The sequence below is a fragment of the Cyrtonyx montezumae genome, unplaced genomic scaffold (genome assembly GCF_038088225.1).
Source record: "Cyrtonyx montezumae isolate F1298 unplaced genomic scaffold, pur_monq_1.0 scaffold_0, whole genome shotgun sequence".
Classification (NCBI taxonomy): Eukaryota; Metazoa; Chordata; class Aves; order Galliformes; family Odontophoridae; genus Cyrtonyx; species Cyrtonyx montezumae.
The window spans coordinates 2239444-2378513 of NW_027071824.1; the positions used below are offsets into that span (position 1 = coordinate 2239444).

Sequence of the window (139070 nt, forward strand, 5' to 3'; positions counted from 1 at the left end):
TGACTGGGTGACCAGACAGGTAGATGAGGGAAAGGCTGTTGATGTAGTCTACCTGGACTTCAGCAAGGCCTTCGACACGGTCTCCCACAGTATTCTCCTGGGGAAACTGGCAGCCCGTGGTGTGGACAGGTTCACTCTTCTCTGGGTGGAGAACTGGCTGGAGGGCCGTGCCCAGAGGGTAGTGGTTAATGGAGTTAAGTCCAGCTGGCGTCCTGTTACGAGTGGTGTCCCCCAAGGGTCAGTATTGGGGCCCATCTTGTTTAATATCTTTATTGATGACCTAGATGAGGGGATTGAGTGTACCCTCAGTAAGTTTGCAGATGACACCAAGTTGGGAGGATGTGTCAAACTGCCTGAGGGTAGGGAGGCCCTTCAGAGGGATTTGGATAGGCTGAACAGCTGGGCTGAGCAAAATGGGATGAGGTTCAATAAGACCAAGTGCCGGGTCCTGCACTTTGGCCACAATAACCCCATGCAATGCTATAGGCTTGGGGCAGAATGGCTTGAAGAATGTAGAGAGGAAAAGGACCTGGGGGTGTTGGTTGATGCTCGGCTCAACATGAGCCGGCAGTGTGCCCAGGTGGCCAAGAAGGCCAACGGCATCCTGGCCTGTATTAGAAATAGTGTAGCCAGCAGGAGCAGGGAGGTGATCATCCCCCTGTACTCAGCTCTGGTACGGCCGCACCTCGAGTACTGTGTTCAGTTTTGGGCCCCTCGCTACAAGAAGGACATTGAGGCCCTGGAGCGTTTCAGAGAAGGGCAACAAAACTGGTGAGGGGTCTGGAGCACAAGTCTTATGAGGAGCGGCTGAGGGAGCTGGGATTGTTTAGTCTGGAGAAGAGGAGGCTCAGAGGAGACCTTATTGCACTCTACCACTTCCTGAAGGGGGGTTGTGGTGAGGAGGGGGTGGGCCTCTTCTCCCTGATAAATAATGACAGGACGAGAGGGAATGGCCACAAGTTGCGCCGGGGAAGATTTAGATAAGACCTGAGGAAACACTTTTTCTCTGAAAGAGTGGTCAGGCACTGGAATGGCCTGCCTAGGGAGGTGGTTGAGGCACCGTCCCTAGCGCTGTTCAAGAAGCGTTTAGATGAGGTGCTAAGGGATTTGATTTAGTAGTTGGGTAGGGATAGTGATAGGAGGATGGTTGGACTAGATGATCTTGTAGGTCCTTTCCAACCTTCTGAACCTATGAACCTATAAAGATGTACCTGTTCACAGTCTTTTGTATTCTCCGCCTGTTTGACTTTTAATACCTACAGGAGAGTAATTTCACAGCCAACTGCATCCTGACTCATCTGTGCTGGCAGCTTCCAAAAGCTGTTCTGCCTCTGATTAACTTGACATAAAGAAAGAACTTACTGAGTTGGAAAGAGCAAACATTTCAGGGCAGCAACCTGATGTCCAAGCTTCCAAACGACAGGTGAATACGTTGCATAAATAGGTGTTACTTTTGCTCTGTGTCACTCATGTCACACGTTGCTAAATCTTAGGGAATGCAGTATACAAAGACCAACAGGCACTCAGCTAGCATTGTTTGTTTAATAAAGTCTTTTCTGTTTTTAAAAAAGTTTACAAGACAGATGTGTTTTGCATGATAAACAACTAGTGACTGATCTTTCCATTTAATAACTTAATCCATGCAGAAAGACTAGACTGCCTAACTTGGTGTTTCACAGCAGTTGAACAATATAGCAAAATATACACAGACCTTCATGCTGACGTGGAAACAGGTAGCACATGACATCACAGAGTGAGAATCGAAGTACAAGCTTGCTTGAACAATTTTTAGAATTCAAGTGTAAGTTTAAGGAAAAACCCTGATTTATTTTTGAAATGTTGCTTATGTACCAAGAGTGGATGCTCTGCTACAATCTGCCTACGGCCATCCTTTTATTCAGCAGTCATGTGAAAACATATACACAGAAATGTTACAAGTCCTTTTTACTACTGGTACTACACATTAAACTGAGTCTGATAGCACTGCTTTGGTTGTTTCAATGCAGAATGATGTAAGTTTCTATTGTCTTAGCTCTGCTTTTCCTCTTTCCATTTTTATCCCAAGTCCTCAAAGAGTGATGCTGAGGTGAATGTCTGTTAGGTGTCTCTTCAAGAATCCAGTGCAGCTCCTGGATGAGAAACTGTGAAAGGCAAACAAACAGAAACATTACTGGAGATGCAGGAGAAGAGTACAGGATTCCTTTAACTTGTATAGAGAAAAGAATCTTGAATTACTGTTATGGCACATAAATATAATGCTATGTTATAAGATTTTAGGAATGTTCAGCAATCTGGATTTTCAAATGCTATTGGAAAGCTCAGTCAGATTACAGCACTCTAGAATGCAAATTCCTGCCCTCTAATATGTCCTTGTATCATCAAAAAAATCCAGAAACAGTGGGGGAAAGCTTATATTCCTGTAGCATAGCAGTAAGGTCAACAGTTGTTGCTGAGAAACAGTACATTTTTGCTTCATTTCTTAAGAAAAATTTCTCCTTTCCAACATAACTACTCATCTAAAATATCAAAGCAGGTACACTGAGCATGAAGCTCAAGAGCAGAACTCATGCGATTTCAGTTACTGGATCACATGACAATCCAGTTTTATCTGCAATCTAATGAACAGAACCATTTCACACCACTCTTTGAGCAGTTCTCCGTAAGGCCAGAGGGAAAAAAAAAACACAACTCTGTGGACTTGAAAGTTTCTCTGATTCTTTTTCCAGGTCAGCCCAAATCAATGAAGCATATTTCCAGAAATCTACTCACTGGGGGGCTTCATTGTGCAGATGAGGGAAATAATACCTTCCTGGGTTCTTGGAAGCTCAAAATAAGCAACGTAGCACATTTCTTTTATTTTATTTTTAAAAAGGAAAGCTGCAGCTTCCAGTTCTGGCCTATCTCCAATTTCCAGAAGTACTTTCCATTTCCATTACTGGAGATTATTTATTAATTTGGATATCACAAATAGTGGGGGCTGTTCCACAGTGACCAGGCTGCTAGCTAAAGACGAGAAACGATGCATGTCAGCTCTGAAGAACACAAAGCAGGATTCTAAGTTAAGTGACTGCTGTGCTCTAAGACCAACACTTTAGAATTCCAGTCTCAGCCTAAAAACAGACATGGCTGGGCCAGACTCAAGATGCACACTTCCAACCAAACACACAACTGGGAAGAGGTTCTCAACCACATCTCCATTCTGGCATGCCACCAACTGCAGATTGAAAAGGTTACCCACCAGTAACATTATCGGAATTCCACCTTTCAACACTTTTAATGCAGTTCTTGGCAGCGTCCAGGTGCTGCTTTAGTAAAGCACCCAGGGTTTGAGACTGCCAAATAGGAAGACACGATTTCACAGGAGTGAAAAAGCCATACCTGAGACCTGCTTTGGATGAGCTATGGCTCTCTTTCCGAAGACACATCTCCTTCTGCTCCACTGCTTGCACTGGGGTCATCTTTGTTACGGGGGGCATTTCTTTCTCTACTTGATTCAGAGGGTACCTTGGTTCTGGTCTTCTCCTTTCTTTGTTGCTGCTTTTCAAGTTTTGTCAGCTACTCACAAACCAAGGACAGGGAAGAAACACTTTTTGGAATAAGCTAATTTCAGAAGACAGTGTTTCTAAAAAATTGTAAATGAGCATTTGCAGCAAACTTGTATCTCAATTCCTAACACCCACGCATGGATCAGTAAGACAGAAAAAAGAAAAATAATAATTAAAAACAAGAAACAAACAAAAGAAACAACAGGGCTTGGATTTTCAGACATCTGGAGAAGACAGTGAATCATCATACACCAACACGATCGCCTCCCTCAGTGTAAAAGTGCACACATTCAGGTGACTTCCTTCTGCTTTTCAGAGTTCCTCTCCTGATCACTATAAATCTGCCAACACGAGAAAGAATAAATCACAAGGACCAAAAGGGGGAGCTAAATTCCACCAAGCTCCTGTTCTGTTTGGGAGCCAGTTTTCTAACAGCCACCCGTATGAAAGAATATTTTTATTTTTGCAGAAACAGAGAGTTCCCTGAACCTTAGCACCACACGGGATACAGAATAACCATTTTAAATCAGCTTGGACAAAACCTTCAGCTAACAATGCCCTGCCACCTCCCTAAGAAATGTTTTCTGTGCTCCTAGAAGAGTCAAACTAAGCTGGTATTATTGTTACATCTCTTTCCCATTTTTCAGAGAAGCAGGCTACAGTAGGTTTTGGGAACATTACAAACTGAGAGTTACTTAAATCACTTTCTGTAATTCATCACTTTTCTGATTTTCTCAAGTGCTTGCATGACAGTTCCCCCAAGATAAAGCATAATAGTCACAGAATCAAGTTAGGGTATGTGTGCTGATTATGAATTAGACTGGCTTGTGGAAGATGCATAAGATGTAAATAAGATGTAAATCTGAGCTGTGAGTCAGTGTGAGCTTTGAGGACAGAATCCAGAGCCTTGGAAGGATATACAGCATGCCCTTCTATCTTATTCTACATACACACCATCCTTACACACTTTAATACATGGACTCCTAAGCTGACATAGAATATTCTTTAATTAGTCTAATCAGTAATTACAGAGTACCCTCACCATGAAGTCAAGCCAGTCAAACCTGCTGCATCAAACCTAGAAACAGCTGCTGCAGTGTGTACCCGTTACGGCCGAGTAGCGTGTTGGTCTGTGACTTGTCTCTACATTAAACTTCATAGCTTCTGCCAACTATATGATTACTAAATGACACAGAAATCCACTCTTCCCTAAATAGTATCCTTCTCTTTCTTATTACTTGAAAGGAAAAACAAAAAGCCTTGCATTACGGGACACAGAATCCCCATACATAACATATGCAATCTGTTCATACATATTACAGAGAGGCAGAAAGGGCTCAGTATATGATAGCTTCACCAATAGCATGCCAATATGGATAGCATGTATTATCAACCCAAACGTGCCTAAACTGGCCATCTTCCAAGATGGTCTTGAGGGCAAATAGCACGCTACGACTTCTGAAATATATGCAGTTATGTATGTACATAATTTGTTTTGCATGAAGTGACTGTACACTCTTTAAATCTCTGCAGTATATTCTAGAGTAAAGAGTATGCAACAGATGGTCTCTAAAGTTACTACAAAGGACCTCAGAAATGCCCTAGTTCTGTAACTAGTTAGAGAAGAATGCAGTGCAGAAGCATGGATAGCAAACAGAATAGCAGATATTCAGAGATAAATCCAGATCCATTTCATATCTAGCTCTGTAGCATCCCCAAGGCTCTAGGCATGAGTCCTGAATCTCTCCCACAGAGGGCAACATCTTTAACAGAGGAAGAGAAAAATAGCAGCAGTAATAACCTTGAATATTTACAACAACAGCCACGTGGACATGAGCTGACCCAGTTCAAAGAGAAATGACACATTTAAATGAGAGGAGAAGATAATCTGATAAGCTGTATTAATCCTTGTCTTATTACAAATGGAATTTAATGCTTCCTGTTAAAATGTAACAAGATTCATAAGTGGTTTCATCCACCTGAAACTCAAATAATACTGAAATGAGTAAAGATGTGTGCATCTCCATGCATGTTCTCCCACCTGTCCATGCACCACAGTCTATGAACTAGAGTTCAGACACAAAGATTAAAAATACATTTCTTTGCGCTCACAAAAAACAGATTCATCTTTATTATGCAGACAATAAAAGAACTACACATCTTTTTTTTTCCCTCTATTTCCTTGCTTATAGAGAGCTGGTGAAGGGAGTAAAAACTTGAGGGATGAGGACACATGAGGAGAGGCTGAGGGAACTACTTAGTTTAAAGAAGAAGAGGCTGAAGGGAGAGCTCATCTCTTTCTCAACTACCTGTAAGGAGGCTGCAGTGAGGAGGGTGTTGGTCTCTGTTCTCAGGTGACGAGTTATAGGATGTGAGGAAATAGCCTCAAGTTGTGCCAGAGGAGGTTTAGAATGAATATCTGGAAGAATTTCTTCAGGGAAAAAGTGGGTAAGTATTGAATAGGCTGTGCAGAGGGGCAGTGGAGTACCCATCCCAGGGGATACTTCAGGAATGTGTGGATGTGGCACTTACAGACATGGTTTAGTGATGAGATTTCATAGTGTTAGGGGGTGGTTGAGCTTGATGATCTCTACTGCCTTTCCCAATCTAAGTGACCCTGTGATTCTATGTGCAGTATAGCTACATCTGCACAAGCAGATGTAAGTTCAAAATTATAACACAAGATCAGATCATCCTCTATCTTGAGCTTTGACATACAGTTACACTACAGACAAAAATACATGCACAGGATTAGAATCAGCAGCTCTCGACCTCTTAAGACGGCCGTAATTGCAGACTTAACAGGACTAACAGGGAAAATAATTTCATATGTAATCTGCAAACATTGGTCCTTTTATCTAAAAAACATCAACCAAGATCAGCTGCTGAGAAACTGTGGGCCCCTTGCCAGCAGTCAGTACCTGTGCTATCCTTCTCTGGGGATCACTATCTCACCTGACCCAACTTCTGAATTTCTGAAGCATGGAAGAAGTCAGAAATGACTTGAAATATTTCAAGTGTTTCAGATCATATTCCTTGTGACAACAGGTAACAATGCAAAAGTCCTCAGCCCGCAGAAAGCAATTTTTCTTTCCTGCTATTGTAACATGGGTATTTTACATCACTGAGACACCACTGATAAAAAGAAATAAATTTCTAACTATGGGGATGTTGCTTAGTTCTGAATGAATTGCACAAAACATAGAATAATAGTTTTAAAAAAGGTCAAAATTTACATTTGAGTTGACAGCTTCTTTGGCAAGAAGTGTGATTGTAAATATAAGCAGGAAAATGTGCTAGTGAGGGAACATTTCCTTTCCTGCTGAAGTGGCAAAAGCAGAGGGTTAATGCTGCCTCAAGTAACAACTAAAACAGCCCTAACAAGTCTACACTATAAACACAACACCTGAAAATGATGGGATGTAACTCTCTTGAGGGCTGATGAACAGCTCAAAGTGGAGCTTTCTTCTCTGCCATCCAGATTTCTAAATGCTACTTCTTGGGCAAATCAGCAGCAGCTCAATTCCTCTGAGAGGGGCATGTGAGTGCTTACATCTACAAGCAGCCGTTAATCCACACAGAGCTGCTGCTGCTAATTATGTACAGCTTGTGCTGATAACAGCATGTGCTAAACTGTGAGACTGCACACAGACAGGGAACAAGTGAGTTCCTCTTCTGGGTAAAACAACACAAAACAACGCAGAATAGAATTTGAAGGTAAAACAAAGCCAACTCCAAACCGAGATACCTCAACTACACAGTTATTTTACTTTGCAGAGGCTGCATGGAAAGCATAAAATCCTCACACCCAAGGGAAGCTGTGCTGCTTCTTAACGGGAACACTTCCCTGGGATGATGAAATGCTCTTAGACATCTGTGCCACATAAAGGCACATGAACACCTTTGCAGTGAAGGCATAATCTGGACATCTATTCCTTCCAGGCAGTCTCTCTGGCTTGCTTACCTGCTTAGGGTCAACAGCAGCAGCTGGGGACTCCAACTCTATTGTCACAGGACCATCATTCTGGATGTGTACCTGCATGTAGGCACCAAACTTGCCATCTGAAAAGGGAAGAGACAGAAGTGGTGAAAGAGTGACGTGTACCAAAATCTTTCCCAGATATGCTACTGAAAGAAATAAGGAGGAAATAACAGCCAACTAACAAACTGCAAAAAACCACTTAAAAGAAGTCTACATGCACTTAGCTCTGTGCTCTGATTCAGTGACAATAAATGCACAGCTAAGTGCAAAGATGTCCACAAAACAGAACTAGTCTACAAATAATCGTGGTGCTCACAGTTTAGGATAGTCAGGATAGTTCTCTGAGGCTAAAATTGTAAAGGATGTGGCAGCTAAGCCTAGGGGTCCAGTCCAGCTAGCTGAGCTGATGGCCTGCAGAAATCGTATATATGGACAAAGGATGAAAAAAGAAAGAAGCCTTTTGAAACATTGACTACTCTAGAACAGGGAACACTGATTTGCAGGTTGATCCCAATCTGACAAAGTAACTCCTGTGTTCCTGTCTGCAACCTAGGCTTGGTCAGAATTTGGTAAAATGGGGATATGTTCCACACCCAAGCACATCCCATAAGTCTGTCAGAATCTTACTAGAGCAAATCTTATTCCCACTGACTTCTCAGGGAAGTTTAAAAAAATCAAAAAGCACTTCATCTAATGAATTCAAGAGTGTAAGTTTTATGTTGTGAACCAAAAGGGATCCCCAGAAGGGGTATGAAAAGTACACTGCTTATCACCAACAGAGGTTGACTATCACTTATCAAAATGTGAAAATAAAGTGCCAGATTGAGATGCACTTTTCATCACACGCTGGTGATGCCTTCAAGCCTGACTAACCACCTGTCTCAGAAGAAATATTCTGGGTTACTGTAGCACAAAGACATCCAGCCTTTGAGCAAGTCTGACATCACAGCTTATTCCCATAGCTACAGCCTCTCTGGTTACGTCATCACTCACGCTGAACAACTGCTGACAACATCAGAACACCTAAATGTCAAGGAGTTCCAGAGGAATGCCAGGAAATAGCATGGCTAGAGGAAAGTTGGATGGATCAACTAACATGCCCTCACTTACTGCTGCATAAGGACAGCTCCTTCACAGCACAGATAGAAACTCACACGTGAAAGCATCAATCACAGAAGAACACATACATACAAAGTCCACATCAAGAACCTTACCAATCTTTTGCTCTTACCTTTAATAAGCTCTGGTTTGTAGGCTTTTCTTAGCTGCTCTAGGAAGTTGTTATAAAAACTCTCCGCCTGCTCTGTGGGCATTGCCATGTGATAGTCAGGTTTGTTTCCTTTCAGAATGCACTGGAGAGTAAACTGACTCACACACAACACTTCATACTGCTTATCCATCACGCTTTTGGACCAGTGCTTCCCACTTTCATCTTCAAACACTCTCAAGTTCAAGATCTTTCGAACCCTAGGAAAAGAAAAAGATTTCTAAGGCTTCTCAGTTGTCCCATTCAGGATCAACAGGTGCAGGTAATAGCTGCCACACTGAAGAGATAAAAGGGATGGCAGATGCACATTCATTCTGACACCACATAATAGATTTCCTTTGTCTCTTCCTTCCTAAATCAGAGATCTCCTCACATTAGGCAGAGCCATAACTAAGGAAGCCCTTGGTTGTACTTCATCTTTTTATAGAGCACAAGATCAGGACAGAACAACTGCACGTTACAGACTGTCACAAAGATGGTGTAGTAAGGAAAACACCTTACTCTTTATTCTCTGATTTTATATGTCACAACATTATTTAATATGCGTGGATTTGGAAATTTTAATCCTCCTACTACACTGGGAAATCACACTCAGCATGACTGAAATGAAATCATCTTAAATTATATTTGTTTCAAACATGATTCACAGCTCCTCCTCCAGCTCTTCCTCGCATGCTTCCCAGACCAACCCCACAAGCCAGATGATGACAGCCCATTCTCATCATGATGAAGGAGAACGTCTTAATAAAAGTGTCTTGAGCTTTGCTGTCATTTTCTACAAGTCTCACATGAAAGATCCCTACACCATCACTCTTTACTTTCTCAACCACATCCACTAAGAGATTTTTCACCTTCATTTACATTCTTCTCTATTCTCTGCTTGAAGGAGCCTCTCCTCACCTTGAATATCTCTATTACTTGTTTTTTCTTTGCCTTCATAAGAAGTGAGATCAACCCCTGAACAATAAAAAGGCTGAAGGAATAGAATAACTGCCTGGAGAGCTCTCCCCTGCACATGTTTGGTGGTTGAATCACTATACTTTGTGGCCACAGAAGGGATGACAGAGCCAGACCTCTGTGCTGCCAAAATTAATTCATCTTCACAAAAAAATAGCTGATGAGATTACCCAGTCTTTTGGAAGAACAAAACTTCTCACATGCAAACTAAAATGAGTCTGAGGTTTCTGATACATCCCAAATTTGAGGAGTGGAAACCTTTAGGGTAAACTTCTACAGAAAAAGGGCAGTCATTCAAATAATGGAGATTAGAAATAAAAACAATGTGCTGATTCTTCCTCATTGAGTCATTTTGTGATAAAAACCATTCAGACTGGAAAGAGGAAACTGCTTTTCTCAATGGGACATCAAAAGCAAACTCTAAATACCAGCATTCCAAATAAAATCTGAATAGGAACTAACACAGACAAACCTGCATAATCCAGGCGAAGGAGAGCTTCACTTTCTTAGCTACAGAATAGGTATCACTGAATCAAAAACATACAAGGACACAAAGTAAAAGGAAATAAATGACTTACATGTGCTCCAGCTCTCTTTGTGTATCTTCTAAAGAAATGCCCAGCAGCACACAGAGGCCTCGACCTATTGAACTTATTTGTTCACCACCCACTGGGAAAGGGGGGAAAAAAACAAGTAAGACGAAACCATAGAATCACAGCCAGATCAGCTTGCTCCGAGCCCTGTCCAGCCTGACCTTGAACATCTCCAAGGACTGGTCATCCACCACCTCTCTGGCCAACTTGTGCCAATGCCTCACCACTCTTATTAGAAAAACTTCATTACAATCACACCTCGCTTATAGTTTGAAACTATTTCCTCTTGTCCTATCACAACAGACCCAGATAAAGAGTTGGTTCCTTTCTTTCGTACAGCCTTCCTTTGGATACTGAAAGGCTGCTCTCAGATCCCTCTGGAGCCTTTTCTTCCCCAGCCTGAACAGCCCCAGCTCCTTCAGCCCGTCCTTGTGCTCCATCCCTTGGATCATTTTTGTGACCCTCCTCTGGACACATTCCAACAGGTCTACATCTCTCCTGTACTAAGGATTCCACATCTGGACGCAGTACTCTAGGTGAGACCTCAGAGAAGAGTGGCGGGATCACCACCCTCACCCTGCTGCCCACACTTCTGATCCAGCTGAGGATACCATTGGCTTTCTGGGCTGCGAGGGCACATTGCTGGCTTGTGTACAGCATGCCACCCACCAGTACCACCAGATTCTTTTCAGCAGGGCTGCACTCCATTCTTACACTCCTATTTGTATTGACTGTTGCCACGACCCAGGTGCAAGATCTTGTGCCTGAATTCACTGAACCTCATGAGGTTCACCCGGGCCCACTGCTGGTGCCTAGGTCCCTCTGGATGGCATCTCATTCCTTGGGTGTGGCAACCACACCACACAGCTTGGTGTCATCTGCAAACTTGCAGTAAGGGCACTCGATCCCACTGTTGATGTCTGATAAAGGTATTTCAGAGCACCGATCACAGCAGTGACCCCTGAGGGACACCACTAGCCACTGATCTGCACCGGGACATTGAGCCATTGACCACCACTCTCTGCATACAGCACGAAGTTTTTTGCCTACAACAGGATCAGCAGCGGCACAACACTCTCCAGCCTTAGGAAAAATGGCCTGACTGAATTCAGTGAGCACACCCCATTCTCCCTGCCGCGCCACTCCGAGAAAGCCATGCCTATTCAGGCCTCCTACTCCTCATATAAAATAAGACTTCGACCAACCCACAGCTCCGACCCTCCCGCTGGGAACAGAGCCCCTCAAGGGCGCTGAAACCAGAAGGCAAGCGGCTGCAGGCAGCACAGAAAGGCGACTCGGGCTGCGCTGGCAGCACACGGCAGCAGAACCGGAGCAAGTGAAAGCCACGCGCGAATGAGGGCGAAGCGATGAGGCCGCTGAGAGACCGCGCAGAGCGGAGCGCGGAAGGGGTCTGGCCGCGGGGCGTGGGGAAGGAGGCGGGGGCGGGCGGAGCAACGCTTCATCGACGCCCCGCCCGCACCCACCTCCACTCCCCCCGCCCCTCCGGCTCCGGTGTCCCTCCCGGTGCCGCGCACTGACCTGTGACACTGGCCTGGGCCACCCGCTGGACGATGGCCTTCATGGCGGCGCGGCGCAGGCCTGGCGCGGGGAGGCGGCGGCGCTAGGCAACGGCGGCCGCCCCCTGCCGGCCCGCTCCGCTCACAGCGCCCCCCGGCGGACGGGAGGTACTGCCGCAGTGATGAGCGGCGGAGCCACGCACGTATGGGCGGTGCCCGCAGGGAGGCAGCCCCAGAGAAGCCCTTCTTAGAAACGGAGCTGCTAAGGGAGGGGCTCCTTTCCTCTGAAGGTGGGGCTTTTTGATTTTTTGTAATTATTTTTTCAGCGGTGCCTATAGAAAGCACAGCTGGAGGTACCAGCGCAGCCATGCCGCTCTCTTCTACAGCAATGAGGTGGCCCAGGGAAAACGGCAGCTTCCTTAGGAAGGGAGGCAGCACCTGTAGGGACGGGGGAAGCCCCTGAAGAAAGGAAGTACATCCACCAGGACTGGGGGAAAATAGAAGAGGAAACCCTACAGAAAGGAAGGTTATAGTCACAACGGGGACAGCACCCTACAAAGGGAGGCAGCATGTATAAAAATCCTATAAAGCAACAGCAGCTCTAAGAGGAGCTACAGAGGTTTGGCAAACTGAGGGAAAATGGGTGCGCGAAGAGGGACAGGCAAGGCTGTTACACCTTCACTGCTGCTTTTTGAAGGATGGCAACAACTCTTACACCCCAAAGATTAAACGGCATTCCTTCCCACTTATTCATTCTTTTATCATTCTATTTTGGACCCAGGCAGTTGAGAGCAGGTCATACACAGCAGCCCCTACAAAAAAAGCTGCTGTAACACCTGGCCAGCCCTCTGGACAGTGCCCCAGCTCACCACCATTACACAAGACTCAGCTGAACCTAGTTCATATTTAATAATTTGAGTACATGTGCAAAGAACAGCATTGATGTGAAGAGGCAAGAAAGCCTCTGAGTTTTGCAAAGGAATTTCAGACAGGGATCTGTTGTTTCAATAACGCAACAGAACGTCTCCAACCAGCAGGGTGGTTCCAGACAACAGGACAAGGCTCTCCTCCACAGCATCATGTCCCATGTCCCTACCCGCTCAGCTCTCAGACGGGGGAGGACTGCTGCTGGGAGTAAAGAAGGTTGATATACGGCGGAGCAGCCGCGTCAGAGGAGGCAATTCCTTGTGGTACGTCGTTACCGAGGTGATCCGTAACCCTATGGGTGTATCTGCAACCACCACTTTTCTAGAGAGATCTTCGTTCGTCTCGTTCTCTAACGAACAGGGAGAGAGAAAACAATACAAAACACAAAGAGCTTCACGTTAAAAGACACCACCCTTCCCTAAGCAGCACTAACACTCAAGAACACCACACCCCGCGCCGTCTCCTCCAAGGGCGCATGCCCCGCCCAAGCCCCGCCCCCGCCGGCCCCTCAGCGCGGTCCGCCTCTCCCGTGCTCGGGCCTAGGGGGGCCCTGCCATTCCCATACCGTGCTCGCCGCCGCTTTCTGCTCCGCCGCTGCTCGTGCGGCTGTAGTGCAGCATGCCCCCCAGCACGGTCCAGCAGCCTACCGAGTACAGCAGCGCCGAGCGCGTGTTCCACAGCACCGCCCGCATCGCCTTCAGCAACTGCCGCGCGCGGGGCTGCCGCTGAGCGCACGCGCCCTGCCTGGGGGGGGGCGGAAAGATGGCGGCGGGCAGAGCGCGGGACTGCGCATGCGCCAAAGCTGAGGGGTGGGAGGTGAAGATGGCGCGCTCGCTTTTCTTCATACCCCTCTTTGAGTGTCGAACGTACGGCTCAGCGTGGGACAGCACTCCGTGTTAATGCTTTTCTTATCCAGTTTTATTTTCCTTTAATTCAGCCCCTGGTTTCCTAAAGTCACCACTTCAGACCACAGATTAAGCTAAAGGCTGCTAAGATCTACACCGGATAAAACATACTTTGGCTCCACCTACAGTATGAGAAAAGTAGTGTAAGCAATAGAGATTAAAAGGAATACAAATAAATTAGCATCTAGAAGGGCAAAGTACAAAGCTCTCCCCACATATTTATTTCATGTAATACTTAAAAACCCTAGTCTAAAAGGAAATGTAAATAAATCGTTCCACTTCTGTGATCAGCATGATATATGTAACTCTCCTCTTTGTGCTTCTGGGTTTGATCAAATCATGCTGCACTGGAGACTGCTAGCTTCTTGAGGTGGTCCATGAACACCTGCAGACTGACATCATCCGTCAGGATTGGAGCTCCCGATTCCTGCAGACAAAAAAAAATAACGAGCCTGAAATAGTCCAGCGGACTAACCAAAAGCAAATCAGATGTCACCACTCAACTAATTGCCAGCTAAACCTTTTCCCCTGTAAGGGCTACCTGTGGAAAAGATGCTAATTTGTGACAAAAGCACTGTCTGTATCTTTCAGCACCACCTACACTGTTGCAGAAAAAGTCTCTTCTTTCTAATGCATTAGGAAGGCTTCTGCTCAAGGTTCTACACAAAAAAAGGAAGAAGACATTAAAATTATTATTCACAGAAAATCAGATCTGTACATATCCACTTGCTAGTGTATTTAGTTTTCTGTAACTAACTGTGGACTGTGGGTTTTACATCACATTTGTAACAAAAGATAAAAATCAATTTTTACATCAGGCCATCTAAAACCTGTAAGAGTTTCTCTATCAGTGTAGCTGCTTCCATCAGTAGCAGCCACAAAATACATTCTCCTTGTCTGTCTGTGCCCTACATAGGTAACTCTGTGACAGGAAGCATCGAAGGGACAAAAGCACTGCTGCTGGAAACCACTCATCTCCTGCTGTCATTGGGTTGCTGAGGTACTGGGCTGTTCTGCATCACCTCTACTAGGACAGCCACCTTTAAAAAGCCAACAAATTCACAACATGCTGAAAATTTGAGGGGAATTCCATCCAAGACCAGAAGCAGGAGTTTCATCATATCCAGGCTTAAAAACTTAATTCTGAACGTGGTGTAATCTAGTGCTCACCACCAGTACTGTTTATGTGAACAGTTTATGTGAACAACCATCGACTTCAGTAATCAGGATGAAGAAAAAAATCTAAGCTGCCTGTGACAAACCTATTAACTCAGTTGTCTTTTAAAATGCTATAGCTGTTACAGTCTCAGACAGTAATTTCATCACAGATTACTTGGTGCACAGAAATAATTTTGTTTCCTTGTATTCCAAAGATTCTCAAAGCCAACCACAAATGTCTTGCAAAAAGCTGTTAGATAAGAAGAGTAGGAAAAATACAACCCACCCCCAGTCTGAGGCTAAATACTATGTGATGAAATAGGACAGCTACTGTGCAGTTATGTGAATGTACATTTTACAGCATTCCCAAACATGAGTGGCTCTTTCATTGCTTACCTGTCCCCATGCATAGAGGTTATTGTGGGTCTGAGAAGGATTCACTTTAGACAACAGGAATCGGGCCTATAAAGACAAAACATGGGGAAAACATTTAACATTTTTGCAGTACGACAGAAACGTCAGCTCCCCTAAGACTTATCTCCTTAGATATACGACTGGTGTTCTCCTGCTTTTACAAGGAAGGTACTTGTTTGACTGAAACAAGCTTCTAAGTTCAGAAATAGCTTTGTTTCACAAACAATTTCACTGGACTTAAAGATTAGAATCTGCTTACTCTTAATGGTAGTGCTCTGAAAGGATAAATGTTTGGAAAGATTTTACCAAGCAACTGTGACTCCCACGGGACAGACAACAGTACTGCTACAATGCCTTACAGTTTTACAAATTGTTTTGAAAGAAATAACATTAAGGAACATCACAGAACAGAGTAAGATTGAGGAAGAAACCTAAGGGGAAGGAAAAATCAAGTAAAAAGACAGGGTACCCTGCTGTTATCTCAAAAAGAGAAAGCATCTGATCAGTTAGTTTAGATATGCAGCAAAACCATTCATTTCTCACCGTATAAGGAATAAAAAGATATTTACACTGTTTTTCCTCCTTCCATCCTCAGAATTCAAAAACATACCCAGAGACCAACTGGCTTATTAAAAGATACAGATGCATTAAGAGCTCATAAGAAAATATACAAACTCTATACTTTTAAGAGCTAACCTACCATTGTGTTTAACCTACAGAATCGTTTACTTCATAAAGCAAGAAAAGACAGATATTTGCTTTGTTCAGCAGGGAGGGTTCTTGGATAAACCTCCTTACCTGACTGCCCCCATGTTCAGTGTGGACATAACGTGGCATTGGGAATCTGGTCTGCAGGATTTCCTGGGCATCGTCCAGTGGAGCTTGCAGTAGGTGCTTGAAGTTTTCATATTCAGGCATGTCTTGGTAACCAGCTTTCTGCCACTGTGCAATAGTCTGTTCACAGGGACAAGGAGGAAATGGAGAGACAGCAGAGATGTCTACAGGCCTCCCTTTTTTAACCAGCACATCTCAAGGTAACAGAACATTACACGCACTTCTGCTTACACAGTGCAGGACAAACTCATGCTTTTACTATTCTGTCAATAGTATTGTTTAATTTCTGCCTGTTCCTTAAGTTACGAACATGCACTCAGCACAGAACTGGGTAGCAGTCTGTGCAGCACAAGAACAATTTGCTCTGAGTACACTTCAAGCCACAATGCTTTTGCCCACCTCAACATAAAAGCGCAAAGCATGTATAGATCAGTGGTGTTCCAAATCTGACTTGGTCTTAAGTGGGACAGCCATTGCCTTGTATTATTTTCAAGGTGCACAGTTAATAATTCCTCTATACACTTGCAGTTCACACATTTAACATTCCTTTCATCTAATTTTACCCAGTTGATGAGACTCCTGCTTCCCAATAGTAGAGGTAGGTAGGCACTGTTTAAAGTAACCTGGGAAAGTTTACTGTCACTATTGACTCCATCATTCAACTCTTGCTCATGTGGACTGAGTATCAGTTTTCAGAGAGGACAAATACTACATGGAAGAATGTGGGGAGATAACAGCACAGCCGCAGGCTACCACGCCAAACTTTAAGTATTCTAATAAGAGTAATTAAAAGTCAGTAGTTCAGTTCAAAAACGAAGTTAAAACAGGTCTCCAAAACATTCACTAATAGGAAGGTCTGACCATAAGCCAAGCTGAGCTCATTTAAATTCCAATTTGATGTCATGCTTAAGTAGAAAAAAACTGCATGAAAGGTACTCCCCAAACAAGAGTGAAAAGAATATGAGAGGGGAAAAAAGCATCAAATACAAGGAACGTTTCTAAAGAAAGAAGAAGCAAGACAGCTTCACCCTCTACATCATAACTTCTTTTAGGGTGCGAGACATTTCTATCATGCAGCTACAGTAGCACAGTGGTCCCATACAAAACCTGACAGGATTCCAACACAGATCTACAGGTCTTCACACTGCAAAGGCACTGGAAAGCCAAAGCCTTAGATAATGATCTAAAATCTGGAGGTTCAGAAGGAGCCTACACCTCAGTACAAGAGCAGCTGTGAAGAACATCCAGTATTTAAAAGCAGAGCTGGCAAAATTCATAACCCATTTCTTTCAGAATAGCAGTATTTAAGCATCAAAACCCAGCAACCAAATATATCACATATCTGACAAATCAAGCTGCAGGTCTCTCTGCTCTACTTAGCTTCAAGTTTCTCTCACCCTTCCTAGGCACAGCAAGGAAAGTTCATCTTTGTTTCCAAGCTAACTTGATGGCTGTTTCTCACAGCAGAACGTATACTTAACTACTCCAGTAGGACTATTATGAATTACAATTGGCAACAGTCATATGATGTCATTAGGCCAGGGGTAAGCTTTGCAAGCAATTCATTTTGTACTAACAGTACCATTGTTTGCATGTGTGGTAGGAGGAAGAGAGTTCAGAGAGAGAACAAATCTTACCATACCTCACCAAGGTAGATAACTATCTGGAAGAAAGTGTCCATCAGTAGGATTCTGTCAGGAAGAATGCTGCTGCTGTCCAAAAGCACTGGCTATGGAAAATAAAGGTCAGTCGTTATTAAAATCTCAAAACCATATTAACCTTACAGTTCAGGGGAACAATCTGCTCAGCCTCACATGTATACAGGAGTCTGTCAAGGGCTGCTGCTCATGTGCATGTCTCAAAGAACAGCATCAGCCCCTCGTGGGACCACTGAGAAGCAGGTCCTCAGCTACTGTATGAAATGCAGCCTGTGAGAAAGCAATTTCTATGCCTATCAATCTTAATGATCTTGAGAAGCCAAGGAAAATAAGAGATTTAATAGATTTGCTCTGGAAAATGCTGCCAGAAAGGTTTTAAAATGTTTCTGCAGCAGCTTCTGCATTTCTTTCCTGCCAGACATACTCCGTTCAAGTTAGCAGTCAACACGGATTAATAACGTCTGTTCAGCAGCTGAATGTTGCTGCTTAAACAGCTGAAAACAAGCAGCTGGACTCAGTCTCTAGAGGTCCCTTCCAACCCCTACAATTGTATGATCATGACCTGGAAGGGCAGAGGCTTGCTGACTCACATGGTGGAGATGGCAGTCTCTGGCAGAGAAGCAGAAGCACTGCTGAGCTGCCAGACGCTAGATGTGGTGTTAGCTTGTTGGGGCTGCTTCTTTTGGATGTGTATGTGTACTTTAAAAGCCTACTGAAAGTATAATTTACATACTAAGAGTAAGCCTACTGAAATTAGAACTTGTATTGTACACTGCCCTGTCTCATCCTTCAGTAATCACTTTAACTAAGAGAAAAAAAAAAAGATAAGGACTTTTTTGATGCACTAATGTTATCCTGACTGAATGCTCTGTATTTCGGATTGACTCACCTCTCTCTGTTAAGACTTACCTCAGGAGGCCCATGGAAAGAATAAGCATAAAGGATGGGCTGAATCATAATGAGAGACTGAGTCAGATCTTGCCTAACAAAGTGGTGACGGTAATAAGAAGATTCATCTGGACTGTTATTGAAGACCTGCAGGAACGGGGAGCGTCGCAAATGGAACATGAACTGCACGAGAAAGATGAGTGAGAAGTGTCAGTGAGTTGACAGAACTTCTGCACCATAAACAGCAAATCCCCTGACAAAAATCTCCTCCGAGTTCTTCACTAATCAGTTATTTGTAGCACTGAACTACAAAAACCACCCCAACAAATTCAAAAAAGCATCCGTTCCTTCCCTCACAGCTCTGATTAACGGTACAAGATGCTTTACCATCACTCCCCCTTGCAAACCTTACCCATAGCTACAAGAAGGTTCTTACCTGAGGATACAAAGAAAATGATTCTGACAATCTGAAGGAGTTGGGATCATCTTTGTTGTACTGACCAAATTTCTGACACTGTTGGAAGCAAAATGCATACTTTGTATATATCTCTATCAGAATCAACATTTTTTTGAATGTGTTTCTCCATGTTTTTAAACAGAGCAAACAACTCAGGAACATGGCAGCAAGCACTTAAGAGGCTATTCTTATTTAAGTGAGTAGCTTCCATATGACAACGATGCTTCAATCATCTATTTCTTTTTATATGTATATAAAAATCTTGAATTTTGAATCTAGATTTGAAGTTACTTAAGAATGAAATAAATAATGCTTCTAGTACTCATTTTTTCCATGGGATCATCATCATACTTCATCAGCTTTGTACACTATGAAACGCTTCTGCATCTCCTCCCTTCTAAAGCAACAGCAAAGTAAAATTTCACCAAGTACTACACTGAAAACAAGTAGTTCTTCATCGATTACTTTATAAATTCAAAAATTCTTTATCATGCACAAATGTCTCCACAATCGTTTCAGCGTGCAGTATACCCATGTGTGTCACAGTGCTCAAATCTGTATTTGATACTGTCTCTTTTTTCCAGCATCTGATGTGCCGTAACTGTCAGCGTGAAATTCACATGAGCATTCATCTGAAGTCAGAACTGATTGGGATTCTGGCAATTCAGGCCTGTGAAATGTGAAGAAAGAGACAGTCTGAAGGTGGAAAATAATGCCACTAGCTGGGAAGTGATAACTCTCCTGAAGTTCACCACAGTGAGATCCTGTCTGAATGCTGCATTCAGTTTGAGGCTTCCTAGCTCAAGACAGACATGGATATACTGAAGCAAGGTCAGCACGCGTCAGCAAGCTGGCCAAGGAACAGGGGCCCAAAAAGCTGGGTTTGTTCAGTCTGGAATCTGGTGTCATGCTGTGTACAGCTAGGTAACAGGTAACTGAAGAAACTGGAATTCTGATTGGATATAAGAAATAATAATAGTAAATGTTGGAACAGGCTATCAAGAAGCAAGAGAAATTCCATCCTTGGAGATCATAAAAACTCACCTGAACAAAACCCACAGTATCTGACTGTAACATGAAACCGGCCCTGCTTAAGCAGAGTGTTAAGACCTGAGAGGTCCCTTCCCACCTATATTATCATTTCACTATTACTTCTTCAGTGCCAAGGTTTAACTCTTTCAACATGATGGGATGCTTACCTATCCCATCACCAATTTATTGATCATACTGCCTACTGAGTTATCACATGACCACGATCAGAACACAAACGATGCAAGTCAGTCTGGAAAAAGAACAGTGTTTTCATGCCAAGAGATCATTTTAACTGAAATTAAGACTGCTGCTGAGTGCACTCCATCAGTCTTACCAGTCTGATCAGCTGTCTGTCCAGCCACCGCAGGACATCAGGCCCCTCCTCAGACTCAGCTCTGTACACTCCCAGCCGTGCCATCAGCACAGCAGCTGCTTCCTGGTCAAAGGCAGCTTCTATGTGCTGGAGCTGACTTTGTGCATCTGCCCAGCTAAGGAATTAGTAAAGGGTTAATCCAAAATCTGTCATCAGCAAGACCTGATACACATTTTTTCCCCCGAAGAATGTGACAAAAGGCTAAAACAATACCAGCACAGACAGTGGCTTACATTTCTGCATTTAGGCCGAAGAAACAGCATGAGGTACTTACTTTCTGGCTATGGTGGTGACACGAATGCGTTTCTGTGTGCTGGAGTGTTGATACTGAGTGACAAACTGCACTACCCCTCGGCCTCCCTGAGGTATTGGTGCATTGTGCTGCAAATTAAACAAGGAAAGCTCTCAACACAGGCTGGCTTTGCCATAGCTTTGCATACTACAGAGACAAATCCAGGGCACCTGCTGAATAGAGTTAAGTTCAAACTTGAGATGGACCAGAGAAGAGACACACATCTGGGCCCTATTCCTAACAACAGGGAACCCACACAGCAGAGGTGGTATGAAAAAGAATTCCTTTAGTACTCCTAGCTACCACGTGCTCAGAAGCTTCCCCAGCCTCAAGTTCCTTCTGAGCCACCTCATATAACAAACTGGAGGATCAACTCTCCAAGAAGTGAGGCAGTTGTACTTTTAGTTTCCACAGCACCTAATAGGAAAAAGAAAATTGCCTCTTTATGAAATAAATGCCATCAGAAGACAAGAAGAAAGAATGCAGTTTTTGTACAAAGTAAAAAAATGATGCGATTTGCAAATACAGAGACAACCTCCATGAATACTACTCTGGCACAGAACACTTGTGTTGTAGGTGGATGGTTGCAAGGTGGACAAGAGGTGCCAGTGGACTTCTCGGTCCTGTTACAAACACGTGACATGTAAAAATGAAGACAAAAAAAAAGAAAAGCCAGGGCTGACCTGATTTACCACTTCAAAGTAAATGGCCAGAGTAGTACTGGGATCCAGACCACAAATTTTCCACTGAGATGTTCCTCCAATTCCAAATTCCTGCACAGAATTGAAAAGAAAACAGCCTTTCAGTATTTGGCAGCAGTTAAGGTCAGCTCATGTTAAGTTCTGATCAGAGACACAAGGCAATCCTTCTGCATTTCCTATCTTCGGGACTAAGTTACTGAGGGTAATACAAGGCAGCTTTATGGGACAAGAAATCAGTCTAGCAGACACTGCCTTTTCTCACTATCTAAGCTGTAGGTTTAGACAAATTTTGCACCCTTTGTTTCCTACTTGAATGTAGTTGATTTTTTTCTCGTGTTGGAAACTTACATTTTCAGAAACACATGGTCCTTTCACGTTCAGGGATACACATGGGCCAATAGCTCCTGCAATTTTCAGCTCCCTGGAGGTCTAGAACAAGAGTTAAAAAGATCTTAAAAAAAGTCACGTTAGTCAAATAGAACACACACAGACTAAATCAGGTGCTCAGCTTTGATCAGAAGGTGAATATACAAGGCTGCCAAGGAAAGCATCCTCAAGTACTCTTCCCAGGTCACATACAGCCACAGCTGGTGAATGTAAACTTACATTTTATTTTTTTTTAAACCACAAGTTTAATACTTTCAAATAAAAAATGCCTTCACTCATTCCAGTATGGTGCTTTTTCCAAAGAAGGCACTACAGCTGACCTCAAAGACTTATAACTTTCCACACGCAAACAACTTTTTCAATCACCAGCACTTGCACTTCTAAGTTAATGTCAGCCAAATAAACTAATCTCTCACCTTCACTTCCAAATTTGCACCAAAAGCCATCCGAAATTCCCCACTGAGCCCTTTGTTGAACACCCGCTGGAAGGTCTGCTTGAAGAGAGAAGTGTTGAAGGAATCTCCCATCACCATTTGTCCTCTGAGAAGAAAAAAAAAATATGCAAGGGAATTGAAACAATTGTGAACTAGAGGCATATCACCAAAGATACAACCCCTTCAACTCTCATGCATGCAAACACGGGCAGAAACTGTTTTAAAGCATGCCTTTGCATTGGTAGAATTCGCATCAGTGAATGCAGATTCATGGATGCCTTCAAAGCCAGACAAGTTAGTGCTCCATCTTTGCCAGCTTCCTTTCTCAACTAAATTTCTTGTCATCCCTTCAGCTGCCTTAAAAATGCTCCTGCTTCCACTGGTTACAAACACCTCTACCCAGAAGAGAGCTCTGCTCAGTCTACTTCCCCTAAGAAAGCAAAACAAGCTGTTAAGCATGAGAAAATCTGGCTAACACAATGAAATCATCTACCCACCATGCCTGAAGCTTTGCTATTCTGATGGCACTTCAGTCATGCATGCACCACAACTCAGGGGATCTACCCCCTATCAGTTCTGCAGAGGATACTTGCTACCTCCTAAGGCATTTGAAGGAGACAGAAGGCATTTGCAAGACATGTTGCATCATGCTTTAGAATACCTTTCTCCAAAGCAGGACACTGAGTTTCCTACCAGCAGTGTTAACTCTTACGCTACTTTGAGGCTTCAGAAATGTGGACTGGGATCAGGGGAGGTTTGCCATGTAACTCCTGGCAAATTCAAAACAAAATTTAGAACTAAATGACAAAAATCTCACCCTTTTGCTCTGATAGAAAACTATCTGCTTTCTGAACTGTTCTCCCCCACAAAAAATAAACAAATAAAAGTGCCACCTTTGTGTTTCCTGTTGTGGACATACCCAGTGAGGTTTGCACAACACTTCATCTCCAGCAGCCCGGTCTGATCCAGGGCGCAGGCATAGATGTCAATGCAGTGCCCGTTGGTGGCAGCGCGGTTGGTCAGAGTCTCGTAGTGCTGGGCAGAACAGACAACACACACCACATTTAGGAAGCTGTGTCAGGCAGTTTTTCCTCTGCTCTCAACACATTAATACACAAAGCACAAATGAAGCCATTGCCAGTGCTGTAAAAGCAAAGAGCTGTCTGCTGAACACAGTTCTTCCTCCTAGGATGTCTGCCCTTGGATAAACTTGAGTTGCAAGTGAAGAGAAGACACAGATTGCTACCATTATACAAGCACAGGCTCTTTGTGATAATAAACCTAAAGGTTTCTAGGTGATAGTCAGGAGGACAGGTATCATGCTACTTCCTCTAAGCTGGCAGGCACATCTCATACCTAGCATTTTAATTATTTCTTCACACGTCAAGAGAAAAAGGAGCTTCTTTGGAAATGACCAGCTCTTGGAGTACAGGCTTTTTTTTCACCCCCCTCTCCTGACAGGAGATAAAAGGATCTCCACTCACCATCAGCTAGACAAGAATACCATAATACTTCTCTCTTTGAGAAGGTTTTAAGACCATACCTGGAGAAGTAATTAACAGTAAAGCTCTTTCACCTGTCTCCTGACCAGTCTCATAGCTCAACACACAGAAAGGCTCATGCATCCCATGATCAGCCATGCAAACATCTGGACATATTAATTACATACCAAGAAAATAAGACATTTGTTACCTACAGAAGGATACTGGACAGCAGTTTGGGTCATCTCCTTCCTCCCAACACTCACAACATCTGTTTTTTGCCTTCAAACACCCCCTGCCAGGCAACAAGCCTAAGCTGCTGTGTGTGCTCCTGCCCCCAGCTGACAGCAGCACCTACCTTGGTGGCCTTCTTCACGAACCTGGCGTTGTCCTTCTCTATGTCATGCCAAGAACGAATGGGTGTTTTTAATTCATCTCCCACCACCATGCCTGGCCCTTGTGTTGGTGGACCACCTGTAAACAGCATGATTCTGGCTCCTGTGTTTGGAAATGTGCCCTAAAATAAAAATAAGGTCTTACATCTCAGGGAGAAGACATTTAAAGGGACAACGTTTTCTTTGGAGAAGAATCTGTATATTATTCTGAAATATCATCAGGGACCTCTCTTTGTTACTGGCAGCCCAGAAAAACAGCAACACATTTCCTGGTATGTGCCCTCTAGCTTAGACTCAGCTACAAGAATCTCCACAACAGGAAGCAGGCAGTTTCTACTCTTTTTACTTCTCCCTTAGATGACCCTTGCAGACATACAAACAACAAAAAGAACCACAGTACATACAATCACCTACACATGGCAATATACACAAGAATCAGAAGCTTTTAAACATCTGCATCTTTTACATAGTTTACACTTAAACATAAATTCCAATCTGCTGTACAGCAGCTGGTGCTAACTGATGGCAAGCATCAGCAAAGACAAATGCACCACTGCATCTCAATGTATCTTGTCTGGAAACCAACCCGCACTGAAACCTGTACATGTCTCAGCAAAGGCTGCAAAGTGCTTACTTTGACCAGCTCATCCCTAACACACAGCTGCTGTAAAAGTACCTCTAGCAAGCCAACAGCAATTGAAAGAGCCACTCCAGTGGAACGTAATGGCCTCTTTCCCTGGGTCACTGGCCACGGGTCCCTCTGAAGTTCTCCAAGGAGATCTGTTAAATTCATGTCGATCTTATGTACTGGCTGCAGAAACCTGAAAAATCAAAATGAAATGTTTTCCCATTTTGAGTGTGCCTCTGTTCCCAGCACACTTCAATTGCACTGGAAGAGTTATCAGAATCAAAATGTTATGTAGCACATTCCTTTATGTTCAAACTTTCCATGCTAACAGGCTTGTGCAAAGTAACAAAATTGATCAGAGCAAGCCATCAGGAACTGACATGAAGGCAAATACACTCAAAGCACAGAAAAGGACTTCAGTGGCTATTTAGTCTACCAAAAGGTACATGAGTTGCCACAGAAAAAGAGGAGCTGAGAAAAAAAACAAACTGTATTCAACAGAAGCAAATATGGCATCGTTGTTCAGGGGTCACTGCCTGCCTGCCAATCACCTTCCAGACTCATTCAAGCTTGAAGGATTGTTAACAAGGCCCCCATTAGCTGGTAACAAAAAGACCCTTGCTCTGAACACATTAATTCCCTGAACAATACACTTACCAAAGACAGTTATGCTATACTTTCCAAGGACAAACCCAGTCTGAACGGCAATTATGTTCTTGGAACTGCTAAAATTAAAACACTACAGAAGTCTAAAAAATTGCTCTAGTAAATCTCACCTGTTTATGTCACTTGATGCAGGGAAATAACTGTGACAAGACAACACCATTTAAAGTTTTCTTACAAAAACTCCTCTTGGAAAACCTAGATTTAGAAGTGTGATCCCAAAGGGTATAAAACACCCATCCTACTCTTCTGTTGGTTGTACTTATTGTGCACTCACCTGCTTGAAATAGCAGGCTGCTCCGGAGCTTGAAGAGGCCTTCCTTGTTGAATGGGGACTGCTGGCCTTGAAAGACCAAGCATATCCTAAAGAATATGGAGGCAGAGGAGACTTCATATTCAAACACTAGACAATGCTTTCAAGCAATATAGCCTAAAGCCTGCAACACTGTAGCATTAAAGAAATTAAGAACTCTGAAATAATTAATATCCACAATGTCATTAGAAAGACAGCAACGGTTCTATGTGAGATATAAAAAACTATCTTGGGCGTGTTTTCAAAGAACTTACAGCAACAAAAAGACAGGAGAGGTGTTTGGAGGGAAATAGCATAAAAATAATTAAGAGCACTGAACCTTCCTTCCTCCCCAGAAGCCTAATGCTTGAAAGATCAGCAGTGGTGGCAACGGAGCAAACAGGGACAAGCCACTGGCCTAAGAGATGGCAGGACATACCTGTATTTGCTTAGCTGTCAGGTCTTTTGTGCCCCTAAACACGTAGCTCTTAGAAATTCCTTCACAGCTCAGCTCATGAACCTGGACCATTCTGCCAAAGGTGATAAGCCCCACAAGAGCATCAACAGGCAGCAGACTTAGGGACATTTGGAGGGACTCCTTCAGTGCCTGTAAGTCCTCCTCGTCCAAGCACGTGTCAACAACATACAGGAAGATCAATGGTGTCTGCGGGCCTCGCTAATGAGGAGAGATGGATTTATGAGACATGTATTCATGCTAGGTGACACTGTGTACAATGACTCTGGACAAAGAACAAAATAAGCCCTTATCTAAAGCATCTTACTTGAGTGTTACTATCTTGAGTACAACAAATACATGCAAGAGATATCACAGAATACGGTTCTAGAGAATGCAAACTTCCCTATGAATCATTACCTGCACTATATATTCAATTGTTGAAAACTGAGGCATAAGTTCAGCTGGTTGGTTGACTTCAGATATGCCTGCATATGCCGGAGGGAACTGAAAAACAGAACCAAAAATTAGGACATGCAAGCTGCACAGCAGAAATGTAGGGCCCTTCTCTGCAATACAGAGGCCAGTCTGCTTATGATATGCTTATCCACCTCTTTTATTCACTACCAACTGCACCAACCTGGTTAACTCATCACAGCCCTGTACCACTGCTTTGCTAAGCACAGTTGACAGCAGCCACCACTACAGGCAGTTATTCATCCCAGTGTAAGCTAAGGGTAGGACTAAAGCAGCCACCACATTAGCCAAAACTTGTTTTGACATGTGACTGTTTCTGATAGTACAAGTCCATCCAAACCTAATGAATTTCATACTCAGCAAGTAAACATCAAGTACAAAAAAAAAAACCCACACTGGAAGCAAATGACAAAATGTCTTATCATCTAATTTTTATGTTCTCTGTGCTGTTAAAATCACTGGTAAAACAACTAAAAACAGGCAATACATCATGTAAAACAGACTCATCAACAAGTACTCTGGCCTGGGTTCAACAAGAGAAAAGGCCAAAAGATGGAATCTAAAGAGGTGGAACTTTTTAACATCTTTCTCCAGGTGAGGTCATCGGTAAAATGCTCAGTGAAAAGATGAAAACGCTGACCATTCTTTCAACATACCTGGTTTCTCTGAAAACAGAAATTACAAGCCCAGAGCTTGGCCCGATAGTCAACCTGGCTGCAAGGGAAACGTGAGGTGTTAGTACAAGTAGGGGAACAATTGCACAACCCAGCTTCCCAGTTGTCTACTGTTAGCTCAGGCAGCCCTGCTGCCTCCTGCCTTGTTAGTGTGAGGGACCAACAAACAGATCTTCAAAGCTTACAATGCAGCAGGTCCTTCCCCTCTACTCCGCCCTGGTGAGGCCTCATCTGGAGTACTGTGTCCAGTTCTGGGCTCCCCAGTATAAAAAAGACAGGGATCTCTTGGAAAGAGTCCAGTGCAGGGCCACAAAGATGGTGAAGGGCCTCAAGGATCTCCCCTATAAACAAAGGCTAAGTGAACTGGGTCTCTTTAGCCTTGAGAAAAGAAGGTTGAGAGGGGACCTGATCCAGGTTTTTAAGTATCTGAGGTGTGGGGGACAAAGCGGCGAGGCCAGACTCTTTTCAGAAGTGTGTGGAGACAGGACAAGGGGGAACGGACAGAAACTGCAGCACAGGAGGTTCTGCACGAATGTGCGTAAGAACTTCTTTACGGTGAGGGTGACAGAGCACTGGCACAGGCCGCACAGGGGGGTGGTGGGGTCTCCTTCTCTGGAGATATTCAAGACCCGCCTGGACGCCTACCTGTGTGACCTGGTGTAGGGAGCCTGCTTTGGCAGGGGGCTGGACTTGATGATCTCTTGAGGTCCCTTCCAACCCCTACAATTCTGTGATAGCTTAGGATGCAGCAGGCAAAGGTTTGCATCTCATCACTGCTCCACTATGCTGAGGCTTATCTCAGTCACCTTACTGTTTGTACAGCTGCAGCACGCAAGTACTCCACTCACAGAGCAGCAGAAGCCATTCACTCACATCCTGTACAAACACAGAACAAATTAGCTGTTCTCTGCCCCAAGGAGCTTCCTCTCCTCAACCCTTTACGACATACTACATACTACGTTGGCTGCTAGTGCAGCGAAGCCTGACATTATTCTTCCTCTTCCTCCTTCCTCTTGCTGCTCTGTTCTGTTCCCTAAAAAGAGGCTACCAAGCACTGCGCTGCGAAAAAGGGGAGTGAGGAATAAATTTTCAAATTAAGTTTGAAAAAGACCTCCACAGTCATCACGTCCAACCAGCACCGCCATGCCCACACTGACCACGTCCTGTGCCACCCTCCCCACGGCTTTCGTACCAGAGCGGGTTGAGCACGGCCTTGCAGGCGTTCCTGCTGCAGAGCACGGGCTCGTACTGCGCGGGCGGCAGGTCCGGCCGCTCCCGCAGCGGGGTGAGCAGGCAGCCCAGCGGCACGACCATCCGCGCAGCCTCCAGCCTGCTGCACGGCCACACGTTCCAGCTGAAGCGCACGCCGTCGCGCTCCTCGTTCTGCTGAATGAACTCCAGGTAGGTCGCCATGGGGCTGCAGCCTCGGAGCGGAACGCGCGCTACGAACCACAGCCCGCCCGCCTCACACCGCCGCCGCTCTCTCCCGGCAGGCACCGCGCGGCCGGCAGCGCCAGCTCAGCGGTAGCGGGCTGCCCTCACACAAGATGGCGGCGGCAGCGGCTCCGCCGCCATCTTGGTTAAGGGCATCCCTGCGTGACCCTAACAAACGCGGCGGCGGCCATCTTAGCTGAGGGCACCGCGGTTGGAGATCGAAAGGCTGCCCCAACCAAACATGGCGGGGGGATGTCGGCTCGCACGTGTCCGCCATTGCGGCTGCGTGTAATGGCGCGCTCACGCACGATGGCGAGCTCAGGTTACGTCACGGAGTGTGCTCCTTGTGCTACGTCAGCTATACGCACGGACTTCCAAAAAAGTACCAGTTTCTCGGTCTATTTCTGACGCATCACCTGTGAACTTTCAAATGGAACATACTGAGTTACCATCAGACATCCAACCCAAAAATCTGCGCGTGCACCTCTACCAGACCTTCATAACCTCTCTTAGCAGGGAGAAATCCTAGAATAGCATCACTGAGGTTGGAAGACACCTTCCAGCCCACCCAGTCCAACCACCCACCAATCACCAGTGCTGGTGGGAAGGCTCAACCTCTGCCACCACACCACCATCTGCCCCCACGCTGCGTGCCAACATCAAACAGGAGGCATTACTTCCAGAGCAGCCCTCATCTTTTATATGTGGCCCAAGAAAACTCCACGAGGCCCAGGCAAGCTAAATGGTTGGACACTCGTGGCTTAAGAGCTCTCTTTTCCTAATCTCAGGTCAGCTGTACCCGGGTGAAGCAGAAGATGGCACTCAGCACCAGCTGAACAAGCACTGCTCCACAGGTCTGACAGAGCTGAGAGGTGCAAGCTGACTAAACTAAAAAAGAAAAGAAAAAAGGGAAATCCAGATAGCCAATCAATCGCAGTTCTCACTGTGAAAGCTTTAAGTTTGTCATTAACATCTTAAACTTTGGACTGCAGAGGCTAGGCACGTTAAACAGTACCCACGTGCTGTACTTGCTCCCCATTCACAGTACAACCTGACACTGCAGTTAATGCTTCTGGAAACATTAAACATTACATTTCATACCACACTGTAAAGGGGACGGCTCCGCCAGGTAGAAGAGAAAACTGAAGGAAGTCAGGAAGGAAAAAAGACTGAAATATTAATGTTACGTTTTCATATTTATTCCGTTTTTGAACAGGCTGATAGGCCAGCCAGGTTCATGGAAGATCCAGAACGAGAGAAAGATCATCCCTCTCAAACAGATCAGACAAGCTCCTATTTCACAAATAGTACAGAGAAGTTGCTTTACTATGTGTGCTTGAGTGGGTTTTTTTTGTTTTCTTCCAATTTTGAGAAGTCCTGCTACAACTGCAACACTGTGAACCTTCATGGACCACAAAGATAAGGCCATCTAAACTAGAAAGACCCAGTATAAATGAACCAGAATTAAGAGGGTTGAATAGATCAGCTCTCCACTCCCTGCAGCTATTCACTAAGAACGGGCTCTGTATCCTTTTTCTCACTGCCAATAAATATGGTCATTCCGCATGAAATGACATATTTCCATGATGTGTCATTTCCCTGAATGCCATCTTTTAGCTGAAGTGGAGCACAAGCAATTTGTGTTATCTCCACAGCAGCAGGATGCAGGCTCTATTGCATTAGGTTGCCTTCAAAAGAGGCAATCTCAGTCTCACACCTCAGTGAAATTATCTTTGGCCACATAAAAGATGCCTGAAGCTGAGGTTAAGACCAGTGCAGCAAGCAGCATTTTTTCTCAGGCTTTGGTGTGCTGCGTGGTAAAAGGCAGCAGAGAAAGAAAAAACATCTCATAATTTAACTCCCATATCTCTTTCATGACAACACTTCTTCCTCTGTAGAGAGATATATCCTTGTCACCTCCAGAGACAATGCTATAACAAAAGAAAGAACCAGCTGTGGGTGCACACACTAGCTAACGCCATCAAACTTGTTCCCTTTCCATTCTAGAATCTGTCTATACTAGCCAACTGCTTACTACTTGTAGTCAGAATTCCTTGCTTGCTGAAAATTCAGCTGCAGAAGTGCTTAACCATCACACTCCCAAAAACACGTCCTTGGAGGGCTTATTTTCAGACCAAGAGTTCTGAAAATAGCTATATGCAACAGGTCCACTATTGTGGACCCCACTGGTGGTTTCCCAGTGCTGGGAGGCTATCACAAAGATAAAGTAGTTGTGCAGATGTCCTGCAAAGCTAAGCCAAAGGTAGCAAGTTGTACTGAGACCTGATTCTTGTAACCCAGCCTATAAATTTTCACTGTACCTGTATTATCAGGACAGAGCTGTTTCTCATCTGGAAAACACATTTTCACAGAACACTTACATTCCAAATTTCAGCTGACATATTTGAGTGCATGATGCAGCTGCCAGAACACAGAAACACAGATTAGATGACCCTGTAGCTGTCAAACAACAAATGCAACAGAAACATCACCAGAACCTGACAGCAGTGGAGAAAATGAAGCACAAAAATAGATTTAAAAAATCAAATGCAGTTTTAATCATAGATTAGCAGGTAAAAATGATGGTAAAGAATAATTGATTCCTATTTGACATAGCTATCATAGGGAAAAAAAGTGTCAGCTTTAGGACTTAACCACCTCTCACCACCAGCAAGTTTTTATCAGCTGATGACTCATTTTCTTTCAAAGTGCCTGCTGAATACTGAACACAATCCTTGAATGTGATGTGCCACACAGCTGTTCTGTGGCACTTTTCAAGTCACACACCCACATTCTGTACAAGATGGGATCTATGTTTTCACTTCAACCTCCATCTTCAGTGCTGGTTTGATTTTCAGTCCACTTACACAACAAACGTGTTGCAGCTTTATGTTTATGTAAAAAAAAATGCAGAGGAACTTCTAAATTTGTGAGCAACAAAGAAAGAATTGAGCTTCCAATTTTCTTTCACCTTAAAACTCCAGCCATTCTGTCATATATATACAGTTAGATGGAGAAATATCACCACCTTCATGGCAATCATCAAAAACCTGGGAAAGAAAGACAGTAGAAAGTCAGTAGAGTAACTACAAGCCTGAGTTAACCAAAAGTAGCACAGCCTTGTGTTTCCTTCTCTTTTCCAAGTAGAAAAGCAGTACTCTAGCTGAGAACAAAGTCTAGGAAGTTCAGTGTCAGTTTTGAGGAAGAGCAATGTGAGCACAACAAAGCAAAACAGATCCCACTGCAGTAAATGATGCGACAGACATGTCTGGCAAGTTTTAGCCATGTATCAGCTCACAATCCTTGCAGAAGAGGCCAAACGCCAGGCAGATGTGAGTCAGCTTTTAAAAGAAGACATAAATAGGCAAACAACCCAAGGTCAGCTAATAACAAGTTATATTTCAGAACAGGCTTGCACCACCTATCCATGTACAGAATTTGTTACTTACCGGACAGAGTCCGCAGGGCGTCCTGACTAATCCAGTGGGCTGTATCAGAGGACTAACAGCTCTGTACAACTTCATCTGTCCATCCACACTGCCTACTGTCCCTTCCTTTGCAGCAATAATAGTCATCTCCACTTTCCCATCGTATATTAGTGTATTCAAAATCGTTTCGATGTCTTCCATTGACAATTCTACCTAAGAAACAATTAGTAAAATAGATATAGGAAAGACATATGCCACTAAATCCTGCAATGGGGAAACAAGAGCAAACCCTATGAGTAACAAATGCTTGGAGTTCCAACTTGTCCCAGATACAGCTCTTACTGGGTAGCTGATAGGGTTGTGCAGATACAAGAAGAAAAGCAAACAAATGCCTTTCCTCCCAAGAATTTCTGGACGATGTTAGCCTCAACTAGCCCAGAAGAATTTTCCACCTATATTACCTTAGTGTGATACATTTCCAGTCCTACAACAAAACAGCTGTGGAAGAAAAAGACAAGAGCACTGAAGCCTGCTGGTGGTGACCAGGAACAGCATCAGGCTGTGAATGTTTTTACATGTCTTTGAAAACCCACATATATGGATATCCTGGAATCCAACACAGCACCTCTGGCAATCCTCAAAAAGTGACAAAATAGCAAAGTCCACCTCCACTGCAGGACCTGCTGGGTACTAAAGCACCAAACTTGCAAGACCTTACTCCTGCAGCTAGTCGTGTACTGACAGTTCAGAGCAGTAAGATTAATGTATGCTGACCTTACTGATACCCAGCTCACAGATGTATTTCCACACCTCATGGGAGGAGGCAAATGAGCTGTTCCTCTGTATTATGGGGCTCTGTTTGCTCTCTCGAGCTGCTTCTGCCTGAGGAAAAAAGCACAAGGACAAGTTGTAGTCAGCACTCACTGCCAAGAGCTTCCTTCACAGCTCAGCTTCAGGGAGAGTGCAAAGAGGTTTGCAAAACAACATTTCTAAGACATGTTTTGGTTTGTTGTTTTTTTTTAATCATTTGAAGCTCCATCCTCAGGACTGATGTATGTAAGATAACAAGGTGCACATCCAAACATAATTTTACTCTGAATATGACATAAAATTTACATAGTAATTTATATTGATACGGAGGAATGTCTGCATTTTTGTTTTGTTGACAAAAAACAAAAAACAAAAAAAGTTTCTGCTGAAACTAGTGCTGCTTATAGTATTTTTAATGGAACAGGAAGAAGCTGCAATCTGCCTAGGACTTGTTCAGTGCAGAACAGGCTTCTCCCTCAGTCAGACTACAGGAAATTGTCTTCTAGGCAGAAATGACTGCCTGGTGCCTTTCGCCCTCTCAGAAATGAGAGCTTTGAGAAAAAAAAAAAAAATAGTGACTTTTGCTGGTTTTTTTTTTTTTTGTTTATTTGCTCCTGTGTCCTTTGCTGCCTAGCTTGCCAATAGAGTTTGGAGAAGGAAGGTTCTACTCACTGAAAAGGGTACAAAAAGGTGCATTATTAAAACACAATATCATCAAACTTGCTGTGACAAATAAAATTCCAGTACAGACTGGCTGATCCAGTTAAAGAAATGGGTAACACAGAAAACTTAAGCCTCATATGTCCCTGGTTTTAGAAATAGAAGAATTACTTGCAAATAGAAATAGAGGATTGATTTAGTAGTGACACTTACTTTACTCTGTAGAAATTTAAAACACTGTTGATTTAACACCTCCACAAATTCAGACTCAAAGTCCTGGTCACTGTACCAGGCCCCACCGGTCACGGACCTGTCAGGCTGCAGGTTGTACAGCATATACACCTTCTTCTTTGATGCCTGGTAGAGAAAGCACACACCACTGAATAGATGAAAGTAAATAGTACAGAAAAAAACAAAAAGGAAGATTTAGGAAAATATCTGCAAAAGACACAGTTCATTACTCCTAAAACCTATGGCACAGCAATCCAGCTGACTCAGGCTATCATTAATGTGTTCAACTCTCAGATAAGATGGACTTTTTGGGAAGATTTATACATTGTTATTAGACAAAAGGCCCTGCAACAAGACAGGACCTGAGCTAGAAACCAGGACAGTGCCCAAACCACATTCCCATGCCAATGATCTGCAATTAAGCAGGAAAGAGAGAACAAGATGCTGCATAATTATAAATATATTAATAGTGATGTATTTATTACTTATATTATTAATTATTATATTATGAATTAGTTTGGTAGAAGTATGTTTATTTGTTATTAAACATTATGGTCCCTTGGATCTGGAACACCTCAAACATACATTATAAAGGTTAGGAGTGAAGTGTTGGTACATATGCATAAGCTGGAGGCAGAACGAGGTTTCTCTGCTCCCCGTTCCATGTTCAAACATGCACAGTACCTAGCAATCATTTGAAAATGTTACAAAAAACAGTCACCAACTACTCACTGCCACAGATTTAACTGCTTTAATTAGTTTCTTGCTTTCCAAGTTTTTCAGTATCTTGTTGATCTCCGTTAAAGGCAAATTACTTTTGTATCTAATGTCCCTGCTCCAAATACCTGTTAAAAAGCACAGAAATGAACAGAAATTAATTACAAGAAGCAGGCATTTGTTTTCTCTAAGGACTCACAAACCAAAAGTCACAATGTTGTGCCAAAGGATGCACCCGTGATCCTACTGCTCCCAACAAAAGGGAGGGGAAGAGGAGGAGGAAATAAAAATCAAAGAAAGAACTCATATCACAGTAACCTTGTCCATCTCTGGGAGCTCTTCTACATACACCCCATTTGGCTGCTAACACAAATCCATCACAGAGTTTTCTTGCACATTCAGGTAACTAGTGTTTGCTTTAACAAGTACGTTACAGCCAGTTCTACCTGCTCTCCCTCAACCATTGTGCAAAGATTCCTAAGAAAGCCTAGTTGCTAGCAGTGGTTTCTGCTGTTAGTACAGTTGCTAAAGCCACTATAGATATTACACTTTCTTTTAAGTAGTGAGTGTTCTGCATAGATTCCTCAGTCCCATAGACAGTCAGAGTTCACATTCTGAAAGTTCATATTTTGAAAGAGGTCCCAAAATGTCAGACTGGAGAATATATTATTTTCATAGCAAAATATATCTTCCTTTGTTTTTAATATGCGGACACGTGGAACGTCAGATACAGACTTGTTAAGTGTACTCTGTATTTTATATCTGTATTCCCTAGACAAGAATTTAAATGTTTGGATAGGAAAGTTCCATAAACAAAGTTATCACCATTCACCATTACGATTTATTTAAACTACCTTTGTTGCCTGCATCTTCTATAATTTGGTAAACCAACTTCTCTTGATTGTCAGAGCCTTTCATTTTACTGTGAAGAAGAACAGACAACAGCATTATTTTTTTTCTTTAATTTTGAAAGAGGGCAGATTTATTTTAAACTGAAAATAAATACTATGAAAAAAAAAACCCACGATGCACAAAGGAAAAAAAAGAAACCCTACACAATAAACCAGCCACTGGCAAATAAATACGTGACACCAAATCTCTCTGGATCATTCTGAGCTTGCCAGTGAGAAGCCACAGTAAAAAGAAAACAGCAGAGTTAAATAATAATAATAACAACAATAACAACAACAACAGTAATTAAAAAAAGAAGGTAAGCAGGAATCACTCAGTTTTTCTTAACAATAGGAAGTTAGGAGTCATATACTAACACAGCTACGTAAGGTCAGGCACTCAGAGAACATAATTCGGGATCAACTGTCTCAACAAAGGGACAGTAGAGTGCTTCAGGCCCTACAAAATGCCTTTCACTGGCCTGAGAAAGCCTGAACTTAGTGACTTTTTTCTAATATATTGGAAAGAGAAGTTGAGATGCCTGCATGGAAGATAATCTTGAAGGATGTTTCTAGAAGTAAACCCAGGCACCTCCTACTCAGGTTTACACAGGCATCACTAAACATGGTTTTTTGGAAGGTACGTTTTGATAAATCAAATAAGAAGCACGAGCAGCAGATCAAGTGGTCTTCTGGAACTGCTGAGGAAGACTACAGAACTACAGCTGTAGAACATGTGATCAAACTTCACCTGTGTTTCACCTGAGCATACACATCTGCTCACACACATCACTTTGCCAGATCAGGAACTCTGCCAGCAAGTCATAGCTGGAGCCCCACTGTAGACTCCGTGCAGCAGAAATCACAGAACAGTTTTCAGGATTGGCTCAGGAGGAGTGAGGTGTATCAAGCAATTAAATTCTGCAATGCTCTTGATACATCCATATTAAATTCTTTAGTGCATTTCCAGCAACGCCGCATGTCACTTGCAGAACTGTGTTCAGATATTTGTTCAATAAGCACAAGGCTTACCTTGCATTCTGAGACTCTTTGATCCTATACAGGAGACCTGCATTGCTCCTGAGAAGGTCCAGTTGTCCCTGTGGGAAATAGAAGGAAAGTTAACGTGCTGTGCCTAACAGCTTGTTTCAGAACGAGGCAAAAAATCTCAACTTGTAAAGAAAATAAACTGACTTCATATCAGCTGAATAAAGGAAAGGGAAAAACAACACTTCTAACTTGAAGACACAACAATATCCTTGAGGATATTTTTTTTCCCCATGAGTATCAGAAATAACAAATACAGCTCCAGCCTCTTCCCACAACATCGGTGCACTTCCCATTGTGTCTCCTAACTTTCACCTTGTACAAGGGACATTAAGCGCTCGTATACTCCCCACCAAAGTGCTCATTTGTGTGGGCATCCAGATATCAAGTGAGAGCTCTATGGGACAAGAGCATTAAACAACTCTGATTTCCAGTGGAAGAGATGAGGGTTCTTGTTTTGCTGGTTGTGTTTTCAGTCTTGTAGAGACCACTGGAGAACTGTCAGCCAGGTTTCAGAATACCTCACAGAGGCCAATTACTCATGCAGCAGATGTTAACTTTGCATTACAGAGCGGAAACAGTACGGCAAGATCAAGCTTCCCAGCTACCACACAGCACAATTATACGGAGAGAGCCTCGGGCTGAAGCAAGGAGAAGGAGCGGGGAGCACCCTACCATGGAGAGCAACCTGTTGATGGCCATGGCTCGCTGCTGGGCCTCCATGTGGGGCATGTCATTTTGGATCACCTGGTCTGTGATGCCGTGAGGGAACTGGTGACACAGCTCGATGATCCTGGGGGAAGAGAGGAGCAGGTTGGGAAATGAAGGCCGCTGCATCCAAAACCAAAACCCTGAGAGCTGACGGAAGAGTCTGAGAAAAACAGCTCGGGAAAAAGTACAGACGAAGCACTTCTGTGGCACTGAGGAGACACAGCGCCCGGCCCCGCGTCCTACAAAGCTGCTTCTGCGCCTCCTGGGAAAACGGCCTCTACTCTTCCTGACGGCGCTGCCGCCCCGTTTAGTTCTTAGGCCGCTCTCGACAGCAACACACCGAGCCCCGCCGCTCCCCGCCTCCCCAGCACCACCAAGCCTCTCCCGGGTACAAAGCCGCGGCCCCGCCCAGCGCACCTGCTTTCTATATCCACGGGGTCGTGCACCTCAGCCTTCACCTTCACCTCCGCCATGGCGGCGGGCCCGGCTGCGCGCCGTGTGACGTCATCGGGGCGCGCCGGGGCCGGTTGCCGAGCAGCGGGACGCGCGTGCTGGGGAGCCGCGCTTCTGCAGAGAAAATACATCGCCTGCTCCTTCGTTGTTGTTCTGCTTTAGAGATCGCTGCTGAGAAGGATGGCGGCGGGCTCCGTCTCTGTGCCGCAGGTCATACCCCTTCGGATCCCTCTTCCAGGGAAGGCCAAGCACCGGATAGACACCAGCACTCGGGTGGAAATAAAGTCAGGTACTGCAGCTTTCGCTCTCTAAAACCTTTCCTCACGTGATCGTCTGAACCTTTTAGCCTCTATCCTGTTGTTTGCAGGTAATTATGGTCTTTAACCTCATGATCTTCGTGATCTCCCTTAAGTAACCTCGAAAATATATTTGGATACACCAAATATATTTGCACTGGCGTTTATTTTTTGCATTCAGAACAATATTCATAGGTACATTAGGTTGAAAAGGACCTATGAGATCATCTAGTCCAACCATCCTCCTATCACCATCCCTACCCACTGAACTACTAAATCAAATATTGAGACACCAGTTGCAACTGCTCCCACGGTCAAGCTCTTTGAGTGACTCCATTTTGCCCTGACCACAAAGGCAGTTTTTGAAAGCACCTTGTGCCTCAGAGGAGGAAATATTTTTTCTGTTAGAACAGACAAGTTGTTGCAATGTTTTCCTGAAAAACCACCGTACGGGTACTTTATGAAGAGAAATATTGCTAATCATGAAATTGCAGTCGTTCAGTGAACAGTTTTTCATGGGAGAAACAGTTTTGGTTCTGAACTTTCATTTATGCTATTGCTTCATTGTGTTTATGTGAGAAAATCAAACATGGTACTGAGTATTTCCAGAGCTGTAGAGATGTCTTTTTTCCAGCTCCTACGTAGTATGGCTAATTACTTTCTCTGTGTTGTTCAGATACACCTGAGGTCTCTATTTATTACACTTTAGATGGAAGTAAACCAGAACTTTTTAGGAAACCTGGCTATGGAGAACATAACACTTTTAAGTATAAGAATCCTATCTTGTTACCAGTTGGGAAAATAACAGTCAAGGCACTGGCAGTTACCAAGTAAGTATCCTGGTTTAATTTAGTTCTGTTTTTGCAAGGGACAGAAAGCAGCAGTGGCTTGGAGCTGTGTTGTTTAATGCTGCCTGTACTTAGCAGACAAGAGGCAGCAATCTCCCCAGGCAGTTTTTAATCTAAGTGATCTTTCTGGACTGCCATCTCATAACACTTTTTATTCATTAATAGTTTATGGGCATGGATTATCTCTAGGATGTTTTATCTTCTGCGTCATGGATGTAGGCCAATGATCCATTGAGGCTATGGATGGGAGACTAATAATATACACTGTGTGTTGTGGTCAGAACTGCCAGAACTAGTGTGTGTGTGTGAGGGGGGGGGGGGGGAGGGGGTCAGGAAGCACCCAGTGATTCAGCAGGTTTACAAACACTGGTCTTCCCTGGAAATATCATAACTTCTGTGGGAGGAGCATACAGTGCCAGACCTCACATTGTAAGTACAGTGCTGCATGCACAAGAGTACAGTAAAAATAAAACAGTCCAGAGAACTGGATTTTGCTGCACAACCTCTGACTTTCTCCTAAATTCATGGTTAGGGACATGCAAGGAATACATGTATCCTCTGTTGTATTTATATCCTTTTTTTCCCAGTCCAGCTGGGAATCTGGGCTTGCTGTTCCCCATTATTAGCACCTGCAGGTAGCCTTTGCTTATATCTACTTCGGAATATAACAACATTATATTCCCTGTGCAGGACATGCAAAACCTACGACTGCATGTATCTTCACATATCACTATCTGAATTAACAATTCTGTCCAGTGTTTTATTAAGACATTTTCAGGTGCACCAAATAGATATTCTGGAATGAAAGCAAATCCTAAATTAATGGCTTGTATGTTTACAGGCATTTTAATGTTACTGCTGTAATTTAACAAGTGAGAAGGTAGAGATGGACTTGTTAAATCAAATGAATAGAATGCTATCTGCTGCTTGACTGGGAAAATGAATATGGTATTCTGAATGGAAGAAGTCCTTGTCCTTTGTTGCCTGCAATACTGGCAAACAGTAGTTACTCCAGAAAGCAGACAGAGCAGCATCAGACCTTTCACAGGTTAAAAGGTGTTGGGGAATTAAAGTATCCGTATGTTTTATTGTTAACTTCTCAGTGGGCACATTATCTTGAAAAATAAAAATAAAAATAGAAGTTTTTGAAAGTACTGCCCAGGATTGTGCTTACTAACTAACTGAAGTAATGACTTGCAAGCTTGGAAGAGATATTCCAGAAGATCAACCGCGTTCAGCAGTGGTTTGATTTTTGCTGCACTTGGTTTTATGGCACATATGTTCACTTTGTGAACACTGACTTTCAGGGACTACAGGGAGAGTGCTGTTGTAACAAAGGTGTTTCTAGTAGAGTACAAGGAGCCAAACACCCCCTTCTCTACAGAAGACAATGACAAGAAGTTCCGAAAAGATGTCACAACACAGGCAAGTTTTAGCAGTTGTAACCTCTTGTTGAACATAGAAGGTTGTATGTATGATAGTACTTAGAGATTAAACCTTGATTTCCTGTATTTTTACATATTTTACTTTCCCTGTTGCTCACTGTTGCAGCCTCAGTCCTTTTTATAAGATAAAATTTCAAGGGGACGCTATTTTTTTCTTTTCATGCTATTCTGTCATGACCAATTCAGGCCAAATATATTTACAATGCATTTATCAGCTAAGCTATTCAAATGCTTACACTAAAAATAAATACCTTAATGATATGCCCTTAAAATCGTAGCAAATAACTATAGCAAGAGAGGATTAGAGAAAAAAATAAATCCTAAATAATTCAAATGAAATCACATTTTAGGAGAAGGAAGATGGAACGTCTACTACAAACCCAAAGAGAAATGGAATGAACATGGAAATCAAGCCTGCCTGGAGTGAAACACCCCAAGAATTTCAAGGTATGGTACTCCTTCAGGACATCAGAATCTGCTATTTTTTCTCTTAGCTGAAAATCTAGTGCAAGTTTTCATCTTATGTCACCAAAAAAAATAGAGATAATTCTTAAAAAAACATCTCAGGAGGCAGAACATCTTCTGAGAAGTCCAATTTCCATTTCTCAACACTGCAAATATAGAACAAAATTGCCTTCTTGCATACCAGATTGCTTCTTAAAAACAAAAAAAAATGTGATTCCTTTCTAAGCAACATAACAAGGCCCAGTCTGTATCTCCATTTGTGCTAGAAAATGATATTAATTTGATGAGATTGCAAATTTATTTGCAGCAAGATTTAAAATAAATCCTCAAAGCAGAAACAAAAGCTTGATGGATTTCTATATATAAAGGCTGTTAACCCCTGGTAACAGCAATGGGAGTGTTCAAGAGCAGGGAAACATATTAATGTTCATGCATTAATTTACTCTTTAGAGCTCATGGTTTTTGATAGTGCGGGAAGGAAGAAAAACCTAAATTAAGCAAAATATAAAAGGAAGGTTTATAGGAGAGGAATGAGATTTCTTCTAATTGAGTTTCCTGTAACTCCACACAGTTTGTTTTAACCCAAAATATAAAAATCAGTTATGAATGGCTAGAAATATATACTCTGAAATTTTTAATTTCAGTAGGCAAGCATAAGTCAATATTAACATACATGTTAACTGTATGAAGTGAATACCAGTAGGATAACAAGTTTTTGCTTTTGTACTTGGAAACAGAAAGAAAGACCGATCACAAGTCCCTGCAACGACCACAGCTCCTGACCAACCCTTTGGGAACAGCAGGGTATGGAGAGGAACCCTCAGCACTATCCTTACAGGCAAGGAAAGGGGCGTGGGGGAAAACCATGGAAGTCTGTCCAGAAAATAGAAAGATATGAAAATTTGTGATTGTTTTTATATAATCTCTCGAAAACTAGTACTTTGGCTGTACTATACAGTACTGACTGAACGTTATGGGTAAAGACACACTTCAGTAGGAGAGCAGTTATCCATAAAGACAAAACCAGGTACAACAAATTGTCAACGTCTGCATTGTTACAAATCCTTTTCTAATACGTTACTGAAACTGCAATTAGCAAATATTTAAAACCCAAGAGTTAATCATGCTATCTTGGATAAGGCTTTTTTATTCTATTTTTTAAGAATCTGGGTCACTAATGCAGCTGATGAAAGATGCAGCTGATATTCCTTAAAGCAGTACATTTCAATGCATTTTGTCTCAAATAATGTCTCTAGGTGAATTAGCTAGATGCATTTATGTGCATCTAGCATGCATTTTGCAAACATTAATTAATGCAAAATAATTACCTTTATTTCAGTTTGCCAGTTCTGCGGTGACCAGCCGGAGGAGCCTAGCAAGCACACAGGTGGCAAGGATCCAGAGGGAAAGAGATTTCTTCAGGTAAATGACTTCTGTTGACATCTCTGTCCCTAGAAAGTAACAGAGCAATTACTTCCAAAAGCCCAGCTGATAATGCTGTGAGACTCTCTTATAAAGAAGGAAAGGAAAACAGGTACTCACTGTAGAAGAACTGACACAGTGCACATCTCAGGAGACTTTAAATGGTGAGTAAAAATCATGAAACCTTGCAGCAGCAGCTGGAGAACTTCCACCTTGCAAAACTCTTCATTGTTCAGTCCCCTGTGAAGGACACTGGGGCGTGGCCTGGAGGGCCACCATAGGCTAGAAGCCACAATTTAGAAATCAGTGGCCTTAGTCCAGACACAGATGGTTCCAGATTTTTCATCGTTATGTGCCAGTACATTACCAAAACAAGATCAGGCAGCTTGCTGTTGTTTTCAGATGTGCACACTGCTCTGCACCTCGCCTGTCTGACCCCTTGGCTCACTTCTGCCAGGAATGTGGCTCTCCTATCCCACCCGTGCCAGTGCATCGCTTCCCGTCCCCTGAAGGAGCACAGGTCAGGAAAGAACCATAATGCAGTGAATCCTCTTTGGAGGAACCTCCTCAGCAAATTACATATGCATTGTTTAGTCACTCTTTCATTTGAAAAGTTCTTGTTTTTTAATTTTGTTTAGCAATTTCAGCAGTGGGCCCAAAGAAATTATTCAACAGAGGGCAAAATTAACTGTGGATTGCACAGGTGCCACCTATTTTAATAAAGACAACTTTATATAAGTAAATTGTATTTTATTCACTTGTGCCAGGAAACATCACCATATTCAGATTCTTCCTCATCCTGCAACAACGACCACATCTTCAGGAGCTGCATGTGCATCTTATTTCAGTGCTAACTAGTGAGGTTAGTTAGTTAGTAACTCGTACCTATGCCATAGCTGTAGAAGATCCAATATGCCTGAAGATTTAAACAGTGGTATGTGAGTGTGTGTGTGTGTGTGTGTCAAAACACCCTGAGTTTTTACAGCAGTGTCTATAACTGCCTTCCACAAGCTCTTCCCAGGAGATAATAATCCTATCTAATGAGTCAGTGGTGTTTTGTTTTTTGTTTCCATATATCCTCAGAAAGATGAGGCTATGCCGTAGTTTCAAGAGCTAACTGAAAATATTCAGCACCTCTTGAATTTAGGATCATACTTACAATGACTTGAACTACCTACACACACATTATGGTAGCATTTAAATCGACTGACAAGTAACTTAGCACCTTTCTGGCACACACGCCTAAAGCACTCCCTTTAATCAGTGTCAGTTTTTATTTTTTGCTGTCAGTCCACTGACTTTGCTGCAGATATAAACTCTAACCAGCAAGATACAGAAATTGTGACTTTAATGATACCATGACAAAATGTCACAATATCATTAGTGATCTCACGATAATCTTAATGATCTCCTTAATTAGATGTGATGTGTTTTTTCTTTTAGATGGCACCATGTCTTAATTGCAGACAACTCGTGCCAATGAATACACCCATTTGCATTGTGTGTGAGTCACCAATAGATCTACAACTGCAGCCCCAGACCAACACCTACTTGAAGGTAACTGGGAATAACACCACAGTAATTTAACTCCTGGCATTGATTTCATTAACAGGTGACAACTCTATGAATATTTTGATCTAATGTTAAATACCTTAAAGCAGCATTAAGAGTTGGTAGGGTTAAAAAAATCTTGAATAGTTAAAAGGCAAAAACATGTAAGTTCAGGAGGGCGTGCTGAAGAGCACCTGAGGTAGAAGCCCCAATTACAGGAATGCATAGAATTGTATTTAGTAGGGATAATCTTATCAATTAAATGTCTTCTCATTACTCTGCTTAACTCATCTGATTCTGAGTGCTTAGTAGAGGGCGGCTGGAAAGATCAGGGCAGTCTTGGTCAGTGATCTGAAAGCACTGATGGCTTTAGCTGGACAAAACTGGCTCTGCAAAATACTTCTCATGCAGGGACACACGGATCCTGGTGGGAACTTTCCTCAGTCCTGCTGCTGCGGGAATAGGTTGTGAAAAGGGGACTGATATTACATGTCAGCAATTGGTTGTGGAGCTGTTGACAACAGGGTTTTAGTTTCTACAATTGCAGGATCTTGCTTGAGGATCAACATTTCCTTACAAGAGATGGGCTCCATCTCACTAAGCAGGCCAAGGGTATCTTTGCTAGCAAAGTATCTTCATCAGGCTGACCTGATCAAAAGGGCTTTAAGCTAAGAATAGTAGTGGAAGAAAAGCTATATGGCAGCACTGTGAGGCAGGGGACAGGGCTGACAAGAACAGAGTTTTGGGTGATGTGTACAAAAGGGGACACATAATCTGAAGCCCACAGCACAGAGTTAAAGGATCTCTTCTATTTTCAGAGATGAATAACCACAGCAATTTCTAAGATAAAGTCTTCTTGCTATGATTTTTGTTCACTGTTTTGAAATACTGTGTGAAATGTATTCTTTCTCTATTTAAAAGGGCAAAGTAATTTGTCAGGCATGTGGCACAGGAAATCCTCTTCACCATAAATACTGTGTGACCTGTGAAAGCAAAGTGCCTGAGACACAGATGGTAAGGCTTGTGTCAACTGTGGTAGCATTACTGAAATCAAATTTTGTTTTGAAAAGCAGGAGTCATGTCCCTGTGTGCCTATGTTACAAAAGCAGAGAATCCTTCCCACATGCCACATTCTGGATCAGTACTCCCACAGACACACCATGACAAAGGGCAAGCTAAACATTACATGAATATATCCTATACCTTCAGATTTCTCCTGTGGAAATCAGGATTGGAAATGCCATGGTCAAAATCCAGAATCTCCTTTAAGAACAGGTAGCTGTGACTCCTAGGGGGTCTTGCTGGTATTCAGATTACTTTTAATTGCAATAGAGAACTTGAAGATTGTTTTCATTGATTTAAATTACTTTGTGAAAACAATCTTTTACATTATTTTTGTTATCTCCATTTGCTGCTGCCCCTATGCACATGAAGTTACCATGTTTGTACTTGGCAGTGACTCTGCACAGAAAAAAAAAAAGTAAATGTTCCCTCTGGAATTGATATTTGCTTAATAGTCTCATTTTACATTGCTTATTGAGTACCTTGGAAGAATTTTAGTTTCACTTATGAAGAGAGAAATCTTGTCTGAAAAGCTTACAGTACACACAAAAATGAGAAAAGAATAACAATTTGCAAGTAAAAAATTTGATCCTAATGGCAACATCCTGAGTTCTAAAACCATCAGTAGCTAGATGCAAAGGTCTCTGGTACAGCCACTGAGGTGTCATCTCAAAGTGAACTTCAGTAGGAATCTGTACTTACCTAAGATGGTCACGTGCTCCACTGGATGTAGATATTAATATGTAACCACATAAAGTTAGGCATGCAACTTGAACAGCGAGCTCTGGAGTAACTAAGAGAGAAGGTTAAATGCTCACTTTACTGATAATACTGATTGGTGACAACTAGGAGTAATTCTTGAATAACTGATCATTAGTAATGATACTGATATTGCTATTTACGATTATTAAAACATTTAGATGCAGAACACAGACAGGTTAGTTCTCTGAAGCAAAACCTAACAAAACATTTTAACACCTATTTGTCCTAGTTAGGATCTATGTTCAACCTCTGGAAGTTTTAGCTGAAAAAAAGAACTGTTTTCTTTTGCATACCCACATAAGTAAATTGTAGTTGGAAAACTAGGTAATATGTAACTTGTATGATGTAAATATGTGCAAAAAAATTATTCATGTAGCAGATACCAACTGAATGGTTCTCAACTCATTGTCTGAAAACACTTTTTGAGCATGCTACAACTAAGGCTTTAAAAGGCACTGAGAAAAATAGTCCTCGTGTTTTGAATTTGAAAGCATATTTACCAGGAGAGAAACCTCGTTGATTCCAAGTGTACTTATACCTGGGGCCATATGAATAACCTAGTGTTAAAGGACATGATTGTGAAAGATTTTTTTTGCACTGGTTTGTACTAAAACAAACAGTAAATTAGTTAGTACCATATTTTATTGTGGCTTTGCAAATAAAAAAGTTGTAAGTCAGATCAAAATCAGCCTGTCGCTTATTCTATGTTGAAAACGTCTGCCTAAAGGAAGTATTATGTTATCAAAGCGGCTTGCTTTCCTATTTCACCTAATTTAGCCACTGAACTTTCCTTCATAAGCACTGTTCTCTACCTAATGCTTGCTTTGTTTTATCAGCCCATGTTTGGAAGAGATCCTCCCCCATCTTACACCAGTCAGCATGAGAAGACAATACTCTGCTCAAAATGCAATCGTGTGAACCACTGTGATGCACGTTTCTGTGACTGGTGTGGGGCCAAGGTATGCTGGTCTTCTTGTTGACAAATCTGTTTTCACTCATCTGTGCGCTGCAGCGATTTCAATTTTCTCTTTGCAAAACTCTTGTCAGGTACTACAGCACTTTCTACTGCCAAAACATTCTTAAAGCACACAGAACAAAGTAAAAAAAAAAAAGGCTGAGGTGACATCTTGATTCCACTTTAGCCGATGAGTTAAGGGTTTAGAGATGTAAATAGCTATGAGTCAACGAGCATCACTTCACTCCATCTGTTGAGATGTGATAACCATGCACTCTACCACAGTAACTTATCCATTAAGGGTTAAAGCATAGACTAACCTAATGGACTGTTTCTAACTTAATGGCTTTTAGATAATCTGATTTTACTGCCTTTTAATTCATGGAATTGCTTTCATTTCTCCAGAACAGTGCATTGTGTTTCTGTAGTCACAAGTGTCTCATTGAACTTTCCAGCCTGCACCTCTCCCATGCTACTTTACTTGTTACAAGTGTGGTACAAAAACCCGTCCATACGCTCGGTTCTGTGGGTCCTGTGGTGTTTACATAGAGCCTCCATCAACCTTGAGTTCTCAAAATGGAGTTCTCATGGATTGTGGAGAATCGCTGAGGTTTTCTGAGGTAAGACACACACAAATTCAAAACACAGCTAAAAGATGTACTGATCTATGCCAACAGCAGACTAACCTAACTCAATTCACTGCCTTTTTGAGATGCTGTGCTCTGTGAGCATACTGAGAGAAAAACCAAGCATATTTGTGTATTCTGACAACTATGTTCTTCACAAATGTAGCCTCAGCCAAAGGCTTTAAGCTAGTTTTATTCTAAATATCAAAGAGAGAAACAAGCAGCTTTACAAAAGTCTTCATTCTTTAAGTAACTTTATCTTAGTACTTGAGAATTATCTGTGTCCTAATGTAGGGCACTACTTCATGCATGTGTAACACTGCTTTGAAAATTCTGTTTTAAGAAAAAAGCTTGACACTTAGCAAGGCCAATTAAGTGGCCTGATTCTGCTGACAGTCACAAAGAGCTTTTCTTTCTCGATTATTTGTGATAAATTACATCATTGTTACTGACTGGTAACTGTAACCAACAGTTGTTAATGAGTCTCCCTTCTAGCTTTGTCATTCTTTTACAATTTTTATACTGTTTTAGTTGTAAGCCATCTAATTATATTAGACTTTTCCTTCCTCTCCACCATCTGCAGGCTAAATCACTTCAAACTCAACTTGCTTGGCAGCCTCTTCCTATTTCCCTGTCCAAATCAAGAGAGGGTCTAAAGGAAACAGAAGATAAAGGAACTCAAACCGTTGGACTTTTTTATCCATCTAGCAAACTGTTAGAAAAGAAGGAACTTGAGCTGGTTTTGCACCAAGAAAAGCTGCAGAAGATGAGTGATCATAAGCCTCTGCTGACAGCCATAAGTCCTGGAAAAGGTTAGGAAGAGCTTTGATTTTATGTGATCATGAACGACAACTCTTATTCAAAACAAAGCCCTGAGTTACAACTTTCACTAGGAAAGATTGAGAAGAAATTCTGAACTTTTGAGCAACCACAGACTTGCTAATTTTTATCCAGTTAGAACAGTCACTTGCGTTGAAGCTGCATTTTCATCTCAATTGCAGCCTGCCAAGGGCTGAGGAACATACTTCATTCTGAAAGATCAGTAAATGTCTGTTACATGAAGTCTTTTATGCTGTTCTCTTACCTTGCTGCTAAGCTGGATAAAAGGCTCAAACCTGCATGCATCAACAGGACAGTATGCTGTCACCCAGCACAATCTTCATTATATAGGCCAAACACATTCCAGAGATTTGGAGAGGCAAAAGAATGGGAATGCTTAAGGTTTTCATACACTCTCTCGTATGTAATTGAAATGCATGTATTTGGAGACTGAGTTACACAGAGCAGAATGCCACATAGGCTCAGTTATTACATCTGTAGCTTTCAGTTTTGTCTTATTGTTAGCTGTCAATGACCTCAAATCAACTGAAAATCAGTTCAATAATGCACAGTTGCTTAGATGTACTATGGTAATTTTCACCTGAAATTAAAAGTCTTTCCTTTGCACAGGGCCAGTCTTAATTCCAAAGAACCATGAGACATGATTTTGTTGTGAATAGAGCTGCACTAGGAATTAATTATAACCCATGGATGAGACAGTACTCTACCTTTTTTTTTCCAGAGTATAACTTACTTGATCAGTTACATTTTTTGAAGAAAAATTCAGTCTATTTCTTCTTAAATGTCTCTGTGAAAATCTTCAATTTTTAAAATTATTTATCAGATGAGTAGAAGAAATACTAATCATAACATTGGGGATTTTTCTCCTGCTTAACTCTCTCTGATCAGGCTATTGGAGAAAGCAGCTGGATCACATTTGTGCTCACCTTAGAAGCTATGCCCAGAACAATCCTGAATTCAGAGCACTGGTTGGAGAACCTCGAATGGGAAAGGTAGGAGTAATATCTTCCTATGGAGCATCATAAAGATTATTCTGGCTGCTAGACAAACACTGGAGTGTCTCAGTTTACTTTAGACCTTGACCCATTTGTATGTGGAGATCTTTGCAGTTACATTTTTCACTTAGTCTTTCACTGAATGTTTATTTCTGCCTTCTTTCCTATGGCAGTTTCTTTTCTCCTCTCACCTCAGTTAGAGAAGTGACAGAAGCCAGAAGGCTTTTGCTCAGCTGCTTTTACAGAATCCCACAGCAGGCAATCAAGAAGAGGTCAGTGACACCTATGTAGTTGTTCAGTTAAATAAGCCCTGCTAGAAATACCATTAAGGTGACATTTGTGCCCCTGCTCAGAGCTGCATCACACCAGCAGATAGCAGTAATTCTCTGTGGTTATATATCCTACTTTGAGGATAAACTATATCAGTAGTAGAGCAGTGAATTCTTTTCATACTGAAGATAGGGTCTTCAGTGCACTAATGTGCATTAAAACAATTAAATTATAATAGCAAGAAAGAAGAAATTGCAGGCTAAAGAGTCCTAGAAGATACAGCTGGAATGACAGAGATCATTTGGTCCCTGTCCTGAGGGAGCTTCAACTCTGCCTAAACTTTGCCTGACAGATGTTTGTTTTGAAGCTTTTAAAACTCACCAACAATGGAGATTTCACAATTGCCCCAGGCAGTCCTTTTCTGCAGTCAATTATCCTTTGCAGTTCAGCCCTGGTACCATATTGCTTTCTTTGGCAGTCCTGCTGGATTAAGGAGTTGCTTCCTCCTGAAAGAGCAGCTTCCTAGGTGATGCCAGCACCACTGGTTGTTAACAGTGTCCTGTGGACTGGATCAGTGAAGTGACCTAGGCTAAAAATAGCTGGGAAGAAAAAACATCAGTACTAATACAAAAGAAAGTTGGCAGCAAGCAGCTGGAGGTGGGATGAAGGTAGAGGTAGGGTTAGAAATACCTTAAACAGGCATTGCTACTGGAGAACTTCTTCTGTGTCTGACCTTGTTCCAGTTCAAATTCAATGCATCTTATCCTGTCCTGACTGATAAGATGCAAAAATGAAAAAAGCAAGTATAGCACACAGAAACCACTACAGAAAAGCTCATGAATACTGAGGTGAGAAATCTAACCGTTTTTTGGGAGGCTCATCCATCAGATATTTTGCACCCAAGTTGTATACCCACTGAGACATATTTGGTACACCAGCACGTTCAGAAACTGTAAGGCAAGTATAAATATAAAAGATATAGATATAAATATATCTACTTGATGTAGTGGTACAGCAGGTAAGGTATAGGCCCACTGTAACCTGTTTCTTTTGCTAGAGGCTTCGGAAAGCCTGAGTTGCCTAGAGCAGTTACTGCTGCTTTCCTGGATTTTAATCACTCTAATATCTTGAAATCACTTCACCCAAATGTAACAGAAGCAATTCAGAGTGGATACCATTCAGTCGTAATGCAGATTGGAAACATAATCAACCTGATCTTAAAATTCTCAATCTGCTGCAATATTACCACATGAGCTTCATTTTGATTCTTTATAATCCCCTGTGTGCTTATATGTAAATAACTTCAAGACCTTCCCGTAAGCAGTACTCCCTCAATGATACAGAAAGTCGCCCATGTTTTGTGACAGACTGCACTTCTACAGACTGATACAACCAAAGCAGCAGCCAGTTCTCCTGGCACAGGGAATCTTAATGCCAATGCAACCTTCCATTCAACTGCAACATCTAGGTGGAAATTGACTGTACTCCTATGAAACAAATATTTGGCATTTCAGTCATTTTGACGTTCCTGACTACTCAAAATACCACCTGTTCTTTGTTCAGTTAAATGGGAAGCATTGGTACTGTATTAGAAACAGGTAAAAGTCACGTGTGATTTTGTGTATTGGCTCCACAACAGATACTGTCAGGCCATTGGCATGACTCATTCCTAAAACTATTTTTATTTACTTTTTGTAAGATAGTAACAGTTCCTTGGTTGCTCTTTCCCTACAGATTACTTCTGCTGCCATCCATGAGAATGACCATCAAGTCACTATTACGTTAAATTATGCTCTTGCTATTAACAAGGTCAGTTTGGGGGATGAGGCCTGATGTCAGGCAGCTGGCGTAAAGTTGTGGGTAGAGCTGATATATTTTAAATTCAGGTCTAAACATGATTATTTTTGTTCAGAGGGTGTTAATTCTTCACTTCAGAGAAAGGAATGTTTTTCCTTTTGGAGCTGGCTCAACAAGTATCTCTATCTGATAAAGCCAGACTTCACAATCACGTTGCTATCATTTTGCATTTAATTAGCTTACCATTAATATTTACATTCTTCTTTCTAGTGGTGATATTTAGTCATTCTAGCACCCCTTAGCTCCTTACCTTAGAACCTGCTTTTCTTCTGTTTGCATATTTCACTCTGAAGCAACACAGTAATGTTAAGTAGTTTGGAGATCACATTTACCAGATCTCCTGTAACACCATTCAAACACTGAAAATCTCTACCTCCAGAATCACTGTGTTTCAAAAACCACCTATACGTTCATTTTCAGCTTTTCAAAGATGGAAATCTGCCATCTCAAAGATTCAAAATTCAGACTCTGTCTCTTGTGTAGGATCTTGAAGAGCTCACCTTGCCAAGTGGTGCTTGAGAAGCTGTATCACAGCTTTTTGCAAGTGAGGAATTAATCAGATCTTTCAGCTGGCAGAGGCACTTGCATTTGGGCAAGAATAATTTCAATAAGTAAAGTTGTCTCACTTATTTTTTTAATCAGAAGAAACTATCACATAGTTTAGAAGGAAATAATACATTATCTTGCCTTAAAGTAGAGTTCAGTTACAGATAATCATGTAAGCTAAGACCAATATTAAAAGCCTAGTTGTTTTTGTTCTGTTTTGACATGCAACACCACTGTTCTTGTAGTACAAAGGTTGTAACAGCATAACCTGATTAACTTCCCACATTTGATGATTCTACAGGCTGTTCACACCAAACCAGTCAAGTTCAGTAATCATTACCTGAGCAGCGTAACAGAGGGCAGAGATGAACAGGATGGCAGTCAGGCTAGTTCTGGTGAGATTCTTTATTTCTATCATTGATATAAATATAGTAGTCAAGGATAGATCTGCTGCTTAGAAGGTTAGATGCTGGGACAGGCAAACTAATATACTGCCATAACATATTACATATATATATATATTCAACGTCCTCTAGTCTTGTTCTCAAGTATTTGGGAACTAAAAAGCATTGAGAAAATCGTAATGTTTTTAGCCAAAAACAATTCATGAATATGAATCAAGCCAGTTGAATAGCTGCAGCTGGTTAAGAGACTCAAAAGGCTCCAACTCCATATTTCATTGAACCTCCATTTCAAAACAGCAAGCTTTTATGTCTGCTTGAGTGGAAACCTTTTGTTAAAACCAGTCTGATCTGCAACAAGTGTTTCATCACTTTCTCTTGTAGAAAACTGATAAATATCGCTCTCATTTCAGCACAAAATGAAATATTTCTGGATAAATTATTTCCAGATTTTTTCTGTGAGTTCTTGTTAGGATACTGACTCTGCTTTGCATTGTTTGCTCATTTCCCTTTCCGGTAGGCAAAGATGATCATCTTTCATATTCAAGAGGCAAAATAAAGAGAACAGAATCAAGAACACTCACAGAAAAAGAAGATAATCTCCTGGTATGTTATCTTCAGCTGGTACTGGAAAAACTAGATATAGAACAGCACTAACAAGAAAAAGGGCACCCAAGAATAAAAACAGAAAGCTGGCTTGTGGAAACAGAGTGGGAAGGAGAGAGACAGAAGTGCAGCTTAACTCAAAACTTGAAAAGTGATGGCTGGCATTTATTTCAAAACTGAAAATGGTCATACTTCCTTCCAAAAGCTTAATGAGACTATTCCTATTTTTGGATTTGTTCTGTTTTAATGACGCATTATGCTGTTGCAGAATGCCTTCTTATAGGTTTTTCTAAGAAGCAACATCTGATGGAGGTGTTACCCATTTTCCTTGGTGACACCACCTGATTCTGACCCCACAGGACATCCCCCTGGCTGTGCTACAGCTGTTCTTTGCAGTCTGACTGCAAATAGGACAGGTCACCAGACCTATGCAACAAGTGTTGGGTTAGCACAGTTTTCTCATCAAGCCCTGGAGAGCTGTATGGATGTAAAGCTAATCATTTGCAGATCTGTTTACAGAATCAAGACTTCAGTAGTGAGTTATTAGCCTGGGTTATCCAACATTTGCTCAGATTCAGAAAGACATTCCCGCAGAATGATCCAGGGGTAATGCAGGCTCAGCTGTATTGCAGTCTTCCCCCAATTACATTTTGTGTGCATTTTCTACCTTCACTCAAATGCAAATATCTCACTTGTAGTTCCACAACATGAAACATTAGTGGCAGTTTTCTGTTTTTCCACAGCTAGAGTCCAGACAACTACTGGAAGAATTGGGTCCACATGGGAAAGGAAGAATCACCTTGATAGAACAGTTGCTTAGCGAAGTAAGTTACCATTTCACCTTACAAATCTCTGATTGCTTACTACATGAATATTAGCCTGGCACGTGACTTCACGCTTAGGAGGCAACATCCTCACAGTGCAACCATCTTCAAGTAGGAAGAACATTATAAAAGAGAAAAGTCTACTTTACATTTACATTATTTGTCCCCAGATTTCTATTCAGCGGGGCGTTCTCCTCTAGGTTTCACAGGGCCACGTAGAAAGAAAAATTGAGGGTAGAGTCCTTTATGCAGAAAAGAAAAAAAGCCACATCTCTGCTTTTTGGTTGTTTAGTAACTACTCCTTGACTGCAGGAATCTGTTTTGGCTGCCCTTGTTACACACACATAGTCTGGTTTTGAGCTAAAAGACAAACATTTTCAGAAGAAACATGAAGAATCAATACTACAATTTGAATATTTCTGTCTTGAAAACAGATACCACTTGCCAGCATAAAGCGACGTTGATATTAAAGCACAGTGGAAGAAATATGGCTCATAACAGCTTACCTTCCTCCTCCTGTGCGTTTCTAGGGAGCTGACCCAAACTGCACCAGTGACGAGGACCGACCTGCTCTGACAGTGGCTGTCCTTAACAGGCACGCAGAAGTGATCTCTCTTCTTGTACAGAAAGGTGCTGACATTGACCAGCAGTCAGGACTGTAAGTGAGCTGTGGTTCTCTGCCTTAGATCTTTACTATTAAAGGTACCTGTATCATTTCAGTTAGAAAATCTACTGTTCTATTTAATTTCATTTCATCAGCTTCAACTTAATACACTAAACCACTGTAGGGTAAATAACCCAAAAGAGCAGTATTCACAGAAAATAATGAGGTGGATTATATATTTTGCTAGGCTTATCTGGATGGTAAACAGACAACCAGTAAATAAAGGTAGGCTCACCTTTTGCAGATGATCAAGGCTCACTGGTAACTCCACAGAAGAGGGATGTCCAACAAGGCATCCTTCCCCAGTGCTGGTCAGCCCTTAAATGGGGTCTGGGAGAGGTGGGGCCAGACTCCACCCCTTCCAGTCACACAGGTACATTGCCTTCACCTGTGCTCCTGCAACTGACTCAGTGCTCACCTCAGATCAATTAGTGGTTCAGGCCTGATTCAATAGTTCCCATACAACCACATCGAAGCACGCAAAGAAATCAGCCCAACTTCTTGTACATCCTACATCTTCCTATTAATTTTCTTTAGCTTATTTGATATAACATTGTTCTACGTACCAAGGTTTCCTTAACAAATAAGTACATTGCTGACTCCTCCTGTGCAGACACAACAACACCGCTCTCCATGAGGCAGTGCTGCTTGGATTGGAGGGAGAGGAATGCATCCGAGCCCTGTTGCGGTAAGTGCTGCAGCTAGGCATCTACCCAGTGTACCTGCACAGACCTAGCCAGCAATGCTGATGGACAAGAGCCTGCCCAATGCTCAGTGCTCCCCCTCACAGCTGGCCTTGCAGGAAGAAGCATCCAGAAAGTCTAAGTGACGCCACATCAACACTTACCTAGAAGCAACCAGTAACTTGGAATGAATTTAAGGAGCTTAAAACAATCTGTTCTTTACTTACAGCTGCAATGCAAGTATCAAGAAGAAGAATACAAAAGGCCAATCGGCATATGATTTGGCTGTTATGGCTGGAAGTAATGAAGTTATTTCATTGTTTGCAAGTGAGCTTGGACAGGAAATGTTGGACAGACTCACAAAACCACAGGACATTGGTCTTGTCAGCATTTGATCACAACTGCCTTTTCTCTGAGGTGGAGCTCCAGGTTCTCTGAATTCAGGAGAACTTAAACTCAAATGTCCTGTTCAGTTTGGTCTGCATACTTCACTGAATTTTACAATAAACTCTGATTATTTTGTAAAACATTCTCCCGCTTACTCCCAGCAATTCAGAGCACAATTCTTCACTGTCTGTGGTCTGATGAGGTTTCTTTTCCTTCCCTAACTTGCACAGAGAGAACGACCAACCTTATTTTACAAGGCACAATGATATTTCAAGGCGACCCGGTGAACGCTCACAAAGACAGTCTGACGTTTGAGTAACAGCACTGCAAGCTGGACTTTGATGCAGTTATTTTTCCATTTTGAGGTTAAAACTGCATTCAGTTTGCTGTATTGCCTTCCACTTTTACTTATAAATGCTTCAACATGAGACAACAGGCAACTCTCAACAAAAGATTATAATGATATAAAGCACACTATGGTTTAGTATAACTAGACATTATTAGCCACCACAAGCTTACAGCCCTGAAGAAGTTTTAATGCTTTTTATTTCTAGAAAAGTATCCATAAGTACCGGTAGCATTCAGTATAAAAATGGAAGCATCTGCCAGCTCTTACAAGAAACAAGTTTTAGTAGCAGGGCTACCAGCACTTCCAAACCAGGAAGAACTGAATTTACAAAACAAAATAAAAGAAAGAACAAATAAAAACGCAAGTAACAGGAAAAGAATCCCTGCTGAATAAGACAATCTATGCAAGGCACCAAACCCCAGGTACTTCCTGGACAGACTCAGGTGAGTAAAGGATTCAGTGCTGCTTTGCTTCTCACAGGTGTGGCTGTTGTAGAAGTGATCCCAGGAAATAGTCATTCAGTCAGCATGGCAGTGTCACAGCACACACACCTGGCAGGGGCCAGAGGAGCCTAGGGGCCCATGTCCTCTATGGCGTGCCGCACGCTCTTGGCTGCATCTTCGATATCCGTCTCCTTCTGAGAAACCGCTTTTTTCTGCAAATAAAAACAAAACCTTACAGTCTGACACTGCACTGGGCACCAGTCAGTGTCAGGGCCCCGAAAGGCTGGAAAATAAACATCTCTTCCAGCCTCGGGGGTAAGGACAAGCACCACGCTGCCGCAGGGTACGCACAATGACGTTTCTGGCCCGCTTCTTATCCAGCTTCAAGAACTCCTGCACCGTCAGCTTAGCGGGATCTTTCTGAAGAGAGGCAAAAGCGCATCCCGCCGAGTGCCTCCTGTGCTCCTCCCTGAAAAACAACGCCGAGCAGCCCGTAACACCGCCCGCTCCCTCCTTCCCTTCCCCGCTTCCCCCCCTCCACACTCACATCGGGTCGTCGTCGGGCTCCCAGCCCTCCAGCTCCTTGAGGCAGAAGAAGCACTGCACCACGTCAGGGCTGTTGTCGCTGGGGCAGTGCACGAATCCCGCCGCCGCCATCTGCGGGCACAGCGAGGGCCGTCAGTGCCGCCCGGACCCCGCCGCCCCCCTCCCCCCACAGCTCGCCCCGGGAACGCTCACCCGCTCGGGCGTGCAGGCGCAGCCCTCGGTGAAGGGCCAGTTGCGGAAGGTGGCGGCGCGGGTGCAGGCGAGGTAGAGCAGCCACTCCTCGGGCAGCGCTCCAGCACAGGCCGCCATGGTTCAAACGGCGGCGGTTTGGCGCGCGCGGCAGGGCGGGAACGGAGAGGCGCGGGGGCTGCCGGGAGATGTAGTGCAGCGCCGTGCCCGGGGAAGGAGGGGACCTTAACGCCGCAGTTGGTAGCTGCGACCTTTCTCAGCCTCAACGATTCTGTTCTCTAAGAAAAGCTCGTTCTGTAGAACTGGCTCACGTTTGGCAAACGCAATAGTTGCTCCGCTCACCACAAGGAAGGTGGATGCGGTCCATGTGCAGGCACAAATGCCGCTGGTGCTCACAGCTTCCCTGCGGCTGTTTTACAGCTGCTTCAAAAGCTCCCTCATTCTGGCACTCTCCAAGCGAGGGCAGAGCTCCCTGGCAAACCTGATGCGTTTCCCCAGGGCTGCCGGCCCATATCAGAGCACACATCTGATCTCACACAGTGCCCGTTAAGCCTGGCCTCATCCCCTCACACAGCAAGGGGTTCTGCTCAAACAGTGCCTCCTCAGCACGCTGTGCTCACCCAGAGCCAGCAGAAGATACTGTCTTCTAAGAAGACATCTTGCGTGTCCAAGATGTCCCACCTGCATTCCAAACTACCACCAGCTTCATCAGTGCCCTTCAGAGCTGGTTTGCTGGGATCCCTTCACAAGTTAGGAACGCCTTTTCAGGTCACAGCCATTTGTTCTTGATCAAACTATCAACAACGTGATCCTCAAAACATCTGCACCTTCTTCTCACCAAAGCTGTTAGGATCAATGGGACGGGACTTCACACGGAACAGAACAAAGCCATTGGAGATTTTCACAGGCAACACAGTGTCCCTTAGTGCAGTTTCCCAGAGCAAATCAAAATAATACCAAGGGATCAAAATTAAAGGCTACAGGTGTGGAATACAATAGACACAACAGTTAACTGGCTGATTTTCCAAGAAATAGTGGCAAACAAGCATGAAACAAGTCACCTCGTCTCCACAGATGCACAGGTGGACTTAAAGTTGAAGAGCAATTTCTTGTTCCTGCAGCCTGAGGAACAGCAACAGCAATCCCCAACCCATGCCACACTTTGCCTTGCCAAGTGCAGAAAGACAGTGGGAGAGTCAGCTTAGCAAACAGTATAACTACAGGTGCTCTTTCAAGGAAAGGGCTTTAATTTCATTCATAAAGACAGATTTTTTTTCCTATCCAAGTACAGCTAATTCCTAACACCAGTAACATGGAAAATTTTCACGTAGTCATAAAGCAGGCTGAAATGTGCATGGATGTTAGGTCACAGTTCTTGGATGGACTTTTTTCCTCCCACTAACACTGGTTTTGATTGGATGAAGATGTACAATGACTACACAGAAGCACAGTACATGCCCACCTTCCTGCTGTTACCAACATGAAGAGTCCATTAAGGCAATACTACAGCCAAGTATCTAAAGGGTATATACAGTAGATTTAAAACAAGTAAATTATATTTGTTGTGTAGCTCTCTGTGAGCCTTGATGTAAAAGGAACAGGACAGTGGATATGATTCATATTGAAAACACACTGACTGGCCTTCAGTCAGGCAGCAGAGCCAAGTGCCAACTTTCTGTTCTTCTGCAGTAAAAAAAATAAAAAACCAGGGAGAAGAAAGCTGCTAAACTGTACAAAAGGGCTACACCCCGGTACCAGAGTAACTGTTGTATTGTTTGTTGGTTTTCTTCTTAAATTCTTGGCTATTATTTTTTATTCTTTGCTCTCCTCTTTACTTAGAGCCGTGAAAACACAGTCTAAATGCTCCAGTGAACTGGAACCTGCTCACCTCTGCTCTCCAAGCTGTAGGCAGGTTGCTTCTACAAACCAGAGCCTGCATATCAAACTTAACTACTGACTTTTGCTCCTGGTTTCTTCTATCCACAGTGGAGGTAGATGCTGGCTGGAGCCTGCGGGGCTGGCTCTGCGGTTCAAGGTGAGCCCAAAGGGCTGATCCTTTAGTATCAACAACTGGCAGATAGGCTGCAGGACCTCAAAGAGCTCATTTGGCAGCTGTTGTACCCATCTCACCTAGCTATAAACGCACCTGTCGTCCTGTTCCTGAACTCAAAACACTGCGCACTACAAGAACTTCACAATGAGCACAGAGTCAACAAGGGGGAAGAAGGCCGCAGGGAAGGAGCAGAACAAAGACATCTCCTCTGGGCCTATTACTTGGGATCACATGAGTTCACACGCACTTTGTTATTCCTAAAACACAGCCTCAGTATTGCTATTGTAGCCCAGGCAGAGCTTTCCTAAAGTCAGAATCCAACCACATCCACTGATATTGCATTCCCCTTCATGGATTAAAGACGTGGTCCTAACAAAGCAATCAAATCACAGAAACACTGTGGATGATTTAAGTTTAGATGTTCATTTTCCATAAACAAAACATAAACAAAAAACTGCAAGTTGGGATAGGTTTCAAAATTTGAAATCCACGGGGCTCCTCTGAAGTGGCAAGCTTTGGGTGGGTTTTTTTTTGTTTGTTTTTCTTCCTCCAGTGGGCATCTCCAAAGTAAGAGTCTGGAGAACTCTCCGTAAGAATCTCAGTCTTCCAGTGGCTTCAGCATGTCTTTGTTAGGATTTCTGGGCCTCTCCCTCAGACAGTATGAATCAATCCTCTTGGACTGCACTTGCAACACACAACATAGCACTGTTGATATTAGAAGTCCTACTGAAAAAGGCAAATGTGCATTCCAGCTCTCACCTGACAGCCAGCATCCTCTGCTAAAAGCCACCATAATACCTCGCTCAGCAGGCTGGGCTTTTCACAGATCCCCCAGCAGCTCTGACAGATCAGCGCCGCAGTCTGAGAAAGAATGCATGCTTGCACTCCTTGCTGTCCAAGGGATAATATTTGTCATAAAAATCCAAAATGTATTCTTCAGTCTTAAATCCAAATTTTTGGTAAAGCAGCATAGCAGGGTTGCTTGCAGAGACGTGAAGGGTTACGTCTTTGCCCATGCAGGTCTGCCAGGGGAGAAGAAAAAAAAGCATAACAGCAAGAGAATGAGAAAGCCTCCAGGGGAATGCAGAAGTGAAGAGATTCATCAGCTTTGCTATTTAAGTTAGAAAACTTGAGAAAAATCACAGGCCTCGACACAGAAGTTACCACACATAGCACCAGCTGAAACACGAAGGCAATACTGCTCTTCCTCAAAGCCTCTGCTTCTGGGAAAGACGGACTCTCTGACAATGAAATCAAAGCTTTGGATTCTAATTTGTAAGCTTCCCATTGTCAATTTCAAAGTAATTGGTAATTAAAAATAATCTCGGTGTACTGCACTAATCTCAAATACTTAATGACAACAGCCTGAAGAAAAAGACAAAACATGCCAAAGGATCAACACCGTGCTCCTCCCCATCAGCAAACAGGGCTGAACTCTCTGGGACTGTGCTCTAACACCAGTGCACCTCTGGGCTGTCACACTAGAATTCCTCTGCAATCCACCCAGCTCCTCTCCCACCCTGCAGGGCATGGCACTCAGCTCCTGAGAAGGCAAGAGAAGTCAGTTCTGAAAGCAAATGGCATTGCTGAAGTTACCATAAGGATCCAAGATTATATAGGTATCTTGCTCTCTGATAAACTAATATCACAACATTTCCTGATTTCATTTAGTGCTTTAATAGCAGTCTGTGTATACTGAGTGTATGGTAACTTTAAGCGGTAACAGCACTCGAAGACATCTGCACACTAAAGCAAAAAAACTCTCACCAGAGTTAAAGGGATAAAAAAAAAAAAACAACCAACAACAAACTGAAATCTTCAGGAGCCACTTTAGGGAAAAAGAGGTTGAGATCATCTAGAAAATAATTTGGCACTCTGGGCCAGATGTTTTAGAAGGTAATTTCTGAAAACAAGCCCATCATCAAAGCACTATTTGCATCGAAGCATTTTTTGTTAGATTATGTTGTTCCCTATAATTCATCCCCAAACTAAGCACAGTGATCTTTACCTTCAACAGAGAGAGAGTGCTACCCTTCATCCAAACATTGTATGAAGGTGGCCTTAGCTACAGAGAGCAGCCCCTGGTTTCAGCCCCAGCAGGCTGCAACGAGCACATGCAATCTGTTAGCTGGGGAATAGAAGGTCACAGCCCCACTTCTCCTACACGAATAAATGTCATCTACCACTGACAAATATGCAGCAATGCAAAAATAAATCAAACAAGCTGAATACACAGTGGTGATGGCTCATTGCTAGTGAGTCTAATCAGCCTCAGCCCTGCCTGGCTCTCCTCAACATGATAAAGTTTTTGCTAGTCTACCTGAAAGTGGAATTGGGTTAACTGGCTGAGATAGGTCCTACAGAAGTTTGTGGTGATTTTGCACAGCTGACATGCAAACACATCCCAACCAGGAAAAAGAAGAGTCCAGCTGCTGGATCCCTGCAAACCTCAGCTCACCACCCATGTCTGTTCCCACTGGGTGTTGACATCTCTCATCAGCTAGCTGCAGTTCACAGCGATTTAGTGACATGTTTTAAGTGGAGATGCTCAGGAAAGGTAAGCGGTAAATTACAAATAGATTGCTCTGTGTTGACACAGGCTAACAACCAGTGAGATGGGCACTGCAGAAAGCTTTTCTGGTAGAGGAATTATCCATAGGTGGCCAAGAAGAGCTCCCAGTGGGAACTGCTTTTCTAAGGTACCATCTCCACTGATCAGACAGAACTCACTTTCTCTTTAATCAAATAAATATCAGTAAAAACAGTTTCAATTGTGAGTTTTTGCTATTGCAACTCATCTCAACTAAAACAAGCTGAAGAACGTTTCCTGTCAGCAGCTCTGACAAGAGAACTCAGGGAGTGCTAAAACTAGGTCCTAAGGAGGTACTGCTGGGGTCTGAAAAGGACATCTGTCTGTACCCTTACCCAAAATTACATTGGGTTTCATGCAATTCAGCTCAAGAAAGTAAACGGAATTAAGGACTCTTGAATAACAGTATTCATTCAGTGTCTGAATGAAGTTTAACTACTTTAATCTGAGCTAACTAAAGAGGCTGTGTTAATTTTCCCATGTGTCCTTGTGCAACCAAGCCTGGTACAAGCCAGTCTGAAGATGAATAAGGTTGCAAACACTCGTTATTTATCTTCAGCTCTGCTGGATTTTATTCAGCACATGAAAAGCGAAGGAGAACGATTAGGATCAGTTAAGTGATTTAATGCAACTGCACTGGTCATGGAATATGCTTCCAGGTACAGATAAGAAAAAACATTTGTTCCAACTGCACTATTAGGACCGTTACTATTTTTTCCCTATTTTTCCTTCTCAGGTTTACAGGATAACTTATGTGAACTATCGTTGGCTGGAAAATACAAAGTTATTCCCAAGAGAAAGACCCCATCATCTCCCTAATCCTGAGGACCTGAGCAGAACAGTTAGTTACTCTTCTAAGCATGTTTGAGTTTCTGCTTCTCAAGCAATTTACCCCCATAACTGTTCTCACACACTAACAATCTGTGCAGCTACATGAGCAAAGAAAGGGCAAGGGGAAAGAGACAGAAAGGAGGAACACAATGCTACCTACTCTCTATCATGTCCACAGGCACATACCAGGAAGAAGGGAGAGCTGGTGCTTTAGGAAAGACATTTTTTTGTGTGTGTGTTTGGTTTTTTTTTGATTACCTGGATAAGATGATAAATCATGAAGGTTGCAATTCCAGCTCTCCTCCACTCAGGGTGTACGAACAGAAAAGAGATGTAAGCTTCATTGTATTTCACATCTGGCACCATAAAGCCAAAGGCAATGATAACTTTTTTGTAAAGGACAACCACACTGAAGTCTGGATACTGTAGGCATTCTGACAAATCAATTCCTACGAAAAAAGAAAGAGCAGCTGAAAGCCCTGCAAACCAACTGGAGAGCAGACTACGCTGTCACACTTGCATGAAAATTCAGATTTTCAAGCCCTGCTACAAACACCTGATTTCCTTCTCTTATCCATTTCCAAGCCCTGTGATTGTCAGATGTTTCAACCAAACACTTTAACAAGATGAGACTTTTGCCACTGATGACAACAGATGCAGCAGTTAGCATGCACAAAGGGGAAAAACCTGCTTACCTGTTCTGGAGAAAGAAACTAAAGCCAAATTACCTTAAGGTAAAACTCAGAAAAGGAATGGTTTAAAAGATATTTTAAAAACTACTAACTATCTCAGCACCCAACTCATCTTTCCTTAGTTAGTATTCTGAGCCAGATCAGCAGTCTGTTGGATCCAGTTCTAAACACGCATGTGGATTAAGACACTTGCAGACGCAAATCTGTGCTGGATCAGGTCAGTACATCTGGGACCTCCACTGGCTATGGCTCCTGGGGCCACAGTAACACTGAAGGATAAAGGCTTACGTCTTCATCCACCGAGGCCCTGCCAGCACCAGGCAGGCATTTACTTTTACTACTGCTACCTGCAAATGCCAAAGGACCTGTCTGCAAGCAAATGGGAGCAAAAGAGAGTGTATCAGCTACTCCATCCCCTCCCTCCTGCAAACTCTCTCCAGACGCAGCACACCGGAAACTGGGTTTCACGTTTGGAAGCATTACCCACCAACAGTTCCTGTCTCTTTTCTCCACCTGGCCTTCAACTCCTACTGCTTCCTCCACTATCTGTACTCAGCTGTTTGTGGAGCTACCCTGTAAAGCTGACCACAGCTTTCAACACAATGGAAACATTTACTTCCAGCATGCAAATTATACTGGTGTCTGAAACAGCCTCTCTGTCAGTGGTGCTTCTTTGAGTCAGAGGCTGGACAGAAACATCTGAAGTCAGTGGCTTCTGAGTGGAGTCTGTTACCTTCCACAATCACATCGCTGGTGCAGCCTAAGAGCATCTACACAGCATGTTAGGGCCAAGCATTTAGCTCACAGCACAGAAAACTGCTTGATAATTTGTCTGCAGAGACAGGCCCTACATGAGGTGCAAGACCTGGCAGAATCACACTATTTCAGCCTCAAATTGGCAATCTCAGATATACCTGAAACGCAGGGTAATGAAACTGCAGAGTATGTTTTCCAGTAATGTTTTCACTTACAATGAGTTATGAGACTTGATAAAGCACTAGGCTTAAAGAAGTGGGAGAATTATTTTCTTGCTCGAGAGTAAGATGGGTGGAGTAAGACGTGGGAGGAACTGATTGGCAATAGGGAGCAGCGTTAATTATCTCAAGGCTGCAATTGACTGTGAAGTGCCTCAGCATGTCTGTACAGGAACGCCACACTGCCCTGAGCGTTCTGCTGGTGATGAAGCGGTGCTGTCTCCTCAGCATGCAGCTACTCCTGTAGGAAGATGCTTAGCTCAGTAGGGTTCACCACTTGTCTGCTCAGGAGACGCTTCCCGTTAGGGCGTGAAGGCACAAGATACCACGAGAGACAACAAGGAGGAATCTTGCTTCACACCAGTTCCCTTGGGGTAACTAGCTGCAAGCTTGTTTCTGCCTTGAGATAAACAAGAAAAGCTCTGACAGGAAGGATTTGGAGATGTGTAAGAACTAAGGTCTGGACTCATCTCACCTGTTGAAGTGCCTATGACTTAAGAACTCAGTCAGCGAGACAGTGTCACTACTAGAAGGCACTGAGTGCACCTAAGTGCACTAAACACAGGTAGTGATAGTACATTTGATAGGTCAGGTTGACAGCTGGACTTGATGATCTTGGAAAGTCTTTTGCAACCTAAATGATTCTATTTCTCTGAATGCTATTGCTAGCTTAATGACACCCTCCCAGCTGTGGATCCCACCCCCAATTCATCAGCAGCTGTGCCAGCCCAGTGTAAAGCTAAACCTTAGGTGCCCACACAGACACTGTGGTTTGTATCTCCTGAAGTATCACCCGTTTATTTATCTCTTACTAAAATACACCAAGGTGCAATAATCTTACAACCCCAACCTCAGAAAATCTGCACCATGGAAAAGATTTGGATTCCTGTTTGGAGACTGATGGGAGTGTCAGCTTTCTGATTTAATGATGCACAGTCCCTAGTAGGGTGGGACACACCCACGCTCCTGATGTTAAATAAAACAAGGTGAGTCCTGAAGAGCTGGATGAATGTGCAACCCAACTTGGCCAGAACTTCAAATGCACTATCAAAAGAGGATAGACTATGACAAAGGGGTTCTGCTTCTGTCAGGACTGCAGTATCTTATGAGCTCCAAACAACTTCACATATCTTACCTTTCCAAGCTACCTTCCCCTGCATTGTACAACTTGGACAATGAGTAGCACAGAGAGCTATGATCCTGACTGCAGCTTACAAGCGCTGCTGAACTACAAGCAATGTTGAATCACTATCTGCAAATCAAAATGTAAAGCAAAGAGTTATTTAGAATAAAGGTGTGGACTGTTTACACTGGGCTTTTCTAACTTAGTCTTCAGCGTTGACTGCTAATCAGAAGCTTCACTTCTGTTATTTCATAACAGTTAGAGGCTACATTCTAACCGTGGCTCCAACCCCACCCCATAAAGGGCAGCCACTGCTCCAGAGATCCTACCACTAAAGAAACGATACATAAAAATCAATACTCTAGCTCTCTCATACATTGTAAATACTGAGCCTTGAGGAAATAAAGACCACCACACCGAAGCTTGCAGTAGCTAGCGTGACTCCTAGATTTCACTCCCATGAGCATTAGCTTTGGTATAAAACTGCTTATATCCAGCCCACTCCTGTACCTCCACCTGGCTTTGGCAAAAGGTTCAACCGGTTGCTTAATTTTAGTAACTGACTATTTCTACTGGCATCAATGGTGTTACTCAAAACAACCTATTTCTTTAAGTGCTGTGCTAATTAAGGCCTAATTGCCCAGTTCTAAATGTTTTCAAAAGACAAAGACACCAAACCCATGTCTCCATCTCAACCACATTCCTATGACATCAGATAATGGTTTTCGAAGAACTGAGCCAGACACCAACTGAGGAAAAGTTTGGCCCCAGAACGCTGAACAAAACCACTTCCTTCTTAGAAAACCAAGCACAGAAGGAATCTTACCAGGCCAGAAGAATTCGTGGCACATGGAGTTTATAGTGGGGATGTGATTAGGGCGAACATAGCAGTAATCAATGGGTGCTTCTGGCTCAGCCTTCCAGTTGAGATCATTCCTGTGCGGGTACGCCCAGATTTCTGCCAGCAGCCTGAGTTTGGGGGGCTTTGTCTCATAATCACGCCTGCCAATTAACATGAAAAGCAAACACAGAAGGCAAGTGAGGAACAATGTCACTGCAGCCCATAACGTATTTTCTGACATGCTCAACTTGGAACAAAAGAAGTCTTCCATTCATGTGGGAACACAGCACATTGCTCAGCAAAAACACCATTGTGTCAGAGGTCAGAACACTTGGATCCACAGCACATCAAGGCAGCCTGTCTTTATGACAGCACCAACAGGTCTGACCCAAGAGCAGGCGCAACTTGCACCAAAGGACCATGGTGATTCCTCCTCTGCCCTGCCTTCTCTTCCCCTGGAGATTCCCCTTCGTAATGGCTCTTTCAGCTAAACGATACACTGACTTTTCAGGGTTAGCATAGGATACTGATTTGTACAGCAGCAATGAGTGAGGATGGCCTAGAAGAAAAGGGTCGTCTCCCACAAGAACACCTCTTGCTCACTGGCCACGAAAGGTGAGCTGTTGGATCCCAAGTGAAGAGCAAATCCAACCTCTGACCATCTGTACCTGATGTATGGTTTCAGGACACGGGACGTATAAGGACTAACAATGCTGTGGTCTGACAGCAGGTCTTCTGAGCCTACCAGTCGATACAGAAACTTTGTCGTCTGCTGTCGATATCCCTTCATGGCAGGCAGCACTGTCTGCATGTACAAAAAAATAAATAAATAAATCCAGAACATTTCAGGAAAACTAGTCAGTGACTTAACACAAGGGAATCATAATTTATAACACAGAAAGAATAAGGGCCTTCCACTACGACAGAATGATCTGGAGCCCAGGATGATTGTCCCACTTCAGAGGACTGCAATGCATTCTCAAATTCAGCAACTACAACTACGAGCTGCACTCACTGCTCAGCAAAGCACACCAGATGACCTCCTTCCTGCATGGCATGGAAAAGTAGTACTTTCAGGCCTCCACCACGTTTTTTTGGGCAGGGCTGGAGTACAAATACATAGAAATCTGTGGTACTTATGCTGACAGACAGCTGTGCTGACTGAGCATTTCCTGAGAAAAAAAAATGGGGCTTGTGAGATAATCAGTGGGGACATAGCTCCAAGTCACAGTAAGCCCTGTTCACATAGCTCTTTCAACTTCCCAGGTCAGGTATTCTAAAGTGATGCTGCTGCCTAAAGCAAAAACAATCAGTCAAAGGATCACTTTGATTCAATGGCACTCACTTGGTATCTGTCCAAGATCCTGAAGTCCTGACTAGTAGTTCTGTACGTCGCTTGCCCTACTGGGGACCTGGAAACACCTTCTTTGGCTCCATAAATCCCATCAACCAAGAGCAGCGCAGCATTCACAACCTGGTCCAAGTCAAAGAGTGGCAGCCCCCTCTCCCTCTTGGCTTGCCTGACTATCAGCTTGCGCCTCAGTCTCCGTGCTTCTGGGGTCATGCTCAAGGCATTGGGACAGGCTTCCAGTCTCTTCAGCAGCAGTTTCTCCTCGTAGATACTAACAGACGTATGCTTAGGAGCTCTGGGTTTGGCATCCTTCTCCAGCTGTGGCTTCCTCTTGTCTCGCCCCCTCAACTGCAGAGATGTGTTTGACTCTTCAGGATCCTCACTGTCACCTTCCATCCTTTCGGTTTTTTCTTCTTCACTCTCCACTTCTTGCTTGATCTGCTCAGCTGTCTTCACTTTTTTTCTACTTGCTATCATGGCCCCAGCACCAGCAGTCCCACTTGGGGGGGGCACATACTCTATTCCTGGGTCAATGACTCCATCTCCTTCCATCTCCTCATCATCTGCTCAAAACATCAAAATAATCCAGGAAAAAAATGTAAACATAAGTCCCATTGCAAAGGGAGCTCTTGCAGAATTTTTCTGCTAAGGAGAAATACCATTGGTTACCCAACAGACTCCATTTTCTGTACATTTCTAGGCCTCCAGATTTGGGGGAGAGGATACATTAAGAATTCCAATTTCGGGGCACAGAATCAATCCTTCTTCCAAGGTATCTTACAATTTGGTTTCCAAAAAAATCCTAACACTCTGACCTGTGAAGCTCAAACATTAAATTGCTGAAAATTCCTGAACACTGGAGATCAAATCATCAAGCTGATGAGCTCTATTTTTAGCCAGCATACTCTGGAGAAGCTTTGTTTAAAGTGAAGTAACAATTAGGAGTCACAAAAGAACAGTGTCTGTCCCTCTACAGAACATGATTCAACAAGTCATGAGGGAACTGCATGAAGCTGTGTCAGGGGAGGTTCAGGCTGGATATAAGGAAAAAATTCTTCTCTGAAAGAGTGGTCAGCCACTGGCACAGGCTGCCCAGGGGGGTGGAGGAGTCACCGTCCCTGGAGGTGTTCAAGAAACATTAAGATGTTGTACTGAGGGTCTTGGTTTAGTGGGGAAATATTGGTGGTAGGTGGACTGGATGACCTTTGAATCACCAAGCCTGGAAAAGACCTCCATGATTCTATGACTGCCTTCCAACAAGAAGTGATTTACTCTCTATCTTCCAGATTAGAATGAGGTCTGGCTCCCCAAAGGAACTCACTATATGCATCACTACTTTGCAATCATCTTAACTTGAAAAAATCCTGCAGTTCTTTAAGAGTTCCTTTTTTTTTTTAATGTCTCCTCAACGACTATGTGCAGCTTATTATTAAGAGAAAAATACAGCATCTCTTACCATGAAACAGGGCCTGTGGTGGCATGACATCAGGGATGAGATCTGCTTCCGAGAGAAGGCTCGGAGTAGCTGAATGCGAGGCTGGTGTGCCAGGAGCAGAGAAGTCCAGAGACGGGGAAGGAGAAGGGCTTGTCAGAGGAGTGCGATCTGAAGAGCTCAAAGAAGAAAAGTCAATCACCTCTCCTTTCTCAAGGACAATATCAGGACGACGGCCTCGACTGGTGAATTTAACGGGAGTGGAGGAAGTACTACGGTCCAGGAAGCCAGCTGCCTCCTTCTGGGCTCTCCGGATATCCTTGGCTTCCTGAGTGCGAGATCTCTTCTCCTTCAGCTCCATGGCCGATTCGACTGGATTGCGGCTCACCCGTTTCCTGAGTCCTTCTACAGTAATGATGGGATCCAGAGGTGGCTTTGAAGCTGCTAAAGAAGTAGCTTGCTTATTCTAACATGCACTTAGCTCCTGCAATCACTGTATATGTACTAAGTGGTCATACTAACACGTTGCCTTGACATTGTAGAAGATCTACTTTCAAAATACACAAGAAATTGACTTCAAGGCATCTAGCATGAAGTCTACACACCACTAAAACCTCACTTATGATGTATGTCCTCAATTAGGCCCTGTTCTTGCTCCTCTACACTGAAGGGAATTTGCATATAGCATGGACAAAATGAAAACAAACTAAAACGCTCCCTAGGGTGAAGAAGAACAGAAGAATCACAGATTTCATTTGCCAAAAAAAAAAAAACAACAACCAACATCAAAAATCTGTACAGATCTCAAAAGCCTTTAGATCAGTTAGCACAATGCAAAAAGGAAACAAAATATAAAAGGCAACTCACGTTCCTCTTTATAGCAGCCATTACAGCAAAGACAAACTAAGAAAAAAAATATCATAACCATCCAAACACAATACATCATTTTCTTTTTAGCAAACTTTTGTCGTGTTTTCCATCTCTGTCAGCTCTGGCCCAGCTAGGAACCTATACCCCATCTGGGAAACAGTTACCTTTTGCCTTTAGTGCAGATGCAGATAGCTTTTCTCCTTCAGGTTTCATTGTTGGGGGTTTATTATGAACCAGTTTCCACCACCCCGGTTCTCCAAACTCCTGGGCTCCTGAGCGGAAATACAAGGGGCTCCCCACAGACAGACAGCCAGCAACTGTGCTCCACCATGTTGAGGTCTTTTTCCTAAAGCACAAGATGTGAAAACAACCATTAGGTCCCCACTCAATAACTGTGCCCTCATCCCAAAGCCTCCCTGCTCCTCAAAGATGGTAAGGGCAGAGAGCTTCAGGGGATTGGGATTTGACAACACTCTCTATAGCTACAGCTTTACCAGGCACCACAGAGAAGGGGAGCAGGGACCTGAGAAATAAATCACCGAGAACAACTGTGCTGCAGAGATTGCAGGTTAACAGAAGAAACCCTATGCTAGTCCCACAGATGTAAAGGCATGAGTCATATCTCAAAGACTTAGCTCTGCTCAGCAGTTTCTGCCTCAAACCTCCTGCGGTACAGCAAAGAGGAGATTCATGGCATGGAGTCTAGATCCATATCTGTAGTCTCTTGGGACTCCTTTCTTTCCATTACACACTCCCACTGACCAAAATTTCAGTACTTGGGCGAGGCTTGGCTTGCATGTATTTGCTGCTGTTACATACCTTAGTGCAGTGCCCTTTAAATCTGGGAGACTAACATCAAATGCCTCAGTTCAGAGTCTGGAGTGACTAGATCTGACAAGGATGAACAGCATAGTAGTTCATGGACTGATACATATATGATTTAGCTGTCCCTGCTCCATCAGAGGACAGTCCAGGCAGAGAGGGAAGCATCAGACTCAAGCCAGTAGCCACTTCATCTGAAATCAATCAGAGCAGAGACTACCCCACCCATAAGGCAGGTCTCAGGAGACAGCAGCAAACACTGGGAGGGAAGGCTCCCTGAGCAAGGGACAACTGGCCACCAGCTGCCCTTCTGTCAGGGTCCTGCTGGTTTCCAGGAGGGACTAGCATTGTTGGGCACGGAGCAAGAAGGTACAGGCATGCAATGAAAGCAAAGCCAAACAGTAAATCTGGATAGGGAGAAAGGCCAGATCTCACAACAGAGAAATCCTTGAAGCTAAGGGGAAGACTGTGAAATAAACAGATACATAACCTCACAGGCTTGCTCGCTTTCCTTTCTGTCCCCATAGCACAAGCATTAACAGTGACATTTGCCTTTGACAGAGTCAGTATGCTCAGAAAATAAAATGACATTCATCCACGAAGGCACAAGATGCTGTCACAGAAGGTTACCATTTATGAGAAGGGTTCTTATTCTAACAGCTTCCTTCTCAGTACATACTGTCTGTTATAGAATTTACAGTTCTGTATAATACCCACTAAGAGCTATTTTATTAAGATCCAAAAGAAGCTAAAAGACAATGCCCAGTTTCCCTTTGTTGTGAACTTGATCATGCAAGCTTTGGAGCTGAGGAACAAGGTACTCTGCAGAAGCTCTTTTTTTCCCTTAAAGTCCAGGCAGATGACAGGATTAGCCCATCCACTCAGAAAATTTAGGAAGACTGAAAAGCCGTGTGGATTCATAGAGTATGTAAATGAAGAAATAAACACACTTAGCTACACTGCTCCATTTTTAATTTTATTCCTTTTTCCTCCCATTAAGAAATGCTTATTCTTTCTCAACATTACCCCCCATGCCCACATTCAGGTTCTTAATACTAAATACTTCAATTTTCTGGCTAGCCAGCCTTAGCAGAGACATCCCTGAATTAACCAGGACTCTTGGTGCCCACCAGTACACCAGTTTTTAATTCATTTGGCTTACCAACTAAGATACACCATGTCTTTACCTGTTTCCTAATAAGAAAGTCCAGTGTTTCTCAATAAAAGCACAGATATCTTCTTTCCATCTGAAGTACCCTTGACGACCAGTTCCTTCCAGAGACAAATTGTACATTGCCAGCATGACAACCTGGAACAGAAAGCAGGGGAAATCAGTGCATCTTTTCTGCTTCACCTGGTGAGCTGCCACCCACCACGTGATGCTACGCACATACACAAGTCTTTGCTGCCTTATAAATATCTTATTTTTGCAACATCTACTGGGCAATTTCTGCAATCCTTCTCTTGCTTTCATGCTGCCTTTTTTCATCTCTCTATTGTTAGATGCATGTTCTGTTTTTTTTTTTACCCCCAGAAATTTCACCACCCTAGGGGAATAAAAGCTGCCTAATTACGTAGGTTTATGAAGAAACACAAACTCCACAGAGAGTAGTATAAATCAATTATATCAGAACTGGGATCTGCACACAGTGTGGAAGTATGGATAGTCTTTTGAAAAAGACCAAAAAAAAAAAAAAAACAGTGATCAGAGTCTTTCCAGATATTTACTGTTGCATACCAAACTGAACACAGGTTAAACTACGGAAAATCACATGACATCTACTAATTGTTCTTGGCATGCAGCAATTAAGTTTGTCTCCAAATCATAGAATTGCTTGGGTTGGAAGGGACCCCAAGGATCTCCAAGTTCCAACTGCCCTTGCCACAGGTCAAATACTAGATCAGGTTGCCAGAGGTCCCACCTCCAGGGACGAGGAACCCACAGCCTCTCTGGTCACCCTGTTCCAGCACTTCACCACTCTCTCAGCAAAAAACTTCCCACTGACATCTAAACTAAATCTCCTTTCACTTAGTTAAAAACCATTCTCCCTTGTCCTATCACTACTTACTCATGTAAAGTTGATTTTCCTCATGTTTATAAACTTCCTTTAAATACTGCAAGGCCGCAATGAGCTCTCCCCTCAACCTTCTCTTCTCAAGATTGAACGAGCTCAGTTCCCTCAGCCAATCTTCATAGGAGAGGTGCTCTAGCCCTCTCAGCATCTTTGTGGTCCTCCTCTGGAGGACCTCCTCTCCAAAAGCTTTACCTCTTTTCTGCACTTCTGTTAGTTACTGGTCTCCAAATGATCTTCAAATGATGATATTACAAGTGACTTTCATTAAACAATCCATTACAGCTCTTTCACACGCTCCACAGCCTAATTCAGTCTGTACAACTCTCAGACAGGTTTGGAAAGAACCACACTTCTTTGTGAGTAAATCCCAGATTACCAAGTGTTAATTACATAGAATCAATTCCATACTTCAGACAGATTTGATCACTTCCCTTAATTCAGTGTATCCCAAAGGAGCAACAGCTGCTTGAAGCCTAGGGAGACTTTCCCCTTCACTAGTCTTGATTCCACCTTTCCCTTTCCCATGCCATTCTCCTACCATTCTGCTGAAGAAGGCAGAGCATAATGCTGGTGACTTTGCAATCTGGGTCTGTAATCTTGCCAGCCACAGGTGGCAACTCTAACTTTTGCCCCTTGAAGCCCTGTACCAGGAACCAGCAGAGAGCACTGCAGAATTACAACTGATGCTTGAAACATCTATTATGAGACAGCACACTGATTCAAGTCACAGAGTACAAAAAGATGTCTTGCACTTACCTCCCAAAGCTTGGCATCTGGAAGCACTCAATGCTGAGCAGCAGCTACTGCTTGACCAAATGCACTTATGCAAAAGTGATGATCACTTCCTGCCTGCCCCTCAAAGTACACCTGCACCCTACCTGGAGCAAGACACACATCACTCCACCCACAGTGGTTGCTGTATAATGCAGAATATTTTGATGGTTCAGGTGTTTAAGTGACTGAACTTGCAGAATCCAGCAAGAACTGCAGTCAGTAAGCAAGCAGCCAAGATAGAGCTTTGAATTCAGGGAGCTGGTGAGATTTCTGTTTGTGTGCTGTCACCTCACTACTTTTACATTTCTTCACACATACAAAAAACTGCTCATGCCTAGCAGCCAAATTGCATTTTGCTTCTCCAAATTTGCCTGAAGCCATGAAATTCACGAGCAACATGAATGAGGAGGGAAAAAAGAAAGAAATGTGGTTTGTGTGATTATCTTTCAACTTACTTGCCAAATGCTCAAGTTCTAATCTGCAGGCAATCCTCTACTAATTAATTTCTGAAGTTCACTCATATGTTTCTTTGTCATCTATACCCAGTTCTCCATCTCTAGGTAATACACACACAACAAACAACGATTTTGTAAAGTGTTGTGGTTGTTCTCCTGGCACAGACATTGTACTTACTTGTTGCCAAGTTAATCTCAGCCGTTCAAATTGTTCCTTCCCATCTTCTGAGCAATCAGAGCAAGTAAATCTGAAAAAGTTATCTCCTTTGAGGTAGCTAAGCTGCTCTCTCAGTTGACCTAAAATCGATAGGCAAAAAGATCAAACTTTCAGTCTCGTCATAGGAAGAAAGGCTGCAAAGGAGATCTGAACTCCCCATAACATCAGGCAGAAAAGCACTTCTGCACTTCCCTGGAGTCCAAAGACCCAGGCAGTTCCCAAGAAGCTCTAGCATGAGCTGTAATGTATGGCCTCATTTTACAGCTGCAGCAGTGAGCACCAAAAATGCACAGACACTAGAAAGTTTCATTCTACTTAGCTGTTGAATACATGTACACAGCCAAAGGACTTCCTCACTCCCTCTGCATTTTTCATTAGTTTCTGCTTCCCAGGAATAATCTATATTCTGCAATAAATGTTTCCCATTCTACTTAAACAGACAACAATAATGAAAAAAAACCCAAGCTGATTTGCTAACCCTGCAAAAAGTTTGAATAAATGTGATCTACTGGGGCAGAGCCAACTATAAGACACCGCATTCAAAGTTGAAGATTCTAATTCTGTTCCCGCAGCAGACAATAAAAAATAAATAAAAAATCTATCAGGACCCCTGAACCCAACAGTGATTAAAGAAATATGAAAAAGTACAAAGCAAAATCAGAAGAGAGGGAAACAGGTAAGATTACAGCATTTCTGAAAATACATAGGAAAGGTCTTCCTCTAGAAGATTTCCTTTCTCTTTTATTACTTCTCTTTGGATTTGTTCTACAGCAACAACAGAGTGGAACATCTCTGTAAAACAGAGCAAACTCAGTGTTAAATTGAGTGCTTTGAGATCTCTTGCTACCTTTAGCTCTGTTCCTTTTTATTATTATCTATTAATACATTTCAAGCCAATATGTCCCACTATCTGCACAGCATCATTTTAACAGTACTGTGCTGGCTCCATCGCATTATTAGCAATGCTCACACCACACCTTGTGAGATTTCTACACTAGACTTGTGGCAAGTTTCAGGATGGCAGTACAGGCAGCTCTGATACAGCTGCAAAGTAGATGTCAACCAAAGAGTTCCATGATTCTAAACACAGGAATAGATAAAACACAACAAAACAGATAACAAAACAACAACAAACTGCTTAGCAACACCTAGGTTTTGGATCTAATAACTGATCAAACTGTTGAGAATTTTTGAAGTAAAGCCTATTATTTAGCTAGCAGCATACATCTTAAGTCAAGCAGCAACAGCAAAGGAATCAAGTTATCTAGTTTGCTCCAAGCACATCCCAGAGCTAGCTAGTACAGGCTGACATGCAAAAGCTAAATTAAATTCACATTATCAGAAAATTATTAGTGCTGAGATTTATCCATATGCTCCACAGATGCAGCAAGTTAACTAGGGAAGAAAAAACTAGGGAAGAGAAAAGAAAACAAAAGTGGCTCCCCATACAATGACCTGTTCCTCCTCAAACCTCCACAGAGTTCTTTATTTGAGAGGAGTGAGAGGACAGCTCACTTGGCCAAAGTCCCTTAGCATGCCAGTGACAGGCCTCAGGACAGCGTGCACATTTCTGACATCATATCCTTGTTTGGCACTAATGAGATCAGACCGTCCCCCTTCTCACAGGGAGCGCCAGCTAAGGACATCCTCACAGCTCATGGATCGAGGTGCCTAAAGCACAGAACAAGCAGCATGAGGCTGCTGGGCTCCATGCAACATGTAGACAGCATTTCCTTCCCAGCACTGGGACAGAGCTAACCAAAAGTCATACAGGACAGCACAGACACCTTGTAGATCACAACTCTGGTGATGCCAGTCACGTGTGGTGAACGCTACAAGAAACAGCAAAGCCAGCCCTCTTACTTGCTGGAATCCACTTCTGGCACTTCTCACAGTAGTAGGACATCTCCTCCATCCAGGACGCATCGCCTTCATCGCTGTTCAGTGAGTCTCCACTCTGGTCATGGGATAAATCCACTGAGGCCTGGTCCTCAGACTCTACGATCAGGAGGGTTTCCCCTTCCACCTCACCCTCCTCCAGGCCCTCCGAGGTTGAAGTCCTTGTGGCTTCGTCATCGTGGCGGCTCAGCAGCCCGCTCATGTGGACATTATTAGCCATCCTTCATGGCCTACAGCAGGACAGTGTCTGCATGACAAGGAGCCCGTCCTCCCCACGTTCACAAGACCATCCACACTGGATGTGCCAAGTCTCCACAAGTACTAGTGATGGAAGAAATATGTTATGTATGCCCTATGGCTTTTGATACAGGAATATGACTGACAGTTTCTCTGAAAGAAACAGTCTTTCACAGGTGATCTCTGTTTACTGAAATACTTGAAAGTAGTTAGAATGCAACCATCCCAAGTGCCTTTAATCAAACCTCTAACAAGGCAGGTCTCATCTAGGACTGCTGGGATCCCTTTTCCAAGAGCATCTTCTCTCTTTCTTCTGTCAGCTGCTTTGTCAAAGCAATCTGCTCTTCCAGCAGGCGAATGTTCTCCTTCTTCTGACTCTGCCGCTCCAGATCTCTGAGAACTCCACTGTGCAGCCTCTGAAAGCACAAGGGACAGGGTTCATCACAGCCTGTTTGATCGTGAGCATCACCAACCCGACCCAGGGGGCTCCGGTCCTCCTCGCAGGGCCCTCGCGGTCCTCCTCGCAGAATCACGAACCCCCTCAGGGACGGTGACCCTCCCGGCTCAGCAACAGGGGCCGTCTCCGTGCCCGCCGGCTCGGCCTGCCCGCTCCCCGCTCACCTCGCGCTCCTTCCGCTGCTGGACGTGCACGGCCGCGATGGTGGCGGCGGAGAGGAGCGCGGTGACGACCAGCACGGCCCGGGAGCTCCTCGACATCGCCGCCGGGCACGCGCGCGGCCGGACGGCCCTTAGCAGCGCGCGCGCCTCAGCCGCCCGCTCGCCGCGGGAGGAAGGGCGGGGCCGTTGTGCGCGTGCGCCAGCCCTGAGCAGCGGAGCGCCGAGCGCCGTGCCGCCCCGCCAGGCATTAGCTGCAGGGTCACGCAGGGACACTGGGACGGCGTGCCGAGCGGGGTGACCCTGGGCAAGGAGCGGGCCCGTGGGAGCCCTGCAAGGCTAACAGGGCTCAGCAAGGCCGGGTGCGAGGTGCTGCGCTTGTGTCGGGGCTATCCCGGATGCGAGTGCGCGATGGGAGAGCGCGCTGAGGGCAGAACGACGTGGGGGTCCTGCTGGACTGAACGGTGGACGTGAGCCAGCTGTGTGTGCCCCGTCCTGGGCTGCATTCAAAGTTGGGCAGCTAGCAGGGACTCGGCTCTGCCCTCGTGAGGCTGCAGCTGGGGACCCCAACACAAGGAAGATGTGGAGCTGATAGGGTCCAGAGAAGGGGCACCAAGATGGTCAGAGGGATGGAGCACCTCTCCTGTGAAGTGAGGCTGAGGGAGCTGGGCTCGGTTAGCCTGGAGAAGGCTCTGGGGAGACCTCACTGCAGGAAGGAGACCAACATTTTGCACGATCTAATAGCAATAGAACAAAGAGGAATGGCTTTAAGCTAAAAGAGGGGAGATTTGGATTGGATATTTGGGGGGAAATCCTTTACTCAGGAGTGGTGAGGCAGTGCACCGCTGTGGTGCCTCATCCCTGGAGGGAATCAAGGCCAGGTTGGATGGGGACCTAGGCAGCCTGAGCTGGTGGGGAGCAGCCCTGCCCACAGCTGGGACTGGGGGGGCTTTAGGTCCCTTCCACCTTGAGCCATTGCGTGATTCCATCACTCTGTGCTGAGCTGCTGCTGTCAGTTCATAAATGCCTTACCACCACCAGGTGGGAGGTCTATTATAAGAGTAGCAATCTTATCCCTGACTCCTTCCTGTGCTTTTTCTCCAGGTATTTGCCACTGCTGCCTGTCAGGTGGAACACAAGGATTTTCAGCTCCCCTAGAACAGGCTCAGCTTTTTCCAAATAGAACCAGCTTTGGTGACACTTCATGGGGGCCTTTGCTGTGAGGAGGTGGCCAGGGCACATCCCCTGAGTAGAACTAGAAAACTGAATGTGTAAAGCCAATCCTTCCTTGTTATAATCTTCTTCATCTGTCTGCTGAATAAATGTGATTAAAATGAAAGGTAAAATTAGTGGAAATGATAGCATTTCAATTTAGTATAATAGTTCTGCTCACATTTGTATGTTTACTGTTATTAAGACGTGCATAAGTACTTGCAGCACAGCCAAGGCCACTGGGTGCCAAGAACATGGTCGGGCCAGATATAGAGCAGATGTGAGCCAAGGCACAGTGCCTTTGGCACCATGGAAGGGCACAGCTTGCCCAGCTGGGAGCCAAGTGCCTCCACACGAGCCTGGCATTAATCACTTAAGGACCCAAAACCTTAGACAGGGAATGTTCAGGCTGTGATTTCACAGTGGGGAGTTCTGGCTCAAGGTCTTGCCGTTCTCCTCCCAGCCCTCCTGCGGGGCAAAGAGTTGCTGCAGTGCTCGCCTTCTCCAGGTTCTGCCCACTGTGGTCCACCATTCTGATAGTTGTTGGCTTTCCATGCACAGGGTAAGCTCATTGAGAAGGTGACCTGATCAAAAACAGATCTGTGGGCCAGACTGGCAGCTAGGTCTGGCTTAAAACCCTGCAGCAACTGCATGGAAAAGTCCCCCTTCGTTTTTGTGTGAAGCTGTTCTCCAGCTGGATGGTGTGGGCTGGCAGTGTGCGCACTGCCAGAGGCATGCTGCAGGGATGGAGAGCAGGAACAGCATGGGAGGGAGGGAGGCTGGGGTGCCCCTGGGGAAGCCTTTCAGCTGGAGATTAGTACAAAGGGGAAAAAGTTGATTTCTGGGTTAGCCACAACAAATACAACCTTAACCACCCACAAACGATTGCAGAGACATCTCACAGGACTTGTGATGCCATTGGTGGTAGCTTCTTGCAAGGAGTCAGGCCACGTTGATGATGCTCTGGAGCAGGGAGTGAGAAGAGAGGCTGGGCTTGTGCTTTGGGAAATTGGCTCAGAAGAGCCTTTTGTTTTTTGTTTTTTTTTGTTTGTTTGTTTGTTTTTTGTTTTTGTTTTGCTGGCTCATCTGGTTTCTCTCCACTTAAGGTTTCCTCGAATAAACACCTTGGTTTGCTAATAGAAGGTTCTTGGCTTGTTGCATCTGTATTCTTCTTTGATGTCCTATTTCCTGTGCCTCCATTCCTCCTTTGCTAGCCTGGGCATAGCAGCATGCATCATCTCGGGGAGAAGGGCTTGCAATTCAGCCAGGAAAGGGTTTATTCGCATGTGAAGGAGGCTGTGAAAAGCTAAGGGCCATTTCCCTCCCGGGCAAACAGCTCAGATCTCTACAGTTATCTTGAATAAGCGTCTGAAGTCAATGCTTAGGGGGCATTTTTATCCCGGTTTCCTAAGAAAACGAAGCTTGTGCAACCTCTGTGCCTCATTCACCCCCTCCCTTCCTCTCTGTTCTTGCACAGGCGTCTGCCAGTCTCCCTGATGAGGCCGAGTTGCAGTTTCTGTGTCAGGAAGGTTTCTGTGTTCATCTGCCAGTTCCAGCCCTTTCCATAGGTGTGGAGGAGCTCTGGCTACGCTGTGTGTGAAGGTGTGGTTACAGCAAAGCAGGAGAGCAGGGCGAAGGGAAGGGGTGACAGCATCACCTCAACTCAGACACCAGAGTATCCACCCCACGGGGAGCTCGCTTGCAGCTCTCCTAGAGGGTCATCGACCACAGCAAATCCCCAGGAAAACCCCACAAGATGTGGCAGGGGTTTATACGTGGTTTGAACCGAATCCATTTCCAGGTTTGATTTGCAGCCTGAACACAGCCCTGACTATTCCACCTCCCACACCAAGGGACAAAGCAAGCTACAAGCAAACAAAGCACCACGAGTGACAGCCCCAAAGGCATGTTTCCCTCTTTGCAGAGCTAGCCCTTCCTCCTTACCCAGCAGGCAAGCACGTGAGGGTGTGCATTAGTTCACCCCTCCAGCACCCCACCGAACAGCCACAAAGAAGGCAGAAGGTTCAGACCCCACCCGAAGTATGGTCCTCTCTGGTGCTGGAAGCAGGAATGCACCTCCTGGCTGCTGTCCTGTGTGCATGCAGCCAGCAAGGAGGATCACGGATGGAGCCGAGCAACCAGAGATGGCTGAAGAGGAGAAAGTCACTCCTACTGCTGTTAGCTTTGATTTTCTTATTATAGTGGACTAATAACAGTGACAAAAATGATCATTATTGTGTTGCAGACTTTTTTTTTTCTCACCGCAGTACCATTTCCCTTCTAAGAATTGTGGTGGTTCCCCCCCACAGCAGCTGCAGACTCGTTTGCTGCAATGTGGACGTTGCTCAGGTGCAGCCTACCTGGCCAGGCAGTCTGTTTTCACATTGGATTTGCCGGGCAGGGAAACAGGGGCAATTAAATTGTCAATATGCAAAATCTTCAAAAAGAGAAGAGAGAATTGTCAATACGTTAAGGGCTTTGTGCCCCTGCTCTGTAATGAAGAGGGAGGGCAGCCAGCCGAGGGCATCTCAGCGTGCAGACTCCGCAAGCAATTTGAATGAATGCAATGCACGCATTGAAAGTGTGTTATTTCGGCTGGCTCAGCTCCTCTCCAAACAGGCGAACGTGTGCGTAACGCGGGCTGGTTTTGCTTTCTGCCAGGCACCAATTAACCGAGTGCTACCAGAGTGTCCGTGAGGAGCTTTCACGAGGCGCTGCTGTGAGCGCTGCCGGATTTCCAGCCGCCGCTGCTCGGTTACAGGTTAGCCAGCGAGCCCTGCTGTGCCCCACGCAGCCCACGGCGTGGGCTGGGCCGCCACATCGCCCTGCTTTGCTCCCTACCCCAATGATTGCATTGTTGGGGGGCTTTGGGGTGCTGGAGTGGGCACCCGGACACGGAGCTCCCCCTGGCTCCTGGTGGTGCGGGGCGGGTGAAACTCAGGTCGAGGCCAAAGTCTAGCAGCACGGCAGAGGGAGGAGGATGTGAAAACAGTGCTTTATAATTATATTGGTGGCAATTTCACAGACCCTTGTCCGCAGATGGAGGGAGGCAGGCAGAGCTGCTGGGAGGCTGCTGTGGGCAGGGACGCTGAAAGGCGTGGGGTTTTTTGTTGTTTTTTTTTTTTAATTATTTTTTATTTTTAATCTAGTAAACATTGTAAAAGGCATTGGGGGTTAAAAAAAAAAAACAAAAAAACTTGTGCAAAAAGAAAACAACAACAACAAAAGAAAGAAAAATGTTGGCAAAGTAATCCCTAAAGAGATCACCCTAGAGCTTACATGACAACGGTGGCTCTGCTGGAAAAAGATCCCGTCCACACTTGAGGCACCCCTAGCTCTGCGGCTCCCTGAGGATGAGGAGGGGCTGTGTGGGGCCATCCCCAGAACCTGGCCAGAGCGGGTGGCTGGGGAGGGGCAGAAACCTTCGAGCCCTGGTTGAGAGCAGCCCCGCTGGGAGCGGCAGCCGGGGCCATTTTCAGGCAGCGGGTGTCCGTGCTGATGGGTAGCTGCTCCAGGCATGTTGGAACAGATGCTGCGTCTCAGCACAGGGGAGAGGGAGAGGGAAGGCTCCAGCCCTGACGTAGAAATCAGGCACCCCAAGCAGCCCCTGGCCCAGCTTGCGGCAGACCAGGCAGTGGGGATCTGTGGTGCTCAGGCCATCTCTTTTCACTGCTTCAGACAACTCAGGATGTTCCCCGAGCAGCTGAACCTAGCCCAGGACAGTTATTTCACATTCCATCTCATCCTCATCCCTCCTTGCCCCTTTGTGTTCACCCGCTGGTGAAGGGGATTGGCACCCACCACCCAGCTCCCAAAGGCCAGGTCGGCTTCCACCCATTTGAAATGGTAAAGAAGTGTGACCGGTCCCATATGCATACAATGGGTTTTACTGCAGCCGGTCGTCCAGCAGGAATGAGGAAGTGTCTCCCGAGCCCTGGAGATGCCGTTTGTCCTTCGGGGATGGGGATTTTCTCCCTGAGCCGGAGGGGGATGTTAGATGCTGCGGTCGTCAGAGAGTGCAGCCCAGTGCCTGCCCTGTTATCGGGTGTGCCAGCTGCAGGAAGTGGGGCTCGGTATTTTTAGGAAGGGGTTGGCTAGGTCATACCCCAGCTTTCTTCCACTGGCAGCAGCCTTCTTGGGGAGAGCTTCAGGCAAGCAATGCAGGAAAAATGTGGCTTTTTTGGGGTATTTCCTGTCATTTGCATGGGTTAACCCCCTGCAGCACGCGCCATCCAAGCAGAGGCATGGGGACGCAGAAATGTGGTGGTGTGGAGAGCTGAGCAGGACGTGATGAGGGAAAGCACGGTGCTCGAGAAGAAATTAGGGGTACAAGGTTTCCGTGTGTCACCCCTGTGATCAAACCAGCAAGGCCCTGAACCAAGCGAGAGGACAGAAAACGTCCCACCTGAGGAGCAGTATAGATGCATGTAGCATCCTGGAGCAGGCCAGCCACCTCTGAGAGGAGGAAGGTGTATGATGAAGGCTGTGCACGTGGTGAAACCTCGCACAAGCATGGTGGGAGCATGAACAGGAGTAGAGTTCTCCCTTTAGCATGCATGTGCTAGGAACTCGTGGCCGTGTGAAGCCTGGCAGCCACGCGTGCACTGCTCCAGGGGCACTTGGAGGCGATGCTGGGAGCGGCTGGGGCTGTGCTGGCTGCCCGAGGGAGCGCAGCGCGGCAAGTGGGCGGCAGGGAGACAGCGCTGGGCTGGGAGAGGATCAGTGCGGAAAGACTGGGAGGTGCTGGGAGTGGCAGGGGCTGTGGGAGGCTGGGAGCCGGTGAGTCAGCGCAGTGGGGAGCTTGGAAGCACGCAGAGCCAGGGCTGCCGCAGGCCCAGAGCCATGCTCTGCCGGCTGGCACCCGCTGCTGCCATCCCGTGCTGTCCTGGTTGGGGAGCCGCTGCAGCCTCCTCCTGGGTGTGTGGCACACCTAAGTGGGGCAGATGTGGCACTGTGACCTGGGAGTGGTGCTGCCTGCAGGCCAGGCTGTCCCTGCGAGTAGGGTGCTGCTGGGGACATCATGGCTGGTGATGCTGCTCACGTTTCCTGGACCCAAACAGAGGACCCTCTGTGCTTTGGGTGACATGCTGCATCCACACATCCTCGGTCCAGCACATTTGGCTCAAAATCTTGATCCGGCCTTCCCCAGCTCCTTTTGGCACTGTGTGGACCAGCACAAGGCTGGCAGCGAAGGCAGCCCTCCACTGGGGACGTGGACCCCTCCTCACACAGGGCTGTATGTGGGAGGGGGGTGATTGCGACAGCGTCGTGTGGCTGGTGTGCATTGTTTGATCCCAACGCTCCCTTCTCACTCTCAAATGATTTGAGTCAAATGAAGCCCATTTTAGTAGTCAAATATGTAAGGGTGGGTCTCGTTGTGTTCTGACCCTACGGGGCATTTTGTACATTCAATTTGATTTACACCCAAAATGTTAATTTAACATACCGGATTTTCTTCCACACCCAGCTAGGGCTGAAAATGAAGCAAGGTCCCACAGAAAGGTTGGTACCACGCAGTCTCGTTTGTGTCACTATTTGCTGAGCAGTTACATGTGCATGGGCTGTGCATGGTGTTTCTCCCACAGCCGATGGGGAAGGACAGTGGCCACCTGGTGCCACATCCATGGGTTGCTTTCTGGGGGAGGCACAGCCCCGGGGGACTCTTCTGGGTGCACCTCGCTGAGGGGGGACCTCAAAGCCAGGTTTGTAAAAGCCAAGAGCGTGATGAAGCAGTCCCATCGAGCTCTTGGTGCAGGAGTGCTGTGATTAATGACATTTGCTGCCTCTTTTGGCTTAAAAGACAAGGAGTGGTTAAAATAAAAGAAACCCCAAGTTGAAAGCCTTGCAAAAATCAATTAAAACCTGTGTAGTTTTATCCTGACCTGGAGCAAAATCTCAGACATAACAGAGAAATCACTTAGCCTTCAAGAGAAAGAAAGGAAAAGCATTCCTTGTGGTATTGCTGGGTTGCCCCGGGGCACGCTGGGATCCACCTCCCCTGGCACCACAGGTCCTGCAGTCCCTGTGTGCTGAGCTACCCGGGGTGGCCAGGGATGACTGTGGCACTGAGGACAGCAAAGCCAGGCACTGTCCCTCAAAGGCAGCTCCTTGGAGAGGGCTTCTCAGCTTTTCCCTCTGGGCACTCCTGTGCTCCCAGCAATGGGGGCAGTGAGGACAGGTGGTGATGCTCTCCTGCCTCCCCCCTACAACCACAGAATCACAGAAACATTCAGGTTGGAAAAGACAACTAAGATCATCGTGTCTGAACTGTCAGCTCATCAGTAACGCTAACCACGTGCTTCAGTGCGACGCCTCCACATTTCTTGAGCATCTCCAGGGACGGTGACTCCACCACCTCCCTGTGCAGCCTGTGCCACTGCCCAATCACTCTTTCAGAGAAGAAATGTTTCCTAACATCCAACCTGAACCTCCCCTGGTGCGACTGAAGGCCATCACCTCTTGTCCTACCGCTGTTACCTGGGAGCAGAGGCTCTCAACACCAAATCCTTACCCTGGTGGAATCAGCAGTGAACCTCCCTGCCATTTCCCTGTGGCATTTTGCCTTGGTAGGAACATGGCAACCTTGGGGGAGAGCTATGCCTGGAGGCCCCTTGGCACAAGGTAGCACCGTGGGGATGTGCAGGGAGGAAGGGCCTTGCAGTGCCAGGTGTGGGGCAGGGAGCACCCAGAGTGCTGTTTGGTGCTCAAGGACGCACCACACACAGGGCGTCACTGCTCTTGGAGGCTCTTCAGTGCTGGTTTGGAGGTTTTCTTCTTTTTCTCTTGCTTCCTTCCCCCCACTCCGTCCTCTTTGTTTCATTTCCACTTTGGGAAGAGGAGAGAGGACAAGAGGCAATTAAAAAAAAAAAAGGGGGGGAGGGGGAGGGAGCGAGAAGTGAAAATTCCGAGGTCTTGACAGGTTTTTCACTTTAAATAAATCAATAAAACAGAATAAAGCTTTTCCATCTTTTGTTGTTGCTTCTTTCTCGCTCGCAGAAGAGCGGCCGGTGGTGAAGCAGAATAACGCCGAGAGCCGCTCTCCTGCCCGCTGCCGCCCCGAGGGCACCGCTACCCCGCACAGCCCCGCACACGGGGTCGGGGTGCCCGCCGCTCCGGGCTACGGGAGCGCATCGGCGAGCGGTCCCCCCACCCCGACTCCTCGTGGGTCTTTTTTGTTTTGTTTTGTTTTGTTTTCTTTTTTTCTTTTTTTTCCCCTTCTTCTTAATTTTCAGACGTTAAATTCTTTTGCAAACATTCATGCCTTAGGAAGGGCTGGAACAAAGCTCAGCTGCTCCAACCGGTCGGACAGGTAAGCAGACTTGTTGACACCGTTATGTTTGCAGCACGCATGCTCCTTCCCAAGTTTCCTGGTGCATTTTTCTATTCCACCTTATGAAACTTTCCCCCCCACCCCCCTCACCCTCCACCCCCCCCACCCTTTCCAGCCACCCCTCCCCTTCCCCTCCCCGCTCCTCGGGCGGCTCTGCCCCGGTGCGTGCGGTCCCGCGCCCCGCGCACGGCAGCGTTGCGCCCCGCCGGGCTGCGGCCGGCCCGGCCCCGGCTGCGCTCCGTGTGCGCCGCACCGCTCCGCTCCGCGCCCCCTGCCCTCGCCATGCCCAGAGCCTTCCTGGTGAAGCGGCGGAGCCCGCAGCCCGCCGTGCGCAGCTGGGCTGGGCTGCCCGACGAGGAGCGCGCAGACACCTACATCCCAGGTAGGTAGGGATCGGCCGCTCCGAGCCCCTCGGGGCCGGGGAACCCCGAATAGCGGAGGGGGGCACCGTTTCGCCGCCGGGACAGTGAGGGTGGGGAGGGCGGCGGGGGAGATGGGCGGCGGGGAGAGGGAAGGGCTCGGAGGTGTCTTCCCGGGCCCCCCCCCCTCCTTCCCTCCTCCTCCTCCTCCCCGCCGCCTGCCCTTGCCCGGGGTATAACGGGAAGGCGGCGGAGCTGCGCCCGTTTGAACTTTGGGACCGTTCGTTGTTTGAGTTTCCGATCGCGGAGAGAACCTCCCCCACCCCACCCCACCCCACCCCCCCTACCCCCTCAACCCGGGGGCCCGCCCGCGGCTTCGGCACCGCCGGCCGCCCCCGGCCCCGCTCCATTTGTCTCCCCATCCCCGCCCGCTGCAGGCGGCCTCGGCTGCGCCCCGGGCTACGAGGACAGCTGCAGCCTGGAGAGCAACGGCAGCAGCGGGACGCGAGACCCCGAGCTCGGAGACCCCCCCACGCCGCAGGCGGCCCCCGCGGAGCTGGGCGCGCCCGGGGGGATGCTGCTGGACCTGGCCGTCAGGCGGCCCGCCGTCAGGTCGAAAATCAAGGTAACGGCCCCGCGCACTTTGCCTTCCCGAGCCCTGCCCCGCCGCGCCACTCCCGGCTCCGGTTCCGCGCGGGTGGGCCCCGCTCCGTAGCACGGCACCTCCCGCAGAGCCCCACTCCGCGTGTGGGCACGGGGAGGCTGCGTGAGCCGTCCCGCTGTCCGCCTGCCCTCTCGGCTCATCCAGAGATAGGTCCCGCCTCGGAGCGGACCTGCGGGCCGGGGGGAGGAAGCGCTTATCTCCCCGTTAGCTTTGCGGCTGCACGGCAGGAGCGGCGATAGGCTCGGTCCCGCGGGCAAAGCCAGCGAGGCGAGGCTGTGCTTCCCGTCCCAAGAGGGGCGGTGGGATGTAGGGCACGAGGAAGAGGAGGGGGGAATGCAGGGTGCGGTGGGATACACAGAATGGTGGGATGCGGGATGCATCACTGAGTGGGATGCTCAGTATGGCGGGATGCAGGATGCAGTGGGATGCAGTGGGATAGCTGGGCTGAGCGCAGGATGCTGTCCATCCAGGAGCACCCTGGCCACCCCTGTGCTGGGGCAGAGATGCATTACCCAGTGGCTGGTTCTCACCTCGTTAAGCCCTGACCGCTGCTCTGGGGACGGAGCTGTACATATTCCCACAGTCCGTGGTGGGGCTGTGGTGATTCAGCCGTCGCGTTACATTTTTCCTCCTCTTCCGTGCAGCCACGGTGGGGGGGAGCCCCACCTGTTCCCAGCAGACACTTTCCCCCCCTGCTGCCCCTCTTGATTCATAGAAACCCCAGATGCTATTTCACAGAAACCCCACTCTGTTCCTCTCGCTTTGCCTTCAGCCCACTTCTTACAACTCAACCCACACCAATAGAAAAGATACAGAGCCGTCCACGAGAGGACCTTTGTGGTCAGCTCCGTTTCTGCCGCGCTGGTTTTCTGTGGATGCCACAGAAACTTGCCGGGAGCTGTGAGCGCAGACAGCGTGTGCGTGCGGTGCCGCTGCAGCTGCACTGACAATCATTAAAATAATGGCCGAGCATTTGCATGGAAACCTTCCGTGTGAGGAGCGCTCTTCCCCAGAGCTGAATCACCCGTGTCTCCCTCCGTCAGGTTGGGTCGTGGAGCTGGCACATTTTAGCCGTGCCCACTAACCCATGTCCCTCAGTGCCTCAGCGAGCCAGCCCTCCCTTTCACTTTTGGTTCCGGTTGGTCTTTGCTGTGCCCGTAACGCACTCACCCGGTGTCTCCCGTTCCCCAGTTCACCACGGGCACCTGTACGGACGGCGCGGTGCACTCCTGCGAGCTGTGCGGCAAGGGCTTCCGCCTGCAGCGCATGCTGAACCGGCACGTCAAGTGCCACAGCCAGGTGAAGAGGCACCTGTGCACCTTCTGCGGGAAGGGCTTCAACGACACCTTTGATCTGAAGCGCCACGTCCGGACCCACACCGGTGAGCGGCGGTGGGACGGGTGGGAGGAGGACGCCGGTATCCCGCGGTGCGCGGGCGCTGGGTGAAGGCGTTTTGCCCTCTAGAGGAAATGAGCGGAAGTTTCTATCGCGTTGCATCAATTTTGGCTTCTGGAGGAGGCACCGTGGTGCATGCTGCGCCTATGGGTTCTTCTGGGAGACCAGGAGGTGCGTCCCTTGTCTGCTGAGCCCGGCGAGCTTAAGGCACCGGGAGTTTCAGGGCTGGTTCAAACGTGGGGCACCCAGGAGACGCAGCCTGTGCATCTCCCGGGCACGTTCCACCTTTCCACATTTGCTGCAGCCTCCAGGACTGCTCTGCAATGCCCTTTTCTTTGGCACATAGGGTTAAGCAGAATGAAGCAGGTGCACGGCTAGCAGCGCCAGTCTGTTGGTAAATCAGAGCTCACAAATACAATGCTGACCAGTTTGAAGAGAGAGCGATGGCCAGAGCCAATGTTCTGGGCTAGTTAGGGTTGTTTGCCAAGAGGACAGGAAATCTTCCAGCTGTGACCACTGGGCTGTGCCTGAGGGGGAGAGCTGATGCTTCAGGAAAAGGTGGTGATTTCTTTGGGACTCAGAAATTCACATTGCTTAGGGCAAGGTCTCTGAGCAGAAGCCATAAACATCTATGCTGTGGCTGGGACGGTTGAACTCAATGGTCAGGAATGAACTGATTTTGTTAAATTGTGGAGGAGGAGGAAGGATCTGTACTGAACGGAGTGAAACGGTCCAGATCAGGTGACTTAAGGTTCAGTTGTCTCTGAATTTAACAGAAGAAATCCAGTGATACCACTTGTCCTGTAGCATAGAGCCAGGCTGAGCACAGGCTGTGTGTTTTCCTCTAGAGTTTGCTTTCCTCAATTTTGGCATTTCAGTGGAAATGCAGCCAGATGTTGCAACAGCGTGGTGATGTCACAGTGGGAAAGCCAAGCGTGCTAATCTAGGTGCACAGTGTGTGCTGTTGCACGTTAGAAAGTAACTCATACGCACGGTAAAAAGAAATCATGAAATGGTTCAGAAGTAACGGAGAGGCCAAAAGTGTGCTTCGTAACGGATGTGTTTTTGGTGTGTGAATTCTGAAGACCTGGAGTTTCTCTCCAACTGCAGTTTAATACAAGTGAAGTCACTGGCACAGTCTCACAGCAGTAGGTGTTAGGAAGTTTACACTTTAGGTTTGGTAGCTCGAGTTTTCTGGGATAAACTCCTTGTCCAACACTTGCCAAGATGCAATCACGATGCTTCTGATTGGAGCTCCTAATTAGTCTGGATTTCTGGTAAAAAGATCCCAGCGAGTAAGAGGCAAGCTTAACACAATGCAATGGCTGATTTAAAACCATCTGTACACAGCAGCTTTGCTCTTCACCCTTCCTTGCCTGGCTACTGCTCACCTATACCTATTTTCATCACAGCAGGCTTGGGGTAGCACAGTGAATCAGCTTGAAGGCTGGCCTCAGTGCTGAGCTACTCTGCAGTAAGCAAAATCACAACCATGTTTGAGTTCTTGCAGTGCTGATAAACCCTCAGGTGTTTATTCTGTGAGCACTGAGGAGCTATTGTTGTTAAATCAGTGCTGATTGGTGATAAAGTGGATACTCTTCGCTGCTTTTTATAACGCAAGTATTCAGGCATTCAGACCACAAGCCAGTGGTGTTCTTCCTCCTCCAGAGACAGACATATTTTCTCATCTCAGCACACTGTTCTGTAGAACCTGAGCCTGTAATCACAATAATTAAAACTCCTTCTTATTAAAACACTCCTGCTCATTCGAAGTGCTGCAATCTCTGTATGTCCACGTTTGGCAGCCATCCACTGAAGGGTCACTAAGAGAATCCATTTACCAAGACAACATTTCACTCAATACAAGCACCAAAACCATCAGTTAGCTAAAGCCAACACTTCTACCTAATCACAGGACTAAACTTTTAAGTCAGGTCTTTAAAGGTGTAAGGGTTGCAAGAGTAGATAACTGTTTCTTCTTTAGGACCAAAGCTTTGATGGGTCTCCTCAAAACATTTATACGTTCCTAAACATATTGAAATACTCAGGAAGATTTGGGCTTGAAAGTGTTTTATTTACAGTTTCCCGGGCTAGCAGCTACGTAGTGCTCAGTGTTTGCTTGCTATCTAGAAAGACAGCCTCGCTTTTTGCCTATTTCTTAGCTGTAATAAACTGGAACAACAATGGCTCTCCCTCGGTGTTGTAGGAATTCGCCCTTACAAGTGCGAGGTTTGCAACAAAGCCTTCACCCAGCGCTGCTCCCTGGAGTCCCACCTCAAGAAGATCCACGGAGTGCAGCAGCAGTACGCCTACAAACAGAGGCGAGACAAACTGTACGTGTGCGAGGACTGCGGCTACACCGGCCCCACGCAGGAGGACCTGTACCTGCACGTCAGCGCCGTTCACCCCAGCAGTGCTTTCCTGAAAAAAACCTCCAAGAAACTTGCGGCAGTCTTGCAAAACAAACTGAGCCCTGTCCTGCAGAGGAACTCCAAAGGTGATGACAAAGACGAGTAACGCGGCACGCGACAGGGGTCTACAGGAATGAAGTTTACACGTGGGATTACATTTATATTATTATTATTATTATTTTTTCATTAGCGATTTCGAAATAAATCCCTGAAAGAAAAGGGACGCTTTTGTTAACGGGACTCTCCTGACGTGGGTAGAACCTCAACTTGAAAGAAATAACTCCCGCGTATCATACAACCACGACTTCATCTGGGCAAAAAATGGAAAGGCTGGAAGAGGCCGCCACCTGTGTGCTGCAGTATTCAGGTGACCTGGCTGCCATCTGAAGCCCAGCTCTCCTCTGCGATCCTTAAGGACAGTAACAGTTACCTCCTGCCAGAATCACTTCTGAGGGGTTTGGGTGAGCAGGGCCACGTGAGAGCGGCTCCAGGTACATTGTTCTTATGTGCAGAATGAATTAAAGTTGGCTTACCAACAGTACACTGCATTGGTACTTAAGTTTAAATGTGCAAATAAGCTTAACTCTGTGAATGAATGATTGCAGAACCATCAACCGAGATGAGCTGAAACTTCAGAACAGTGCAGACCTTCCCTCCTAACCTTTCGCTCCCAGCAAATGGCATTCCAGGGCAGAGACTTGCATCCTAGGGACTTCAAGCTGTGAAATCATTTCATCCTATTTAGATGTAAACCTTGACTCTGATTTCTCTGGACTGACTCCTCATGCTCACTTGGGGATTGTCCCCACATCCTTTTAACGTACATCACTATCAAGCCAGAAACCCAAAGAAACCATTGTAATGATTGGAAGATATGTATTTTCTGTAATGATGAAGTGCAACTTTGTGTGTATTTTATGGTGCGTGTGCACGTGGATTTTTTTTTTACACTTTTCAAAATCAGGTGCCTGTTTATGAATACAACAAAGCTGTGCAAAGCAGTTAGACTTAAGCTGTTTGCCTCATGAGATCAGTGCAAAACTGTATGCAAAACTCTGGCCCCTAGTGTGCAACCACTGTCACACTGGCTGGCTCCTAGTGAGACTGATGCTACAAAAGAAGGTGACGGTGATGATGAGGGACCAGTACCAAGTCTTTGCTTTTAGGACTCCCCTTATATTCCCACTCATGTGCAAAGGCAGGGATTAAAAAAAGCAATAGTGTAGAGGGCATCCAGAACTATCATTGCTGAAACTGCCCAACACTATGAATCCCTACACAAGCTGCTGCAGCCCTTACTGGGCACTCAGGTCTCACTTAGGAAACACAGGGCGAGGTGGTTACTTCCTCAGCAACAGTCCAAGTTACACCGGTCCAAGCACGTGTTGATTCATCTGTCTCATATCTTAATGGCCACAGCTGCTGAACATGTTCTACGTTCATTTCAATGCTTAATAATTAATGGTTTTCATTGGTCATTTTTCCCATATTCATTTTGGGCTTAATTTCAAAAGAGTCTACTTTTGGAAGAATGTATCTCATACTGTACACATTGAAACAAAGCTCTGCATGAGCAATGAACTGAAACTCACCTGAAACAGTCCTGGTCAGGACCTTCAGAATCATTACTACTTAAATTGTAAGGTTCTGAGTGCCTCTGTAGGAATCCAAATAATAAAAAATAAAATGAAACCTCAAGATACCTCAGTCTCGTACAGACATCTCCTTGGGTTCTTGTAGGGAAGAGCTTTCAGTGGTTTTAAAGCATTCTTAGCAGTATTAGTATTTTATTCAGCACAAACTAGGTACTTGAGACCTTGAAAATGATGATAAAGTGATGCTATAATATAAAGAACAAACTTTACTGCTACATAACAGGAAAGTTCACATAATACTTTAATAAACAGTAAACCTATGGAAGAAAAAGCATCTGAGGTAACTAGAAGGCACTCTGCAAATACAGCTAAGGCTCATGTGCTAATCTCAGCTCTTCTGAGATGGTGCCATTATAACTGAGCAGTATAATTATGCAGATGTCACTTCCCTTAACCCTCACAGAACAGTCCCAGACATGACTTGGGTTCAGGAAGGAGCATCAGCAGAGGCCACCAGAGCAAGTAAGTAGAATTCACCTAACCATAAAGGATCCGTACACGCAGCTCTGCTAAACAGCAGCCCTTGGAGCAGTGGTGCAGCAGCTGAAAGCATTCCCACCGGCTTGAACTGGATGGGGAACGTGAGGTGGCTGTGTGTGCGAGGTGGTGGTAGGTGTTCTTCCTCCTGGAGGACACAATGCTTTTGACTTCCTTCCATTACCTCTGCCAAAGAACTAGACACGTCAAGGTGCGCCATCTACGCAATTCTAGTCAAAGAAAGCATTCACAGCAAAAGAATAAAGTAGCTTGTAACAGTACAGAAATGAAACTGCTCTGGATGGAGAGCAAAGTTCCAACAAACTCGACACTGTAGCTGCAATAACTGCCCTGAACTGTCTGACAGGTTTTTCTGCAGAGGACAGATACTCCCTGTAGCAGGTGCCTTGGGCACGTCAATTTAAGTCTGACAAGCTATTTTAAACTGGTGACAAAGTGGGTATGAGTTTGCATGGTACTGGCAATAGCTTGTTATGGGACAAAATGCAACAGCTTGTACCTCTCTGGAATAGTTTGAGAGCTCATATAGGGATGCCTGAGGCAGCCAGGCTTTCAGACGTGCTAGACACGAGTAATATCCCTTGATACTGTCTTTGAAGAATGTCTACCTTCTCCTGGCTCTCTGATGTTACAAATTAATCCAAGACTTAAAAATAGGTTTACAAACTGGCACCGATATTATAGTTGGCAGCCTTCCTCAGATAGGTTTTTGTTCATTTGTTTGTTACACAGAGGAAGCCAACAGGTGCCTATGCTGCCCAGACTTGACTAGTCCTCACTCAGTAGGAAGCAGGATGAGGATGAAAACTTACACAGCTCAGAGACATCTAATGGCTGTATGATGCACTGATGAAAAAGGCAACCCCATCCCAATGTTGCTCAACTTTATTTATCCAATCTTAATCAACTTGGGGAGTTTTGAACATTTTATCACTGCCTACTTCAGCCCGAAGCATCATCTCTCTTGCTTATGCCCATCTCCTTAGGATCCACAGAGCTGTCTAATTGACCACCTTCAATGACACTGACCTACCCACTTGCTAAAGTTCTGTGATGTGGAGATGTACTTGCCAAACAGGTAGAACTGAGTATTCACACAGCTTCGTTACAATTAGTCATCTCTGAACCTAGTTTCTCAGTCTCCATGTTAGTCTTAGAAATCTAATTAAGCTCAGAGTAATCACACCATCACCACACCATCATTTGAATAAGCACGTACTGGTACAACTAGCAAAGTTCTATTGAGTAAGTTTTCACAGTTCAGTACTCTAGAAAAGTTGAGTATCAAACACTACAGAGGCTTACATTTCTTCTGCAGCAAGCTTGCCTATTACTTCTACTTTTTTAGGCTGATTTTCTTGAAGCCTACAAGACAGTCGTATTTCTACATGTAATCTGCAGTGATATTATGAAAACTCACACATACCAACTAGAGAAAATAAAGTGAATGAGGAAAAACGTTTTCCAGACATGCAACATGCAACATGTTATTTCCTGACATTGTGACTTATTCTGCATGTCTGTAAACATGATTTTATGAAACAAGCTTCAAATTAACTCCTCTGTTTTACAGCTTTTATTTCCCACATTATTTTAAACAACCAATCAAAAGCAATCTCAAAAAACAACTGCTCTTCAGAATGCTCAGCTTCAAAGTCACGGAAGTCCATGACTTTTGTAAAGAAAATCACTTGCACTGGCAAATGCTATAACCTGACCCTAGAAGTAGTTCCACGTCAGTAGGCTCCTTGTCTGCTCAGACCCACAGCAAAGCCAAGAGGGTCCAAAACAGTTGCAGACTTGGCCTATACAGAGTCAATTATAAGCCCACAACCAAAGGCACACAGCCCATTTACATTTTCACATTCCTTTTACTGGGGCTACACAGCCCATTTTGGAACCTGCAGAAGGAGCTACTGGAAGTAGTAAAACTTCCTATCTTTTAAAACACTTGCTAGAAATTTCTGTGTGTCAGTTAGAATTCTGCTCCTCTGTTCCTAAGCCACTTCTGTTAAACAATCAACTTTTCTGTTGTATTCTAAATAAGTACTTATGTGAGCTTTGGTTGTAGTTCATAGTGCAAGTTTTCCAGTTGTTGCTGTAAGAAAAAAACACAAATAGTAACAGGTCTGTTAATAGATATCTCTGCAACGGGCAAGAACTAACTTGAGTGAAACCCAGTCAACAATGTTCATTTACTATTCATTTTCAGTCTCAGTTTTGAATCGGCTTTTTCTCAAAAACAAAAGGAGGATGATTGAACTGTTTTTACTTGATTCAGTTGACTGATTGTAGAAACTTTCTTATCAACTTCAAACTGTACAGACTGGGAGGGAGAAATACAGGGATGGTGTAGGTCTGCTTTGTCCTGCCAGGTCCAATGAAGCCTTCTACAAATCAGGCAAATATGCATTTCCCATTCTGATTTTTCTTTTCTTTTTAATGGGAAAAAATAATAGAAGTTAGCCGAAGTTACAATGAAAAGAATTACTAAAAAAAGATTGAAACCAAAGATTTGTGCTTTGGCTCTGCTCAGATCACTTGCCTCTTGCATAACTTAGAGTTACTTTCTGTCCATGTATTCTTCGAGACGCAAAAGCCACTTATTCCAGTACTGTGAGCACAGATCTGGATCCATGAAATGTGGATGTGCAGGGCAGCCGTCCTTATAGGCAACCACAATGAGTCCACAACTAACCTACAGTTAAAAGCAAGAGGCTGTTAGAGATTGAACATTAATATGCAACTTCAATCAGCAGTTTTAGAAACAGAACATCACTGCAAAATACCAGCTTAAACCTTAGTATCACAGAACAAGTCCTACCAACAGTTCCATGCTAAAGGCAGTAAGGGGAGAAATAGGTAAGGGGAGACAGGACGAGAGGGAATGGCCACAAGTTGCGCCAGGGAAGATTTAGATTAGACCTCAGGAAGCATTTCTTTTCTGAAAGAGTGGTCAGGCACTGGAATGGCCTGCCTAGGGAGGTGGTTGAGGCACCATCCCTAGCGCTGTTCAAGAAGCGTTTAGATGAGGTGCTTAAGGACTTAATTTAGTAGTTGGGTAGAGATAGTGATAGGAGGATGGTTGGACTAGATGATCTTATAGGTCCTTTCCAACCTTATGAACTTATGAACTTATGAACTTATGAAATGAAAGTAACATGGGCACTACTGCTTGTCTTGGCTGGCAGCAGACTTACTGACCTGGAAGTCATAATTGGCATCATGATTTATAGCTCCAATATATGCTGCAACCTGCAGCGGGTTGTCAAAAGTATTCTGCAGAAACGGCTTTGGTTTCTCTGATGTCTTCCAATCAATCACACACAACTGTCCACTGCATAAGACAACGAGAGAGGACATTTCAGCTTAAATTCAGTCACAGCAGGAAACAAGGCATAGCACAGCGAAAAAAGGCACATCACTCTTAGCCTGCTTCCACCCAGTCATGCTGCTCATCATTTCCAATCTAAGGAAGTCTTCCCGTTGTTGGCAGTTCAGATCTTGAAAAAAGATTACCTAATACCCACTGCAATTCTTGGTAACTGCACTGTTCACACCCTGCTCAAAAGCAAATCCTCCACAAGGAACAATAACACTTCTGTCAGTACGTTCACCTCTGACTCTCTCCATTTCACCCTTCCTGAAGGTCCTTCCACCTTCCCCTCCATAGCTCACCAATACACCTGCTCCACCACAGGGCACAGCCTCCCATATGACATAACACCACACAGCAGCTGGACATTCTTTGGCTTCTTAGAGAACCAGTACCTCACCGATAGTTAGCCACGCAGTCTACCAGGCCCTGATACTGAAGAGTTTCATGCTGAACTGCGCTTTCCAGAGCTTTAACTTCACTGATATCTTTTAGGACATGTTGCACACTTGATAAGTAGCCAGAAACAGCAGAGTCTTCTCCTTGCTCCTTAGATGCCATCTCTTCAGGCAGAAATATAGATTCCAAAGCTGCATGAAAAAGTTCTCCTTGGAGGAAAAGATCTAGGAAAGATGCAACATTTTAGACACTACACGTAATACGTGATGAACATGCACACTGGATATTGCACAGTGTAACTCTTAAACCAGCCACCCTTTTGTACTGAAAGCTTAAGGATGTAGGACAGGGAATGCAATAAGACAGCAAAATAACCATCAACAATTGCCCATATTAATGCTTACTTCACTTTGGATTGGTCTCACTAATTCAGCAGAAAGAAAATAATAACTTTACTGTTCTTTCAATGACATCATTTTACTGTGTATTCCCAATGAGAATTTCTGGAAATTTTAAAATATTATTCTAGGTTTCTTTCTACATTTGCTTTGTGTCATAAAGGCTAATTTGAATTGAACAAATCTGAAGTGGATGGGCATAGTTCTGAAGAGTAAGAGCTTACCTCAGAAACGTTTCAGAGGATAATTTTAAATGGCTTTATCAGGTTTGTTGTGTCTGTTTCTCCTTTGTAAGCTTATTCACTCAGGTGCTTAGTAACTTAAGAGCATAAAGAAGGATATTCAGATATTCAGTTTTCCAAAGAAAAACTGCTCAAGTAAGGAGCACTAGGGTATTTACCAGTTTTTCTGCAAGAGGCATTATCCTCCACGTCTCCTGCCTTCAGCCCTACAGCTTGGGGGAGGTCATTGTTGTATGTGACCTTATGAAGTGAAAACCTCTAAAACTGCAGGACTTCATAGAAGAGGCTGCATATACTATATATGTACTAAACAGTCCCCGATGAACTTCAGCACATTCAGCAAGATGTGCAGCCTTTTGAACAAGCAAGATGATCTAATTTCAAAATGCTTATTTTCACCCAGCTACAAAACACCTTTGTACCTGTAAGAAGGCTTAATAAATCCAGGTGGAAAATGTTTGTAAAGAGAAAGTAGCAGACAGAGAAACAGCAGAGAGGCAGACAGGATAGAGCAAAGGAGTCAACAGGCTAATTCTATTTTCCCACCTACTTCTGCATCATGGTCCTCAAACAAAGATTAGAGCTTACATTGACATGTGCCCTCACAACACACTCTGACCTCTGAAGTTGAAACAACTTAATGGACTTTCAAAACACTCGACTTCCAGAATGAGAAACTGCAGCTATGCTAGTGTATCCCAGACAACTGCCTAGACTGCTGCTTCTGCTTTGTCACCACACTGCGATAAGACTTACTTTTAGTATACTCTGCAAAACCATCTTTCCCAAGTTCCAGTATCATTTTTTGCTTCCATCTTTCTAGATAGAAGGCCTGCTGCGGAGGGATAGTCTGTTGAAGAACACGAGTAACACTAGGTATTTTGTTTTTTTGTAAAGCAATTTTCACGGGGTGGTTTGAATCGCTGTTCACAAGTGGAATTCTCTTTTCGGGATTTATTAGAGGAACCCAATTCTTAGGAGTTTTTGTTTCAGCTTTATTTGAAGGTGTATGTTTAAGTGGTTGTCCATATAATGAATTGTCTTCTTCAAATATTGTCTCTGGTGTTTGAGAGCTGGCTTTGTAAGATGTAACAGAGCATACCAAACTTTTGTATTTTTCTTGGTCGACTTGTTCATAACTGTTCACTTTTTTCTTCTTGCTATAAAGACAAGCAGAGGTAGCCAGACACACATATGGGAACTGCTTTTGGTACAAACGTGGCTGAAAAAGCACTTCCAGTTTCTCAGATTTCCTAAACAGTAGCTGTAGGAATTTCATTCTGATGAGAAGCATTTGTGAGCAGCTATAGCTTTCTTCCTTCTGTTAGATCTGGTCTGTAGGCTATCATAATTTCCCCCTGTAGAAAAATACATTTATTATTTCTGAAGTCATAGAACACGACCATCAACCTATTTTTGCCCTTTGCCAAATAAAAATCTACTACGGTGCCTTCACGCACTTAATGCTACCACAAATCCTTTAGATTACTAATACAATAACACGTTTAGCAATGAAGCAGGAAACAGTCCTGAAAAGAACCACAGCACAGCTGGCTGGCAAAACTGGAATCAGCAAACATAAAGACGTTACCAAAGGAGCAGCAGAGGATGCTTGTACAGCAACAGTTATCATGAAACTCAACAGACTGGTTGGTAACAAACAACCCCCAAAAGGGGTAGAAGAAAATAACACAAATGTGCCCATGAACATCACTAAAACAAACACTTGAATTGTGTCATTTAAATCAATGCTACATAATTGCAGAATTGAGGATCTATTGTCCCACTCAGTTACGTGCTTACCACTACAAATATCTCCTCCAACTATCCTCTGAAACAAAAAATACAAGCAACCAAAAATCAGCATCTTGCTTCAAAAATATACCTCTTTTCTTTCACCACACTTCTTGCAAAGCCCTTCAAACACCAAACCGTAGGTGCCACAGAAAGAAAAATGTGACAGGAATGTTTTGCATGGACAGAACCTGAACTCGTGTGGAATCACAGGGACAGCAAAGTGGGTGCAGGAATCTGTCACACAGAACAGCCTGTAAAAAAAAAAATAGGGCTATACCAGCTGCAGCTGTTCAGATCAAAGAATCTTGTAACGAAAGGGTGAGACCTTGGATTCTGTTCCCATAAATATTGTTCTTCATCTATGAAGGACAAGACATTCCAGCTGTAGAAACGTAATCAGGACTAAGTAGACACACTGTAGTTTTTCTTCACTGGCTTTACATTTTCACACTCATTTTGTATGGTTTGGGCAAGTAATAACTGATCTAACACGACAACTAGAATTGCAGTACAAACCCAAATCAAGACAACTTACTCCAGTGGAACAGTATCTAAGCTTGTAGTTTTGCAAACTATTGTTTGATGACCATTACTATGGTCACCCAAGTGTATTAATCAGAACAGAATAAACACTGGGTCAAGCACTGTGTATTTGTTATGCTAGCCAGGGCACAAGAGAAATAGTTTACAATGGCTTTGTGTTAACTGCAAGATGATACCTGATACAGCACAAAGCTTGCTTGTAGTAATGTGCCCCCTCAATCTTTTTAAAGAGTAAACTTAGGCTAATTATTGCTTTAGATAATAGGGCTTTTAGAATGTGCAATATTACAAGCACTACAATTAATTTACTATAATACTCATGCACCATTTCAGTAACATCCTTCAAATTTTAACTTCACAGCCTATTTTGTTCATGTTCCAACACGTCTGGAAAAGTTTGTGCACACGATATACCGAAACACAACAAAGGAAAAAGTTTGTCTGGTTCTATCCTATTCCATAAAGATAAAAGAGGTTCTACGACCATTAAGAAAGTACCATTGTACTTAGCAGACTGAAGAACCACAGGTGTTGCTTGTTTAATCACAGTGACATTTCTGTGCAAAGAGCCTACATTAACAAGAAAGCAATAGGGCTGGGGTGGCCTGGATTTACTGTCACACATACAGACCAGAATTTGAAGCTCTCCATTCTCTCAGTTTGGGTTTGAAGACTGCTAGAGCTGCTTCAGTTACTGCACAATGAGCCACACTGGAGAACCAGGCCCAAACAAAACAACGTGGAAAAAAAAAGCAAAAAGGAGGACTTCTCTTATCTTCCCCAAGCTCATTGATTCTGCAACTCCAGCATCATCACCTGCACTAAAACAACTGAAGTTTCCCCAGGATGTGAACAAGTGGCCTACAGGAGAGAAACACAGACCGCTTGAGGGGTCACATCCACAAAAAAACACAACACAGCTTATTTTTTTTCCCCCCTACAGTCACCAACCCAGCAAGTAACAGCATTAGCTCACTAAGGTACTAAAAAAGGCACTGCGGAGCAGGGGAAATACTCGGTTGCTGACTGCGACCCTGCAGCCTGTAAGCCCCGGCAGGACGGCACTCTCCCGCAGCAAACCTAATGAGAGAGCCTTCTCTCCGTACTACCGACGCCCGCACAGCTTCACCCGGATCCACCGCACTGCGGAGCCCGCTATGCGCCCGCTATGGCGGCCCAGCCGCCCCCATCCCGTCCTCATTCCCTCAGAGCGAAACGCCAAACACCGCTACCTGCGCGCCACGCTTCCCGCCGCCGCCTGTGCGCATGCGCGACAGCGGCCGCCCTCAGCGCGCACGCGCCCTGCAGCCTGTCGGGATTTGTAGTTCTTCATCGCCGCCAGCCCGGCTGTCCCTTCCTCGCCGAGCGGGGAGAATCGCGACTCCATATCCCCCGATAAAAAGATCTTCTATTTTCCTCTTGCTTGTGTTTTTGTCTTCGAAAAGCTCCCTAAAGTGTGAAGAGAAAAATAAGATAAATTAAAAAAAGCCCTGCGGCGCCATCTTGGATGAAGGCAGGCGGCACGCTGCCCTCACCCAAGATGGCCGCCGCGCCGAGGGGCCGGGCGCAGCGGCCCCGCCCCGCGCTATATGAGGGGCGGTGGCGGCCGTGAGGCGGCAGGAGAGCGGTTGGCGGTGCTGGGACATGGCTCTGCTGCGGGACGGCGCGCACAGCAAGGTGAGCGGGCAGCGCCGGCTGGTGCTGGGAGCTGGGCGGCCCTGCGCTGGGCCTGCTCCGCTGGGCTGCGAGCACTGCGAGCTGCGGTCCCGGCCGGGGGCCTGCGTTGAGGGGCTGTCAGCTGTCACTGGGCTGTGCCTCCCTTCTGCTCCGGCTGTCGCGTCGGGCGCCGGTTGTGCGTTGTGTGTGCTGCCGCCTCGGGACGTCGAAGCTCTGGCTGCTGAGGTCTCGGCGCTGAGCGTGTGCGGGATGGCTCGCTGCGGTCGGGCGCTACTTCGGAGGAAGTGCGGCTTAAAGGGTGAGACGGGAACTTCGTGGGGTGTTTCATGGGAGGCAGTGCTTGGAGGTGTCTGTTTTATGAAGTAGTCTGCCTGGTTTAGTCTGTGTGGCTTAGTAACTGCCTCCAGCACCTTGAGTGGAAGGTGAGGCAGGCTTCCAGCAGGGGTCAGCTGCCTGGCTGGCCTCCGCAGTGTTATATCCGAATATAGTTTGCATTATGCCTAAACTGAATTTACTAGGAGATGAATTGTGCTTCAAGGTGTTTGTACTGCTTAAGAGTTATCTTCTCAAACCTTCTGAGAGGTGCCTTGGAGGGCTTGAAAGGCTAGAAATGCCCCTCTAAGAAAGGGGAGATTTAGTTTAGATATCAAGAGGAATATGTTTACTCAGAGATGATGATACCCTGGCACTGCTGCCCAGAAAAACTGTGGTGCCCCATCCCTGGAGGTGTTCAAGGCCAGGTTGGATGGGGCCCTGGTCAGCCTGAGCCGGTGAGGGCTGCCCTGCCCACGGCTGGGGGTTGAAAATGGTTTGGATTTAAGGTCCCTTCCAGATGTGTGAAATGCATCTACCTTGAATATTTTTGTTAAATAACCTCTCTCTGTCCATTTGCTTACCTGGAACATGAATCTTTTAAAACAAACTTGATTTATTGAACTGATGAAAGCTGAAGTGTCTTGCCTTCTAGTTCTTCATTTTGAATTGCAAACAGGCTGCTACTTCTACTTCTTCCTGCTCTGCATTGACCAATAAGCATTAAATAAAATATCTGTCACTTAAGAGTAGCAAGTGAAAGCCTTTGTAGGCTGCAGAGCCTGCAGGTGAAAAGGTGAAACATCAGCTGTCTTGTAGCAATGAGTAACTGTGTATTAATCTGCCTTTCTAACATAATGGACAGGAGCACTGAAGGGAGGGGAAAATGTTCCCACTAAGGGTTCAAGTAGCTTTAAACTCAAGCAGTAAATGACCAAAGATTAACTAGATTTTCAGGTAGTAAGGCTGTCTTGGGATTCCAGCAGCTGCAGTGAAGATAGAAACACAGCTGTCTTTGTCCCTGTTTAGGTATGTGGGCAGTAGATAAAGCTTCTGTCTACGAAGGAAACATCATTATGTGTTAACCTTGAATAGGAATTGGTGGTGAGTATAAACTAAAAGCTGACCCTGAGTAGTCAAAGCAGAAGAGCCTCAAGATATGGAGGAAGAGGAAGGGAGGGTTGGTAGGATAAGGGAGATTGGAGGTGCAGTGGGAAAGACAGTATAACAGAGATGAAGAAGCACTTCAGAAAGTGTAGCAAACAGTGGGACTACCAAGCAAAGCTTGAGCTGAGTATACTGGATTTCTTCAAATGCTTGATTATTTAACTGCAGACTTAAGTGTTCAAAATACTGTTCTAGGTCAAAATAGTAAGAGTTACGGTTGTTCTTTACAACAGTCAGCAGAAGATGAAATGTTATATTGTTATTCTGTAGCCAGAGACCTGCTGTTAGTGCTCTTGAACAGCAGTTCTCTGTTCTGGCCAACTTCTGCTAGATGCTCTGGAAAGGAAGAGTTGCCTACTAGATCTTTTCTTCTGCAAGAAAACACTTCATAAGAAGATGAACTGCTAGCAAGGTGAAAGCTACTAAGTAGGAATAGTGTGCTATCTAGCATATAAACCTCTGTAAAGCTGGCATAGTGGTTTTGGCTCATGATAAAATCTCAGATCCAAGGAGATGAAGATTGTACATGTTGCAGAGTCCTTTTCTTCAGTTCTGGCCTCACTACAGGAGGTCAGCAAAACATTCTTGTAAATTCTGAGCATGGCTTAGGGGCTTGCTTCTGTTGCACAATTTCCATCTTAGCTGGGCATACTTTGTGTTGCAGATGACTTTGCCATAGGCTGTGCTCTGCCGGTGAATTGCTGTGGCAGGGTAAACTTTGTGTTGACAAAGCTGGTGCTCAACTCCTGGAGAGGAGGGAGTTGCTATGAGCTGCTAGCTGGAGCAAGGTAAGCTAGGGACTTTGGGCTTGCAGTGTTGAAACCCTGAATGCTGGCAGTATTGTTTACACAATGCCTTTCCTCTGTGGAGTGCTTGATTTCTGCAGGGCGAAGCTGGGACTCCTCTGACAGGAGGGCAAAGTGATCAGGGCAGTTTATTGCACAGCCACTGACAACAGGTGCTCTACCAATACAGCTTGCTTTCTTAGAAAGCACTACAATCAATGAGGAGAAGCATTTCACTGGGTCCAAACTAAGGCACCTTGCTTACAACAAAGATTAAGGAAATAGTAAAATTGTTGCCCCACTGGTGTTGTACAGTCTGAAAATCACAAGTTTAGGAGAGTTTTCTGTAGTGTTAGTAGTTATGTGAAATCTGCATACGAGAAGCCTGCTTCAGTTATCCTGGTTATGTGCAACTTGGACAACTTCAAGGCTATTTCAAATGCCAGAGAAACAATAGTGGTTCTGTCACGAAGGCTGTAAAATCAAAGCTTCTCATCTACCGTTGGCTCCTTGCTGCATGCATGCAGTGTACTTTCAGACATTTTTAATATCTTAAGGGAATACTAAGGTACTTGTGCAGAATATGACTGAAATGCAGTTCTAGGAAGCAACACTTTTAATGTGTGCTGGCTGGTTGCTCTGAAAGGCTGCTGGTTAACTCCTGGGTGTTGAAACAAGGCTGAAACTGAACTGAAAACGTTGGAACTCTGGAACTGAAAGCCCTACAGAAACTGACAGAAAATGTCATGATCTTCTAGTGGCCTCTAGAGAGCACTTAAACTGGTTTAATTAGACTACTCTGTAAGAAACAATGGATGCTAGGTAGCGGCAGATGTAATTATTTCTGACGTTGTATTTGTGGCTGTGGGTTGAGTGACAACAAGGAGGCGATCAAGAAGGGAGCTGGCTGTGGCTGGCAATTGGTAGAAGGTTCTGTGAAGTGTAAGCTCTCATTTGAAGAGTTACTTGCTCCTTCTGGAAGTCAGGTTATGCTGGAAACCCATGGATTAATTTGACATTGAGAATGAATACGAGTTCTTATTTCACTAACGATCAAATGTTGTATGCAGTTGCTTGTGCTGGCAGATTCTTTTGTTAGAATGGAGAAGTGACATAGTCATGCAAAACTGATGCTAAATTCCAAAGAATGTGACTCTAAAAGCTGTAGCTTGGGACCCTTGCCAGAACCAGGCAGCTTCTGTGGCTGAGGTTGTTTCCTTCCACTGGAAGTTTGCAAGAGTGAAGACATGTTCGTGCTGAGTGAGGCCTGATCAGAAACTTGTTTGTTAAGTTGAAGCCTGAGTAGATGATGATCAGCACTGGATTGTACTTAGGTGGTCCAACTTTTTTTTCTTTAAGCAATAGAAAAACTGCTGTGAAATTCTGCCTGGATTGGTAAGTAACGTTCACCTTGCTGTCTTTTCTCTCCAGTGTTGAGATTGGATGATTTATCACTGTGTCCTTATTAGGACCATAATATCTGTGTGTCCTGAAGCAATCAATGTGATGATTATCTGTTTTTCTGGAGAGCTCTGTGTGATGTCCTCCTCTACTTGCCCAGTCAGGTTAAGTAATAGCTGTGGTGGATGGTATCTTTACTGAACAGGGACCAGCTTTTCTTGAATCCTCATGAAATCCTAAGGGTCCCAATATAAGTTGGTGAAGAGATGTGAGACTGAAGGCATTGGTACTGTAAAAGTTGCTCTAGTTGTTGTGAACTATAAACTTCTGAAATCTTTCTGAGAAAGGGAAACGAGAGGTGAAAGTAGCTGTGTTCTCCTGGTTGGAGTGTTTAGGTTTCCAACACAACTCAGCTGCTTCCCTGCTGTGCTGCTTTAGGAGCCACCCTCCTTGGCGCCTCCCTGCATGCTCTCACCAGCTGCTGAGCTCTGGTCGTACCCCTGGCACTGAGAATGTGAGGGAGGGCAGACTGCATTCTGGTTACTGGAGTGGGGAACCTTGGTTCTGCCCATTGTAGGAAGGAAGCAATGATGTCTTAGCTGAGAAATGCTTCCTGATGGAGAGCTGTCAGGCATGGCAGGCTGAGGAGCTCAGCTGGGGTGGTTTCCCAGTAAGACCTTGGGCTGGGTACCTGATATGGTAAAGGAACAAGTCTTGGGGCCCGGAGATGAAAGAAGGTTCTGCACAGCCTGCCTGTGACTGTAAGCAGTTTTTTTTTCTCAGTGCTGCTTGTGGAGGAGTGATGGTGAACACATCCTGAAAGATGAATCCCTAGTGCAGCCAGGGCAGGTGATGGTGTTGAGATCAAGGGTTTGCATGGAGCATCTGCTCTGGGTGCTCACTGTGTTTGTGCCTTGTAGAGCTGTTAAGTTTAGGGGGGCAGAGGGGGGTGGTAAGAGCTCCTTGATTCTGGTTCGATGGAGAAGTGCTACAGGGAAACAGTGCTCTGCACAAAGCTGGGCAGTGTGAATGCTTCCTTTGTAGTGTGAGCCTTTCTGCCATGATTGTGTAATTTGAAAGGTCTCTGGCCTGAAGTTAGGAGCCACATGGATGTTCACAGGGCTAGAATAATACTGGTGGCTTTCTGATTTTCAGTTTCATATTACTACTGAAAGATCTAATGCTAGGACTTTGGGTAGAGCTGATAATCCTGTGCTGTTCTCCAACAATGTAATGCTTGATGTTTCAGCCTGCAGTGATCTTCATGCATAGTCTAGGTCATCATGTGTTTATAGCAGATGTTTAGAGTAGGAGAGGTGCAAGACTTTCAGCAAGTAGCTCCTGATTCTTGTTCTGTTGTTTTTTTTGGACCCACTTGTTATGAGCGATGTGTTCGTCTGTACTGCTTTGCAGTGCACTCCTGATGACTCCCAGTTGCTCTTTGTAATTGAGGCCCTGCTGGGGCACTGCTTAAGGAGTGTTCCTGGGGAACGCTAAGTTGTAGGTTCCACGTTCTTGCCAAATTGTTCTGATCTGAAAAAACAGTACCATCTTGTGTCTGTATATCCATCCATACCTCCTGTGCGAGCAGCTGCTAGGCATGGAGAGCTGAGAAGTGTCTAATAACAGGTTACTTCCTCTGTGACAGTAAGAAAGCTCCCAGATTCAGGACTGGCTGGTTTGTGTAACCTTTCCTGTAGTTCAGCTGAGAGGAGGCAGTTTCCTTTGGCTTATCATACTTTTCACAGACTCAGCAGTTTGTATTGTTAGTTCTGCTGATCCTGTTTGGACAGTGGAGATAAGTAAGCAGGATGCAAAACGCAGTAAGAGGGGCTGCATCTCACTTTGGCTGCTGGTGTTATCTGCCATCACAGCAGCTGGGAGATGCTGAAAATTTCCTTCCATTCAGGTGGCAAAAAACTACAAGCTCTGCTCCCTGTGAAACTGTTCTCTGGATGGTGGCCTTCTACCTAGCCTTCCTCTAGTGCTTGAGTGGTGTGGTGGGGCTGCTGCTGGTGACCTCTGAGCCACACCACTGTGCTGCTTCATCCCCCCATTCCTGGAGGGGAGTGGGGGGTGCATACCTGCACAGCAATGTGAAGAACAGCCTCACTCAGTGGCTTGGGTCCCCGTGGTGCTAGGTGTCACATATATTTGGAGCTAAGCAGTGTCTGGACTGCTAGGGCTGCCCTTCCAGGGTATGTTCTGTAAACACAGTGTTTGGGGTATCCCACTCCTAGGTGTGGGGGCCTGAGCTTATATGCCAACAGTTAAATATTAGTGGTAGCTGGAGTCTAGCCAGCAGCAGCCTGGCTAAGGGCAGATGCATGCCAACATGGCAGCTGTGTCCTCTGTGGGCTAGCAGGGAGACTTGCTGTCTGCCAGGTCTGGATTGCTGCTCACAGATGGCAAGACAAGGGGGAGGGAGGTTTCCAAAGCTCTTGGAAGTGAAGCTTTCACCTTAAAAAGGACAACCTCTCATCAGTTCTTCTGCAGCTTTACAGAAGCTTAAGGCAGCATTCAGACAATGTGTTATGATGGCCTTGCTCAGATGCTGTCTGGTGCTATTCAGTGTTGGATTTGTGGTTAGCAGGTGGTATGTGCAGGCTTTTAGCTTCTGTTAGCCAGTATGCTGCAAGGCGGTGAAATGGCATTGCCTCAGCCCAGCTCTTGAACTTTTTTCCTGGGAATGCATTCAAAATCATCTTTAGAAGAGTAGCTTCGGAATTTGGCCCAGTTCTGACAGTTGTTCTTCAGCAAACTTCCTGTGTTGTGGCCTTCATCAGCAGTTTCTCCCTTATGCAGGAAATAAGAATGATTTGTTGGACTGCAACACTGAGGAAAGAGCCTCTTACAAGACAAGATTTGTAATGCAAGAACCACCATAATGTAGGCTGGGGCTTTTGCAGGCTTCTAGAACAGAGGTCTGAAATTGGCAGTAACTTGTGTTCTTCATAGCAATAGCTTGTATTTCTTGCTATCTAGATAGTTGCATCTTTGCATCTACTTGATGTAGGAACTGGATGCATATATTGATAATTGCCAGTTGCCTATGCTGAGATATGCCTAGAGTCTTTTGCTTCCTGCTGAGGTCATGTAGCTGTCTGAAGCTGTTTGCCCTGAATATTTGAGTACAAGCAGTGGAGTACAAGAAGTTGAAGGAATCTCAATTCGTAAACCAGAGGGAGGAAACAACTATAGCTTGTGTTTAAAAGCAGTAAGGTTCAGCGTAACCTGGCCACATCCATGGCATCCCAGAGCATGGTGGTGATTGTCACAGCCTCATCTGCTGTAAGTCCAAAAGCATTATCTTCATAAGGAATATCTGCAGGGCTGTGACTTATGGAACTCAGGCTCCTTTAACATTACATCCTTGACTGAGAAGGCTAATCCCCTGTTGTAGAAAAAGTAAGTGCCATTGAAATGATATTCTGGACTTAAGCTGTTGGGAAGAAGTGGTGTCTCCTGCTAAGGAAGGCACTGAATCTGTTTAAAGCCCCTGTCTGAATCACTGGGAGGGCAAATCTGGTCTTTGTTGAACCTGATATTATGCTCTGTGATCTCCTGTAAAGAGTTTATTTGAAGCCCATCCATATAGCGTGCTCAGAAACCTCTTCATAGCTGCTCCAAGTAGAAGGAAATAGTGCTAAAATGTTGCCAGGCAGAGGCTCTGTCTAGGGAGGATAAGACTTGAATTCAGAGACTTGTAGTTACAAGTATAAATAGCTTTCATAAAGCAAAGTTCAGGTGTCTCTGAGACTAGTTCTCATTCTTGCTCACTGGGGCTTTCTTTAGCTGCCAGAATGCACATATGCTGCTTATTAACTTGATGGAAGGTATTTGAAAATAAGATTATACAGATGTAGTGTTAGTGCCCTGGTATTCTTAGGTCTTGGTCCTGTTTCTGGCAGAGTTGTTTCTTAGACATGTGGGAGTCTAAGGTTTTATGTATCTACTCAATTTTTCCCTAGGGGCAAAGAAATCTTCACAGCAGTTAGAGCAGTTAGTGGAAATACCACTGTGGAATTTAATGTCATGTGTGGTGGTCTTGGGAGATCAGAGTAGCAGCACTAACCAAGCTGAGCCTGTGGAAGAAGCACACAGTTTTTGCTTTTGGGTTGCCCTTTGTGGTAGATAAGCCATTTAATTCTTGTGCCAGACTGGTGCAGCTGTCTGATGTAAGGATAAGTAAGCAGATAACGAGGCTAGGCTCTATAGAGCTGTTATTCCATGTATTGTGGAGGTACAGAATAATGAGGAGAATTATTAGTGTTACTCTCTTCAACATGATTTATCAGACTTTGACTTGATGTACTTAAGTAAATAAGCTGGAGGGAAGATATTTCTTTCTAGGAATATTTCACTAATGCCCTTAGTGTGTTACCTAACAATTGGGTCTGTGGACTCTTAAGTAACAGCCTTCTTAGCTTATGCACTTGGAAGGGGGGGTTGTGTTGAGCTTGTTGGATACCCCCTTGTGTACTGCTCCTCGGGGCAGCAGTCTGCTGCAATATGCTTCTTGTTGACAATGCCAATGACCAATTTAGCTTCACTAAACCTACTTGATGCTTGACCAGAGCTTGTTTTGTGAATTGTGTTGCAGCTGAGGTCTGTATCTGTAGACCTGAATGTAGATCCTTCTCTCCAAATCGATATACCTGATGCACTGAGTGAAAAGGACCGAGTAAAGTTCACTGTACATACTAAGGTAAGATAATGGGGCTAGAAGGTGGTTTTTGTGAATATGATGCAAGTAATCTGTGTATTTGTAATATGCATACCTGCAAAGATGGATTTGGCAATGAGGGAAATCTAATTAAATAGAGCTTTTCCACTTAAAGGTGGCCCGAGGGTATAAAGACAAACCCTTATACTTTTTAAGACTTGAATACTCCCTTAAGAGACAAGGTAACTGATACACTATGTTGGCTTTACTTTAAAGAAAAAAATAGCTTGGAAGGCTGGGGTGGGGGTGGGAGAAAGCAGCTACTGTGAGATGCCACAAAATAAACTGTATTAATGCTGTTCTACAGCACTGCCTTTTCTTCAAATAATGTCCTTAGTAAGGCCCTCATTTGAGTGCCAGCTCAGCTGAAAGGGAGTAGGCGAGGCTCTTACTAGGCAAAATAGCTTCCTTTGAAAATAGGCAGAACTGTTTCTAAAAGCACTCATTTACAAAACAGTGGGGCTTCCTTATCTTCTCTTCCAGACTACACTGCCAGCTTTTCAAAGTTCTGAGTTTTCAGTTACTAGGCAGCATGAAGATTTCGTGTGGCTGCATGACACACTCAGTGAAACTGAGGAGTATGCAGGACTCATTGTAAGTAGTTCCTGAAAAATGTGGTTCTTAAAGTGCCATGGTAATTTAATGTGGAGAGTAGTAAAGACATGAGGTCTGCTTTACCATTGCTGCTAGTGTTTCATGACTTGGGTACTCCTTATGCTTCTTCTGCTTTGGTTACTCACTTGAGTGGTACAGCTCTAGTGTTAACCTTTCCTATGGATTGGCGGGGAGCAGCAAAAGAGCCGCAGGCCATGGTCCCTGACTCCACAGTGGGACTTAAATCTGCCTGAAGGTGACACAGTAGACTGTTCTATTAAGTAGTCTGTCTTGTCTTAGGATTATTCAACTGCCACAGCAGGCAGCTGGCTATGGTGTGCATAGTAGAGATTTTCTCTTGGTTGGCTTCAAAGGGCAGGAATAGCACTGAGCTAGGAGGGACAATGAAAGACTTAGACATCTAAGCTTCCTGGTTGCAGGGCCTCGCTGGCTTGACAGCACCATGCACAATGAATGCCTTCTCTAGATTGCTAGAAATAACTTTGTAAAGCTTAGGATTGTTACTATCTATCACTAACCAATTATTCATTTGCTAGATACCTCCAGCACCTTCAAAGCCTGACTTTGATGGTCCCAGAGAGAAGATGCAGAAACTGGGGGAAGGAGAAGTATCTATGACTAAAGAGGAGTTTGCCAAAATGAAGCAAGAGCTAGAAGCGTAAGTAGAATGAGTCTGATGCTAAAGACTGAATGTGAAGCAGCTTTCTGGGAGAGCAATATCTTTAGTAGTAACTGATGTTGAAGGTGCTGCTTCCTGATATTCTGTAAAATTTTTGAATTAGGGAGTTGATAAAGCTCTCAAACTGGAAAACTTACTAGTTAGAGACTGAATATAGCTTCTCAATTGCTGTCTATTTCAGAAGCACACTGAATACTTTTATTGGAAAACCTGAAGCAGTTCTTTGTACAATGAAGTTGCAGATGGATCTGTCTTTTTTCTTTCAGTGAATACCTTGCTGTCTTCAAGAAGACTGTATCATCACATGAAATCTTCCTTCAGCGAATTTCTTCTCACCCTGTGCTCAGCAAAGACCACAATTTTTGTGTGTTCTTGGAGTATGACCAGGATGTAAGGCACTTTCCACTTTCCATGTGAGGCAGGGTTTTACAAGTGCTATCGCTCTTCTGTGTGGTTAGACCGGAATGTTACATAAATCTACACTGTGTCAGCAAGATGTTGCCAGTAGTAGTTCTGCGAAATGATTAAAAGATGAAGGTCTGTCTTTAGGTCACTTTGTTGCAAATCTCATAGCATTTCTTAACTGTATTCAGGTTACTTAGGAAGCCAACTTGATGTGTGCTTGGATCTTGAGAACAAATATTGTGTAAGCATGTTTATACTGTCTCTTTCATGGTCCTTAAAATGAAGAATATTGCATGTGCTGAAGTTAGTACTGCATCAATTTTGTACCTCATAAGTTGTGGATGCTGATTGATGTTAGCTAGGGAGAAACTGAGCTGTTCTTGGGAATGAGTAAAATCTATGTAAAACAGTTGAACTTCTAGTGAAGCTATTTGTTACCTGTACCATCTTTTATAGAACTTACAGTGGTGTTAAGGAGAGCTTGCAAATCAGGCTGCTCTATCAAACATCAGACATAAGTGATGTTATTATTCTGTAAACGTTAAAATAGTCATCTTCTCCCTGCATCTGCCCTGGATTACTTTGAAGCTGTCTTGGTTTCTCTTTCTAGTTGAGTGTCCGGAGGAAAAACACAAAAGAGATGCTTGGTTTTCTTCTAAAAAGTGTGGTGAAGAGTGCAGATGAAATCCTTTTGTCTGGAGTCAAGGTAAGGTAGTTTGTTTACCTCCTGTTTGCCTGATTCTTGATTGCCTCTTACTTCTTAAGGTGCATTAATTATTTGCTTTGGACTTAATGTATGCAAGGTTTAGAGTTACTACTGCTAACCTTACTGCTAGCCCAAGGTGTGCTGAGTAGCCTATGTTAATTTTGACTATTTAAAAAAAAAATGCTCTGAGGATATGAACTGCTAATATCTTGAGTGTATTTCAAGAACCTTATGTGCACGAATTGCTCTAACACATGATGCTGTTGGGGAAGAGGGAATCTCACCTTCAGCAAGCATGCTTTTGTCTACTTCAGAGGTCTAAATAAATGTAAGTTATCGTTTCTGCACCTTTAAAATCAAGGGCTTCTGTAAGTGGTTCAGCTTCAGCTTTTCTACCTTGTTGCCACGGTAGCTCTTTCTAATAGACTTGCTATTTTAAACGCATTGTCATGAAGCTGGTATTACAGTAAATATGTTTTGTATGGATTTGAAATAAGCTTGTAAACTTTAATATTTGGCTACTCTACTGTTAAAGGCGTGGGAAGTGAAATTCCAACAGCTGTTAGCCTTGAGGGCTCTCTGGTTACTTCAGACAGCCTGCAGTGCTGAATGGTTGTGTCAATAGTCAATGTGTTTAAGAAAAAAAAGCCTTATCAAATACTTAAAAATTCTCAGGGTCTTTTCTTGAACTCTACTTTTCAAAAGAGATTGACAGACATGACACTCAGGTGACTAATGGTGTCTGTTTAGACCCCTCCCTAAATAGAAACTGCCTGTGCAAACTTTTTGTGGTAAAGTAACTTAACAGGTTATACTCTTTTTCAGGAAGTAGATGACTTTTTTGAGCAAGAGAAGACTTTTCTTGTAAACTACCACAACAGAATCAAGGATGCATGTGCAAAAGCGGATAAGATGACAAGATCTCGTAAAAGTGAATCTTTTCAAAGACCTTTCTAAAGACCTGTAGTCTCACTGGATTTAGTGATTTCTGCAGCCTGAAAACCTTCTCTTGTTCTTGCAGATATTGCAGATGATTATATTTATACTTCAGCTTGCTTGAACAGTCTGGCATTAGAAGAACCTACAGTTATCAAAAAGTAAGCAATGCTAATTGCTCATAACATTCTGAGTCTGGGTATTCTAAGTTTTCAGAAAATCCAGAGGAGTGAGTCATATCTATTTTCAGTTTCTTGAATTGTGCACAAATGGCATTGAAACTTTTTCCTCTGATTACCAGATGCATCAGAAGAAAGGTATCAGTTGCACTGGTTATTAACCTAACTGATCTCTTGCCTCTTGTGCAGTAGAGCTGAATTGTATTGCTCAAAGCTTCTTAAGTGTAGAAGCCTTGACTTTTATTCATGTTACAAACTCACAGAGTATAGGAGGAGTTACACACCTGTATCCTAAGGAATTAAATAAATTTACAGCTTCAACTAGAACCTCTGAAGTTACAAAATAGTAGGTCTCTTTTACCCTGTGGAAGCCTGGTCATTCTAAGATAAATTCATCTTGATAACAATTTACTGAGCCTTGCTAGCACAGTTTACAGATTAAAAAAAACAACCTAGTCTGTCACTCTTGAGGAGTAGCAGAGGGAAATTTTCTACAAAGCTGTTAATGCTACTTGTTTGTCACTTGAAATAGTGTCCAGTTGCTCAACTTTACTGATCTGTTAAGAAGAAATCAACACCTCTTGCATTAAACCTTTTGTCCATGTTTCTACCTAGACCATTTTTTGAATCCCTTATCTATATCTAATGCTTATGCATTTTCCTCCCTGAGGTACTTGCTGAAAGTTGCTGAGCTCTTTGAGAAACTCAGGGTAAGAGAAGCTTTGGGAGAAATAAAAATAACAAAATCTGTAAGCTTGGATGGTGTTGTCCTGTTACATGCAGATTCTATAATCTCTTCTGCAGAAGGTGGAGAGTAGAGTTTCATCTGATGAAGACTTAAAACTCTCTGAACTGTTGAGATACTACATGCTCAATATAGATGCTGCTAAGGTGAGAACTGTTTTCTTTTTGAAGCTTATTTTTATGGGAATTGTGAATCAATTTTCTTTGTGCTTTGAGAAGTCAGGAAGGTTGACCCTTGTCTCTCTTAAGAAATCTGGCACTTCTGAATGACAGCAGAAAATAGAAACTATATGCAACTGCTGTCCAGTTATGGAACTAGACTGGTTAAGTTCTCTGACCAGTTTCTTTGTCAGGTAGAGGTAAAGAACTCAGAATTACAGAATGGTAGGAGTTGGAGGGGATATCTAGAGACTGATTCCAACTCACCTGCTACTACATGTTCCCTGTAGTACGTTGCACAGGTAGGTGTCCAGACAAGTCTTTGAACATCTTTAGAGAAGAAGAATCCTCAACCTCTCTAGGCAGCCAGTTTCAATGTTTTGTCACTCTGACAGTAAAGAAGCTCTATGGGAGTTGCTCCAGGCCCTTTATCGTCTTTGTCACCCTCCATTGGATTCCTTCTAGGAGATCCCTGACTTTTTTGAACTGGGGAACCCAGAATTGGGCAGAGCACTCTAGATGTGGCTTCACTAGGGTGTGTATGGGGGGGAAGAGAACATCCTTCCATATGCTGGACATTTTTTTAATGTACCTCATGACACCATTGGCCTTCTTTGTCCACAATTCAGTGGATTCCTATGAGTTAGAGCCAGTTGAGTTTGTTTCCAGTATTCTGATGCCTCCAGCATTTATGACCCATTAAAAATGCTGATGACCAATTAAAAATCCTTAAATAAATCCCAAGTACTGAAGCTCTTTCACATGGATATGTGGTAAACATGACAGCTACTGGAGTCTGGACTTCCAGCTGTCTTGGTAGGTTGGTGCAACTGCAAAGCACTTGCTGGCAAAATTTTCTATCACATATTTTACTTGCAGGGGCATGAAGATGCTGAGAAGTGGAGTGTAGTTAAATTGACAGGCATCTTCTTCCAGTATAGTATCTCTGATCTCTACCCCAGTACCCTGGGGTATTCACTACAAACCCCATCTGTGTGATGGGGACTCCTTAGGTGTCAAGGCTATACTGCTGCTAGGTTAGGAGAGAATTGGCACTGAGACATGTACTGCTTTCTATGTCAAAGTTAGTATAGAGTTTTAGGCAAACTACATAGACTACAGTGAATGAAATGACAGTTTATACCATGCTGGACTGAGGAAATTCAGGTGGTCTTATTACTACTTTGTGGGGAGCCCGCTTTACAGAAGGGTAAAGCTATTTTAAAGGGGGGAAATGATGGCTAAAATAGCCCTCAAACTTCTTTTATTTGAGGCATAAGTCACTTCTTGAGCACGTGAAGTGTTGGTGGAACGCTTCTATTGCTTTGCTAAGAGTAAACAATATCAGAACAGCTTGTTAGAAGAAAGCATAATCTAGTGCTGGAAGAAAAACACCTTCTGCTGAAGTAGTTGTAACTTCAAGTTGGACTGTAGTCCTCTGAAATTTCCACACGTTATTCTTGTCTGCTTTCAGGATCTTCTGTACAGACGTGCAAGGGCTCTTGTTGGTTATGAAAATTCAAACAAAGCTCTAGACAAAGCCAGGCTAAAGAGCAAAGATGTGAACTTGGCTGAGGCACATCAACAGGATTGTTACCAGAAGTTTGAAAAGATTTCAGAATCTGCGAAACAAGGTGAAAAAGACTTTGCTGTACTTATCCTGAAGGGAGGTTTTAGTGCAGTCTTGGTTTCAATGTGAACTTGAACAGCTGTAGTCTTCTAACACTCTCCTGTAGCAAGTATTCTGAAGTTCCTATGGACTGTGTAAATGCATGTAAAAATTAATGTGACTATATCTTCTGAGGAGTGATTGCCTGAAGCTGAGCAATGTCAGTCATAGATCAACCGTAAGTATAAGCCCTCATTTGCTTTTTAGACTGAACTCTTGTTCTCAGCTTCCACATCAAACAGCTCTGCAAACAGGCTTTTGCTCTGTCCTGGTGCTGAGTGCCCGATACCAAATTTCAAATACTGCTTCCTCGTTGTATTCTTTTAGTCAGTGTTTAAAAAGAAAAATACCTTCATTTTGCACCCAACTTCCTTCCTATTCCTAGTTTCCAAGTGCTCCAGCCTCTCCCAGAGCTGGTGTGGCTCACTTCTATTTGATTCCTGCTATTTTTTATAGTATAAAACCCTTCTGTTTTAGAGCAGAAAAAGTCTACTAAGATAGCACTGTTATGTGATTCAGTGCATTTTCTGGCTGGAAACAGCAAGCCTTGGCTCTTAAATCTTTTTGTGGTCAAACGCTGTACTGGAGTTGTACAACATGAAACCCAAGGGGTGTTCATAAAACTTCAGTCACTATTTTGAACATCTGTCTTATCTGTGCTTATTCTTTCTTCCTACAGAATTGATAAGCTTCAAACAGAAGAGAATAACAGCCTTCCGCAAAAACCTAATTGAAATGGCAGAACTGGAAATAAAACATGCAAAGGTGTGTTCTTTAGATTTAAGCAGAAGTAGCTTGAGAGAAGTGACTGATGTGCAACTTGTGAGGTTTCATACAGAACAGTCAGGTTCTCTAATGGAGATCTAGAGAAGGAGGGGGAAAGGAATTTAAGTCTGTAAGTATTTGTATATACAGCAGACTTAGGCTGTATGGACAAATGTTTTCAGCCTGTCACTCCTAGGACACTGGCCTGCTGCCTGTAAGAATTCTCAGTTTAGCATGTAGCACTCTATCTTCTCATTTAATGTCCTGTGATGCTGCTCCATGCATGGGATTTAACACCTCCTGAATATGCCTGATACTGGGCAGCTGTGGATGTGTTACTGAGAGCTGTGGGCATGTTCTGCAGTTTGTGATCTAGCTGACTTTTCTCATTTGGCCTTGTGAAGGGAGACACTGTGCTGAGGAACCTCAAAGTAGGATGGGGAGGCTAAGTTGCATGCTGTCATCTTAATGTAGGAATGCATACACTAATTGTAGGATCTGCTAATATAGAGAACAAAGTGGGAAGCCTGAAGAATAGGTAACTAACTTCTTTTGGGAAGTCTTTTAAAGAGTCTAATCTTCCATTCCGTGATTGCCTTAGACTTCATTATGGGCAGCTACTTCAGTGCTGTTCTTAAATTTGATATAAGAAAGGCTCAGACAAAGTCACAGTTGCAGGTTTACAGAGAGGAGCAGTCTGCTGGCTGATTTTTGACACATTGGTTGAGTACTTGTTTCTGGAGTACACTTTAATTGCTGCCATAAGCTACAAAATCTGGGGACAGACCTGAGATCTTGAAAGCTCCTTCATTGTTGAAAGCAGGAAAGTCAGTCCAACTCACCTGAAACTAATTCTCTTCCTTTCCAGAATAACGTCTCTCTCCTGCAAAGCTGTATTGACTTGTTCAAGAACTAAGGAGCCTTATTCTGAAAATGTGAAGGAATTAAAAAATCAATTGCACTCAATGGCTGGGGTAACTTATTGGCTCAATTCCATTAGCTTAACATAAATATTGTCCCTGAAATTATTTGACTAATACTTAAATATGTTGGTAGTGATATATTGACTTTCTTGGAATAAATGAGAGCGGAATTGTGTATGAGTCGAGTGGATGTAGCTAACATCCTGTTGACTGATAACTCAAAATGAGTCAAATATAAAGATTCGCTGTCGACTGGTTCTTCCTCTAGCAGAAAATGTTTTTGGAGAAGAATTCCTCTTTTGCAGGATCGCAAAGCAATCTGTTGTCGTAGACCTGATATATTTGAAACTTGCAAGTGGGACTGAGAATGAATTGTGTAGAAATTTTATAAAGCAAATATCTTAACATTCCAATTCCCAGATGGATTTCTACTACAGTATATTTTGAATTTGTATAACTACATTCAGTATTTGTACACTTGGGTGATAACAGCAAATAAAGATATCTGATGAAACAATCTGTTGGTCTATGGCAAGACATTGTGTGGGATATAAATGACATACTGAGGCCAATTCGGGTACAGAATTATCACATTACTTATCACCTGGAGCTTTTTATTCTGTTCAATGGAGATGCATATTTGACAACAAAGTAGGATTGCTCTTGAAATGGATGTTGATGTGAAATATGGGGATCTGAGATCATGCTGCTGCTTGAGAAGCATTCTTGAACTGTTGGTTGCTATGTGCTATATGCCAAGGAAACAAAACCTTTCTTAAACCATTGTTAGCTCTGGATGGCTTGGACTCCTTCAAACCACTTTACAGCACTTCATTTATGTCTTATTGATCTTGACATTTCCTGCTAGCACCAGGAGGCTGCTCGAAACTTCAAGGCTGCTGCAAGCATGGCCCTTGTCAGACTAATGTGGAAGCTGAATATCTTTAAACTTCGTGTGGCCAACTTGGGTGTTCACTACCACATCTAGGCAACTTGGCTTACAAACTCTAATGTGGGATGACAGTGTGGCTATTGTTTGTCAGGTGTGGATATGGGTCAGCTAGCTGTGCCCTTCTAGAAACAGCTTTCTGTTGAGTAAAAGAAATTTGAGCGTATTTCTGTCATTTGAACTTCTAATTGTGCTGAAAGCTGGCTAGCTCTGATCAGACTGTCAGAAGAGATGTCAACCAGACAAGCTTGTTCAGTTGCTTACTCTCTCATAGCTTACTGCTTATTTGGGCTCCTCTGTGTTGCTCTTGGCAACCACAACAGCTTACAGTTGTTAGGTAGGTAGCAATGCTTGTAACAAGGAAACTCTGTTCAGTTGTCTTGGGGTGTTCATGCAGGCAAACTTTTCCTAGAACTGTACACTGCACCTTCTGCTGTCTCCTTCATTCAGAGAACGGCAGGCTGAGGTTCCTAGGCTGTTTGAATGCCAGCTGTACCTTGATGGATGTGTCTGTGGCTCACAGGAACTGTGGTTGCTTCATGTCCAGTTGTACCTATTTCATGTTTTATAGGGAAAGTAGTATTGCCTTGCTTATGGTGCTTGGCAGCAAAATACCATTTCTGTAATGGGTTTTTCTGAACACTTGGGTTGTCTGTATTTTTTCTTATAGCCTTCTCAGGAGTTTGGCTTTAAGAAAGTTTGATGTAGCCTTGCTTAAAATACTAATCTGATCAGATTAAAAAATTCTGAAGCCTGTGTAATTACAGTTTTATTCAAACGTTGTAGTCAGCAAATTACACAATAACTGCAAGAAAACAGCATAAAGCAGTCTTTGTCAGTGACACGGTTGCTTTGCAGGAAGCTGCCTTCTGTTAGCTATGCCAGTAGAGTGCATCACAGTTGGCTTCAATGTCTGAAACAGGTTTACTTGGAAAAGTACCAGTTGCAGCACAGATTGTGTTCCTGGAGGCCAGTGGGTGGCAGTCTGGGACAGCTGGTAACTAATAACACTGCCTTTGGCTTTCGACTATAATTGTAATGGAAGTACTGGAAAACTGCTGCATGCCCTAGTTTGCTACCTGACAGCTAGGCATATGTTGAGATTTCTGAGAAACTGACTGCATATATGAGTATTTTGCTGATAAGGACCAATAAAAGCTTTATGTAATACAACTTGGCTTGTAGCATAGCCTTGAATAGAGCCTTAGAACAAAGGTAAGCACGAGTAGGTTGGTGTGATAAGACAGTTGATCATCAATATGACATCAAGTGTTTAGAAGTATTGCTGAGGCTCAGTTTGAAAGGCTGTCTGGGGAGGGCAAAGCAGAATTTTTCAGATGCCTGAAACAAGGACTGGCTTTTTAGTGTACACTTACCCATCACATCTGAAAAGCAGTTTACTTCCACAGCCTTGTTGCTCTGATCTAGGAGTTGTGAATGGACTTTGATGAAGGTTGTACTTCTCCACTGCTGTTGTGGTATGTGGCTTTTTGCATGAAGTTAGAGGGAAAACTAGTGCTTGATGAAGTTTGCTTAGGTTTGTTAGGCTTCCAGCTCTGTTACTGACAGACTGTCAGCTCTGTGATCAGGAGGTAAGCATGCCACTGATGTGCAGCACAGGTCCATTCCAGCTATGTTACCTCTAAGAGTTAAATAACAGGCCTCTGCTGACTCAGCTTGCCCTGTCAGGGATTCTCCTAGAAGCAGCTCAGCAAATAATAATCTCCAAAGTCATGTACATATTCTGTTAACAGAACTGATAGCAGACGTACATCTTATACCTTGCATCTTGGTGTAATGCTATGGGTTGAATTACAGGAGATTGCTTAGAGAAACTGCCCTCCAGCAGGGAGAGTGCTAATAGAAACATTAAGCTTCTGGGCTGCGTAGGGTGTTTGTAGGATACAGTGCTCCCTTCCACATATGGTAAGTTAGGAGTCTAGTTTTTCCTATTTTATCTTGAAAAGGAACAGATGTTTTCATCTTTCCAACAGAAGCATGGATCCTGAGGTGTCCAGCATGTCCAGTATCAGAGAGCAAGGAGGTGATTCATGTGCTTGAACAGAGTATTAGATCGCTAATTACAAAGAAGTGAAGATGACTGTTGGGATGCTGAGGGTAAAGTGGGGTAGAAAGAATGAATGGGTGCTGCAGGTATCTGGCTGACTATTTATGGTGGGGTGGAGCTGGAAGTATAATAAGCACAGAGCAGTGAGTCTGATTGAGAGTGCAAACCCAAAACTACTAGCAGGGTAGCTGAATGTAGAAGGCTACAGTCCTGGCATGGTGAATTTGCAGTGAATCAGGCATACTAAAATAAGGTGAAACAGGTGGCAATTGTGCTTAGGGAGCATGTAGCAGCTGGCTATTGGAAAACTGCAGGTGAGAACCAACCTTGTCAAGTATGATAAGCTGATAAATATGTCCTGTTGCATGAGATTGCACCATTTGAAATGGCAAGAAACAAAGGATTCAGTAAAACAGGGTTTTGTAGCTTTAGAAATGGAGTGATTAAGGGTCAAGTGTGCTTGTAGAGAGCTATTTTGCTGTGATTTATGCAAGCACTAATGATTTCGGGGAGGGGGGTGGGGGCTTGTCACTGGTGCTGAGGGTGGTAAACCAAGCAGAGAACAGTTCCTTTGGAATACAGGAAGTTCTTACGAGCTGTGAGCATGGACTTGGTTCAATTTGTTCTTCAGCTCCTCTCCATCCTGCTTCTTGACCCTGTACTCTTCAGAGGTGCTCTGATCTGGCGCCCTGACCTCAAGCAGTTTTATAGCCTCACGCTCCACTTCTGATAGCTTTTGATAGCAAATGTGTGAATTTCTCTAAATGCGTGGGAAGATTCTCCTGGCAGGTATTGATAGTCTTTGGCACTCGTTCAGGAGATTGGAAGGAACAGCTTGTTTATTCTGTAAAGCAAAGAATACTGCAGAGTTCCCATCCCTGACTGTTGTTCGTAGTAATTCGCTGCTATCTCAGCCCTGTATGAAGAGTTAAGAGTTACTTCAGAACTTGTGCTCCTGAGAAAAATCTGTCATTGCATGGTGACAGTGGAAATCTGAACTGGATTTGAAATTTGTCCATTTGCAGCTCACTGGTCATCAATGAATGATTACAGGCACTGGAGATCCATTTTAATCCCTCAGGTCATGGACTGGTTCTAGCTGCAGACCAGCAGCGTGCTGTTTTGGGGAAATGCACTTCATCTGCTGTCAAATGCTGTCCAGTGGCCGGGCTGTGGTGTGGTTCAGCCTTGCTTTTTGTTTACTTCTTACATTACTAAGCCAATGAGAAGGCCCAGATGAGATCAGAGTCCAGCTCAGCTGGGTTTTTATGCTGGTGTGCTAAAAATAATCCCTGCTAGGACAGCTTTATAATTTGAACAGACAAGCAAGAACAGTATCCCTTTTGCAGGAGAGGGGATTCAAGCAGAGTATGGAAAAGGTGACTTGCCTGCTTTTCCACAAAGAATTTGTGGCAGAAGCAGGAATTTAACTCGGATCTGAAATTCCACTCCAGGACTCCTGCTGTCTCAATCTGCTGCTACTGGAAGCAGTCAAATGAGTGTTTGTGATTTTTAGTTTGACTGTCCCTTGGCTGCTATTCACTGTTCTTCTGTGGAAAGGTAGTAACTGCTGCTGTGACTGTTCCGCATCCACTCCAGTGCAGTGAAATGTGTCAGTTTAAACGGCTTTTAGTGCTCTTTTGTGGATCTGTTTTACTTGGCAGTGGTACTGTGAGGTCACTTTCTGCAGAGAGGGTAGAGGAGTACTTGCCACTTGGAAAAGCATTGTGAGTGCTTCTCTGCTGATGCTTCAGCTGCGTGTTAACACTAAGAGGCAGAGTGTTGTGGCCAAACCACGAGCACTTCGGAGCTTACAACACCTTAACTTTTGGGTATGGATGCAGAAAGTTTCCCTACCAGATAAAGGGATTCTCATTCCTTTTCTGCTTCTTTGTTTCAAGTTGCTTTTCTTTTAACCAACTTTCTGAAGTCTGTTCTGTATGGAACATGTCTTTGAGAGTCTGATTCACTGGTTTAAAAATAAACTACTTTTCACTGCTCTTTTTTATTTTTTTAAGGTTCCTTTTCAGTGAGAGCCTGCTACCTTAGAAAACAATTCACTTCTTTATTTTGTCTCAGTTTGAATCAGGTTTGTTCACCTCCTCTGGAGGAGGGGGAAATGAGTCTTAAAAGGCAGCACAGGTTTAATATGTACCTGTGGCTCAGCCCAAATCTTACTCAGGATTAGCATCATTTAGTCAGTCTTGAGCTTTCTTGTACTGCTCCTTCTTGAAGGTGTTGCTCAAAAAACCTTGTCTTTAGGTTAAAAAAACAACGAAGAAGCCCCCATTGATGAGCAGGTGAGCAGAGATGTGCTAATGAAGTAGTTTAAATTAAACTTGCACGGTGAAGGTGTTGTTTCATCACCAGCTTGCCCCCACTGGAAGGGGATGGCCTTGCTACTCCTCCTGTTTTGTTCCTACTGCTTCCTTGGGCTGGTCCTGATGTTCACGTGGCCTTGTGCCAAGCTGATGTAACTCACTAAAATGGCATGAGATGGCCAAAATGGAGATGGGCCAGACCAAAGTCAGGCTTTTTGCCAAGCCAGTGTACTGAATCTGTGCTCCTGGAGCAGAGACACGCAGGCCTGTGCCGGGCAAGCAGAGGGAGCTGCTGGAGGAGATAGTGGTTGGTGCCTTCCTCATAAAGGTGTAGGCACTGGAGATAGGGCAGCACAGCACCTGGGGTTCACCCTCTCTCACAAGTGATTCTGGACTGTGGGTGTGGAAAAGGTCAGCAAGCTGAAGCTGAGCTAACAGGCAGTGCCACTTTAAAATTTTTCGTTCTGCTGTGGAGATTTTTGGCACGGCCTCCTTCAGTAAATGCAAGGTTGTTGCCATGGAGGACAGGAAATCCCTCGTCTGCACAGAGAAAGAAAACATTGGAAACTGTCCTACTGTAAAGCACAGCTGCCTCTGTGCTGGGAGAGGGGTGCTTGCTTGTGTGGGGTGTTTTCCAAAGGTCTCTTTTTTGTCTGCAAGTCTTTATGCTTTTGCTCTGTTTCTTAGCACACTTTTTGCGTGTTTGAAGAAGCAGTGGACAAAGGAAGTGGGAACAGCTGGCTGGGACTAGCTGTAAGTGCCCTGATTATCATGAGAAGCAGAAGGGATTTTCACTTGGGAGTAAGATACTTAACAAATTTACAGTATCTGCTTCATCCTTTAAATCCACAGCTCCTCTTCCTTTTTCCTCTATGTTTGCAGAGGAAAGTCTCTGCCTATTCTTCCATTGAACCTCCAAAAGCAAGAGGCCTTTCTGCTGTAGTAGGTCTGGGTTCTCTACCTGGCAATCTGAGAGATGTCCTGATTGCTGTTGTTGGAGGCAGCAGTGGTCTGGGCTGAATGTGCAGCTTTAACATCTGGCTAGTTCTTGTAAATGCCTGGCTGGGTAGAGCTGCCCTATTCCTGTAGGATGGGGAAGAAGTGAGATCTGAGGATGATCTTTCAGTATGTGTTAACCCCACCTTTCCACTGCAGGCTCTGCAAGAGCACTCAGTTCCTACAGGAGCTGAAACCAGATAAGCATGTGGGGAGGCTAATTAGTTGTCAAGCTTGTTAATGCCATCAAGTGGCGTAAAGGTTGGGGGGATTGGCTGCTGCTGGGCAATACTTGTTTGTCTTTTCTGTGGTGTGTTCCAGAGGCCAGACAAGCAGGTTATCATTGTGCACTAGCAGTTATTAGTGGTCTGTAGATGGATGTTTGAATCAGGATTTTCCCTGTCTTCAGAAGGAGGCTTGCCAGTTGTGTAGATAGCAATGGGACAGAATCAGAGCTGAACATGTCTGCCCACACTGGCAGTCCTGAGCTTGCTAGGTGCTGAACAGTAACAGGTAGAGAAAGACCTGACTCGTTGAGCTTTAACCCCTGCTTAGTAATGTTTTCTGGGGCAAATTCTTGAGCTTACACCCATGAAGCTGGACTACTGTTGCAAGGCTCTGGCGGATGCTCCTGCATTGCAGACTGTGATGTTATAGGAGGTGTCTTGGCTGCAGAAGAAAAGGAGCTTGTGCTTTTCAGCTTCTCAGTATGTACCAATGGTACTGCTTTTAACACGGTGTGTTTAAATGAGCTGTGTGGTTCCCAATGCTGTGTGCTGTTGAAGCAGCAGCAAGCTTATTGGGTGCCTCTTGGGAGTTGCTGATGGGGATGGTGTGGGTGAGGCTGTGGCACCTTTGACAAGCAGTGTGTTGGGAATAGCATCAGAGCTGAGGGCTCTGGTTGAGGGGTGAAACTCCCGGATCTTCCTTAAAGGGACTTTAGGATTTCCCTGGCAGCTGTTACTAGACTTGCCTCAGCTTTTTTTTTTTTTTTTTTTTTGCAATTCAGGATGATGTAATCCTAGTACAAACAGCCCTCTTGCGTGGTTTCTCCTTGTACTGAAAGAGGAGGCAAGAGTGTCTTCTGATGTAAGCTGGTATTGTTGTGTTGACTTGCATAAATGCAAGGCTGATTTATGCTAGTAGGGCTCTATGGCCGTGTTTGCCTAGCCCTGAACACAGTTGATTCTGACGTCTGTCCGGAATCAATATGCAGTGACATGATTCACATCTTCCCTTATGGCTGACTGCAAAGCACCACCTCCTCCTTTCTGCAACAGCCCTCCCTAGGTATATTTGCACAAGTCAAGCCCTACGTTGCCTTATTTTACCCATTGATAGGTGACACAGTGTGGCCCAGATCTCTGCATCTCAATATAGTTGCTTTGCTCTGATGGGAGACAAGGCTTTTTAGGCTACCTGAACAGCTCTGTCTATTGCAGAGATTCTCTTTCAATCCTGGCATGGCCTTCTAGGTCAGGGCTGACACCATTTGGTGCAGGGTGGTTCAGTTTCTTTAAGACTGTCTGATCCTTGTGGAGTTTCAGCCCTATGCCCTGTAAAACATGCCAGGGAATGGAGAATCTGGTCATTGGACGTGAAACAACATGGAAAAGCCCTGCCTCTCCCTCATATATGTGCAGAGAGAAACAAAAAGTAGGAATTAAAGGCTGTAAATGAAGATGGTTTAGCTTATCTTCATTTTGGTTGTCAGTGAAGACCCTTCTGTCAACTGTATACAGCATGGAGTTGTCCTTTTATTTTCTAGAGGCACCAGACCACCCCTTGGTTAGAAGGAAAGGTGAAGTAGCACAGCTCTAGCAGGAGTAAAGGAATCGTATCTCACGCCAGACCCAAGGACAGTGTCTCCATGTTATGTGGCGAGGATTGGTAAGAATTCAGTTGGGAGTGAGCACTTGTGCAAGAGGAGGTAGGGAGGTATCACTGACAGTGCGAATGGGTGTGCTTCTGCCCCACTGTTTGTATGGGTACACACACCTATGAGCTCCCCCACATAAGGCACTTCCTGGGGCTCTTGAGAGAGCAACTTCAGCAAAATCCTTTTGCTTGCATTACAGTGAGGCCCTGGCCAAGAGAAGCTGTGGTGCCTCCATCCCTGGAGGCACTGAAGGCCAGGTTGGATGGGCCCTGGGTAGCCTGAGCTGGTGGGGGGGGAAGCCTTGCCCACAGTGAGGGGTTTGAACTGGGTGGGCTTTGAGGTCCCTTCCAACCCATCCAGTTCTATGATTCATCAAGCACAAAGTGTGGATGTCTCAAGTGGCTCAGCCTTTCAGAATGGGGAAGAGAGAAGATGCAATGCTGACTTGCCGTCCTTGGAACTGTGCATGTAATGTTTGTCTTCTCAAGTGAAATTGTAAGTTGGAGGATGTATGCTGAAGGAAGAAAGGTGACACTTGGCTGAAAAGCTTTCCTCAGGCAGGGTAGCTTGGTCTGCAGAGATGTTTTAATTGTAGAAGCTGTGTGGTATGTGAGTATGCAAACCTTCAGCCACCAGAGCTCCCTTGGTGCACACAACAACCAGGGGGAGGTGCAGTGAAAACAGGGAGCTCTCTGTGGGAGACAAGCAACTCTGTGTCTCAGTGGAGAAATCTTTGTAAATAAACCACCTGGCCATGTTTGGTTACAGCAGAGCTAAAAAAGGAGCAAGGACACTGAGTGGAGTGGCTCCCTGACTGGTGACTGATTAGATGGATCAGTTTAGTGAGAGATGGAGGTGCAGACAGCTTCTTCCCTGATCTTTACCCATGGCAGGAAGGATGTAGGAATCTCACTGTCATGCGAGCATCGTGCTGCTGAGAACTCCTCTGTGTCTGCTGACCTACTGTGAAGTGGATTATGCAGCATAGGCATGAAGAGTGAAGTGGATGGGCTCTCTTCACTTCTTAGTGCTCTATGGAGCAACAGGCCCAGGGTCTCCTGTCAGCTCCCCTGTGGGCTGGAGAAGACAGATCACCTTTGGGGGGAGCCTTGCAAGACCTTCACAATGGGATCACTTCTCTTGAGATAACAGAGGGGAAGGTAAGAGGCTTGAGGGCAGCTTCTGCCCTTCCCCTGTGGACAGAGGGGGCTAATGTGCAGCGCCAGGTTTTGGTTCCTCTTTGATCTGTCGTAGTGCTCTCCAGCAGTATTGCAATGTGTGTTGTGTAGCAAGCATGCATCATGACTACCCTGGTTTCCCAAAAAGCTTTTTCTCTCTCAGCAATTTCAGCTGCAAGCTGCTCAAGGTAGGCTGTGGCCTTTACTGGCATTTGTGTAATTCCTTGCGCAGAGGAGTCTTGATCCCAGCCCTGAGTCATTGCCTAGAAGCAAGTGTTTCTCAGCCCTCTGTGTTTTCCTCACTGCAGGGCCCTATGGCCAGGTACATGCTGAATGGCAGAGAACTGGGGAGGCTGCATCAAGGTTCTAGTTGCCTGTAGACAGTCTCTGTGCTGGTAGCGAGACAGACTTCTGCAAAGCTGGGCCAGAGAAAACAGGTTTATTTCCTTGGCCTGAACTAGCAGTGAGGCTTAAAGGAGAAGAGTTGCAGTGAATGAAGACAGACTGAAAGGGGAAAACTTGGAGGGGAGGAAAGGCAGCCCCCAGCACTGTGATGAGCTGAGGACTCCTGGTTGCAGAACTGGAGTGTCTTAGCCCTTGCATCAAAGTATTCAGAGATGAATGTCTGTCTCTGTATCTGTGACTGTTGGTCACTGATGAGACCATCCTTGTGCCAGCTGTTTGCTGCCTATATTGAGCCAAAGCCTGTATTGCCTGATGGGAGCAGGGGGTGGAGGGAGCCTTTGCTCTGAGCTGAGTTTCCCTGTAGTTCCAGCACAGCCTTTGTCCCTACATGGCTGCTCAGTCAGACCTCTGCACTGCTCTTGCTGTGCTGTGTGAGATGTGTTCTCGCCATATGGTTTTTGTTGCCACAAATGAGTGAGGCCAGAAATCTGATATGTGAAAGCAATATCATGGCTGATTTCCTGGGGCTGGTAAGTACAGGAATTATAAAAACACTTTGGCATGTTTCAGTGAGGTGCTTCTTGTAGCATAGCACTAAGCTGGGAAATGAAAGGCAGAAAGTAGAGGGTGATCAGCTGTGACAAGGACACACAGCAGGTGGGTGAAGCTTTTATAACAGTGCTTCTGTACTTCAGGGTCCTGCTGTAAATTCAGGAAGAATTGCTGAGGGGAGGCTGGGTGTGATTCTCCTTGTTAAACATCAAAAGCAGGCTCTGCTTCCTTGGCCATCGTTCCTCTCATCCCCGCAGCTTGCTTTCCAACCTTGGGAAAAAGAAAAACTCCAAGAAACTGGCTTTGGATGTCTGAAAAGGTCAGATCAAAGAGGAATTCATGCAGGAAAAATAGAATGAAGGGGCATCCGCCTGCCCCAGGGTGGTGCCTCTCCTTAGGTCTCCAAGTGGAGGATCAAGAATGCAAGGGGCACATTTCCACAAGTAAGCATGCAGGGGTGTTCTGTGGCCCAGCAGGCAAGGCTTGGCCAAGTCCATGTGTTATTAAATTACTTCCAAAGCAGGGCAGTCACTTCCATGCTGCCAGCTGAGAATGCTGTCTGACCCACTGTGCCCTAAATTTGGGGTACCTGCAAACTGAAGCTACAATGGCATCTTAACAGTCACATTTCTAATTCCTAGCAATGTTTCCTGATGTGTTTAAATATGTTATTCTGAGAGCACTGGAACTGCTGCCTCCTGTCTTTTTTTTTTTTTTTTTTTTTAGAGCACCATGCTGGTTCGTTCTTGCTGCTGCACACCAGGATGGTGATGATTCAGCTCCAGGATTTGAGGCTGAATGTATTTCAAGAGGGTCCTTTTGGCATTTTGCAGAGGATGGAAGGTGATGGGGGGATTCTTGTGGTTGCCTTTCCCTTCCATGATTGTGCCAACCTTTCCTACTGACGTGTAGCACTGGGTGTTGTGGTAATGGATCCTGCCTGTGGAGCCAGGCAGGTGAGTCCTCAGCTGTGTCCAGATCAGCACATCAGCTTTAAATCCAATGCCTTGAAATCAGTCCAAGGAAAGTGCTTTGTTACTGAACCTGGGATTTGCTGTGTCTGTGCCTGGGGCAGGCATCCTGGCAGCTCTGCGTGCTGCTTAGCAGCACCCAGAGGCACAATGTCTGGCAGAGCTCCCGCCTTTGCCTTGTCTGTAAATATTTGCATCCTTTCCTTGCCATCAGTAGCCTGGTATTTGCTCAGAGAGAAGGTAACAGATGTTCAGAGAAGTCACTTTCTGGGCAGCCTGGTTGTGGGAGCTGTGTAGGAAGGCTTCTTTGGGGCAGGAGGAGGAAGGGACAGACAGACGGTGGTACAGCAAAGCAGTAGTGTTTCCTTCTGCCACAGGGCATGGTCTTAGCAATTTTCTTGCGATTTGTGGAGCACTGCACTTATCTAGCTACTGCCTGCAAAGCAGGACGTGTTCTTGTCTTGGAGCACTGCTGTTTGGCAGGTGGCTATATTCAAGAGGAAAGAAGAGGGCTGTTGGTAAACCTGCGTGTCTAATCTCTCATCTTTTAATGCTTTCCTGAGTCAACCAGTTCAGTGGTTACTGATTTACTGTTTCTTCTTCCAAAGACTCAAAGTGGGTCCATGTTGGCTGGTCTTCCAGAGGCAGGGACATGGTCTCTTGAGGGCACTGTCTTCTCATGGGCATGGATTGACCAGTGCTGCTTCCTCCCCCCCCAGGGCCATCATCCACCTGATTCATGCCCAGTGTAACCCATCAATATCTCTCACTAGCCTGGAGCAGGTATCTGCTTCAGCACTGCCAGTGGAACTTAATTAGCTATATAGCTTCACTGCCAGACAGAGAAAAGCCAGACACTGAAAGTGCTTAGGTTCATTCCTACATTTCTCTTTACCTGCTGCAGTCACTGTAGAAGCCTTTGGGAAGTGCTTGCCAAATGTTTCTCTTTGAAGCAGTCCAGGTTGAAGGAATGCTCTTGATTCCTGCCTCCCTGCTTGTTTACAATGCTGCTCTGTGGGACCAGGAGTAGAACAGCAAGGGACTGACCTAGGCTGGAAATAACTGAGTAAAAATGATGGCTTGGGTGCAGCTGCTGACATGAGCTGAGAAACCGTGCTCATGGTCAGAGAATTTTGGTAGACTTGAGAGGTCTGCACTCCGGTCTTCAGGTAAACGCGTGTTTTAACAACATCAGGGAATGGATTTTAGAAATTTGCTTTCTCTGTTGGCATGCTTATTCCTGCAGGGGATAACAGCATATTTTAGAGGAAGGAAGCCCCAAACCCTCAATATCACCCAGAAGTGAGTGTGAACAATGCATTGGCATTCATCTCATTTTCTGGTTGAGTTCTGGAGGTGTTTGCCCTTGTTAGAGTAGTGTAACATTTGCATGGAGTCAAAACTCTTTGCTTTGATCTGTCAGAAGGGAAGGTAATGCAGAGGGCAATTAGCCAGTGTTAGCACCTGTCAAGGCAGGAGGCAGCTGGTGCTTCTGTGGGTAAGTCTGCCTGCCCACCTGCCTGCTCCTCTGCTGCATTTTCTCCAGGAAAGGCCCAGGTTCTACAAGGAGGAATTAGGACCATGGCAGCCATGTGAGAAGCCCAGGACACCAGTGTGCTGTAACTGAGCCACAGCTTTGCCTTGGCTGGAGACTGGTTGGTCCCCAGCCTTGCTTTGTTTAGGATTGTAGCATACATGCTAAGTCATGGCCTGAACCAGTGATTGAGCACCTGGTAGGAAGACAGGGCTAGCCCAGGTGTAAGCAATGTACCTGGGTGACCAGAAGGGGTGGAGCCAGGATCAGCCCCTTCCCAGGCCTTGTCTAAGAGCTGGCAGTGGAGGCAAAGGTTATCTTTCTGGAGATCCCTGCATAACTGAGGCATTCTGAAGGTAAGCAGCTTGTTTCCTTTATTTCTGTGCCTGTGGCTGTTGCACGTGAACGAATCTTCACTTGCTGAAGCCTAGGGTCTTGCTGCTCTGCTGTCATTGCTGTGCTTTTTATTGTGTTACAATGGTCAAATGAAGCATGGAAACTCTTGGTCAGAGCTGGGAGTGCTGTCACCCAGCTGGCAGGTTTTCCTCTTCCAGGGGGAGATGGTTCCAGAGTATGCTCCCAGAAGGTGCTGGGGTTTCTCAAGGAACCAAAGGGAATTAGGAACACAGCATTTGCCCTTGGCTTCTCAGTATGCTGCAAATTGCTCCCAGTTCTTCCAGCTGTGTCTGTGATCCAGACAGCACTATTCCAGTGCTGGGCAGAGAAACCTCATGTCAACAGCTGCTGTGCTCCACTCTCCTCCAAAAGCTCCACATTAATTCTTTAAAACACAACCCATCTGTTCTCAGCCTGCAGGCTGCTTGAGATAGGGACTGTCTCTGCTGTGTGTTAGAACAGTGCTGCAAAAAGGGGTTCTGGCCTTGGGTGTGGTGACAAGCAGAACATTAATCTTTGTGTGAAGTGGCTGAATGTTCTGGCACAGCTGTAGGCTGATGAAGCAGTCAAGGGAAATGCCATATTTTTGGGTTTTTGGTCATGTGCAAGAAGCCATCAGGAATACAGAAGTACATCTGCTCAGTTCTGTTGCACAGCTGCTTCTTTAGTGTTGTGGGTACTACTGAGCCACGTTGTTCTCCTGGATCTTTCTTTCATGCTGTTTTATTAACACAGAGTTTTGTTTCTCTGGCAGTGTGGTGGAGGAGCTGAGGTTTGCCCCAGTGGTCCGCTCTTTGCTGTGTTTCCAGGCTTGTGCTCTGGAGCTCAGCAGGACAAGGGTGCTGCTGAGCACGTGGCATCCCGTGCCGCCTCCTGCCCTTTGTGGTGCTTCTGCCCTGGGCTGGAGGCTGTGTCCTCAGGGCTCCTGATAACCACATCAAAATGGGCCTGGCCCTGTGACCGAGCCAAGGCTCTAATTACCGATGCAAATTCACTTTTATGGTTCATATTTGTTAAAGATTTTTGGCAGGCTGATTGGAGAGCCTTGTGCCACATCAGGAGCTTCCTGTGTCCAAGGGCTGCATGTTGGACTGCATACTGCCTGTTTCCCTGCACAGAGATAGGATAAAATCCACAACCATGACTAATTAGGTAGAAATTAGATGTTCTGCTCATGCAAAACCTAGACCAAATGTATGCTGCTCAGTGCTCTGGTGCACAGATGTGCTGTTTCTGAGTGTGGAAGTGCAGCTGGAATGCTCGGGTACTCTCTCTGTCACTGTGCAGCCTGCAGGGCAGGAGCCTGGCTCTTGTCCTCCTGCCTTGGGGTGGGTAATACTTCTCCGTTGCTCAGGGTGCAGACAACTGTGTGGCTCAGCTGGGATGTGGTTAAAAATTACATCTAAAGGTCAGCTTACTTAAAATCATTTGGGGAAATGTTTTAATTAAAAAAAAAAAAACTACAAAAGTAATTGTATGTGACAGTAAAAATGTGATCACTTTTCCTCACTGTTTGAGTGGTATCAGTGAGAAGCTGTGGTTTGCATTCATATTTCTTGTCTGTGCCTGGATGGACTGGATCACTTAACCTGAATTCAAACCCTGGGAAAAGTGACTCTAGCCACCTCCTGTGTATGCACAAAGCTGGAGTCCCACAGTTGGCACTGGCTGTATCATGCAGTCCAGTGGGGGTGTGAGAAAGGACAGGACTGGGGCATCTCTCTGTGCTGTTCTGGCTGTCAGGAAGGTGCAGCCAAGCTTACAGCAGCGAGCTGCTTGCCAGCTGTGTGGGCAGGCTCAATGCATAGGTCATGTGGCATGGATGCAGATTTTTAGTGCACTTGAAAACTGAGCTAAGCCCCGGCGGGTTGTGCAATAAGCCTGGGAGACAGCTGTTGTGGCAGCAGAATAAATGACCAGGAAGCAAAAAGCATTATTTCCCTGTTTCAGAGACAGAGAAATCTCTCAGTGTTTTCTGCTGTGGGGTTGCATGTTGAGGTTTTGGATCCAGATGGGAGAAATGGCCTTGGCTGCAGCCTGCAGAGGATGGCTGAGCCCATGACTTTGCATCTGGGTGGCAGTGAGCACGGTTCCTTGGCTCTCGATCTGCTGCTGTGGGAGGAACCATTGAGGGATGCTTTGATATTGAAGGGTTAAGCAGTGTGGATGCAAGGAATGAGCTGCGGTGCTCCTTCTCTGAGTCAGAGGGAAAAATGTGCCCTCCCTCTCAGATGTTTCCCTCTGTCCAAAAATGGCTAAATGAGCTCAGTGAAAAAAGCAAGGAGGCATTCCTCATATTCTCTGGAGTAATTAGATTTAAAAGCCTGGACTTAAAGGGGGAGCTTGCAGCAAATTAAATATGACTCTGGCAGGAATTCTGCAGGAAGGCTGCTGTGTGTTGGGTAACACAGGGAAGGCTGGGCACTGGCTGGGGGAAAACAAGGCTGTCAGAGATAGACGTTAATGAGCAGTCTGCTAGTCAGCATGGATTATTAAACACAGGAGGCCAGTCTGTCTTCTTCATTTTATTAGGGATGGCTGACACACAGCAATAACCACAGGACTCAACTGGGTTTGCTTCCATGTGTGCAGGTTAATGGTATCAACCCCATCCAAAACCCATTCACATCAACAGGAGTCTTTCCTCCAACTTTCAATGGGATTTGGAGCATGACCAAAGTTAGTTTAATAGGCTTTTTTAATATATATCCTGTGGTCCTCCTGCAGCCAAATAGCCTGCGTTGTCTTCTGTGGAGCAGGATTGCAGGCATTACTACATCACTTGCTGGTGGCAGTCTGCCTGTGCTGAAACACATGTGAGGGCTGGTCTGCAGCAAACACCTGCGGGCAGAGAAATGCCATTATCTACCTCCAGACCTCCCAAGGTCCCTCTGCTGCCCTGTGAGGGTTCGTGGTGGCTGCTGGTCTGAGGCCTGTATGATGAAGAGGAAAGCAAAGCTTAAAGAGAGACAGGGAAATTAAGAGAAAAGGAGGAACATCAGGAGGTCTGTGCTGTAGTCCTTCTTTCCTGCCTTTAGCCAGCTCAAGATGCTGGCAGCACTGGGCAAGGCTTTAGTGTGGAGGAATTACTGCCACCTTCTCCTCTCTGGCCCAGAGTTGGAGTGATGTCTGCCTTGCTGTCCAAAAGTATGGTTTCACAGAGGCCTGGGCTATGAACAGGGCCACCTGTTTGCTCTTAGGAAATAGGTGGAAAGATCTCCAAGTCTGTTCTCTGTTTCTGTCTCTTGGGAAATGGAGCAAGTTCCTGCCAACTCCAGAGAGACCTGTTGGGGCTGTGCGATCTGAGTCGCCTGTCCTAGTGCATGGCCAGTATGGGACTGTGCTAGCAGGCTCCATGTGTATAGGCCTTTGTAGTGGGGTTGTGTGAGAGGAAGTACCAAGGGGAGAATGGGAGAGGTCCCAGCATCATCTCAGCCAGACCACTTGAACCACCAGTGCAGGGTCTACTGAGTGCTGCAGGATGGATGTTGGATGTATTTCCTAAGGTCTCCTGACCCTGCAGGCTTCTCTTCAAAGCCTGTTTCTTCTTGAGGTGGGGTTTCCCACTCCAGTGAGGATGCCTGACCTGCCAAGGAGGTCTTGGCTGGACAGAGCGTCCCCATTGAGACTGGTTTAGAAATGTAAAAATTGTGAGAGAAAATAGAGAAAGAAGGAAAGTTCATAAGTTCATAAGGTTGGAAAGGACCTATAAGATCATCTAGTCCAACCATCCTCCTATCACTAGCTCTACCCAACTACTAAATTAAGTCCTTTAGCACCTCATCTAAACGCTTCTTGAACAGCGCTAGGGATGGTGCCTCAACCACCTCCCTAGGCAGGCCATTCCAGTGCCTGACCACTCTTTCAGAAAAGAAATGCTTCCTCAGGTTAGTGTCCTCAGGAAAGTGGAGGCAGAAGAGCTTTCTTGAGGGTGTTTCATTCACTTGATGGGAGTTTCTTCTTCTTTTTGGACAGAATGACTTTCTGATGGAGTAGAACAGACTTCACCTTTGGTGTCAGGGTGGACTTTGCTTTGTGGTTTGTGTCTGGTAGAGAGATCCTGGCTGGGTATCCTGAGCAGAGTTGTAAGGTTTTCCTCCCTAGGTGTCAGTCTCCTTTATGGGGTAAGGATTCAGCTCTCTTCAGTGGCACCTGCAAATGCCAAGCCTGTGAAACTCATTGGAAGTGTCCTTGTGGTGCCTGGACAGAAATGTTGCAGTTTCTCAGTTTTGAGCCCACGTCTGTTGATGGTTTTTACTCTGTATAAGTTGGTCATGTGTGGAGGAAGCCAAACCCAGGGCTTCTGAGTTGCGGGTCCTTCCCCAGTCTGGGCTTTTCTTTGCAAAGAAATCCCATTCAAAGGGATCACTGTGTGCAGCAGGGCGCTGAGATCTTGTGAAGAGGTGAGCACTTCAACAAGGTGGCTTAGTGTAGGTGAGGATTCAGCTTGCTCTTCCCTTGCCCATGTGCCTGCAATACGTTGTGGCACTGTTTTACCAAATGTCGAATTCCAGCGGAGTCTGCCTGGAGCTCTCCAGTGTGGATGTGTGGGATTTGTTTCTGCCTGGTGTAGATGGAGGGGCTAACCCCATGCTTCATCCTAGGACACACAGTGATGGGATGTGTGTTCCCAGCTTGAGCCCTGCACACAGAGCTGTGGACAAAACACACAGGGACAGGTGGGGCCACTGAGTCAAGTTACTTCATCATGCTTGCTCCCCATTGTGCTTTACTGCCCTGGTGCATTGTGTACTGTATGGGCAGTGTCCTATGGGGGAGGGGCTTGGAAATCAAAGGAGTCTGGCTGAAAATAGTACATTTAAGTCTCATTCCTACCTATCTCTGTGCAGCCAGCTGTCTGCTTGATTTTAGCTCTCAGAAGATGCGGGGTAATGCTGGCTGAGCCTCTGTACCCAGGATGCTTTGAATAACCTGAAAGAGAAAGGAAGACGAATGGAAAGTTAGGAAGACAGAAAGTATGCTGAGAGAATGAGTTCCCGTGTGCATTGGCTCTTTTTTGTGGGTGCACAAGTTTTCTTCTTCAACCTAAAATGTCAATTTCTAAGCCAAACCAGACTGGCTGGAGGGCACTTAGGAACAAGACTTGGACTTCACAACAGTAAGTGCCCTGGGCTCCCAGCTATTCAATTTGCATGACTGGGTGCAGGTGAGGTACTTGAGGGCTTTGTTTTTTTTTGCCTAAAGTCTTCCATTCCCCTCAGTTTTAAATTAACTGTTGCTTTCTGCTGCTGGCGCCCGTTCCCTTAGTAGCATTTGTACCACCAGTGCCACAGACATAGGCAGGGTAAGGAGTCATCACCATGCTTAGCAGCCCCCCTGTATTTTTGTCTTCTGAATAGGTCCCCTTCCTCAGCATGTTCTACCTTTTATTGCTAAGTCTCAAGAGCTGGTAGGCTGAAATCATGATGAGTATCTCCAGCTCTCCTCTCTGCCTGCTGGCAATGTGGATCAGACCCCTGGAATAGGCTGATGTTTGCATTTATTGTTAGGGAGTGGGGGCTGCACTTTTCCAGGCAGCTGAAAGAGAACCATCACTTTGATTCCATTAGAGCCTCTGTCCCATGAGCATCTCTTTGCTGCCAACTTATTGTTAGAAAAAGTGGGAATTGAAAGTATAGAACTGCTTTAAGAAATGGAAAAATGCTGAAACTTGCTTTTTGCAATGTTTTTTCCCCTCTGTGACTCTAACAGGGTGGAAGTCGATGTGTCTTTTATGTGTTCTGCTTTGGGTGAAAGATGCCATTCCTTTGCAGTCCTGACTTGTGTTTAAGGAAGAAGCCCCCACCAGGCACCACGAGAACCACAAACGTTGCTTGCTGGAAACTATCTTCAACTTTCTCTCCCTGACCTTGTAAAAGGGAAGCAGATAGAAAACCTCGCCTCTTCCTTCATGTCAGAAAAGAGGTTTGAAAGGGCTTTGTGGCAGCAGAAGGAAACCCAGGCAGCTTGCATCTGACCCTTCCATGTGGCTGCAGACACATGGGTATCTTCCACAGTGTTTCCTGTTTGGTAGAAACACCTGTAGCTCTGGCACAGAGAAGCACCTGGATACAAACACTGTCTTCTGCACCACATTTTGGAGCCGTGGGCTGCAGGTGGTCTGGCAATGCTTCAGGTGAGGCCTGTATGCTTCTCAGTGGCTTCTTCCTGCTCTCAGTTGCTGATGCATCTCCTGGGCCAGCAGCCCTGTGTCTCTGGGATGACTCAGTGCCTGGCAGAGGCAGGGAGGACCAGCAGCCCCCAGCCTGTGCTTGAACAGACCAGGCTTTGTGCTGGCTGGCTTAAAGGAGCTTTATGGCTCCTCCGGGCCTTGCACAGGACCTGCTTTGTGGGGTGCTGCAGGGCAGGGCTGTGCTCACATGGCTTCACTGAGCTTGTGCAGTCCCAAAGGCTATGTGTCACTCGCCCCAAGTGAGCGTCGTGGGTCTCATAACTGACCAGGGTATGTTTAGTTACAAGCTCCTTGCCAAAGGTCTCCTAATCACGTGCAAATATGTGAAATCTCAGCTCTGGAAGGTTTTTTGTTCACACTTCTGCTGCTCAGTTTCATGTTGAAACCCCCTCTGCAGCTGCAGTCTCAGTTGCAGGGACAACTGTATGGTTTGACTCTCAGACCGTAATAGTCTTTTTTTGATGTGCTGGGATGTAACAGGTGTTTGATAAATTACCACAAACCTGTCCCAGCATGGAAGGATTATTTTAGAGCTCCTTCAAGTATTCCCAACTGGAAATAAATCTTAAAATGTCATTTCAAAATGAAGTCCTGGCACCTTGGTTTTCAAGTAAAAAGCTCAGATTTTTTTTTTTGTGAGAATGGTTCATTGGTTATGGCATGAATCTGCAAACACTTCTCTTTCAGCTGGAGCTGCATATTTTGGCAACAGGAACTAGTCACCTGAATAATTGCACCAGCTCTGTTTGCTGTTGTTGCTCAGTGTGTCCCACCTGCTCCTCAAGTGTTCTCAATGCACTTTCTGGAGATGGCTTCTCCTTCTTTCCTTACCTGTTTACTTCTGCAGGTAATGGGTGGGCAGTGAGTGTTCTCCCACCTCCTCCTGCTGTCCACTGGCACTGTGACATGGCTCCAATTAAACCAAGTCATACTTATTGTAAAATCTCTGCCACGGCAGGGTGCTAGAGAGGTTGTAAAGGCTGGGACCTGTGCTGCTGCTTGTGTTGCAGTGTTGGCTGGCTCCTCTCCTTCCCCAAGGGCTGCACCCTGCCTCCTGCTGATGAGGTTATTGTGATGTGCTGCTGGAAATGTCTCTTCTTGTAGTGTGGCTGCAGCTTATGTCTAGTTTTGCCTGAATTCCATCAAGCTCTACAAAAACTTGCATGCAGGAATGTGAAAGACAAGGATTTTAAAGAACTGTTTTGCACGTGACTTTTAGAATCATAGAATCATTCAGTTTGAAAAAGATCTGCAAGATCATAAAGCCCAACCATCAACCTGACCTACCAAATCCTGTCACTAAACCAGGTCCCTCAGTGTTGCATCCACGTGTCTCTTAGATACCTCTGGGGATGGGGTCTGCACCACTGCCCTGGGCAGCCCATTCCAAAGCCTGACCACCTTCTCTGTAAGCAAATTCTTTCTGATATTCAATCTGAACCTTCCTTGGTGCAGCTTGAACCCACTGTATTATGTTTTAGGTCTCTATCACTCTTGAAGTGTTACCTCATCAGCTCCAGGACATTTATTCAGCAAAAAACCTGGATCGACACAAGGTGAACCTGGCCTTAAGCATGCATAGAAATAGCTGAGCTTGGGCAGTTTATTTCATAGATGTGTTGCTAAGCCTGAAGAAGGGACTGTCAGATGCTGTGGCAATACTCATGCAACATTCACGATGCTTCTAGCAGACAGTTCATGTGAAGCCAAGCTGAGGTTTGCTAGCAAACTCTGGTGGTCCATAGGCTTTATCAGTTCTGCTCTCAAGTTCCCCATGCTGCAAGCAGGTCTCTTGCCGTTACCATGCCTGGGGCTGGGCACAGTGGTGCTTGCAGCGCTTTTCCAAGCCTGTGCCTTCCTTCAAAGCCTGGTTTTCCAGCCCTTTTCTCTTCAAGCCTCTGTGAGTATAGACTTAGGAAATCTCAGAGTTGTGGAACAATCTGTGTTGGAAAATACTTTCAAGATAACCACGTCTTACTATCAGCTGACCTACTGGGTCACTAAACCATGTCCCTTAGTGCTATATCCACATATTTTCCTTTCTTCTGAGAGTGCAGCCCTTGCTATCGCTGGCACCCCAAGATGCTGGAGGAAGGGAAGTTGTCACATATAATCTGTGTTCTTTCGAGTGCTGAGTGGCCTTTCTGGATGTGCATCTGTGCGCACAAGGGTAGCGTCATAAGGAAGCAATTCTGTACCATGCAGGTGCTGGAGCACAGGTAAAAACTGATCAGAGAGGCAATGGAGGCTCCTCCATGGGGAACCTTCAGAAGCTGCCTGGACATGGGCCTGGGCACCATGCTATGGGTGTCCCTGCTAGGCAGGGCCTGCAGCAGATGGATATGTGGAGAGGTACCTTCCCACCTTTGCTGTCCTGCTATCTGTGACCACCCAGTACGTGGGTTATAACCTAGAGGGGAACTCCATGGGATGTGTCTCTGTCCAGAAACCTGCACAGCTGCAAAGTTAGGAGGAACCAGAGCACCAGAAACTGCTGCAGAAGAGCATGATGCTATTTAAGTACAGTCTTCACTACACATTACAAGCTAAGATATAAACTGAAAAAAAGAAGATATAACATACCTCTTTAATGTGGGAAATAGCTTGCTAGCAAATAGGGGCAGTGAAGTGAGGCTGACAGGTGAATTAACACCACTAGTAGCCACCCTTTTAGTTCTTGAAAGTAGAAGAGCATATTTTTAGCAAGTGTTTTAAGCCTGAAACCACCTTGGAGGCTGAAAGTCAAGCCTGCCCTGCCAACCTGTGCAGCTGCTTGAAAGAGAAAATGATGTGTAGGTGGAGAATTCAAACCAAGTCTGTCACGAGCCCTGCCTCTCTGGTAGAGATGGGGA

General features: G+C 44.9%; 11 protein-coding genes across 14 annotated transcripts; 3 read left to right on the forward strand and 8 right to left on the reverse strand.

The window, feature by feature from the left end:
- Nucleotides 1–1528: 1528 nt before the first annotated feature.
- On the reverse strand, nucleotides 1529–11981 carry DTD1 (D-aminoacyl-tRNA deacylase 1). The gene is made up of 6 exons (XM_065748573.1): nucleotides 11884–11981; nucleotides 10330–10420; nucleotides 8759–8994; nucleotides 7510–7607; nucleotides 3379–3555; nucleotides 1529–2141 (listed from the first exon to the last, which is right to left on the reverse strand). Exons 1-5 carry the CDS (start codon nucleotides 11924–11926, stop codon nucleotides 3400–3402), a joined length of 624 nt encoding a protein of 207 aa, XP_065604645.1. The 5' UTR covers nucleotides 11927–11981; the 3' UTR covers nucleotides 1529–2141; nucleotides 3379–3399.
- Nucleotides 11982–12686: 705 nt separating this feature from the next.
- Nucleotides 12687–13773, reverse strand: SMIM26 (small integral membrane protein 26). The gene is made up of 2 exons (XM_065750995.1): nucleotides 13354–13773; nucleotides 12687–13137 (listed from the first exon to the last, which is right to left on the reverse strand). The coding sequence occupies exons 1-2, from the start codon at nucleotides 13631–13633 to the stop codon at nucleotides 12962–12964; spliced, it is 456 nt and encodes a 151-aa protein (XP_065607067.1). The 5' UTR covers nucleotides 13634–13773; the 3' UTR covers nucleotides 12687–12961.
- A 97-nt stretch (nucleotides 13774–13870) lies between these two features.
- Nucleotides 13871–28804, reverse strand: SEC23B (SEC23 homolog B, COPII coat complex component). The gene is made up of 19 exons (XM_065749792.1): nucleotides 28578–28804; nucleotides 27368–27425; nucleotides 26655–26741; nucleotides 26220–26456; nucleotides 25766–25851; nucleotides 24874–25018; nucleotides 24161–24319; nucleotides 23241–23356; nucleotides 22304–22427; nucleotides 21849–21929; nucleotides 21483–21572; nucleotides 20782–20888; nucleotides 20469–20622; nucleotides 19082–19159; nucleotides 18667–18828; nucleotides 17742–17828; nucleotides 16064–16219; nucleotides 15248–15313; nucleotides 13871–14120 (listed from the first exon to the last, which is right to left on the reverse strand). The coding sequence occupies exons 1-19, from the start codon at nucleotides 28796–28798 to the stop codon at nucleotides 14031–14033; spliced, it is 2304 nt and encodes a 767-aa protein (XP_065605864.1). The 5' UTR covers nucleotides 28799–28804; the 3' UTR covers nucleotides 13871–14030.
- Nucleotides 28805–31353: 2549 nt separating this feature from the next.
- On the reverse strand, nucleotides 31354–37829 carry POLR3F (RNA polymerase III subunit F). The gene is made up of 9 exons (XM_065752253.1): nucleotides 37731–37829; nucleotides 37278–37395; nucleotides 36588–36655; nucleotides 35520–35587; nucleotides 34681–34793; nucleotides 33931–34074; nucleotides 33022–33129; nucleotides 32269–32460; nucleotides 31354–31869 (listed from the first exon to the last, which is right to left on the reverse strand). Exons 1-9 carry the CDS (start codon nucleotides 37784–37786, stop codon nucleotides 31792–31794), a joined length of 945 nt encoding a protein of 314 aa, XP_065608325.1. The 5' UTR covers nucleotides 37787–37829; the 3' UTR covers nucleotides 31354–31791.
- A 117-nt stretch (nucleotides 37830–37946) lies between these two features.
- On the forward strand, nucleotides 37947–55446 carry DZANK1 (double zinc ribbon and ankyrin repeat domains 1). The gene is made up of 20 exons (XM_065755198.1): nucleotides 37947–38055; nucleotides 38739–38892; nucleotides 40218–40335; nucleotides 40706–40802; nucleotides 41558–41658; nucleotides 42160–42242; nucleotides 42645–42762; nucleotides 43686–43799; nucleotides 44715–44807; nucleotides 46454–46576; nucleotides 47028–47192; nucleotides 47782–48010; nucleotides 48927–49030; nucleotides 51038–51112; nucleotides 52008–52101; nucleotides 52628–52713; nucleotides 53457–53537; nucleotides 54068–54195; nucleotides 54815–54889; nucleotides 55114–55446. Exons 1-20 carry the CDS (start codon nucleotides 37947–37949, stop codon nucleotides 55277–55279), a joined length of 2313 nt encoding a protein of 770 aa, XP_065611270.1. The 3' UTR covers nucleotides 55280–55446.
- Nucleotides 55447–55825: 379 nt separating this feature from the next.
- On the reverse strand, nucleotides 55826–56968 carry LOC136048452 (baculoviral IAP repeat-containing protein 5-like). Its single transcript, XM_065736106.1, has 4 exons — nucleotides 56802–56968; nucleotides 56611–56720; nucleotides 56415–56532; nucleotides 55826–56275 (listed from the first exon to the last, which is right to left on the reverse strand). Exons 1-4 carry the CDS (start codon nucleotides 56916–56918, stop codon nucleotides 56192–56194), a joined length of 429 nt encoding a protein of 142 aa, XP_065592178.1. The 5' UTR covers nucleotides 56919–56968; the 3' UTR covers nucleotides 55826–56191.
- A 1814-nt stretch (nucleotides 56969–58782) lies between these two features.
- Nucleotides 58783–76267, reverse strand: KAT14 (lysine acetyltransferase 14). 4 transcript variants are annotated; one of them, XM_065754852.1, is made up of 10 exons: nucleotides 75762–76266; nucleotides 73860–73978; nucleotides 71565–71686; nucleotides 69720–69901; nucleotides 68710–68856; nucleotides 67248–67816; nucleotides 66571–66707; nucleotides 65888–66063; nucleotides 62531–62721; nucleotides 58783–59873 (listed from the first exon to the last, which is right to left on the reverse strand). In XM_065754852.1, exons 1-10 carry the CDS (start codon nucleotides 76015–76017, stop codon nucleotides 59700–59702), a joined length of 2073 nt encoding a protein of 690 aa, XP_065610924.1. In that variant the 5' UTR covers nucleotides 76018–76266; the 3' UTR covers nucleotides 58783–59699. The 4 variants fall into 4 exon arrangements, with proteins under 4 accessions (XP_065610924.1, XP_065610835.1, XP_065610671.1 ...); XM_065754763.1 differs by having other exon boundaries at nucleotides 68710–69126; XM_065754599.1 differs by having other exon boundaries at nucleotides 68710–69129.
- Nucleotides 76268–76300: 33 nt separating this feature from the next.
- Nucleotides 76301–76814, reverse strand: LOC136060467 (protein PET117 homolog, mitochondrial). The gene is made up of 2 exons (XM_065755064.1): nucleotides 76656–76814; nucleotides 76301–76450 (listed from the first exon to the last, which is right to left on the reverse strand). The coding sequence occupies exons 1-2, from the start codon at nucleotides 76749–76751 to the stop codon at nucleotides 76301–76303; spliced, it is 246 nt and encodes an 81-aa protein (XP_065611136.1). The 5' UTR covers nucleotides 76752–76814.
- Nucleotides 76815–85253: 8439 nt separating this feature from the next.
- Nucleotides 85254–90316, forward strand: OVOL2 (ovo like zinc finger 2). Its single transcript, XM_065732492.1, is given in 5 exon segments — nucleotides 85254–85280; nucleotides 85282–85573; nucleotides 85988–86175; nucleotides 87406–87595; nucleotides 89816–90316. Coding segments are annotated over 5 exon segments (1008 nt in total). The 3' UTR covers nucleotides 90127–90316.
- Nucleotides 90317–94604: 4288 nt separating this feature from the next.
- MGME1 (mitochondrial genome maintenance exonuclease 1) lies at nucleotides 94605–98084 on the reverse strand. Its single transcript, XM_065755324.1, has 4 exons — nucleotides 97345–98084; nucleotides 95950–96172; nucleotides 95378–95510; nucleotides 94605–94871 (listed from the first exon to the last, which is right to left on the reverse strand). Exons 1-4 carry the CDS (start codon nucleotides 97880–97882, stop codon nucleotides 94737–94739), a joined length of 1029 nt encoding a protein of 342 aa, XP_065611396.1. The 5' UTR covers nucleotides 97883–98084; the 3' UTR covers nucleotides 94605–94736.
- Nucleotides 98085–100530: 2446 nt separating this feature from the next.
- SNX5 (sorting nexin 5) lies at nucleotides 100531–117534 on the forward strand. The gene is made up of 13 exons (XM_065755445.1): nucleotides 100531–100605; nucleotides 108874–108978; nucleotides 109480–109590; nucleotides 110148–110269; nucleotides 110557–110680; nucleotides 111306–111401; nucleotides 112227–112332; nucleotides 112423–112498; nucleotides 113187–113226; nucleotides 113321–113407; nucleotides 114894–115053; nucleotides 115768–115853; nucleotides 116722–117534. Exons 1-13 carry the CDS (start codon nucleotides 100573–100575, stop codon nucleotides 116767–116769), a joined length of 1194 nt encoding a protein of 397 aa, XP_065611517.1. The 5' UTR covers nucleotides 100531–100572; the 3' UTR covers nucleotides 116770–117534.
- The last annotated feature ends 21536 nt before the right edge of the window (nucleotides 117535–139070 follow it).

Coding starts and splice junctions, on each gene's coding strand:
- DTD1 (XM_065748573.1), bottom strand. CDS start 11,926: ATGAAGGCCATCGTCCAGCGGGTGGCCCAGGCCAGTGTCACAG. Junction 8,995..10,329: donor CAAAGAGAGCTGGAGCACAT/GTAAGTCATTTA, acceptor TTCTTTTCCTAG/GGTTCGAAAGATCTTGAACT. Junction 7,608..8,758: donor CAAACCAGAGCTTATTAAAG/GTAAGAGCAAAA, acceptor TTCCCTTTTCAG/ATGGCAAGTTTGGTGCCTAC.
- SMIM26 (XM_065750995.1), bottom strand. CDS start 13,633: ATGAAGAAAAGCGAGCGCGCCATCTTCACCTCCCACCCCTCAGCTTTG. Junction 13,138..13,353: donor AGAAAGCGGCGGCGAGCACG/GTATGGGAATGG, acceptor CCTGTTCGTTAG/AGAACGAGACGAACGAAGAT.
- SEC23B (XM_065749792.1), bottom strand. CDS start 28,798: ATGGCGACCTACCTGGAGTTCATTCAGCAGAACGAGGAGCGCGACGGC. Junction 26,457..26,654: donor CAATTGAATATATAGTGCAG/GTAATGATTCAT, acceptor TCTCCTCATTAG/CGAGGCCCGCAGACACCATT. Junction 24,320..24,873: donor TTGCTGTTGGCTTGCTAGAG/GTACTTTTACAG, acceptor TTTTTATTTTAG/GGCACATTTCCAAACACAGG.
- POLR3F (XM_065752253.1), bottom strand. CDS start 37,786: ATGGCGGAGGTGAAGGTGAAGGCTGAGGTGCACGACCCCGTGGATATA. Junction 34,794..35,519: donor AGAAGATGCAGGCAACAAAG/GTAGTTTAAATA, acceptor GCTTTTTAACAG/GTATTTGGAGCAGGGACATT. Junction 33,130..33,930: donor TTAAATTTCTACAGAGTAAA/GTAAGTGTCACT, acceptor TTTTTTCCTCAG/GCAGAAGCAGCTCGAGAGAG.
- DZANK1 (XM_065755198.1), top strand. CDS start 37,947: ATGGCGGCGGGCTCCGTCTCTGTGCCGCAGGTCATACCCCTTCGGATC. Junction 38,056..38,738: donor TCGGGTGGAAATAAAGTCAG/GTACTGCAGCTT, acceptor TGTGTTGTTCAG/ATACACCTGAGGTCTCTATT. Junction 54,196..54,814: donor ATTGACCAGCAGTCAGGACT/GTAAGTGAGCTG, acceptor CCTCCTGTGCAG/ACACAACAACACCGCTCTCC.
- LOC136048452 (XM_065736106.1), bottom strand. CDS start 56,918: ATGGCGGCCTGTGCTGGAGCGCTGCCCGAGGAGTGGCTGCTCTACCTC. Junction 56,533..56,610: donor GAGCCCGACGACGACCCGAT/GTGAGTGTGGAG, acceptor GTTGTTTTTCAG/GGAGGAGCACAGGAGGCACT. Junction 56,276..56,414: donor AGCGGGCCAGAAACGTCATT/GTGCGTACCCTG, acceptor TTTTATTTGCAG/AAAAAAGCGGTTTCTCAGAA.
- KAT14 (XM_065754599.1), bottom strand. CDS start 76,017: ATGGCTAATAATGTCCACATGAGCGGGCTGCTGAGCCGCCACGATGAC. Junction 69,902..71,564: donor ACTTTCTTATTAGGAAACAG/GTAAAGACATGG, acceptor CTTGTGCTTTAG/GAAAAAGACCTCAACATGGT. Junction 59,874..62,530: donor TGATTTATCATCTTATCCAG/GTAATCAAAAAA, acceptor CTCCCCTGGCAG/ACCTGCATGGGCAAAGACGT.
- LOC136060467 (XM_065755064.1), bottom strand. CDS start 76,751: ATGTCGAGGAGCTCCCGGGCCGTGCTGGTCGTCACCGCGCTCCTCTCC. Junction 76,451..76,655: donor AGCAGCGGAAGGAGCGCGAG/GTGAGCGGGGAG, acceptor TTGTGCTTTCAG/AGGCTGCACAGTGGAGTTCT.
- MGME1 (XM_065755324.1), bottom strand. CDS start 97,882: ATGCTTCTCATCAGAATGAAATTCCTACAGCTACTGTTTAGGAAATCT. Junction 96,173..97,344: donor TTTTGCAGAGTATACTAAAA/GTAAGTCTTATC, acceptor CATCTTTCCTAG/ATCTTTTCCTCCAAGGAGAA. Junction 94,872..95,377: donor ATGCCAATTATGACTTCCAG/GTCAGTAAGTCT, acceptor TTTTAACTGTAG/GTTAGTTGTGGACTCATTGT.
- SNX5 (XM_065755445.1), top strand. CDS start 100,573: ATGGCTCTGCTGCGGGACGGCGCGCACAGCAAG. Junction 111,402..112,226: donor TCCTTTTGTCTGGAGTCAAG/GTAAGGTAGTTT, acceptor ACTCTTTTTCAG/GAAGTAGATGACTTTTTTGA. Junction 113,227..113,320: donor AGCTCTTTGAGAAACTCAGG/GTAAGAGAAGCT, acceptor TCTCTTCTGCAG/AAGGTGGAGAGTAGAGTTTC.